The 144,179-nt window shown below is 33.3% G+C and overlaps 11 protein-coding genes across 18 annotated transcripts in view; 7 read left to right on the top strand and 4 right to left on the bottom strand.

Moving 5' to 3' along the window:
- LOC134256064 (high affinity cGMP-specific 3',5'-cyclic phosphodiesterase 9A-like) overlaps window positions 1–4,489 on the bottom strand; it is a 21,948-nt gene extending 17,459 nt beyond the window's left edge. For all 5 annotated transcript variants that reach the window (XM_062738658.1, XM_062738662.1, XM_062738659.1 and 2 more), the window contains exons 1-2: window positions 4,177–4,489; window positions 2,115–2,185 (exon numbers count right to left, since the gene is read on the bottom strand). In XM_062738658.1, the coding sequence (XP_062594642.1) occupies window positions 2,115–2,185; window positions 4,177–4,245 (140 nt within the window). In that variant the 5' untranslated portion in view covers window positions 4,246–4,489. The remainder of the gene's footprint in view (window positions 1–2,114; window positions 2,186–4,176) is intronic.
- Window positions 4,490–34,817: 30,328 nt separating this feature from the next.
- LOC134256074 (uncharacterized) lies at window positions 34,818–39,451 on the top strand. Its single transcript, XM_062738670.1, has 4 exons — window positions 34,818–34,877; window positions 35,483–35,537; window positions 37,270–37,334; window positions 38,436–39,451. The coding sequence occupies exons 3-4, from the start codon at window positions 37,327–37,329 to the stop codon at window positions 39,403–39,405; spliced, it is 978 nt and encodes a 325-aa protein (XP_062594654.1). The 5' UTR covers window positions 34,818–34,877; window positions 35,483–35,537; window positions 37,270–37,326; the 3' UTR covers window positions 39,406–39,451.
- Window positions 39,452–46,995: 7,544 nt separating this feature from the next.
- LOC134256125 (uncharacterized) lies at window positions 46,996–47,367 on the top strand. The gene has a single exon (XM_062738733.1). The coding sequence runs from the start codon at window positions 46,996–46,998 to the stop codon at window positions 47,365–47,367; it is 372 nt and encodes a 123-aa protein (XP_062594717.1).
- A 1,054-nt stretch (window positions 47,368–48,421) lies between these two features.
- On the top strand, window positions 48,422–54,372 carry LOC134256073 (tetraspanin-9-like). Its single transcript, XM_062738669.1, has 8 exons — window positions 48,422–48,807; window positions 49,150–49,317; window positions 49,482–49,712; window positions 50,544–50,618; window positions 51,576–51,677; window positions 52,946–53,128; window positions 53,601–53,684; window positions 53,788–54,372. The coding sequence occupies exons 2-8, from the start codon at window positions 49,258–49,260 to the stop codon at window positions 53,965–53,967; spliced, it is 915 nt and encodes a 304-aa protein (XP_062594653.1). The 5' UTR covers window positions 48,422–48,807; window positions 49,150–49,257; the 3' UTR covers window positions 53,968–54,372.
- A 1,878-nt stretch (window positions 54,373–56,250) lies between these two features.
- On the bottom strand, window positions 56,251–59,066 carry LOC134256132 (tetraspanin-9-like). The gene is made up of 7 exons (XM_062738740.1): window positions 58,881–59,066; window positions 58,506–58,736; window positions 58,189–58,263; window positions 57,992–58,093; window positions 57,331–57,525; window positions 57,098–57,181; window positions 56,251–56,399 (listed from the first exon to the last, which is right to left on the bottom strand). The coding sequence occupies exons 1-7, from the start codon at window positions 58,938–58,940 to the stop codon at window positions 56,304–56,306; spliced, it is 843 nt and encodes a 280-aa protein (XP_062594724.1). The 5' UTR covers window positions 58,941–59,066; the 3' UTR covers window positions 56,251–56,303.
- Window positions 59,067–60,612: 1,546 nt separating this feature from the next.
- Window positions 60,613–72,673, top strand: LOC134256079 (CD82 antigen-like). Of its 3 annotated transcripts, none has more exons than XM_062738680.1 (8): window positions 60,613–60,640; window positions 61,317–61,400; window positions 64,712–64,927; window positions 66,872–66,940; window positions 67,143–67,262; window positions 69,454–69,612; window positions 71,631–71,714; window positions 72,466–72,673. In XM_062738680.1, exons 2-8 carry the CDS (start codon window positions 61,338–61,340, stop codon window positions 72,529–72,531), a joined length of 777 nt encoding a protein of 258 aa, XP_062594664.1. In that variant the 5' UTR covers window positions 60,613–60,640; window positions 61,317–61,337; the 3' UTR covers window positions 72,532–72,673. The 3 variants fall into 3 exon arrangements, with proteins under 3 accessions (XP_062594664.1, XP_062594662.1, XP_062594663.1); XM_062738678.1 differs by lacking the exon at window positions 60,613–60,640 and adding an exon at window positions 60,790–61,173; XM_062738679.1 differs by lacking the exon at window positions 60,613–60,640 and adding an exon at window positions 60,790–61,173 and having other exon boundaries at window positions 61,330–61,400; window positions 72,466–72,672.
- Window positions 72,674–79,311: 6,638 nt separating this feature from the next.
- On the bottom strand, window positions 79,312–91,995 carry LOC134256055 (sodium/potassium-transporting ATPase subunit alpha-like). Its single transcript, XM_062738643.1, has 20 exons — window positions 91,846–91,995; window positions 88,737–88,916; window positions 88,268–88,471; window positions 87,943–88,056; window positions 87,654–87,788; window positions 87,164–87,281; window positions 86,777–87,045; window positions 86,469–86,667; window positions 86,241–86,352; window positions 86,018–86,150; window positions 85,712–85,904; window positions 84,282–84,457; window positions 83,092–83,231; window positions 82,704–82,921; window positions 82,310–82,411; window positions 81,958–82,207; window positions 81,674–81,848; window positions 81,420–81,550; window positions 81,195–81,296; window positions 79,312–81,036 (listed from the first exon to the last, which is right to left on the bottom strand). The coding sequence occupies exons 1-20, from the start codon at window positions 91,876–91,878 to the stop codon at window positions 80,916–80,918; spliced, it is 3,105 nt and encodes a 1,034-aa protein (XP_062594627.1). The 5' UTR covers window positions 91,879–91,995; the 3' UTR covers window positions 79,312–80,915.
- An 8,976-nt stretch (window positions 91,996–100,971) lies between these two features.
- Window positions 100,972–122,044, top strand: LOC134256086 (uncharacterized). 2 transcript variants are annotated; one of them, XM_062738688.1, is made up of 11 exons: window positions 100,972–101,032; window positions 107,249–107,742; window positions 108,800–108,924; window positions 109,055–109,205; window positions 109,457–109,503; window positions 111,503–111,608; window positions 114,268–114,420; window positions 115,146–115,337; window positions 118,348–118,416; window positions 118,542–118,637; window positions 119,258–122,044. In XM_062738688.1, the coding sequence occupies exons 2-11, from the start codon at window positions 107,262–107,264 to the stop codon at window positions 121,381–121,383; spliced, it is 3,546 nt and encodes a 1,181-aa protein (XP_062594672.1). In that variant the 5' UTR covers window positions 100,972–101,032; window positions 107,249–107,261; the 3' UTR covers window positions 121,384–122,044. The 2 variants fall into 2 exon arrangements, with proteins under 2 accessions (XP_062594672.1, XP_062594673.1); XM_062738689.1 differs by lacking the exon at window positions 115,146–115,337.
- Window positions 101,065–105,015, top strand: LOC134256087 (uncharacterized). The gene is made up of 5 exons (XM_062738690.1): window positions 101,065–101,179; window positions 102,422–102,759; window positions 103,220–103,383; window positions 104,052–104,178; window positions 104,540–105,015. Exons 2-5 carry the CDS (start codon window positions 102,453–102,455, stop codon window positions 104,905–104,907), a joined length of 966 nt encoding a protein of 321 aa, XP_062594674.1. The 5' UTR covers window positions 101,065–101,179; window positions 102,422–102,452; the 3' UTR covers window positions 104,908–105,015.
- Window positions 122,045–125,774: 3,730 nt separating the features above from the next.
- On the bottom strand, window positions 125,775–135,418 carry LOC134256081 (glycogen synthase kinase-3 beta-like). The gene is made up of 9 exons (XM_062738682.1): window positions 135,021–135,418; window positions 133,376–133,566; window positions 133,060–133,143; window positions 132,734–132,844; window positions 132,462–132,592; window positions 130,875–130,981; window positions 129,682–129,875; window positions 128,475–128,661; window positions 125,775–128,231 (listed from the first exon to the last, which is right to left on the bottom strand). The coding sequence occupies exons 1-9, from the start codon at window positions 135,103–135,105 to the stop codon at window positions 128,083–128,085; spliced, it is 1,239 nt and encodes a 412-aa protein (XP_062594666.1). The 5' UTR covers window positions 135,106–135,418; the 3' UTR covers window positions 125,775–128,082.
- Window positions 135,419–136,021: 603 nt separating this feature from the next.
- On the top strand, window positions 136,022–143,817 carry LOC134256062 (uncharacterized). The gene is made up of 9 exons (XM_062738655.1): window positions 136,022–136,206; window positions 138,467–138,576; window positions 139,037–139,097; window positions 139,997–140,048; window positions 140,229–140,257; window positions 140,421–140,489; window positions 141,290–141,419; window positions 141,863–142,033; window positions 142,446–143,817. The coding sequence occupies exons 1-9, from the start codon at window positions 136,042–136,044 to the stop codon at window positions 143,165–143,167; spliced, it is 1,509 nt and encodes a 502-aa protein (XP_062594639.1). The 5' UTR covers window positions 136,022–136,041; the 3' UTR covers window positions 143,168–143,817.
- Window positions 143,818–144,179: the final 362 nt, after the last annotated feature.

Raw genomic sequence — 144,179 nt, 5'->3', positions numbered from 1 at the left:
CAAATTTTCAAAATGATCATATTTAAGTGTATCATAATGTTTTTGATAATATATATGAAAAATAAAGATTTTATTCCATAGACAAAAAATACAGTTATATTAGCGTATTAAATCTAATAAAAGTTTTACAAACTTATTCAAATTAGTTCATCAATTCTATAAAATTTCAAGAATTTTTGGCATGACACAAAATCTAAGTTGAAATGTGACACCTTAAAGACTTTAAATGAATACAGAAGAAAGAAAATATGAAAATATAAATCTTTAAAATATAAATGAAATGGAAGTTTTCTTAGAAGTTTTCTTGATCGAGTCAAAACATACGGAATTTGTAATAGCAAAAGCCGCTGTCACTGTCGACCGTCGATATGAGATTCTTTGTTAGTAATATACGTGAGAATACTGTCCGTAACTTGCACATTAGTTCCTTAACTGGTTATAAACTACACAATGTGTGGGGCTTATCAAACTTTACATTTAACAAACATGAAACGCGACGCTGTTTTACCTTCAAAGTTTATTTATGCATATATCTATTTGAAATTTTGTATATTCATATTATATGCAGCAGTTTATAAGTCCACGATTTTACGGGACAACCCTCGTAAAACGTTGCGCTGACACACTGTCCATCTCTATATTACAAGTTTATATATAATTCAATGTATAGCCAAAAATAAAAACAACAAACAATGATCGTTCTAAAAGAAATCCATAGACAATACAGTTGCGCTGACAAACTGTTCATCTCTATATTCAAGATATGACCAAAATCTAAGTTGAAATGTGCGGAAATTCCAGAAAATATAAAGGAATCGGAATTCCCTGGTAATATGCACATCTACACAATGTGTCCTAAATATCTTCAAAGTTTGACGAAATTGTGTGCAGCGGTTTATAAGGAGTTGCGCTGACAAACTGTCCAGCTCTACATTCAAGATATAGCCAAAAATCTAAGTGTAAAAGTGCGGAAATTCCCAAAAATATGAAGGAATCGGAATTTCCTGGTAATATGCACATCTACACATTGTTTCCTAAATATCTGCAAAGTTTGACGAAATTGTGTGCAGCGATTTATGAGGAGTTGCGCTGACAAACTGTTCATCTCTATATTTAAGATATAGCCAAAAATCTAAGTGTAAAAGTACGGAAATTCCCGGAAAAAATAAAGAAATCGGAATTTTTCTGGTAATATGCATATCTACACATTGTGTCCTAAATATCTGCAAAGCTTGATGCAATTCTGTGCAGCGGTTTATGAGGAGTTGCGCTGACAAAAAAAAAAACAGGACTGACTGACTGACACTCTGACTGACTGACTGACGGACGGGTCAAAAACATTATACCTCAAGCAACTTGTTGCGTGTTTTATAATACATGTATCTAAATGTGTTGTTGAAGACCGCGCAAATGTGTTTTTTTTCTTCTCTTGAAATTTCTGAATATATTCTGATTCATAACAACTAAAAAAAAAAAAAAAAAAAAAAAAGGTCGGACTATAAAAGAGTTAGTGCTAGTTAGTGCTCAACGAAATTACAACAGTTGTGGAAGACCTAATTTCCAAAGCCTATAAAATGATGTCAATGAGGAACGTAATATTAACTTTAGAGTACTTTTGTGTAGAATCAGAGCGACTTTTTTTCGAAGAAATTTTGGTGATAGATGACCGAGCACAAGATATGAGAGTTCCTGATTTTTATAGCAGTTGTTGATTATACAAAAAAAAAAGTATAGTTATTAATATATCTTGAGGAATGGTTGTGAAGAAGTCATTTTGATGTAAGGAGTAAAAGGGCTTGGTAGAGCATTTACTGGACCCTGCAATTTATCTTTGTTTGTAGGGATTTTAGGAAGTTTTGGCATCAAGTATATGTAGGGTGGCTCGAACTCACCTTGGTGGACAGGAATGTTCAAGATATTATACACTGAAATGTGATTTTGAAGAATTCGTCTTTAGAAAGTGAACAGCAGGCATGATAAGTAAATTAATAGCAAGTTCTTCGAATTCAAAATACAATTTTAATAATAAGCCTAACCCTTACAAATATGTAGACACATAAATAGAACACCCGTATGAAAGAAAGAATTGGTACACCTAAAAATGGTTATCTTACCGACTCACTCCAGCCGCATGCGCAATCAAGTCGTGAATATCCCTCGATCCACAATGCCTGCTGAACATAATCTACAAGAAAGTAAGGCCATTTCTGGTGTTATCATAAGGCTTCAATTGCTACTATGTATAAATTTTGCTTGAAAATATTTTTTTAAGTAAGCTCTTAATCATCCCCTATCATTAAAAGAAAAAAAATTAAAAACACGGACGAATTTTTAAATAAAATTTATGATATATTTAACAATTATTTCCAGTTTCGCATTATGAGGACTATTTTTACTCAAATAAAAAATTTTGTTTCGCCTATTTTTTTTATCGTTAACCTTACTTTTAAGTTTTGTTTCTTTTAATCTTTAATCAAGAAATGCTTTTGGGTTCGTGAGAACTAACTCAATAAAGGTCAATGAGAATCAATTTATCACAGTTCCTTTGGATCAGTGAACAGCATTTCCGCAGGTGGCTCGTTATTAATTAGAAAAAAAACATAAGACTTTGTATGTGTATAATCATTAAATCCTAAAATGTTTGAAATTTCCATTAAGCTTTATAGAGATTATTCCGCATCAATAAAGACATGAAAGATTGAGTTATCTGTAATCTAAATATGGCTTCTAATGAGCTCCAGGAATGTATTAAAAGTCAATAGTCCGTTCCTGTTTCTATGGTTACTGGTCAAAACAATGATCATCAAATAATGAAGAGAAATATGTTTTTAAATATGATTTAAATACCAAAATCATACATCTTCATACGCCAAGTAAATCTTCAGTAGATACAAACTGTTTATAGATAATAGAATAATACCTGTTTTGCACCTTCGAAAATTAACTGTTTGGACCTGAATAGGGTAATTTTGGAATAACTTTACAGTTGCACCAAAATGGGGGGGGGGGGAGGGGTGTCTCAGTATTGATATTTTTCTGAACTAGGAAGAAATGAATTATAAACAAATTCAAAACATTTTCAAATAAAAGACTTTGCTTCGTATACCTTCATTGACTTAAAATTGAAAGAAATGTTTCTATGTTCATAACTGCACATATTGTAGTTGAGTTTACAATAATTAGCGGACAGCTGCGTGAAGATGTTGTAAGCTTCAAATCTTTGGATATCAATTGAATTCATTTACTGGTGAGAACGGTGTATGTTCATTGCTCTTTATTCTTGTGTCAAGGTACTGCTTTTTAATGCAAATGTTTGACTTTCTCTCATTTTTAAGACGTATGCGTAAGACATTTTAAAAACAATAATGTTTATGCAGCTCTGCAGAAAGTAATTGTTTTTAAGTCGATGATTTTTTGAGAAGTTTGATGATAAATATATTCTTAAATATTTTATTTCCACATTTCCTCAAAATTTGCTTTGCCAGGGCATTCTCTATACATAAGTAACACAGAAAGTTGTTTGTTCTAGCATTGATTAACAAAGGAAATTCAATGGTGAAATAATGAATTTACCCGTTAGAAGATATACGGTCTAATTTACACCCTTTTTATTTATCTTACCTATTGATTATTCCACTCCGGAATTCATTTTAATTTTTTTAAACAGCTGATATGTTTCAAAGATAATACAATTGTATTTTAACAAACACTTGATCGTGTACGTTTACTTTTCTTCGTTTGAATGTTGTTATTTGTTTACTTTTTCTCAAGTTAAGATAATACATAAAATTATGAATTTCAACATCGCTTCTTCTCGATAAATATATATTCATAAGTACTGATAAAAAATCAACTCAATGATTACGCGTCCAGTTTGAAAAAAAACAATTATTAATTAAATGATTTGTAAATTACAAAGAATAGCTTTTAATGATTCAACTGCTTTACATCATAGTTTTAAAATTTTGTTAAATTGTTATAGATCAAAGATCTGTTCATGTTTTTCTTCCTTCTTAAATTATACAAGTTTCTGTATTCATAAAAATAGTCTGATGGTGTCACAATTAATATAAACATTAATTTCGTATCTTTAACTTGAAACCTATCATTAAAAAAACTCAGTTAAGTTACCAAAAAAAAACCCCTAACATTTAAATAGTAATAAAAATACATTACCTTTTCTTTCTTTCCATCAATGTCCAAAAAAACTGTCTTAGTTGGTTCTATTGACGAAGCGTTCCCCATATCAGCGTCTTGATAATTGTTAAATATCAAAGGATCACGTCACACAAGATATTTACATCATAAACTATTACATTTTTCACTACATTCTCCTAACAGTATTCTTAGATGTACTTAGTGTTCTCTCATTGAGCGCTTTTCGCTCTACCAGTCCTGAAAGAACAATGCGGAAAATGTGATTGACTTCAGTGGTTGTCCATTAATTATCATCTATCTCAACGTATTCAAACATCGCTATTATAGACACCTAGTATGAATCAATAGATTGCCAGCAAAGTTTCACCTGAAGTTTCCACCAGGTGTCCCCAGCCTCTGATGCCAACTGTTGCTAGGCAATCCTCTCGCTTCTGTGACGCACTTCCCCAATTGCAATCCGGGGATTAAAAGTTTATATCAAGTCAATTCGTTTCTATGAAATGAATTACGAACATTTACGAGTTGTTTACAAATTATTATAAACGTTCATTAACTTTCTGTTGATGAAGCTCATTCCTGTCAGCTTTTTTTTAAATTTCCGACTCGTGATTAATTATGAGTACACCAATAAATGGAGGAATTTGTCATTGAATATACCTTTTGCTCCGTGAATAACAATACATTGAAATATTGGACAATTATTGATTTGGCTGTTTTAATAATACGTCCCCTGTTATTATACAGCATTCAAATCTAAATATACATAATAATTATATCTAACAGCTTTTGTAATCTGTTTTATCAATAATATTTCTTATATGAAGTCGAAGTCTATGTTTATATAACACTAAACTAATTTTTTTTAGCACTTTAACAAGTGTATTGAGGTCCATTTCAGGGATTCATTTGATCAATATACAAAATCGTAAATGATTGCATCACAGCTAATATCCTCGCGGGGCCAGACCTGGTCCTGTTAAATGTCTTCGCCTTGGAGGACGTGTCACGGATCTTGATAATAAATCTGTGTCTCTCCAAGCTCCATTGTAATAAGAGCTAAGATAAAAAGAGCCACTGTGTCATGAAGGTGATATATATAGTTAATACAGAAACATTTTATAAACACCGATTTGTCAATAATAGTCCTAAGAATGTTCATTTAGATTTTTTTTAAACGTTGATATTTTTACCCTACAAAGGTACGTTGAAATTACAGATTTAAAGAAATCGACTTTCTTTAAATTAGCGTTAGTCTAATACATATCAATATTCATTAGCATGAATTGAAACTTGAAATGATTTATGGTGTTTTGCAATGATAGGAATCACTTTATAATTATGCATTATAAAACTAAAGGTACTGTGAGCAATGAGCTCACTAAATGATACCCCATGCCTCCCATATGATTATAATGGCAAAGTCTATGTTTTGCTCTGAAAGACCCGAAATAAGTGTCGGATCAAAAAGTAAATAGGAGGTGCACAATGGCACTATGTAACAAAGATTCTGTGAAAGTCTCGCGTATTCTAGCTGAGCTTTGGCTAGTGTTGGAAAATGTCCTTTATCTCATGTCTATTTTGATTATTATTATTTGCACTTTCCCTTAAGAGCACATTTAAATTTGTTGAACACAGAAAAATAAAACAAAAGGGTTGCAGATTTGCATCAAAGATGGTTACAAATTTCAAGGAATACCGTGTTAGTGGTTGTAGAACCCGCATGAAATGTAATCATACATTCATCAAACCTTTTCTGCAGGGACAGGGATTGTTATTCCCTTGTGTGATAGATCATCCTTTCTACAATTTCAGAATATCAGGGCCTTCGTCTCACGAAAGCAGTGCACATTTAACAGGGAAATATATACATTTGTATTTTTAAAATGTCTAGGGCAGAGTTAAATGAATTTTTAAATCCTCATTTGAAGGAGCAACAAGGTCATAAAGTATCAACCTATGATGATGCAAGGTGAAAATTAATCATGTTGTGAATTTATTAATATTTGTTCAAAACTGTGTAACACATGTAGCTTAAACTTTATAAACTTTCCATGTAGGGAGAGGGCGAAATAAGTTTTGAGAACTTGTCCCCAATCCCATTGTATATATATATATATATGTATTATATATATATATATATATATATATATATATATATATATATATATATATATATATATATATATATATATACCTTTTGCTCCGTGAATAACAATACACTGTTACAGGCCGCAGCTACAAAATACTAGGGAATTTGTCCTGTCAGACTGACAACTGCATTTATCTCATCAGTTGCAAAGTTTGCTCCAAACAGTATATTGGTGAAACAGGAGATCTCCGCAGGAGAGTTAATAACCACCGCTCGACCATTAGGACCAAAAAACTCAATGAACCCGTTGGGGAACATTTCAATCTTGAGGGTCACAAATGGGAGGACATGACAGTTGGTGATTGACCATAACCCAAGATGGACAGATGCTCAGAGAAAAAGCAAAGAAAAGTTCTGGATGCACAGATTGAAGTCATTCCGCCCTAATGGCATTAACAAACTGAATGACTTCACCAGAATGAACGTAAACTAGACCCAATTCCTGATGATACTAAACAAGATTATTCTCTCAATTTAGTGTTAACTCTACAGTTAATTTGCGTCACCAACTCTCGGACAACCCACAAAACTATTTATTGTTTACGCTTTTGTTAAGAAAATTTTTTTCCCGGTAATAAATACTTAAATATTTCAAAATTTATAATGGATCATAATTCATATGTTTAAATATCCCTGCTATATTATTTTTCTTTGATGATTCTTTATTAAGTAAAGTTATGCCATTTTGAGAGAATGAAACAATGTACGATTTACTGATTATCGTAATTAATTAGCATAATTAATTCGTTCAATTATCACAAAACTATTTATTGTTTACGCTTTTGTTAAAAAATTTTTTTCCCGGTAATAAATCCTTAAATATTTCAAAATTTATAATGGATCATAATTCATATGTTTAAATATCCTTGCTTTATTATTTTTCTTTGATTATTCTTTATTAAGTAAAGTTACGCCATTTTGAGAGAATGAAACAATTTTACTGATTATCGTAATTAATTAGCATAATTAATTCGTTCAATTATGTAAATCGCACTTCACCCGAGTATACCCGATAGACCGGACGCATTTCACAGCGGTCCGGATTTCTTTCTTTATTAGTGTTCTTAATATTTCCAATTCAACATGTAATTATGTAAATATCTAGTGTTTAGTAGTTTAGTAGTAGTGCTAGGTCTTTTTGTTTCTCTTTTTCCTTTGTTTTTATGACTTTTTAACTTTTTTCTTTGTCCTGAGGAAGGGACAGGGCGTCAAAATTTGACAATTTTTATTGTTCGTGTCGTTGGTCATTTTAGTGCTTTATATATATATATATATATATATATATATATATATATATATATATATTACAATAGAATATGTTCAATTCAATTCAAGGTGAAAATTCACGATTCATTAATCATTTATCATTCAATAAAAATGGAATTCGTTAATTTACTGACCTTGTCATTGGTCATTTGCAAAACTACTTTGTTAAAAAATCAAGTACCATGAAGTTGATGTTAAAATGATCCTCGAGTTTCTTATGTACAATATCTATTTGATTTTAAATTTGGAGACCAGGTCTTCCAATTTTCTTTTGGAATTCCCATAGGTATCAATTGCGGCCCGTTATTAGCAGACCTATTTTTGTATTCATATGAAGGAGAATTTGTTCAAAATCTTTTACGTGAAAAGAAGAAAACACTTGCTGTGGCCTTCAACTCGACATATTTAGATATATCGACTACGTATTATCGATTAATAGTGGTTGTTTCAATTCTTATGTCGACACGATATATCCCGGTAAGCTTGAAATAAAAGATACCATAGAGTCTGAAAAATATACGGATATTTTAATAGAAAAAGACGTTAATGGTAATCTAAAAACAAAGCTTTAAGATAAATGTGATAACTTTTCAACCATCAATTTCTCTTACTTATGCAGCAATGTACCCTTAACTTCTGCACACGGGGTTTATATACATTTATTATACTTCTGTTAAAATGTTTCCTATATAAATCTAAGAAGGCAAAATAACTATTTTTCATAGTCTGAAAATTTCTACGCATAGAAAACTATATCCCTGGGTATAGTTTTTGCAACTCACCCCTCGGAAAATGTTCATACAATTTTGGTCGCCAATTTTGATTCACTGCGATAAATCTATAGACTGATGATTTCATAATGACTTCAGTAGATGATTCTATGCGAATGCTCTACAATTTCTAAAACGAGGTGAGTTATTGACAAACAAACTGATGAAGCAAGAATATTAGCATTCTCATTTAAAGCCATAATTTCGTAAGTTCTATGGTCGATACAATGACCTTGTCAGCAAATACAATCGATCACTGAGTCAAATGCTGACTGACGTTTTTCATACGAACTGTTGTTAGGCAATTATATATTTACCCAAACTTAAAAGTCGACGGTTTTTTCCGTTATTTCCCGACAAGGAGCAAACGGCGGGTGTGAACGGTCAGCAGTGAATGCATACTCCTCCATGGAACCTGATCCCATCTCTGATGTCTAGAGGTCCGTGTTTGCTCTGTTTCTATTGTAATGTTTCATGGACTTTTGAACTTAAGGACGCTGACTAAACACTGCACACTAAAAAGCTCTATTTATTGGGTAGTTTTATGCAATTAGAGTGATCTGCTCTTAGATGTAAGATTAAAGAAATCGTTATTTACTGTTAATTACATAATTTATAATAGATTAAAATATTTTTAGCAATACATAAGACTAAGAGTATGATATTTAATTAATTATTTTCATTAATTTTTCCAATGTATGTAAACAACAGTGATTTCCGCTCACAAATATCAGTAGTCTATTGTCTTTGAACATTTCTCCTGCGCAAATAAGGCACGTACCCTATGTTCTAAATGAATGAAAAAAGTCTCAATATACATAACTTTATATGTAGTGTTGGCAACGAGTACCCGGTTAACCGGTTAACCGTCGAACGATGCGAGTATCGGTTAGTAAAACTGCTATTCGGTTACTCGGATAAAATGCATCTTATATGGTAAATAACTAAAAAATAAAATGTTAATTTGTTTATAAGCGTACAAATAAACATTTCTCTAATTTTCTTTACCGTTAGACTTAATGATCTATGGTTTCACTAATACATTTGATTGGTTTTCACACTTAGTTGATAGCTTAATTGGATTGCCAGCAGGTTATACAAGTTTTGAAGACCCAAGTTATAATTCCCTCATTAAATGATTTAAAAAGATGCCGCCAAAGACATGTATAACTTGGAAGTATTTTAAAAGAACAGCTGATTCTATACCTGTAAAATGTAATTAATGTGAATTGGAGTTATCGTGACTTCAAATTTCTTAATAATTATTCTCCTTGATCGTGACATATATCGGGGGTTGAAAAGTTAAACTGATGAACGCCATTGTAAAATAGCGTGAAACATTGCATATTTATTTTTCTTCTGATTTAATTAATTTTTTGATTATAATTATATTCAAAATTCAAGATATTGCGTGCATGTTCTTTAAAAGTTTATAAATAAAGTTAATTCACAATATGATATATGATATATTTTTCTCTGAGTCCAGAAAACAGTTTTTGTTAGTGTTTAGAACTTCCTTAAATACTGTTCGTTATCTCCGCATATTTCATTGAGGACTCTAGTCCTTCAAGCTTTAACACAGGCAAAAAATTACAAAAGGATGGTTTTATCTCTTAATTTTTATTTAAACAGTCTTCCTTATGGATACGACTGTACAATGTGAATGATTGTATGTCATTTGACATACTATTATAGTTTTGTACAAAAAAATGTAAATCGATATCACCTATACATCTTTTACTTACACTTCAATCTCGACACTTGTTTTTGTATCCTCGGATTTTAATAAATGATAGTCTTAACTGAAGTAATTTTATGTATTTTACATGGATATTTTTTATACTGTATAATATTTTTTTTTTCAAAAACATCATACTATGTAAAAAGAAACATTCAGACGTAATGTGTAACAATATTATCGATAAATGGTGTCAATGAGTTGTGAATTCTTTGAACTTTCAGTTTTAAAAGTTGAATTTATAATTTTTCCCAAAATCATCCAAAGCTATGACTTTGAACACCCATTACAAGTATTCCACATGTCAAACTTAAATGCAGCCGTTTTGACATTATAGACAACCGCATTAATAAAAATAGACTTCTAAAATTACTATAACTTTATGAAAAGTATACTAGAAAATTACTTTTTTAAAAATTAATATTATTCTCATTGATAAAATCTAAGTAGTTTTTAGCTCTACTGGTCAGAGACCAGAAGAGCTTATGCGATAGTAAGGTGTCCGTCGTCCGTCTGTCTGTCTGTCCGTCTGTCTGTAAACAATTTTTCAAAACGCTACTCCTCCTACAGTTTTGGTCTGATTTTAATATAACTTGGCACACAAGTAGACTACACTAAGATACGTAAAATAGTGCATTGGTTTTTGATTTCGATAAACGGTGTTGCCATGGTTACTAAAAATAGAATTTTCTGTGAAATTCCTTTAAAACGCTACTCCTCCTACAGTTTTGGTCTGATTTCAATATTACTTGGCACACAAGTAGATTACACTAAGATACATAAAATAGTGCATCGGTTTTTGATTTTGATGAACGGTGTTGCCATGGTTACTAAAAATAGAATTTTCTGTGAAATTCCTTTAAAACGCTACTCCTCCTACAGTTTTTGCCTGATTTCAATATAAGTTGACACACAAGTAGACTACACTAAGATACATAAAATAGTGCATCGGTTTTTGATTTCGATGAACGGTGTTGCCATAGTTACTAAAAATAGAATTTTCTTTGAAATTCCTTTAAAACGCTATTCCTCCTACAGTTTTGGTCTGATTTCAATATAAGTTGGCACACAAGTAAACTACACTAAGATACGTAAAATAGTGGAATGGTTTTTTTATTTCGATGAATGGTGTTGCCATTGTTACTAAAAATAGAATTCTCTGTGAAATTCCTTTAAAACGCTCCTCTTCCTACAGTTTTGGTCTGATATCAATATAACTTGGCACACAAGTAGACTACACTAAGATACATAAAATAGTGCATCGGTTTTTGATTTCAATAAACAGTGTTGCCATGGTTACTAAAAATAGAATTCTCTGTGAAATTCTTTAAAACACTACTCCTTCTACAGTTTTGGTCTGATATCAATATTACTTGGACACAAGTAGACTACACTAAGATACATAAAATAGTGCATCGGTTTTTGATTTCGATAAACGGTGTTGCCTTGGTTACTAAAAATAGATTTTTTGGTGAAATTCCTTTAAAACGCTACTCCTTCTACAGTTTTGGTCTGATTTCAATATTACTTGGCACACAAGTAGACTACACTAAGATACATAAAGTAGTGCATCGGATTTTGATTTTGATGAACGGTGTTGCCATGGTTACTGTAAATCACTTTTTATTCGCGAGAACTTTATTTTCGCGTATTTACGCGAGACAGTGTGCTCGCGAAAATTTAATTCTCTCGTATAATAGTATTCCTAAAGATTAAATAGAGCAATAGCCATAATTCGTGAAAATTTTGTCTCGCTAATCAAGAGTCAATGACTATCTCGCGAAAAATAAGGTATCGCGAAAATTGAGTGTTTTACAGTACTAAAAATAGAATTTTCTGTGAAATTCCTTTAAAAGGCTACTCCTTCTACAGTTTTGGTCTGATGGCAATGGCTTCTTTTCTCATCCTTTGTTATAAGTACAAACCAGTAGAGCTACAGTCTCGACAGAGACTTCTGGGTTAAAAATTATTTTTGCAATCTATTAGCAAATCAATGGGTACAAACACAGACACCAAACTCGCTTGAATTTTTTACCCCTAGTATATTAAAAAGAGAACTCTTAATAATATACTAGGGGCCAGTAGGAGGTCAAAAATTCAAGCGAGTTTGGTGCCTGTGTTTGGTGCATGGAGACAAATTTCTCTTTTCTTCTGCACGATAAGCAGAACCAATATTAAAGCTCAATATTACCTTCAAATTGAACTATATTATATAGTTATAAAAGTAATGATTTATCAAATAACTATATAAACTTCCATTGATATTAAAACTATATACATCCAAAAGATCTGAAAATAAAATGAATCGCAGAGCCTGTCATATCTGTTTTATATCTGGATGTTTACTAGTTTTTTACTGGTTATAGATTTGAATGGCAATAAACCCCCAAACAAACAGAAATCAAAATCCTATGACGAAAAGGGTGACTATAACTTTTCCATCATCACCCTGCTTATTTGCTATTCATTATCACATGTACACAGATTTTAATAATCCGAACAAATTCTGTTCTCAAGAGCATCATCTTCAAACAATCGATTTTTAAACCGAAGCAGGCTACTGCCCAATAGGCTGTTTTCTGGCCCGGTTTCAGAAACCTTGGTAACAATTTGAAGTGTATGCCTCACTTATATGAAGATTAATTACTCTATTCATTCAGCAGCAACGAAGGCTGCGCATGTCGCACAGTGGTAAGCTCTGGAGTCTCGTAGTAAGGATCGAATTGATCCTTACGTCGCGGGTTCGAATTCACTGCGGGACGTGGACATCAGTCCTTCGGATGAGACCGTATAAACCGAGGTCCATTGTAGCAGTAGGTGCAGGCACGGAATAGATCCCTCACTGCTCTGAGTTTCGAGTACAGGTTTAAATTTGTAGTGCTACATCAGCAAGCGGTGGTGTTTCCATATGAAAAAAAATTCTCAAGAGGGACGTTAAACATCAAATGAAATATGGAAATAACGAGCCATTGAGCAAGAAGGGATCATTTTCGAGCCAGCACCTACTGCGACATGGGACCGCGGATTATACGGTCTCATCCATAGGACCGTTTTCGCGTCCCACAGCGGGATTCGAAGCCGCGCAGTAAGGACCAACTTCTTTCTTCGCGACTCTATAGCAGACGCTCTAGATAACCACTGCGCCACGCGGGCGACTAAGACTTACGAAATGATGACTTTAAACGAGAAAAATGGTATTTTCCTCGACTTGCCAATAACTTACCTCGTTTTAGAAAATGTTCATACGTAGAACATGCTCTTGTTAAACAAATAGGTTTGGCTGGTCGGCAGGGGATGGTCACTCTAAGTCAAATGATTCCACTTCTAATGTTTCTAGATTTCCGTTTTTAATCAGTATAGATTATTTGCTTGATTAATTGTATGTTGTTTAACGTCCCTCTCGAGAATATTTCACTCATATGCAGAAGCCACTACTTGCCAGTGGAGAGCGGCAAATTTTGTCCTCTACTCGGCACTTAGGTCCATTGAGCAGGGAGGAATCTTTTTCGTGCTAGCACCCACAGCGACACGGGACCTCGGTTTATACGGTTTTATCCGAAGGATATGGTCACTAGACATACATGTATCTGGGTAATCATTGTTAATTAACAATACCTTTTTTCATGATATATTCGTACAACTTGACTCTTACCTGTGACTCGTAAATTTACATAGTAGCCTACCCATAAGTCATTTGCAAAACAACTGCGTAAAAAAAACATTCTGATTTTACATGTACTCGAAATTTTTTTTAAGGACAGATGAAACAAGCAATAAATGGATGCCTGGATTGGTATATAAATGTTGGCCTTATTTCATTGCATATAAAGATATACAAAAATGATCAAATTTTAAAAATAAAATGCAAGAAATTTTTTCTTTTCCAAATGATAGTTGACAGCTTAAGCATCTAAAAATTAAAGTTATATCTGATGGTTAATTTGTAACCCCCCCCCCCCGCCTCCTTAAACATGACCAAGTTGTTATTTTCAAATTTTTTGACAAAAGTTTGTATCATCTGTCCTTAAAAGACGCTTTGCTTTTCTGATTGACAATATCTATATAGTTTCTGGAGATCGTCCTTCAACGATCGGAATTTCCATATGTACCAATTGCGTCAAGTTGTTGTTTTCAAATTTTTTGACAAAAGTTTGCATCATCTGTCCTTAAAAGACGCTTTGCTTTTCTGATTGACAATATCTATATAGTTTCTGGAGATCGTCTTTCAACGATCGGAATTTCCATATGTACCAATTGCGTCAAGTTGTTATTTTCAAATTTTTTGACAAAAATTTGTATCATCTGTCCTTAACAGACACTTTGCTTTTCTGATTGATAATATCTATATAGTTTCTGGAGATCAAGTCTTTCAACTATCGAAATTCCCATACGTATCAATCGCACCAAGTTATAGCATACCTGTTTTATGCCCCCGGATCGAAAGATCCCAGGGGTATTACATGTATGTATATTGTTTAGTAGTATGTCCTGTCTGTCTGTCTGTCTGTTTTTCTGTTGTCAGCTTTAACCTAACCCATAACTTTTGATTAGGTGGGGCTATGGTTTTCATTTTTCATTGTATTCCTTGTGACAAGACCTTTCTTTGGGTACCAACAAATTTGACTTTGGAATTTGACACTTGTACAAAAAAAAAAATACCACACTTTTACCTTGGCCATAGCTTTGAAAAGTTGGAGCTAGGGCTTTTATACTTTACATGTGTATTTATTGTGACAAGACCTTTCAGCTGGTATAAATATTTTTGACCCTGACCTTAGAGTTTGACCCACTTTTTCAAAAAGCTTTTACCTTGGTCATAACTTTTTAACAGTTAGAACTAGGGATTTTATATTTCACGGGTGTATTTCTTGTAACAAGACCTTCCTTTGGGTACCAACACTTTTGACCTTTACCTTTGGAGTTTCACATGTACTTGAAACAATTCAACCGTCGCCATAAACTGCCTGTGTTTCACAATTACATCTTGTTTCCATCTATTTTCATCTTTCAGTTGAACATGACATTGGCTTTGAGAAACATAATATTCTATTCACACATAAAGCTAATTTGATTTCCTATCATCGTATGAAAATCCTTATCCTGATGGCTTTAGTTTTGGTTATATTAAAGGGTGTGGAGACTTGATAGTTGATATTTATGTAACTGGTAACTGAACTGAATGATGGAAGCAAATTATAAAACACATTACCTATCATTTATTTATCATTTCGCAGTATTTCTTCTCATTAATAGTATCATTTCTAGGTCCACTTCACAGATGATTACTGCTTTTGTCTGTCCACAACGTCTAGAGGAAAAACAATCAGATACAAAGTAACCATAGCAATGTTTTTTGTTTTTTTAGCAAAGTGACTTCAAAAGGTGCTTAGAATGTACAGAATTATACCAATGAAAAAAACACGCGGACTTGTTGCTTACCGCGGCTTAAAGATCAAATGAAATCTTTCACTTTAATGTTTAATATCCTGTTTTAATACTCTTTTCCTTCTTCAAAAGCAAGCCAGTCAATTAATTTGGTAAAAAAAAAATGGTAAAGACAGTTTCATTAATCCCGAAATCAAAACAAATCGTGAAAAGTGCAAATCACGAAGCCCATTGAAGCACCACAGATGGGATCATCGCATGGAGGGAGGAAGCATCCCCTGTCGCTCCATCACATACTGCATACCCTCTGTATAGTCAGGCGGCATATCTAAATTTCTTGAAAGAATTGTGCATTTTGTGATAAAAGCGTAGAATTTTGTATGTAAGTAGAGTAGTTCATTACAGACATATTTTGATATTGGGCCACTTCAATCGGTACCTTGTATGACTTTGACGGCCGAGTTTCAAAATAGCTGACAAATGCAAGCATTTACAAGCACATTTTCTTTTAAAAGTTAAAAATAAAAATAACTTTGCTATATTTATCAATGTACGTACGTTTGCACATGTTCTCTGATTTAGAAAAATTGTTAACGCTGATGATTCATTAACTCATCATCGCCTGCGCATGCGTGGCACGGTGGTTAGAGCGTCTGCTCCAATCGGAACTCCTCGGATGTTTCGCGAACTCAACAATAATTATTGTTATTGTTGAGTTCGCGAAACATCAGAGGAGTTCCGATTGGCGTCTGCTCTAGACTCGCGAAGAAAGGAGTTGATCCTTAGTCGCGGGTTTGAATCCCACTGTTGGACGTGGAGACTGGTCCTTCGGATGAGACTGTATTCAAACCGAGGTAGTGTCGCAGTCGGTGCTGGCACGAAAAAGATCCTTCCCTGATCGATGGCCCTCAGTGCCGAGTATAGGGCAACATTTCCACCGGCAAGTGATTGCATCTCAATATGAGTGAAAAATTCTTGAGAGGGACGTTAAACAATTAACCATCAATAAATCATCAACTCATCGGTGGCTAGTATGTGCCAGCTGTTGCTATTTATAGTATAATCTTTCTAAACTGGCTATACTAAAAATCTATGATAAAAATTTAAAAAAAATACACCTGTATATTCTTTTAAAAAGACATTTACGACCTATCTTTAACTAAATGAGCCGGGCAAAAACAAAATGCCAACCCTTAAAGACCCATTATTTTTTACCGTACGGTTACCTGAGGAGGGGGAGTGGTCGAAGTATCAGTGGTGTTATTTACCTGGAGACCCCCAATACCCAAGATGTCAAAAATCTGTGTATACGTAGCATTACACAGGAAGTCTGTGTTTGGTAATCGGGGTCATCATTACGTGTTTTGTGTCTGATTTTGAGTGAAACTACGTAAAATAATTATTTTAATATGAAATTTATTTGTAAACTTAACGCATTCATCGTAATCATGGTAATGTTTTGAAGGAAAACAAATAATAAGATACATGTTTATCGTTTTAGAAAATGTTTTCCTTACATAAAAGAAAAAATCACGAGTAAGAACTACAAATCAATAATATTTCTTTTTTAATCTTCAATAAAAGAAATCACTTGGTTAAAAAGGTTTGAACATTGAAATAAAAAAAAAATTATTAATCCACCTATCCGTCGTGCATGTGAACATGCATTTACCGCGATCGGAATGTTTTTTTGCCCTGGCCAACAATGTTGTCCAGAATTTTCCATATTTTTGATTCTTCGTGTGTTCACAAAATTTTATTGTTAGAAAGATTTCTTTTCAGAATCGATCACTATTAATTATCTTCACATTTTCATTGCATATATACAGACGCGAGGAAATTCGAGCATCAATTCTGACATCAATTTCTGTACAACATCGTGCGGATTGTAGCCATAGTACAAAATAAAACATCTTTTTAAAATTATGCTATGCCGTTTATTAGTGCTGAATATTATCTTATATCCTATTTCTTAAAAAATATTTTAAATCGTCGGACTTCCAATTACGAAAATAGCGCCGGTTTCTGTGGACGCGGTCTTTTTCTACAGATAACGTGGACGATATATCACTTACAAGTAACAAACAGCAGTGAAGATAGAAAAGAAATATTTTATAATGTCAACATTTTAATAATCTACTTTCAATTATTTTTTGAAATAAAATTCAAACACATTGGAGTTTTGTAACCAGCGTGTATACTATGCGCGTACATGAAAGAGTTTGACGCGTGACCAGGTAATTGTTTTCAAAACATGGCAAACTCAGATCATCAAGAAGCACAGATAGCTGACCTGTCAATCAAATCAGAAGCTATTGTTTTTTTTATGATTGACAGGCGGTAAATTATTGATCTTGAATCAGGTAGATTTTGGGGGCGTTAACATAAAATTGGGTGTTTAAAATTGACTACATTAATTGTTTGATTAACTTGCAGAGTTTAACTTATACCTGTTGTTACTATTTATAGTAAAATTGAACTATCATTCGACAGTACTTATTCAGTCATATGATGGCCATGCAGATTGAATGAAAATCAACATAAAACATCATTGCCAATAGTCAGGCGGCATAGACAACCTATTGTGCATTTTATGATAAAAGCACCAATTTTTGTACAAATATAGACATTTCTTGTCTGAACAAATATGGATATTGGGCCATAGCAGAATCACGCCATGGCGGACATGACAGCCATTTTACAAAATGGCCGCCAGAATTTTTCGTTATATTTGAAATTTACCTACATCACTTTCGAAATAATTGATTATCATAGTATATAAAAAACAAAAAACACTCTTTGGATCTTTCAAAAGAAAAATAAAATGCTTTGAATGTAATAAAATAAAAAACATACCCACTTTTCCCTCATTATTGAACATTTCAAGCACATGCATATGTACTTTCTGCATTTGATGTACATATTCTCTATGATTTAAATATGTTTATTCGTGAGCATTATATGTTCCTTCCAAAATTTTTCATTCGTACTATGACGTCATCAAGTGCTGCTTGGCGTGTGGTGTGAGGTGTGTGTATGCAAAAAAAACCATACTCGGCACAATCTATTCTTAAGTGTTGGATCTTTATTTATGCCAACACCTTCTTCGACTCAAAACATCTATTTATTTTGTCTCATCGTGCACAGGTTTGAAACTATCATTGTTATAATTTCCTAATTCACAAATTTAATTTAGAACAAAACCACCACCCAACGTGACTAACCCTATGGTTAATTATAAATGCATGTACTGTTAAGTAATGAAACAGACTAAAGACAACATGTTTACATAAGTAAGACGATATCAGGCGACCACAATAAAAGCTTTGAAAAAAAGTCGTTTGTCCTGACTCTCAGCAAGCCCCTTCACATCCACACATGCTAGTGCACTTGAGATCTGAAAGTTTGCAGCTACACTTTTTTGACGTACATCCTTTCTTTTTCAAGTCAAATTGCCTCTTATTAGCTCATAACAGACTTTGGAGGCTTCCGGCAGTGTTGTCCATTGGGGCTCATACAGACCATCTGTCAAAATCCAGCCCCACTCGATAGGGGAGGGCAATGATGGATTTGGTTGCAGTAGCTGTCCCCAAACATGTCCTCCCTGGTAGGTTGCTCGCTTGACATGCTCTTCTAGGGCAGCCCTAGTCGGCGGAATTAGTTTAACATCTGGTTTCCTTGCGAAGATCTTTTGTCGAGCTTGGTTAATGTCATAACATGTACTGGTCCTGTCATAGAGAAGGATGACAAATCTTTCAATGGTTTGAATAACCTCGCTTGGTATGTTAGTTGGTGCACAAACTAATTTAACAAGCGCGTCAGTGAGCTCAGGTAGGGCCTTCCAAGTTTTCCATGCAGTTTTTTTGCCATGCCCAACAAAGCTGGACACTGTGTCACATCCGGTCAGCGCATGAAACATTGGAAGTGCCAAAGCTTTTCTGGGTCCAAGGCCACGTGCAATTTCATGGGCTGCCAAGTGACGGAAATTTTTTCCAGTTCCAAAGGCTATCCATAGTTCTGTCTCTGCGTTTAAACTTTGCACCACGGACACAGCCAGGACCACCACATCAGTGTCAACAGTGCAGATCAGTATTCTGTTATGGCCTTGGCGAGATGCATGTGCTGCATGTAACAACATTCGGCTATCTGCTTCCTCGTGATTACATGGAGAAATCGAATCGACATCTTGTATTTGGGGGTTTGAAAGAACATATTCACCATCGGTGACAACTATTTGGTTGACACCTTCTTCAAAAGTCCTAATGAGAGATCTTGAGAGGAATCTGTAAAGTTCCGTCTTGTTGCTGTCTACCCGGAGAAAATCTTGCCAACTTCTAGGTACTGTTGACTCCGCAGTCACACGTCTTCGTACACCCTTGCCTCGCTTTGCTCTAGCGGTACCTTTTAATGAATTGTCTATATATTTGTCCCATACCAGGTCTACACGCGAAGCGTTTAGAAACTGTGAGGAAATATATGGAATGAAGTTCTGATGAGCATAATCTTCAATGGTCTTAGCAGTACCTGGCCTAAGCATCTGAACAACAACTGAACCATGCAGAATTACACAGCTTGTCAATGGAGGCTCAGACTGTTCCTCGTCATATTCTTCCAAGCACTGGAGAAGGTCACTCTTAGTTCCAAGGTGGATGTTACATCCATCAGAGAGTGAAGGCGGGCATGGTTGATTCTCATGTCGAAAGAATTCTCTAAGATTACCTTGTCTGTTTTGACAACCAATGTAAAGTCTAGAAAAGAGAGCCACATCACATTTGAGTAAAGTAACATCCTCTTTCTTTTTACTGGATTTTAAACTGCCTGTGTTTTTGAATAAGCTAAGCTTATTGCGATGAATAATATCATCGATCTGTCTTGACCTGTTAATGAGACGTTCTTTGCAAAATTCTGTAAATTTATCTATTCCAACCCTCTTTATACATTGCACTACGCTTACTGCAGATTGGTCTGCAAGTTCCTTTGTATCTAGAACTAGCAGATCTTTACTTAATTCTTCAAAAGGATTGCCAAGGTCATTGATCACACAGACAAGAGAGCAAACATCTTTAGCAAACGAAGCCTGTAAACTAGGTGTTTGATCATGATGACGGGTATCTTCTGACCCTCTCCTGTTGGGTTGTTCATCTTGAAACTCCTGTATCAATCTCGCAATCTCTGGCCCAGATATCATCCATCGAAGAAGGGCTTGAGGGTTATTAGTAAGACCTATTGCTCCTCCGTCGTCTTTGATATACGCATTGTTTTGTTCATGTGCCTGGTCGATGGGAATAGCAGAGAAAACGCGTTTGGTTTTTTGCACTGTGAAATTTCCATCATTAAATTCCTGATTTATTTCAGGGTGTTTTGTAGGGAGTTCCGCCATGTCCCTGAGATGAACAGGAATCCATCTTGCATAATTGGTGTGATCTAATGCATGGAACCAAGTTGCTAGCTCTGTAAGAGCATCCAGATACATCGGAAATGATCGAAGTCGCAGAGATCGAACAAAAGTCAATACACACAGCTCAAGTTCCGTAACAATTGACCAGTACTGAAAATGAGGGCAGGATTGAGCTCTATGCTTGCACCAGTCTTTAAACTCTAGGATTCCGTTTCCCTCGTCTGAACAAGTTAAACGATAAGAGTCATAAGCTTGCTGCTGAAGTATATACAAGGCAGAGACGGTAACCTCGTGAGCTCTCCTTGTACGAGAAACATGGGATGCATGTAAGAATGAGTCGGCTATTCCAGGTGTCGCAATATCCGCCTGTATCAGAGCTTGTACCCACCCACTGCCTTGCAACCAATCGCCCAGAATTTTCAGAGCAGCCATCTCAATATGAAGGCCACCAAACATAATAACAATCCTATGTTCTCCATATTTCTCTGGCCATTTCCACTGGATTTCTTTTGCCATGGCATAAAGTGGCTGATCAAAAGCAATTACGGGCGTTTGTCCTGGATTCAGATATTCCACCGCTCTCCAAATTACATCCATTGAATGCCTGACCATTGCAACTGTATGGGCACTTTCGGAAAATAAAGGAAGCAATGCACTGGTACATGTGGGCAGATCTGTTTGAGGCTGTTGACTAGAATGGTATGCCGCCCATGTTGTATCATCAAATGTCTCTGATTCGCATGGATCATTTTTCAGAACCTTTCGAACATGATCAAGCCACAAATACTCTTCATTCACATACTGCTTGAGGCCATCCCTGTTCAAGGTTGTTACAATAGTAGAAGGAACAGGTTGATTTTTAATGCTGCTTGTGACTGAAAAAACATCAGCGTAAAAGAGTGGCAGATGATTCAGTGATTTGGAATGTGAATCTGCAGATTCCTTATCAATGACAATAGTCCTATCTATTCCTTCGCCATCAAAACGGGGATGCTGGATAAGCGAAATACCTGTTCCGTGGAATGACTCTCTAGATGTTGTTGAACTCGGATTGTGATCAATGTTATCAACAGCAGCTGATGTAAACACCCTTCCCCGCAACTTAGGAGGACATACAACTTGTTCTCTTTGATAAAGATTGCATATACTGTTTGCAATTTGAGCTGACAGTCTGAGAACACGATTATAGGAGATGCTCATTCCCAAGTGAGACAGTCTATCTATAAGTTCTTTATTTCGAGTCTGAGAGTGCAGCATCAAACCAGTATATACAGGAACTGGCGTCTCCTGAGCAGTGCTGTTTCTAACGCTTGAGGGTTTTAAAATTCCCCGTTTATGTTTGACGCTGTTAAACTTTAACAGCTGGGCTATAGAAAGCGTAGCAGGCGTTTGCTCTTTAATCTGATCACTGATGCTCGGACCCTCAAGTATCATATTGACAAGAGCCAGTAAAGTGGGTGGCACAGAGTCTTGTTGACATCCTGCTTGAAACCCAGTAAAAGGTTTACTGTCCTCAAACATATTCCGCCGAACAATTTGTGCTGCTCTTGCAAGGTGGACTGCATCCCTGTCTTTGTCAAAATCGCATGCTTTAGCCAGGGCATTACTGATGTCATCTTCAAATGCCAACAAAATATCTCTACCTTTCTTCTGTGCCCGCATATCCGGAAAATGAGCTAAAAGGCGATCCTTGAGTCGAGTCGTATGAACCCTGGTATCAAGAATGATGCCAAGTTGTTCCATTCTGGACATGTATAGTTGTGCAATATCAGCAAGCTTAAAAACTGGTGCAGTTTCTTCATCTAGTACAGCTTCTTCAATGTACATCACTAACTCAGCAAAAACAATACCTTCCATTATCTCCCTTTTGTCAGCACCCCTGCACACTTTATTTTTTGCCGTTCTCACTCGGTTGTAGAGGCCTACTAAGCATTTTGTATGATATTTCGCCTCCAGGGCCACCATGTCCCCAGGGCTAAGTTTTGCTAATAGTTCTGTGTCTTCAAGATAAACAGCACTGTCTCTTACCCGCTTGTCCATCTCTAGCGTTGTTACTTCATGCAGATCACCTGTGCCATCAGATTTTTCACAAAAGAAGCATTTTGCCTTTTCAATCCTGTTGGCGGAACTTTGAGACCTTGTACGCTTGCTAACATTGCTCAAATTTTCACTCTCATTGTTTGTTTGTAGTGATCTCTTTTGCGCTCTTTCTAACTTTGTATTGTTGTATCTGAGTTTACATGAATGATGGTAAACCGCACTGTTTTTAACCATAGTTTCCTCAATTCCATGTCCTTCATCGAGTCTCTCTAAATGAAAGGGTAATTGCCCAAGATTCTGGAATTCCGTCAAGTTTTTAGCCAATGAAATATAGCCGCTTCTGATGTTCTTTCTCTTCGATTGTACTGGACTTGTTAGCACCTCTGCTTTTTCTTCTTGGCAAATCATACACAATTTCCAATTTGTATGAGGAAAACCTTCTTTTGATGAAGAAGGGGCTAATGATCCAGAATCAACAAGTTTAAAACCCTTAATAGACATTTTCAAACTCTATTATGAATGTATTTATCAACCATGCCCGCCTTCACTCTCTGATGGATGTAACATCCACCTTGGAACTAAGAGTGACCTTCTCCAGTGCTTGGAAGAATATGACGAGGAACAGTCTGAGCCTCCATTGACAAGCTGTGTAATTCTGCATGGTTCAGTTGTTCAGATGCTTAGGCCAGGTACTGCTAAGACCTTTGAAGATTATGCTCATCAGAACTTCATTCCATATATTTCCTCACAGTTTCTAAACGCTTCGCGTGTAGACCTGGTATGGGACAAATATATAGACAATTCATTAAAAGGTACCGCTAGAGCAAAGCGAGGCAAGGGTGTACGAAGACGTGTGACTGCGGAGTCAACAGTACCTAGAAATTGGCAAGATTTTCTCCGGGTAGACAGCAACAAGACGGAACTTTACAGATTCCTCTCAAGATCTCTCATTAGGACTTTTGAAGAAGGTGTCAACCAAATAGTTGTCACCGATGGTGAATATGTTCTTTCAAAACCCCAAATACAAGATGTCGATTCGATTTCTCCATGTAATCACGAGGAAGCAGATAGCCGAATGTTGTTACATGCAGCACATGCATCTCGCCAAGGCCATAACAGAATACTGATCCGCACTGTTGACACTGATGTGGTGGTCCTGGCTGTGTCCGTGGTGCAAAGTTTGAACGCAGAGACGGAACTATGGATAGCCTTTGGAACTGGAAAAAATTTCCGTCACTTGGCAGCCCATGTAATTGCACGTGGCCTTGGACCCAGAAAAGCTTTGGCACTTCCAATGTTTCATGCGCTGACCGGATGTGACACAGTGTCCAGCTTTGTTGGGCATGGCAAAAAAACTGCATGGAAAACTTGGAAGGCCCTACCTGAGCTCACTGACGCGCTTGTTAAATTAGTTTGTGCACCAACTAACATACCAAGCGAGGTTATTCAAACCATTGAAAGATTTGTCATCCTTCTCTATGACAGGACCAGTACATGTTATGACATTAACCAAGCTCGACAAAAGATCTTCGCAAGGAAACCAGATGTTAAACTAATTCCGCCGACTAGGGCTGCCCTAGAAGAGCATGTCAAGCGAGCAACCTACCAGGGAGGACATGTTTAGGGACAGCTACTGCAACCAAATCCATCATTGCCCTCCCCTATCGAGTGGGGCTGGATTTTGACAGATGGTCTGTATGAGCCCCAATGGACAACACTGCCGGAAGCCTCCAAAGTCTGTTATGAGCTAATAAGATGCAATTGTGACTTGAAAAAGAAAGGATGTACGTCAAAAAAGTGTAGCTGCAAACTTTTAGATCTCAAGTGCACTAGCATGTGTGGATGTGAAGGGGCTTGCTGAGAGTCAGGACAAACGACTTTTTTTCAAAGCTTTTATTGTGGTCGCCTGATATTGTCTTACTAATGTAAACATGTTGTCTTTAGTCTGTTTCATTACTTAACAGTACACGCATTTATAATTAACCATAGGGTTAGTCACGTGTGGTGGTGGTTTTGTTCTAAATTAAATTTGTGAATTAGGAAATTATAACAATGCTAGTTTCAAACCTGTGCACGATGAGACAAAATAAATAGATGTTTTGAGTCGAAGAAGGTGTTGGCATAAATAAAGATCCAACACTTAGGAATAGATTGTGCCGAGTATGGGTTTTTTTGCATACACACACCTCACACCACACGCCAAGCAGCACTTGATGACGTCATAGTACGAATGAAAAATTTTGGAAGGAACATATAATGCTCACGAATAAACATATTTAAATCATAGAGAATATGCACATCAAATCAGAAAGTACATATGCATGTGCTTGAAATGTTCAATAATGAGGGAAAAGTATGTTTTTTTTTTATTTTATTTCATTCAAAGCATTTTATTTTTCTTTTAAAAGATCCAGAGAGTGTTTTTTGTTTTTTATATACTATGATAATCAATTATTTCGAAAGTGATGTAGGTAAATTTCAAATATAACGAAAAATTCTGGCGGCCATTTTGTAAAATGGCTGTCATGTCCGCCATGGCGTGATTCTGCTATGGCCCAATATCCATATTTGTTCAGACAAGAAATGTCTATATTTGTACAAAAATTGGTGCTTTTATCATAAAATGCACAATAGGTTGTCTATGCCGCCTGACTAGTATTCATATCATACATGTCACATGTAGTCAAAATTATTGTGAAAACTATCGCATATCGAATATTTCCATATTTTGTTTTTTTCCATTTCTGTTATAAATATCTTATTTGTATTTATTGACAAAATAAATATTACTAAAAATCTTTTTTTATTTACGAGAACTTTACTATAACCAGAATTCATGAAAATTTCATTCCGCTTATAAGTACATGTACCAAGTACATTTCTGGAAAAAAAGTTGGTGATCTTTAGTAATTTTAAAAGGACCAGGGACAGTTTATTTATTTTCTTCCCTGGATTAGTGGATAACCCCCCCCTTCGAAAAACCTATCTAATCAAACAAGGTCAGACTATTTTCTTCCCTCTGGAGGACATTTTTTTCATATAATTTTTTTTAGGTCACCTGAGTAAACTCATTATTAGGTCACCTGAGTAAACTCATTATTATTTTAACATCAAGTAAATCATAATTTTATAGAGTATAATTTATAAATTATAATTATAAATTTAATAAATTCATAAACTATGGCAAAATGGTGCTCCACTTAAAAGAATAAACGCCAGAGCACACTTATTTTAAGGACATACACAACGTAGTTTGAACTTTTTTTAGTATTTTTCCATGGAGTTGAAGAGTTCCAATTCTTGAAGGAATTGTGTGCTATATTTTAATGTCTATATATGGTATTGAACACTTCTTCTAAAGTAATGTTGGATGAAAGAAACATCTAGACTACGAGGGGTTATCAAAAAGTTCGTGGACTGGCGCCATAAAATTAGTACTATGTAGTCGGTGCTTTCAAAATTAATATGGAAGATAAAACAACAGAAAATAAAGAAATGTTGAAAATTTTAGTCTGATACGTTCGTTATTTGCCAAATTATCATAAAATGAAAACGACATTATATGATCACCCGGCGCTGTCGTCGTTTATTTTCATGACGTCCGATAACGTCATTGTTTTTTCAATGTCCGCTTCTTCTACCTCATACACTTTTTTGATGAGGTTCCCTGGAGCTGAGTTAGGACTTAAACCCGCCTAGTTTTTATGACTTTACAATGTCATGAACAGTGGCGTTCAATGAATAATAATACCGGTATTTCAAATGGATTAATACATTGATTGTGCCAGCATATTTTGCTTTTGGGAGTTCAATATCTACAACACATCATCAACGTCATTTTTTGACGTGACTGATTTTTCACACCTTTACCGCAAATCGACATAAACTATGTATCCCTTTTCTCTCCGAATCTATTTTGACATTAAAAGACAAGTACTCTGGATGCATATTATTTCTCTGTAGCAAGTTTCAACATATTTTTGGTCTATACCAGTTTTTTTCAGTGGCAAAACTTTATAGATTGTTGGAAACGGAAACCCCTCGCCACTTTTGACGTCACTTTCAAGGCGTCATTTGTTTGGGTGTAAAACTTACGATAAACTTTCATAGAACTTCCAGAATGAAGTGAAAATTTCATATTTTATGGAACAATTGCGTCCCGACACATACCTGAATTAACGGAATTTTTGGATGTCAAATGATCATATTAAAAGAGTTTTTCTCAGTTACACATAGGTAACAAAAACGTCGTGTTCGAGGTTGCGCCGCCTGGACATACCATTGCTTACAAAAACATAACTAATTTATTAAGAAATAAAATCTATGATTTGTGGTTTATTCTTTAGATAGAAAAGATGATGTTAATTAGATATTTCAAAAATTCATTGATGTGCCTAAAGCGGTTTTAATTTTATGACGCTAGTCCACGAACTTTTTGATAACCCCTTGTATATGTTCAGTATTTTTATATTTTTTCTTTGAATCATCCAAGAATTTTCATCATTTGAAATCTTTCAAAAACTCTGGTAATGCATGCCTATTTTGTGTCTATGAACATCTGATAACACTATAATCTGAAATTAAGAATATCTTAAAAAATTATCAGTAGGTAAGGTAAGTTGCATATGTGCTTAAACTTGAAACAATTACCTTGTACAACACGATAAAAATTCTTACTACTGAATTTTGAAAAATTAGTGTGTAAAAACTAAAATATGCTTGAATGATATACTTAATTGAAAATAAGAGCCATCAAGTTATAAAATTGGTGTTAAATATTGAGCCTTTATGGTTAAACCGTTAATATCTAAAATATATATATATATATATATGATTATGTTAAGATTAGCAAATAGTTGGGCATCCAGAAGATTGCGTGTCTTAAAAACATGGCGTCAAGACCAGTGTGCATCTGCACTGGAGATAGTATTCTATAATATGTAATGATTTACGTCTTAGCAAAAAATAAAAATAGTTTGTTTTGCAAATTTTGATCTGTCATGAAACCATTATTATAGCATGTTAAACTTTTGATAACATGCCTTACAGCGTAAAGTAAATCCTGACAATGGCACTGATCTTAAAATAACGATAATCGCAGAATATCTCTCTTTAAACATAAAGAATCAATTAATTGTACACTTGAGAAACAATGTTTTAAATCTAAATGCACGTCTGAAATAAATGATTGTATTCAAATTGGAAGCTTATTGTGAGAGGGAAAACTGAAAAACCTCTGAAGATTGATATTTGAAATATAATTAGAACATTTTGAACCGTCATAATGGATAATGGAGGATTAAGTCCGCGACTAAGGATAGAAATTAAAAATCGACAGTGATAACGTAATACGTCGTGACAATCTTCGAGAATTTTCCCAACTCGTTCGGATGTTACATGAATCCAACCCTTGATTAGTTATTAAATTTCAAAAATCCTTCATTAGTTTAGTTATCAATATTGATTAAGGAATTTCATATGAGCCAGTGTATCTAATTAAAATGTCGACAGCAAGATTACAACACGTTGTTAAAATATTTGATATGTAGGGTATTAATTCTGATAGGGATATATGTACATGTATTAAAAACTTTCACGCTACCTTAATTATTTTATGCCTTTTTTTCTTTTAAATTCGAGATAAAGTGTGCATGTTTTTTTGTTTCTCAGTTTCATCAGTTCACCATCACGCGAAATTATCAGGAGAAATAATCAGGAAATTACATTAAAAAAAAGAAATATATCCATAAATGACAAAGGGCAGAAAGAAAGAAAAAAGAATTTCACAAATCTCATTCAGATATAAAATTACTTTACAATTTTTCCTTATGGACGTTTGAGTTCAACTTAACTGCTAAAATTATTGTACATGAAGAGGAGCTTATAATGTCAACAATGGATGTTTACTTCTCTAAGGCACGCGATCCCACCTCTGGAATTTTCGGGAATGCGTTCTGTATGCCCTTTTTATAGATTTTTATTGCTGGCATATAAAACTTGCAGAAGCAACCGCTAATGATAAAACGCCGCTTAAAGATAGGATTATCATTTAGAGTTGTATATAACTGGAAATGCTTATATCCATAAATCATTGCATATAGTTAGCATTCTCAAAAGCTAATGCTATATCACTTCTTTATGAAAGATTTATATAATTAAGCGGTTAAAAATGTCAACTATTAATGCAAAGTATGACGTGCAACGCGCATTCAAATGTCTATCATTAGTGGCGTTTTATCATTAGCGGTTGCTGGTAGATTTTTTAAAGATCATTGTTCGTTATCTTAATATTTCTGTCGCATGGTGCAGTGATTAGAGCGTCTGTCTAGAGTCGCAAAGTAAGGAGATAATCGTTGCGTCGCGGGTTCGAATCACACCGTGGGACATGGATACATGTACTGGTGCTTCGGATGAGACCGTATAAAATGAGGTCCCGAGTTGCAGTAGGTGCTGGCACGAAAGACATCCCTCACTGCTCAATGGCCTTGAATGCCGAATATAGGACAAAATTTGCAGCTCTCCTTCGGCAAGTGGTGGCGTCTCCCTATGAGTGAAAAATTCTAGAGAGGGGCATTAAACAACATACAAACAAACTTGATATTTTTCATTCTTAATATGACTGAAAATTAATTTACAATGCATGCCTTTTATTTATTACATTAAACATTACTCCTGTAATTGTTATGTTTGCCATATTTTCCTCTCCCCTTTGGTTACCACATTTCAGCTGTATACTGCAATTAAATGCAAAGTTTATCACATATTTAATTTTGAAATAACTGAAAACATTGAAACATATTCAGCGAAAGTTTGTATTACTTTCCATATTGAATTAGAATTAAGTATATCTGTTTGCCTTAATTAGATATTGATTATTTTTCTTTATGTTGTCATGATATGCTTATTAAGTTTTAATACATGCCCACATATTCATAAAGAATTTATTAATAGAATGTAACTAGATACCATTGAGATGGTGGCCATCTCAAAGGGCCCCGCTTCTAGCGATAAACATGAAAATGTAAGGTAGCTGAAAAGGGTTAATTTTGAAGGTGTTTGAGATTTAAGGGGACAAAAAGTAAATACTCCCTGAAAAATAATACAATTGAAAAACCTTTAGAAATGTATCCCCCATGAAAATTGTTGCATATCCTCTATCATAATATGGAAGGAAAATCACAAATGTTCCATATCCAGTCAATTTGTTTGAGGCTGAGTGGACTTAAGGGAAAGAAATTATGCACCGAACAAAGATTTTAAACAGAGAGGTTCTTTTTTACCTTGACCTTTGGTCTAGAAACTTTGTTCAAGGTCACTGCACATAAATTGACCACTGGCACTCTGTGAGTGAAATATGAGCGACATTGGACAAAGGGGAGAGAAGACATGCTCCGGATAAGAAATTTTCATATAATTCTGTTATGAACTTAACCTAAGACCTAGAAACATGGTTCAAAAGCACTGCACACCCTTTACCCAAAGGCACTCTGTGAGTAAAGTTCGAGCCACATTGGACCAAGGGGAGAGAAGATATGCTCTGAATAAGAATTTAAATAGAAAGGCTATTTTTGACCTTGACCTAGAAATTTTGTTCAAGGTCACTGCACATTTAGTGACCAATGGCACTCTGTGAGTGAAGTATGATCCACATTGAACCGATAGGAGAGAAAATATGCTCCAAACAAGGATTTTCATATAATTCTGCTATGATCTTAACCTTTGACCTAGAAACATGATTCAAGGTCTCTGCACACTCTTCACCCAAAGGCACTCTGTTAGTCAGGTATGAACCTATTTGGACAAAGGGCAGAGAAATGCTCCGAACAAGGATTTTTCATATAATTCTGCTATGACCTTAACCTTTGACCTAGAAACATGATTCAAGGTCACTGCACACCCTTTACCCAAAGGCACTCTGTTTGTGAAGTATGGGCCAGATTAGGCCAATGAGTGAAAATATGCTCCAGACAGACAGGCTACTTTGGGATTTCATCCTTGATCTACAAACGTCGTTTAAGGTCACTGCACATTCATTGACCACTTGCACTCTGTGAGTGAACTGTAAGCCACATTGGACAAAGGGGAGAGAAGATATGCTCCGAACAAGGATTTTTCATATAATTCTGCTATGACCTTGACCTTTGACCTAGAAACATGGTTCTAAGTCACTGCACACCCTTTACCCAAAAGCACTCTGTGGGTAAAGTATGAGCCAGAATGGGCCAAGGGGAGAAAAGATATGCCCCGGGCAAGACTTTTTCATGTAATGCTGCTATGACCTTGACCTTTGACCTAGAAACATGGTTCAAGGTCAGTGCACACCCAATACCCAAAGGCACTGTGTGGGTGAAGTATGAGCCAGATTGGGCCAAGGAGAGAAAAGATATGCTCCGGACAAGAGATCTCAGACGGACGGAAGGACAGCTAGACGGACGGACGGACTGATCATTATAGGGCGCCTGAAGAGAGGGGCCCTAATGATTTCAAAATTTTGGCTAAATGGAAAGACCAGAGGAATGTCTGACGGATGAATTGAATCGAGTTCCCGAGCATGACATGCCATCGTTGCCTAACTTACATCGAAACTACATTACACATACGATGAATTCAGCTTTTTCATTTTCAACTTCCCTTATTAAGGTGGTACAACATTCCACAATCACTTGCTTAAATGGTGTTTATGTCGCCCAACCGATTCTTTACTCAAGAGCGTGTCAAGCGTATACAATGTTTAAGTCAAAAAGGCTACTGCTAAATATTTAGTCAGAGTTAAATAGATAGGTTTTCAATTGCCTCGTTTAAAATTCAACACTTCGTAGGTCAAAAAGTTGTTATAATGATCTCGTTTGCAAATATAACTTACTTTTTCTATTCGTATTTAGAAGGGTCCGCCAATGGTTAGGCCATTGTTTTTATATCATTTTAAATTCAGACTAGCGGTTCATCTGTTCAGTATACCGGGCTCTCTATGGGGGTGACCGGTCGACAGATGATTACTCCGCCTTGGTGCCTGCATTTTTTCCCGCCTTGTTTTTTAGAGGTCAGCACTTTCCCTTAGCTGTAGTAATGTAACAAATAAACCATCTACATTTTTTCTTTGTGAGAAAAACAGTTCCTTAGAATATCTGTAATGGTGCAAATGCAAATTCGGTAGTGATTCACTCCAGGACAGACTTATATTATCAGTAAGTTTATTCATATTTCCTACCTCAATTCAAAAAAATATAGTTATCACTGATTATGCAAGACATTAATTGATCTTAAGATGTAGATAACAATCCATAGATCGGTAATTTTTAGCTCTACTGGTCAGAGACTAGAAGAGCTTATGCGATAGTAATTTGTCCGTCCGTCTGTCTGTGCTACTCCTCCTACAGTTCTAAATTTGGTCTGATTTCAATATAACTTGGCACACAAGTAGACTACACTAAGATACATGATTCTATATATAGATTTTTGACTTCGATGAACGGTGTTGCCGTGGTTACTAAAAATTAAAATTTCTGGGAAATACTTTTTAAAATGCTACTCCTCCTTTTCTGGTCTGATTTCAATATAACTTGGCAAACATATAGACTACAGTAAGATAATTCTCTTTATCGGTTTTTGATTTCGATGAACGATGTTGCCATGATCACTTAAACTGGAAACTTTTGAGAAAAACTTTCAAAATGCTACTCCTCCTACGGTTTCGGTATGAATTCAATATTACTTGGCACACAAGTAGACTACACTAAGATACATAATTTTGTTTATCAGTTTTTGTTTTCGATAAACAGCGTTGCCTGGTTACTAAAAATAGAAATTTCTGTAAAACTTAAAAATGCAACTCCCATAGGCGTAGTCACAGGGGGGGGGGGGGGGGGGGGGGCAGCGGGGGCACTAGCCCCCCCCCCCCACTTTCAGATCGGGGGGGGGGGGGGGCAAAGAGTATGTCTGTGCCCCCCCCCCCCCCACTTTTTAATGAAGAACAAAATTACAGCTATTTTGAAATAATATTTAACCTCATTTTATGGCATTTTTTTTAAGTTCAACAACTGAGTAAGCATTTCTCTTGAAGTAATAGAATTATAAGAAACAAATTTTAGCTAGATTTAGAACAGCAAACCATAAATTACCCATTGAAACAGGAAGATGGGAAGGTATTGAAAGAATTAATAGAATATGTCTTTTATGTAAAAATGATCTTGGTGATGAATTCCACTATATTTTATGTTGTGAAAAATTAAAAGATGAAAGAAAATTGTACATTCCGAAATATTATTTTACAAGACCAAATATTATCAAATTTAATGAATTGTTTTCTTCAAAAAAATGTTGGACTATTGAGTAAACTCTGTTCTTTTATTAAAATTTTAAACGAGAGAGTCAAACCTCCAGGTTAACATCAATGTAAACATATATGGAAATACTTGATTATAAGCACACTTTGTATAATATGTTATATGTTATGCTCACGCATGTATGTATATATGTTGTAATAATATGTATTGATCTCTGTGTTGTTAAATAACAACCAAAGAGATGTTAATAAACTGGTAAACTGGTAATAGTTGTATTATATAGTAATGTAATATAGTAATTAAATCGTCAAGACCTGCCCCCCCCCCACTTTTTTCCCCAACCTTTACTTTAGGAAATGTTCATTGAAGGGATAGTTGCTCCCTCCTCTTTTTGACCATAGTATAGTGGTATCGAAGAATTGTGGGAAAAAAAAATTGGAATTGAAAGTAACTTGCCTTTGAAAAAGTTGGCCATACAACCCCCCCACGAAATAGGATTTTCGAGTTTGGGGAACTTTCAATCTTGGTTTTTTTTCTCTTTTTTTTCTTTTTTTTTTTTTTGCTTGTCAAAGAATTTCTGGAGTTGAGCCCCCCCCCCCCACTTTTAAGTTTGTGACTACGCCTCTGAACTCCAAATACAGTTTTAGTATGATTACAGTATAATGTGGCATGCAAGTAGTCTACACTGAGATACACATATGTCTTTATACTGTTGTTTTTTTTAATTTTGATGAATGATGTTGCCATGGTAACTGACAGTCTCGACAGAGACTTCTGGTTTGAATATGTCAAAATCACCACTTGGATTTAGCCGCCATATTCACTAACCTTGATCGATTTTATTTTGGGACTGCCAATGAGAATTCGGGATCCAGGGAGAGGATCTACAATTATGGATCTCCTTAATTTAAGTATAGATATCGCTGTTTACGAAAAAAAATCACATGGAAAGGTTTTATTTATCGATGTTTAGTACACCTACGTAATACCATACAACATAATCATTTACAAAATTGTAGAAAGAACAGCTATCTTCTTTAAAAACACCTACAATAGTTGACATACCCTAATGATGTGTCGGCTTTTTAATTAGCCCTGATTAGTAATCCTAAAAATCAGCAAATGTTTCGCCAGGGCATCCGTGCGCGTTGACATACTAGTATTACCAATTCATGCTGCAATGATACATGTACATGTATGTCTTCATGTTTCAAATAGGGGGCCTATCATTTGCTGCTTATTTGTCACCTTTATATTACGTAAAAAGTCTATTTCCTACATATACCGCAATGCATGTTAGATCCTATAAGCATTACAGACAGAAGTGCGTGTGTTTTTTTATATTTATCAAAAATGTTCAAAGAAATTATAATTTTTTTTTGTTCATTTCTTCATCCGATCACAAACTGTGTAAATAATTCTTTTATTCAGACGTTGGGGGCCGCGCACTTAAAAGGATGAATATTTTCAAAGCAGTTCTGGTGGATTTAAAGGGACCGCTTTGAAATCACAAACCCAGGTTCAAAAGTGATTTTAGAGCTTTCATTAAATATTTTTAAAAGTTATTGACTATTTCATTTTATTATTTAGATAGCAAACTCTGTACATAGATTTCGTTGCACTCTCTTTTAAAAGCCTATTATTAATGTAATGTACCATGTTCAGCGAGGTATAGAGCCCTTGGTTTAAGGTAGGTTTCAGGTTGTTTTAAAATGTCATATAAGTTTTATATAATATACATTAAATCTGAAACAAGGCAATTTATTTAAAAAAGAAAAACTTGTTATCCAATGTATGTTTTAATTTGCAAATGTGACTTTTAATGATGATTGTTATGCTAGTTATCACAAATCTTAAAAATTTACGTAGGACAGTGCTTGCAAAGATGAATACGTAGCAATAAGGCCAGATTCCATTTTAGGATGGAAACATAGATACCACGACCTGTTTAATTTCAAAATTACTTCAAACTTCTGTGTCGTATTAAACATGTTTACACTTTCAAGAAGAAATTACAAACCTCACTGAACGGTCAATGTCCTTCGAATTAAAACAGTATTCAAGACAGATTTAATAGAACTGACCTCTAAAGTAGGGTGCATGCAGGCATGACATAATAGTAACAGCTGTGCGTTTGTAAAGTCCTCTAGAGTTATTATTTTATTGCCATTTTAAAAAACAAAGACGACTCGGATTTATTTCCTCTGTGCAGGATTAAGTACAGTGCACGCAGATTTTGTCTCTTTGTGTTGTGTCAAAACTTCCAATTTATCTTCTTTTTTGCTTAACTTCTAGACAATGTGGTAGCCAAGGCTGTAAAATCTCCTTTTGGAAAGAGAAATAACACGTGGTAAGAACTGGGATATTTCACACGTTTAAACTTATCATTTCTGTTCTGTACATAAAATATCAAAATTTCTTAATACTTAATTTTCTGTATGTTTATTTGCCCACTACATCGGGTTGTGTGTTTAAAATAGCTTTGTCATTTGTGAGCCTAACATGAGACATTAAGTATGCAATGAAAACTACAATTTTAAAATCAGATTTTTTCATTTAACTTACTTTACAAAGATAGTTTGGTAACCGATTTCTTTTTGTTTCGTGGTGGTTGATATCGTGAAATGTATCTTTATGTCTTTCTTTAACTTGTTGATGCCCCTTTCAACACAGGAAATGTATCTTTCCTGCCATTTTGCCATGGAAGATCAAAACATAATATTTTAAATGAAAAAAAACATAACAATAAACTAAGCAGAGAACTCTATTGATTTTTGTTTAATGAAACGTAAATATTTGTTACAGATACGTGATTTAGTGCTTTAATATCAGTCTGCAAACACGGTCGGTCTTTGTTTTTATATCATTACCATTTTCAGCAGGATCCTACAGAATTTCCGCAATTCTGCAGCTTTTTTCATTAAGTATATCTGTTGCTACAAATCAAAATATATCTTTTATCCTGTGAATTAGCAATGATCAGGACCAAATGGTGCAAAAAGGCTACCTGAAAAAAAAAACAGTCCAGTCTTACAATTATCTATTTTATAATCCACACGCACTGACCTTTTCATAGACTAAAACGTGCTGGCGTCGAAAAATTGTAGAGATGTCCACAATATTGGTCTCTATAGGTTAATAATTAAACATATGAGTACTATTTATCAATAGGCTAATTATTTAAAACCCGAGGGTGGACAGGGTATTTTTCAACGAATTTAATTTATACCTACTTGTATAAGCACATATACGCTTTATTTATTATTTGAGCCGATAGTGTTTTAATATGAACTTCAAATACATGTTTCTCTTGATTCTATGAAAATGAAGAAAATTTGAATAACACCCTTTTTAATTTTACATTATAATCATCAAGTAATCGAGAAGTATCAGAGATAAGTCGAGAAATTTTCCCCAAGTTGTTTGACGAATTAGTCTGAATTAAAAATTTAATAAACTGAATATTATTTATTCCTTGCTTCTTGCTTGAGTTCCTTGTGTTTTATAATGACCGATTACAAAAATACCTTTGTACATCTATGTAGTCTATTTGAATGAACATTTAAATGTTCTTTAACATATCTTTGCAGATAAAGATTTTATCTTTCTGCATTCTTACAAGTGGTTCCTATTCATAGCAATCAACTGGGCGAACTTAGGAGTAAGAAAAAATCGTTTATAACCTTACTCAAATATCCAATAAGTATATTTATGAAAAAAAAAATGAAACGAGATTCGTTATAAAGGACCAATGCATCTTTGTCTACGTGCTAAATGACTTTCTTATTTTCCAACAAAGACTGTAATTTTTAATCGATATCAAGAATTACCTTTCGGGGTTAAGGCATTCACACAGTGCTTGACAGCAATTTAAAATCTAGCCATCGATTTAGAAATACCACATCCTTGGGTAAATAGACAATCAGTGTATCGTTTTGATAGGTTACTCTAGATAACAATTGGGTCTCAAAGTTTTGTGAGGTGGATTTTGAGTAGAAAAAAAGTTAATTCTATATCCAATTGGCTTGGCTTTTCCTTCTGTGATACAAGCATCTTCAGATTGTTTCCTTTTTTCAATACAGGTGCAAAAGAAATATAAAACAAAGCCTGGTTAATCGCATGGTGTACACTGATTAAGTATGCCGAGGTATGTATATCTATGACAATGCTTGATTGTAAAATTGTCTCAGATTCTTTTTTTTAATTATTAGAAAAGAAGTTTTTTTAAATACTTCAAAATGCATTTCGATTTTACATGTTCTTTTTTTTTTAATGAGGGAGAGAATTAACTTATCTTAATGACGTTGTTATATGAATATGGTTATTTTTAAAATGGTTCCCTTTCCCATTTCAAAAGTTTACATTTATACTTTGTAAGAAATTGAAAACATTCGAATTCTATTACTGCTTTTGAATCGTTAATTGATGTGCTAATTGCCTAAAAAATGCATTGAATGTTTTCTGGACTAGACAACTCAAAAGACAAGAACTAGTCTATACTATATGCTGTATAAACTAATCAATAAAATTCAATGCAAAATTTTGGACCATAGTAGATGTTCACTTTTTTTCAATATGCAAAGCATATCATGTTAGTCGGACATTAGTTTTTACAAATTAAACAAAACATACATTAACTCATTACAGTTTTGTCACTGTCTCACATTAGAAAAGAAATTAAGACATTCATAGGTCACACAAAAACAGACCCATTTAAATTCATCAGAAGAAACAGAACCACGGATAATAAAAACTGACGTATTTTTATCAATAATGTAAACACGGACAAACAGTTTAAGCATTATAATATTAAAGACAAATAATGGAAGTAAACGCTTATTATGAATACTTTACTAACATAAATGGTCATTTTAATGAAACAGTGATATGTGTCTGAAATCCCCAATTTGGTTTACAGACATCAATTTTTGATGCATTAAAAATATTCTTTCAGTATGCAAAAATACGAAGTAAACAAAGTAACCTTTTCTATGTATGTTTTTATTTTTAAAAAAATGGTAAAATATGGTTTCATAATTCCATAAATAATTTAAGAAAAAAGCAATATTTTAAGGGAATATTTTGATTTTTAAAAAAAGTTTAGGATAGCCAAATGCTGCAGTGTCCTATGGAGAAACCTTTAGAAATAAAACTTTTTCATCCTAAAATTGTAAGTCTTGTTACTTAAATTGGAAAAATGCCGTCTATTTACAATTGTATCGAGTATGTCTTGTTTTTTGTTGTACAGATCTAAAGCAATGGACGTGATTGGTTTCACTTCCCGGCGATCCATGCTAGAAAGGGAAAAGGCGGTAGATGGCGCTCGCAATCCAGGTGCAAGTAAATTCGGACATTCATTGGCAGAAATCAACTCAAAAAAGGACAAATCTCTTGTTCGTGAACTTCGTAAAATAGAATGTGAATTTAAAAGCTTGAATCTTCAAATGAACCAACAAAAAAAGACATTTGTAAAATCTTGTCATGTCCTGAATTACGACCCAATCATATTAGTAGAAAGACCACCTTCACCCCAAATGAAGAAAAAGGCATTGGCAATGTCTATGGGCTTGGATGAGGATGAGTATAATGAACACTTTGAAAACGGAAAGGTTCCACATTACATGCACCAACTAAGATCAAAGCAAAGGACTCCATCTACCTTAAATACTATAGACGCATTTACTGTCACAAATAAGAAGAAAAAGAATATATGGGAAGATGCAGTAGACCAAAACGAGGCTCCAGTGTTCCATAGCACTGTCAGACCATGTTTACAGCTGACAAAACGAGAACAAACTGACCTACAGATGGGATGGGCGTTACATAAACCACGACTCACTCCAGACAGCGAGATTCAGAGGGAAGGACTAGAGGACTACCGAAAATCAAAAACCCCGCCTCGATCTATTACACCTAAGTCACGTGTCTCTACTGCCGAGAATCAAACCAATGCAAAATCTATTAAAGAAGTGCGCGATGTTAATGCTACTAGAAATACTCATGTGGATAGTGATGATGAATTCACACCATTCATTACTCAAATGGCAAAAGTCAGAAATCATAGTTCAAGGCCTAGAGAATCAGAAAATGTTCCAAAGGGATACAAGCGTGATCCTATTGTCGTTACTATGAAATCAGTGCGATTTTCTTCCAGTATCCCAAGTACACCTGTTCAAAAGAAACGTCCTAAATTAGCTGCCACAAAGATTGCATATTGATGAATTGTGAAATATATTTTTTGATTAAAAGAAATTGTACAATTTTGCACTGATTTTTTTAAGGATTATTTATGTTGACACCGTGTCATAGATTGACCTTGTGTTTAGGGTATATACACCTGATGAGTTTTACCTATACGTGTTTTTTTCCCCAAACGAAGTTGGGGAACATATTGTTTTTACTCTGTTTCTTCTTATTATTATTTTTCTTCTCGGGAAAATTTTGTCCGCGAATGATCTTGTAAACTACACATCCAATTTAGGTGAAATGTTTTTAGGGTCAGTAGACATGTTATGTAGATTTGCGGAACGAAGGTCATTTTGCGCGCACGTGCTTGCAAGAGCGTGCACGCGCAACACGTGAAATGACCGATTTAATTGATATAGGCGTAACTTTTTACATTTTTGATGAAATGCTTTGAAACTCATAATATAAGGATATATTAGTAGCATAGACAATATCACATGATCAAAAAAGCAAGATCTCACGCGCATGCACGTGCGCTTCGCTCTGATTGGCTGAAACTAAAGTCTCAATATCTTTCTTGTTTTTTGGCAAAATCCTTTGAAATTTTGAACATAGCCATGCATTAGGATATCCTACAACGTAATATATAGCAATTATAATAAAAACACGTGCATGCACACGCGCTGCAATCTGATTGGTTGAAACTTTAAATAGCTATAACTCCCTTGGTTTACAACCAAACGAGGTGGGATTTGGAACAAAGATAGATATAATGGACTTCTACAAGAAGGTATGGTCACCATGCACATGCATGCACGTGCGTGTACATGCGCTGCAATCTGATTGAATTAAACTTTAAACAGCTAAAACTCCCTTTGTTTACAACCACACGGGGTGGGATTTAGAACATAGATAGATGTAATGGACTTCTACAAGAAGGTATAGTCACTATGCTCGTGTATGCACGTGCGTGCACGTGAAAAGAGTAAATTAAAAAATACAATGGAATGAGCGTATTTTTTAATACTTTTGAATTAAACACTTTGATATTTAGTATATCAAAATATATAGATTGTGTAGACAAGATGATATTGTCATTACGCACATGCATTCACATGCGCACGCGTGCAATGCTAAAATTCGAATGAACTTGGTACACTTTTGGGTAAACGTTGTTAAAGTCTTAAATGCATAGAGTTTGTGCTATTTAATGAAGCCTCCAGGGAATATGGCACCAAAAGGGAGTTGGGGAGCGTTTGGGGAACATCTGTAACGGTCCCCGTTACAATTAGCACTAGTTTAAAATAATCTCACCTATAACATTTGTAGGTTCTAAATGCGGAAACCTATAAATATCAACAATATTTCAAAGAAGTAAGTTACATTTTGATAATTTATCTGAATTTCTGCATTGAAAAAAAAAATTAATTGCATGAGCACCACAGATATTCCATGTCCAGATAAGAAGAGATTATGTAAAATGTCCTGTTGATGTCCTCCACGGTGTTCTATCTATATGTTGTGTTAGAACTTAGTTCACGAATGACGAGCTTTATTTTAATTTAATTTCTAAAATAACCATAAAGGAAAATATAATGACGCCTCTGCATTTTGTTCGGCGAAAAGAGAAGAAAACACACAAAGATATTTATATCCACAAACTTACCTGAGAATGAGACAAGACAAATCTGGCTATTCGAAGCTTGTTTTTGCTTAACCTTTTGTACATGTATAAATCATAAAAAAAAAACGAGTGAGTGAAACTGTCATTTATTAAAATAACAAATGACTAAAACTAAAAAACTACATTACACATTACAAAAAAGTTGTAGAACAATTAATTGACTGGGCTTAAAACATAATTTACAGTTAATCACAAATTGACTAGTTAAACATACAGATTAGTTACATGACATTTTTTTCTAATCACATGACACAAGAACAGCTCTGCCAATAGTATAATGGTAAAAAACACTTAAAAAGCAAAAAAGATGTCTATTTAGCATGTTTTTTGAAATTTTCAAAGCTTCCATGAGTAATAGGATGTATTGGTAAAGAGAGGCCTGGAATGGATCTGCTCCAAATACTCCGATCATATCTTAAAACAGATTATATGTTCCGAAGCTAGTCTGGAAGTATGTTATACATTTCTTGTACGAGGGGCTATCAAAAAGTTCGTGGACTAGCGTCATTAAATTAAAACCGCTTTAAGTACATCAATGAATTTTTAAATATTTATTTATCATCATCTTTTCCATCTATGGAATAAATCACAAATCATAAATTTAATTTTTAAATAAATTAGTAAAATTTTTGTAAGCAATGGTATGTCCAGGCGGCGCAACCTCGAAAACGGCGTTTTTTTTCGATCTAAGTGTAACTAAGATAGACTATTTTGATATGGACATTTGACATCCAAAAATTCGGTTAATTCAGGTATGTGTTGGGACACTTTTGTTCCATAAAATATGAAATTTTTACCTCATTCTGGAAGTTCTATGAAATTTTATTGTAAATTTTATATGGAGTATCCAAACAAATAATGCCTTGAAAATGACGTCAAAAGGGATGAGGGGTTTCATTTTCCAATATTCTATAAAGTTTTGCCTCTTGAAAAACTGGTATACACCTAGGAAATTTTTAAACTGGCTACGTTAAAATTGCATCCAGATTACTTGTTTTTTATTGCCAAAATAGATTCAGAGAGAAAAGGGATGCAAAGGTAATGTCGATTTGTAGTCAAAGTTTGAAAAATCTATCACGTCAAATAATGACATTGATCATGTGTTTTATAGCTATATTGAACTCAAAAAACAAAATATGCTGGCACAGTCAAGCAAGGATGTATCCCAGTGTAAATTTGCGATAATATATGCACTGAGGGCTGCTGTTCATGACATTGTTAGGTCATAAAAACAAGGCTGGTTGAAGTCATTTAGAGAATCTCATCAAAATAAGTTTACGAAGTAAAACAATTGGACATTGAAAAATAATGACGTTGTCGGACGTCATGAAACTAAACGGCGACGGCGCCGGGTGATCATATAATGTCGTCTTTATTTTATAATAATTTGGGGACTAATGAACGTATCAAGCTAAAATTTTGAAGATTTCTTCATTTTTTGTTGCTTTATGTTTCTTATAAATTTTGTATGCTCATACACCATAGTATTAATTTTATAGCCTCAGTCCACAAACTTTTTGATAACCCCTCGTAAGATTGATGACGAACAGGCTTATATATTTACATGCATGTAACTATGTACAAGATTTTATCAGAATGTCTCTCAAGGAAAACTTATGTCACATATATATGCAGCATCTAAAGATATACGTGTATCTAGAGCATTTCACAAGAAAACACAACTTTTGCAAGTCCGATTGGTTAAACTTTCACAAGTTCTATGGTCGATACATTGACCTTGTCAGTAAATAAATCTATCATTAAGTGTTTTTTCATACTAATTGTTCGGTCATTATTGGAGTTTTGCGAGAAGTGCTGACTTTCACAGTTGACTTTTACTTTGACATTTACACCTTTGTTGTGGAAGGATGTAAGGAAATGGACATTTTTAATTAAGAAAACCTTAAGTGGCTTTAGGTATGATGTGACCCTATTGTGATGTACAGTAACATGATTTACCGGTATGTTATTGATCAACATAACAGAAGATGGGAGACAGAATAACATGATTTAAAATACCTCGTTCGTGAGGAGTAGTGTCTTCTTTCTATTGCATTTTCTAAAAGAAAAAAAAATAAGGAAGTAAAAACAAGTATGGCCAATGTGTGAAAAGAGGGGGTCGAGATTAGGAGGGCTGCCATTTCCTTCCTAATTATGGTAAACTGTGCTTTGAAATGACAATTATCGTTTAAATAACTGTTAAGCTAAATAATTATTTTTATCAAAAGAACAGTATATTGTCCTAGTGTAAAAGTAAGCCGTCCATTTAAAAGTCAGTGATTTTCACAAAAGTCCATTTACACACAGTCTGATATTACCGTTTATTCCCGATCATGACAAGTAGTGCACATAGGATTTGATCGATCGGCAGGGGAATGCTTACTCCTCTATAGCATCTTATCCAATCTGATGTTTAAAAGGTCCGCGTTTGTTCTGCTCCTATTTCGTATTGTTTAATAGACTTTTAGCTTGAATACTATTTGTTACCTCCATAATATTTATTTTAAGCAATTCTTGTTGAAAATAAAAAGGAAAATGACACCGTTTGCTTCTTGTCACAATCGGGAAATAACGGGAAAAACGTCGACAATTTATTGTGTTACTAATGGCTGCTAACAATTACTATGAAAAACGCCAGTTATAACCTCGACATTTAGATATATGGACAACGTATTTTCAAAAGCAATATTTATTTCCATTCTTATGTCGATATGTTATTATAAATATCATGGTGATCTTGAGATAAAAGATACCACAGAGTCTGACACATCAGTTTCATTTGGATATTTTACTTGAAAAGACATTAATTAATGGTAATCTAACGATCAAGCTCTATGATACACGTGATGACTTTAACTTTCAATCGTCAACTTCCCTTACTTATGCAGCAATTAGCTGCAGACTTGTAGCGTTATGGTCTTAAACATAAGCTGGTCACACGCCTGTTGACCATAACGCTACTGGGTACAGATCCCGTAATACAAAAAAATGTGCCATTTACGGCGCAAATTTTTTTGCGCGCTGCTGAGCAGAATTTCTCCACTTTAGAACATTGGTCAATCAACTCAACTACCTTCCACGTTCTAATTTTAGACATATTATTTAACCAATCTGAATGTATATACCTCCCAACCCTTAAAATTCGACTGCTTGATTTGAATTGTCTATCGTTTGTAGCCCACGACTATAAAGGATTGGAAAGTGGGATGCTCCCTCCTCCATGGTACCTAATCCCACCTTTGATGTTTTGGATGTCTGTGTGATTTTGAACACTGTTCGTTATCTCCATGTGATTTTGAACACTGTTCGTTATCTCCATAAGTTTCATCTAATAATAAAAATATATTTTTTGAACTTAGGATAAGTTCAAAGTAAGGTCAAATTCATATACGTTTTAATGCCTTTTTGTCCCCCGCTTGAAAAGTGGGGGATATTAATTTGGGTTTGTACGTCCGTCCGTCCGTCTGTCCGTCCGTCCGTCCGTCTTCTTTCTGTCTGTCTGTAACGCTTTCGTTTCCACACGATATCTCGAGAACCCTTTGAGCTTTTGCAATGAAATTTAGCATAGCAACTCCCTATGGACTAAAGAAGACCCCTATTGATTTTGAGGTCAAAAGGTCAAAGGTCAAGGTCATAAATAAGCAAATTCTGTCTGTTAAAACACTTTCGTTTCCACACGATATCTCTAGAACCATTTGAGCTATCGCAATGAAATTTTACATAACAACTCCCTGTGGCCTAAAAAAGAACCCTATTGATTTTGAGGTCAAAAGGTCAAAGTTCAAGGTCGTAAATTTATACATTCTGTCTGTGTGTAACACTATCATTTCCGGGCGATATTTCAAGAAGATTTTGAGCTTATGCAATGTAATTTTATACCAAAACTCCCTAGGACGTCTCTCGCCCCTCTCAAAGTGCCCCGCCCCGTTTGTTTTATTAGTATTTATAGTATTACATGTCGCTATTTTTAGCGCAGGGGCATGAGGAGAGTTATTGCGTATAAAACAGGTTCTCGGCGGACTTTATGTTCTTATTACGTCTATTAGAACTGTTTAATAAAGGCTAAATAAATCAGGCACCATGGATTGTGTAAAATTTTGAGAATACCGAACATGAAAACATGAATATATACATGTATGTGACTTCAGTTCTGCATATACTTCACTCCATGCGAAGCGCCTCCGTGGCCTAGCGGTTATGTCTCTCGCTTCTAATGTTAGAGATCCCGGGATCGAATCTCGGTCGAACCTTTCTTTTCTTTTTTTTTAAAATACTTTTTTTTTTACTAAATGATAGTATTCAGCATGTGAAATGAAAAATTTATGAGGTTATAAAATCATCATTACAGTGTGATAAATATTCCATATAAAAAGAATCTTCTATACACATGATAAAGAATAAGCAATCAAATCTTTATTACCGGCCGCCAGGAGGCGGTCGGTTATATGATCAATATGAAAGTTTGAAGTTGCTGTGCGTTTCTGCGGTGTTAAAACAATTTAAATAAAAATATTTAACATTAATATAATAGTATATTAAAACGAGCGTCTAAATGTTTAACAAGAACACACAATCAACATAAAATTATTTTTTTAAAGAATTGAGGTAAATCCTGATTGAGAAACTTAGACAAGTTTGAGGTGCGGAGAAAAATAGGACATGTGTTGAGCATAGTCTAAAGCAAAGATATTGCACAGTTTTACTTTCTCTATTTAAACAGGATTTGTTGTACGTATTTATTTTAAAATGACGTGTACACATGTACATTTATAAAAAAAATCAAAAATAATGGTTAAATGTTAATTCATCAAAAGACCTAGCAGGCTACAGAATATTACAAGATTTGGCCCTAGCAGACGAGGATAATGCACGTTTTACAATGTGCCAAGTATTTTCCCGCTACAACTCAAAGAAACTGAAAGAGAAGAAATGTAGTGGCGGATCTAGAGGGAGTTTAGTTTTTTCCTCTAAGTCTAAGAGAGAGCAAGGAGCTCCACATATTTGTTGCGTTTTTATTAAATTAAAACTACACTGCATATCTAGTTGTAGATTACATTAAACTTTAGTTTTAAACTTTTAATGTAAATGCCTCTTAATTATACAGGCCCGTGGTTTGTTGACGCAGAGGACCAGGGGTACTTTGCTTACATATACCTGTAATACTGAACATGCATATATGATTAAGAAAATCATGCAATGTCGTGCACAAGCGTTTAATGTCACGAGGATATATATTAACAGATAAATATAAGATATTTTAAAACAGATCACCATTTCAGTCTTTAGTTGCTTCATGAAAGGAACAATTAATTGGTTTGTGGCCGATTTTTGACGCTTGCGTCAATATATGTTTCTTGTATGCATATTGACATACATGTATTTTATTTGCTTCAGTATACATGTATACATTTAATAATTCTACAAATTCAGTCAGGGGGAGCCGACTTTTTCCCTAAGCGGGGGACACGAATTCTCTGAATTAGCTTGTTTTATTTCGTTTGCATATAAAGTTATTCTTTGTTTATATTTAATGTATATGACTTATTTCTAGTAACGATATCATTAGGCTACGGGAGTTGTCGCTCTTTGGATTTGTTTACCTCTTACTATACGGTAGTATACGGTACGTTGTGTTGTTATATTTTCTTAATTTTATATCTTAGAATAAAACAACTGATTTAATATTGTTATATGACTGTTGTTAGGAAACAGTAATTCAGTCACAAATGATAGAATTGATGTGAGATAGAATCAGACAAGTGGATTCAACATCGAAAAGTATTGAGGGTTACACTAATTACAGAAAAACCTCTTGGATTTTTAACACAAAAAACCTGTTAAACATTGGGAAATTACCAACGCTCAGTATAGTTCAACTTCTGCAATTTATATTATAATAACAAATACATATGAATTTTCGTTATACTTTGCCTATAGAATGGACAACGCCAAACCGGGGGATCTAAAGGTTGAAAAATGGAATCAAGAGAAGGATGGCGAGTTAACCCAGACTAACATGGAACAGAAACTCCGAAAACAGGGTTATAGATTCGTAAGATATGATTTTCCACCAGGAATAAATTTTCCAGAACACACACATGGCGTTTCAAAGAAAGACGCGATTCTGAAAGGAAAAATGAAGTTTTCCATGTATGGACAAACTGTTATTCTATGCCCTGGCGACATGATTCAGGTTCCTAATGGCAGAATGCACAGCGCTTCTGTAGTAGGGAATGATTTTCTTGTGTTTTATGACGCTACTATAGACCCCAATGCAGAAATCACAAAAGAAGAATTGGAAGATTCTTGAAATTCAAATTACAACACGCTCTGGTATTAAGGGTAAATGTAACTGGCAATTAACAGTCGAAGTCTTAATTGTTTGCTGTATTTTAAAATTTATTTATTCATTTTTTTTGCTTTAATTTTTATAAAAATCTCAACATTAATAAAAACATTATTTTCAATATTTGAATCTTTTATTGTTTGGCACACTCTCTCAAGAATAATTTGGTATCTTGTAATACAACAATGTTGTACGAGTGATGTCACAGAACGATTGTGTCGTCTACAAATTTCAATTGAAAAAAATCAAAAATATTTATTACTGTTTTAAAAGTTTCTAAAATTAAGTAAACACGACTTAACTTCGAATAGATTCCTATAAGTATGCTACTGTGAAAATTTATTGCACATAAGTTGTCATTTCAACAGAGAAATATAAAAACAGGCGGGCTGATAAAGGAACAAAATTGTTGCAAACGGATCCGAACAGTTTGTTCAAAGACGTATGTTGTCAATAAGGAACTCCAGCATCATATAAATATCAGCTTCAGAGTTCTTCTTTGTAGATTCAGAGTGAATTTAACAAAACAATTGTAAGACCAGTCACGAGAAATGAAGATTTCTGAGTTCTATTTTACCATAAATTGGATAACCTATAATTTAAAAAAAAATATATTTCATTATGAGGATTGGGTATATAAAATGTAGGTAAAAAAATGTATTTTTTGATGTTTTTGCCTTTAGGGGGAATATAATTATTCTAAATTTTCTTAAATTTCGAGAATCCAAACCTGATTTGCACCTCTTCTAAAAGAGGCTGTAGCTCTGTGCGTCTGGAGTTTCTCCTTGACAACAGATAATACTTTGGCAAGGATTAAAGATAGGGACTTGGAAGAGCATTGGCTGGATCCTGCATTATATCTCTGCTAGCAAGGAATTTAGGGTGTTAAGGAATTCATTATAAGTGGGACAATTTTTGTGGGATATTCATTATACGGTTTATTTTTTTCTTACTGGTGAATATCAAGCATCAGTAAAGACAATAGGTGTAAGTAACAGAAATTTTAGACAGAATTCATTACGGTTTACTTGGTAAAAAAAAAAACTATTGGGGAGGACTTCTTGATCTTTATACCTGTACACCTGTGGTACAGGTGAAAAATTAAATGTTTATGTCCAAGAGGCCCATCGAACCCCAGTGCAGCCGACCGTGCGTGTATGTTCCCGAATGTTGTCCCTTTATATCTAAATCCATTAACATGTCCGTATATATTTGATTAAACCTCGCTTTCGTCCAACACCATTACATACCTGCCCTGCTTTATGAGTTACTGGACTTCATATTGATTTAAAAATTGGACACAACCTTGACCGAGCACTAGCCAGGAATTTAAAATCATGGACTCTTCGACACCCTACTTCTTTTGTCTCGGTCTAAGTAGAAATGGATTAGGACAATGCATTGGTAAGGTTTTATTTTTTGCTTTCATAATATACTATTTACAACTGTTAAAAACTGAATAAATAAATCATCCAGTTCGTGTGACCCTCTCCGAGAAATGCATCTTGAATAGACACGTATGGTAAACATACATGTATACATACAATGACGGTCAAGTTTGTCCAGCGTATATATCGAAGAGAAGAGAAATTTCATCCTCATGTGATGTTAGTTACGGCATGTATAAACATGTAGTCAAAACGGCATTATTTATATATTGTGGATTTGAAATTTCAAATACATGTATGTACTGATGTAAATTTTGTCAATGCAGTATTGATGTATATGGCGGGTTCTTTGTTGCAGAGATTGACACAACTCTATGTTGAATTCCAATGCACGTTGTTGTAATGGTAACGTAAGATATTTTGCCAAGATGGAAATCACAGAGGGACCAGAGGGACGGAATAAATCATGAATCTTTTAGGAACTGCCGGAGCAATCTTTCTGGTTATTCTTAACATAGTAGTTATTGTAAGTAGCAGAGGTAAAAGTAGTTGAACAATAATAAACTTCAAAGTAAAACTACTGAAAACGTATATTCAACGTATGAAAGGATATTCTCTGCATTCTTGCCGTTCAATTACATATTTTTAAGACATAAGTTCTACTTTTAAGTTCTTGTTTTGCAAAAATAGCTTCTAGGACTTGGACTAATCATCATCGGAGCCCTAATTTACAAAGAATCTGGGCTAGTTAATGACGACATATCTCCTGTTCTGAACGCCATAACTGGTGGAGATTTTACCTTATCAGACCTCATCAAAATCATCGCTATTGTCATCATTGTCATTGGAGTATTTACTTTTCTGGTTTCGGGGACTGGTATCGTCGGAACCTGTGGACAATACCGGCCAGTACTCGTAGTCGTAAGTTGATGTTAAGCCGTTTTCAAACATATCAGAAGCTTTATAATTTATTTTAACATACAAGTTTAAAATTGCTGTATCTTTTTAAATTAATATCAATCCTCTTAAGCAATACTCTTGACTCTCAGATTATACATTTGCATTTGAATTCATTTCTTTCATGAAATTGAAAAACATATATTTAATAAATATTAGATGTAGTTTTTACTCTCTATTTGTGGTATATTAGTTATGAACGTTTTAAATAATGCAGAGAAAATGTTGATTACACATTATTATCTTTACAAACCAGGCACGTAGCAACAGGCCCCCCCCCATTTTTTTCCATTATTACCTTTACTATTGAAAATGTCCATTGAAAGGTTAGTCCCCCCCCACTTCTTACCACACTATAGTAATACCAAGGAAATGTAGTAGTGTATGCAAACAAAATTGGAAGTGAAACGAAGTTGGCCTTGAAAAAAGTTGGCCGCTACCCCCCCCCCCTTTTTTTCTTTTTGTTTGTCAACTTTTACAGGTAAGTAATAATAAAAAAATTTTTCTCTGGTTGCCCCCCTTTCAAAAACGATGCTACGTGCCTGCAAACAAAAGTAAATCCTGAATTTATATCTAACATCCCACTTGATAAAACATAGCAAGGGGACAAATGTTTGCATGTATGTATTCTAGCTGCAATAGTGTAGCCCTCTCCGAATTTTTATCTGATGTAAAAAAAAGGAGAGGGCTACATTATTGCAGCTAGTATGTATTCATGTATAATGGTAAACTATAATACATTATCTCTGATCAGTAATAAAAAAAAACTAGAAGAGCAATATGTATTTATTTCAGTATGGAGTGATAGTGTTTTTGTGTGGAGTAGGGGAAATCTGGGTTCTTGTGGAGGTGGCAAAGCTGAAAAACAAAGCAAGTATTCTTTATTTCAAATCAAACAATTTCAGAAATTTTGAAAAAAATTATGCCTTGTTTTTTATGAAACCTATGGAGATAACGAACATTATTCAAGATCAAAATTCCACAAAACAATACACAATAGGAGTAGAGCAAACATGGACCTCCAAAACATCAGAAGTGGGATCAGGCGCTATGGAGGGGTAAGCATCCCCAGCGGACCTGTCACACCCGCCGTGTGCTCCTTGTCAAGATCGGGAAACAATGGAAAAATCAGTAGTCAATTGAGTGTATAAATAATGGACTAACAGTTGTATGAAAAACGTCAGTCCCAATTTAACCCAATGATAAATTGTATTTGCTGACACGGTCATTGTATCGACAATGATGACTTTAAACAAGACTGCTGATACCGGGTATATTCTTGTTTTATCACCTTATTTGTTAATAATTTACCTCGTTTTAGAAATTGTTCATACATAGAGCATGTCTTTCGTATCGAATCAACTGAGATATATAAACTCCGTATAAGCAGGAGATGAACGTATAATGCTGCATAAGTAAGGGAAGCTGACGATAGAATAGGTGCAGATCTGTGTCGTTATGGTTTTATATATTTGTCTTTGTGCAGCTAACGATGGAAAAGTTCAAGTCATCACGTTTATCATAGATCTTGGTTGTTAGATTACCATTAACGTCTTTTCAAGTAAAATATCCAAATATGAAACAGATGTATCAGACTCTGTGATATCTTTTATCTCGAGCTAACCAGGATATATCGTATCGACATAAGAATGGAAATTACCACTGTTAATTGACAATACGTCGTCGATATATCTTAATGTTGAAATGAAGGCCACAGCAAGCCTTTTTTTTTTCTTCCACACATAAGATTGTGCAAAAATTCTGCTTCATATGAATACAAAAATAGTATTTAATTTGGTTGTAAGTATATTTTATTACATTTCACAGCTCAACGATGCTATCAAAAGAGAGTTGCTAAAGGTGCTGTCTTATTACAAAGGCTACAATATAGACGTCATCTCCATCGCATGGAACCTCATATTTTACCTGGTAGAGAATAACTCTTAAATTTTACAAACCATCATCTTTTTTCCTCGTAGACGTCTTGTGTAATTAATGCAAACAAGAAGAAGTAATTGAATTTCTTTTTACCCTTTAAAAATATGTGTTTTTATATACGAGGGGTGATCAAAAAGTTCGCAAACTAATTGAATAACTTCCATACAAGAAACAATATTTGGTTTTAATGTTGATTATATTTTAAATTAATCCTCCCCGATTTTAATGCACATCAACCACCGTTCTGCGCATGCGCGAATCACGTGATATTGGCGGTCACGTGACCCCCTCCGTAACGTTCTGTCACAAAAGTTAAAAGATTTTTCCGAGTTTTATATTTCTTTCCATGTGAGTTAATTTTTATGACAAGAACAGTTAATTTGTCAGAAATGGTCATATCTCGGCAACAGAATAGGTGGATAATAACATCCTTTCCAAAAATAAGCATGGCGACCATTAAAACACAAATCTTCTGTCTCAGGAGAGACCTTTATTCAAGGTGGATAGAGAATGGGTGCATCCTTTTTATCATATCTGATATGTTTAAAATCTAAAGTAAACGATATCTTAGGTATTTAATACTTATATCATTGTTCAAATATTCAACTTTTTTCAAAGTGGTAATTGGAGGTCTTTTATAGCAAATTGCTTAATTAAAAATACATATCTTTTCAAACTTGCTTTCACTGGGCAGGATGACAAGTATCATTTTTAACCATCAGCCTTCCTTCACTAAAACGATTAATCCAATCATTAATTGAATTTATAGGAACTCATTTATCTCAATAAACTGTGTACAAATTATTATATGATACTGTAGAGGGATTTCTAAGATATTACAATAAATTGTACAGTCGTTTGTTGAATGAGTTCGACTGAGACAACCATTTTTCGTCAAAAGTGACCTAAATAGTGACGTCATTTTCACATTGTGACGTCACAAACAAGGAGAGAAACTTTATTCAGCATATGCTATTTATAGACCTTGTGTATGGCTATGTGTGTACCGAATTTCATTCTAATCTGAATTGTGGTTTTGTAGATAGAGAGAGATAGTTTGCGAACTTTTTGATCACCCCTCGTACTTACATTTTCAGCAAAAAGGAAAATGAATGTTTCCAAGTTTCTATTCCTTTCGCACTGAACAGAGACAGAGAGTTTTATTGCCTTTTATCTTTTGTTACTATCGGATAAATTCGATTTTTATCTGTGCATCTTTTTTGTTCATTCTAAGTCCTGACTTTTTCTTCTCTTTGTAGTTTGAGTGTTGTGGAGTGAACAAACAATCTAGAGTAGATGACTTTCAGTCAACAGCGTGGTCTAGAGGAAGTGACGTCATTCCTGGGTATTGTTGTAGAGAAGCAACTCTTCTTACGGCATCTACATTGAATGGAACTGCATGTACAACAAATCCTACATATCAGAATGCTTATGTAGAGTCTGTAAGAAGAAATAATACCTTCAAATCTTACTTTTCCAACAGTCTGATTCAATTACATCTATGTAGGAAAATTCTGTAAAACCTTTAATATACTGTACTTTTCTTTCTTTTGTCTGGTTTAATACACTTGTAGACAATATTAGAAAAATATGAAATTATTAGTAATTTATCTCATATAAAATTGTTACTTATTTAACATCAAAATTCAATTAAATATTGTGTTCATTGAGTTTCATTGCAATAAGCTATGTGTTCTCTTTCGCATAGAAAAAATCTTAAATTACTCAAACCTTACAATATTTGACATGATTATCTTTTTTCACCTTTCTTTACTTAAAAGAGAAATATTTTATTCCAATTGCAATCTAAGACCACATGTATTATGCATGTTGTGTACAGTTGATCATAAGTTCAAACCAATATAACTGCAAACTCTTCAGAGAATATAAATAATTTGAAGTTCACTGTTTCAGGGTTGTTACGACTTTCTCAATGACAGACTTACAAGCTATAGTGACGGTGTGATTTCTGTCGCTACATTCATCTTACTCACAGAGGTACGTCTTTTCTACGTAGTCAAACTAGTAAGCTACTCTACACGTAAATGAAAAAATAAACATGGGCCTAATAAGTTTCACATTATATAATGTATATTTTCAGGTGATGGCCATTATTGCTTCCCTGATTTTGTTCTGGCAAATAACTGTGGATGTGGATCGAAAACGAGGCGCTCAGAGATCAGGAAGAGTCGCTGATATTTCACTCAACCAGAGAGCATACCAGGTCGGCAACCAGTCCGGACAGGAAACAATAGTTATTTCAAATACAGCCAATGTTTGAATGTTTCAGAAATTTTTTTTACTTCCGTCTATACACACATGTAGAGTGCAATGCTTCTTGTTTCGTTGTTGAGAAGAAATGAACAAACAAGCACTTTCTGTGATGATAGGAAAAGCAGTAATTAGGATCATCAGTAAATTAGAGAATGCTGTTTTAAAATTGGTGATTTTGCATCCGTTATTTGAATCTTTGTTTTATTTTTATGGTAATTGGTAATTGTTCTTATTGAAAAATATGTATCTTATCTTTTAATGTAGAGAATTTCATCGCATCAACACCTAGTGAAGATGAAGTTAATGAGTGGTTAACGTTTACAACACAACTGCTTCACTGTTAGTTATATCATGAGAGTATTTTATATGACGAGCAAGATAATATTCAACTGTTATTCTATGCATGTGATAAAGAATAGGGCATTTTCATTAAAAAGAATATTTAAGACTTAGTTTTTTTCAATGAAACGTGGAGATAACGAAGTGCATTCAAGATCAAAAGTCCATTAAACAATACAAAATAGGAGCAGTACAAAACGGACTGCCATGGCTGTGTGTTCCTTGTCATGATCGGGAAATAACGGAAAAATCGTCAATTCAGTGTATAAATAATGGACTCTAACAATAAGTATGAAATACGTCGGTCAGCATTTGACTCAATGATAAATTGTATTTGCTGACAAGGTTATTGTATCGACAGTAGAACTTAAGAAATGATGACTTTAAATAAGACTGCTGATATTCTTGTTTCATCAACTTGTTTGACTTTAATTTACCTCGTTTTAGAAATTATTCATACGTAGAGCATGCTTCTGCGTATCGAATCAACTGAGATATATAAGCTCTGTATGCAGGTGATGAAGGTATATTGCAGCATAAGCAAGGGAAGATGACGATTGTAAAGTTAAAGTCATCACGTTTATCATAGAGCTTGGTTGTTAGATTACCATTAACGTCTTTTTCAAGTAAAATATCGTATCGACATAGAATGGAAATTACCGTTGTTAATTGACAATACGTCGTCGATATATCTAAAAATGTCGAGTCGAAGGCCACAGTAAGTGTTTTCTTCTTTTCATTTACAAGATCTTGGACAAGTTCTGCTCCATATGAATACAAAAATAGGTCTGCTAATAACGGGGCGCAATTGCAAACAATAATCAACTGATTTAACAGCCATATCGTATGATATAATCTGAAATTGTTTTAAGTCTGGTATCAAGTGTATTGGGGTTTAAAGTTAAAATTGAAAACGGTCCTCAATAATTTTTCGTGTAGCTTATATATATCTTTCATGATCACTAATGACATGTCTGATCAAATTGTACAGCTAAGGTACTCAATTTTTCCCTCGCCGTGTGGTCGGAATGGCTGACAGTTAAAATACACAGCCTAACCTCTCCATAAATTATGCACATTCGCTCGAATAATGTTTCTGCAGTAACAGTCTTATCTTTGCCGAATGCTTGTCGAACTAAAAATGTAATCTAATGATTGACACTGTACAAACTTTAAAGAATTAAAATATGCAATCAAAAGGGTGTATAACTGACAAGTTCTGCAAATATTTACTTTCACATCAAGCTTAATATAGTTTTGTTTTTATCAGCCTTAATTAATCAATCAGGCACATGTTAGAGGTTTCCAACAGAACGCCTTCTTAGAATTTAATGGTAAAAATGTAAGAATGCTTTTAAATAGGACTCTTTTATCTCAACTCAACCAAAGGCTCTAATAAGCTTTTCTGATGGAATGTTAGCCATCTTTTGTCTGTTGTTCTCTTTTACGTTTTCTATTTTTCCTTCTTCAAACCAGTATTCGATACTAGTACGCAAGAACATGTTCAACGTAGATCAACTTTAAAAACGAGTAAGCTTTTGACAAACAAGTTGATGAAACAGGGATATCTCAACAGTCTCGATTAAAATCACCATTTTTAAAGTTCTGTGGTCGATCAAGGACCTTGTCAGTAAATACACTTTCTCATTAAGTAAATTCTTGCTGACATTTTCAAACTAATTGTTAGGTCATAATTTCTACGAGGTTTTCTGTTTAGCCGATTATGACAAGGAGCACACTGCAGATATGGCCGATCGACAGGAAATGCTTACTTTCTGCAGATTGAAATTCATTTAAAACAATTGTGGAAGGATACAAGTATATATTTCATTTATTTGTCAGTTGTATAATACAAAGTATTCAAAGTACAAAAATATAGTGTATAATGTAAATACATTATCCGAAATACAAAGTATGTATAAAAGTATGGAAAAATTGCATACAAGTCCCTGCCAAGTATAAAATGTTAAAAATGTTTAAACACAATTGAAGAACTAGATTATATCACGGTGTTCTGTCCCGTTTTTTCTCATTGACTTCATATTCGACATCATTTTTCAGCTGACCCAGCAATCCAAATGCTGCAATGACTGCGATGATCTGTAAGTAAATACAGTCACGTTAGTCCACTGCATAGCATATGGAGAGTGTTTATAAAAACACCTGATTGTAGATTTTATTTTTTCACTGAAATCCGTGAAAAGAAGTCAACTCTCTAAGTTAAACTTATACCACTGGGACTAAAGCAACTACTTCGCATAGCTCAAAAAAGAAAAACGTCACTCATACATGCACCTGTCTTAAACATCTGAAATACACTTTGGCAGTCCTCACACACTATGTACATTTATTATGCCTGTTGCACGAGATCGGGTTGGCCTCTTGTCTCATTTATAAACATTTTGAGACAGACAGATAAACAATCAAAGGCTTTACCCGTAAAACTGAAGCTTTGAAATACAGACTTTGGTTTGAACTTAATCCAGTTCGTCTAAATTGTAAAATTCAATGCATGTAATGATTTAAAATGTTTATTTCCCTCTCCTGGATTATGACTCTACTTCTTTTTGCAACTGACGAGCCATCAAGAACGCAAAAGCAACGGCGATGATCTGTAGGAAAATAATTACATCGATTATATTAATAATAGGTATCGCTACTTACGTCATCTTTTTTTTCTTTTGAAACTGAACTATCATTAGCCGAGCGATCGCAATTCGTAATATAAGGCGTTGAATTTTATGTATTTGACTAACGTCATTTTTTTAATGAGCACTTGAAAATGAAATCTTTCTTACCTCAATAATCACGAGCACAACCCCAGTAGCAATAAATGTACTGCTGTATGGGTTCATAATGTTAGACATCTCATTGTAGCAACCCTACAAAAGGAATTTTGAAATAAAATTAATGCTTCATACCTTTTAATGTCTAAAAAATGTGATACTTGATTAGCAAAATATTTTAGCCCAAGGACACCAAACATAACAAGTAATAAACATGGATGACTGGACCCCACATATTTTCTTACCCTGTCGATATAAGCCGTCACGGTTGACGGATTGATGGTACAGATTTGATTGATGTTGAAATCGGCAGTATTTGGATCCGCCCCCACACAGCAATGGCCTGGAATAATGGATTGTCCTCTGAGAGGGTTCAGCCACCAGATGCTGCTGACAAAGTCGTTTCCTAGAATGATTGGATTTACTCCGCAGCAATGGAACTGTTTAAAAAGGAGGCGAAAATTGTTAATGGAATAAAAGGTTCAGAGAACAAAATTTGGAAAATTAATAAATTCAATGGGACAAAATTTATATCGAACTTAGAAACTTTCTTAAGGTTGATTCCAAAGTAGTAACATTTTATATGGTAAAATGAATGCAAGAAAGTATTATTAGTTTGATATACATCAAAAAAATATATTTAAGATACAAGCCCAATGGCATTTTTTTCTCTGAACGGGGCTGTGTGGTTGTGGCCATTTTTATACTATTTTGATCTCCATTAGTAGAAGAGCTCCATATACAGATATAATAAAATGATCAAATTTTAAAGCTAAAATTTATGAAATTTTTCTTTGCCAAATGATAGTTGACAGCGTAAGATATCATATCCCAAAATTTAAGTTATATCTGGTGGTTAATAAAAAAATAATTTGTTGACCCCCAAGCCTCCTTAAGGACACTTACAGTCAAGAACAGAAAGTTCCAGGCCCGCGTCAGCTGGTTTGCAGCATTTCCGTCGTATCTCTGGATCAAATTCAGCATCTGGTCTTTGATGGAGGCAACCATCTTAAGCAGAATATAATTATTAAGTAAGAATGGTTGATTCAATATTGTAAAAAAAATTACAATAAAACAATAGAAGAAATCATAATTTCTGATACCTCGTGTTTGAAAGTAAACCATCCTCCCAAAGCCACAAATTCCAGCAGCAATATTATTATGATGATTGCTCCGTACTGAAAATTTAAAAAGTAATTCAACTTAATTATTAAAAATGGAATAGAGTATTTTACAATTCAAGCGAATAATTTCACTATGATTTGAAAGCTTTTGCTTATATTTTTTGAAAATACACTTTGCAGAAATATGCAAAGATATTTCTTACTTTTCAACATAAAAATAATAACATCAACTCAGGATTTTACAACAATCCTATGCGTTTTCAGGATTTTATGAAAAATCATATGCATTTACTTACGATTATAAGTAGAAGCCTCATTCGGGTTATTGCACCAGCTATTCCAATGATAGCCACAACCACAGCAAAAAGTCCGAGAGACACTCCAAATCCGGCAAGAGCCTTTACAAGACTTCCCATCTTAAATGATCCGATGGAAATGTTTTCTAGCAAAGGCATATATTGTGCTGCATATGCTCCACCTTTTTCATTCATGATCGCTCCCCCAATGAGCAGAGCAATTCCAGCGATCTATAATGAAAAAATATAACTTAACATTTACTACTCAATATTATATTCAAATAAGCATTTCTATATCTTTAATATCACTTTAAATCATTGAGTGATTATCAAAATAATTACCGTATTTCCTATACGAAAAAAAAAAACACTTACCATAAAGAAAATATTAATAACAATAAGAAAAACCATTCCAACACGTCCTAAAAGATTCATTTTGTTTCTTCTATCTTTGTCCAGGTCAATATAGCAAACTTTCAAATCACCGTCCCAAACGCTAACACAAGAAAGAGCCGCTATACCAGAACGGGACTTCAGATTTACAAGTTGCCTCCGATGAAGAAATAACCAGCTTTCGAAAACACCCAACCTCTCCTCTTAAGGTGAACTGACCTTCTGCTGAAAATAACGGACGATCTTTCATTTTAAAATGGATGGGGTATACTTGGATGATGAATCAAAACTGTTGCTCATTAATTAGATATGGAATTACTACGCTAAAAAATGTGTCAGTCTGCATTCAGTTGTCAATGATGTTTCAAACTGACTGTTTAATCATGCGTAACCGTTAATGAATTACTTTCTAAACATTACGTCGTATGTTATAATAACACTTGTAAGGATATCACAAGCAAAATATTTACAAGTGTGTCGTAAGTATTACAAAATGTATGGAACTATACTGAACTATGATTTATGAAAGAAGAAATGTGTCAATCTTTAGAATTATGAAATTTTTAGATTTTGGGAATGCTCGAGAAATGGTAATTTTATTATTATTATCATTATTTATTTATTTATTTATTTTTTTTGCTAAATAAAATAAAACAAGGTTTAAAGAAAAAACTGTATCTTATTTAATCGAATTTGCTCTACATAGACTTATTCTAATAAAGACTTTGCAAAATGCTTTTTTCTGCCAAAAGATATATGTAATCTGCGTCAAACTGCTACTATGTGTAGCTTTTTAAATCCACAATTGACTTGTTCTGCTCCTTCTTTTTGCAAGTAGTAAGGTCTCTATAGAAACAACTATTTTATTCACATTCATTTTCAAAAGCATAATTTCTCTCTTAATTGGTTAATGTAGAAATGCACAATGCTCGATTTAATGTGTATTTTGATATGTGGAGTTTCTGCTTAAATTTACATTTTAGAAAATACTTTTAAGATTTAAATACTCTTAAAAAATGAATTTATAGCACTATGTATCATTCAATGCTATTAACAATGTCTTTAGGTTACCTTATACATACTAGGTGACGAATTCGTTGTAAATATTGCAGCCTTGGGCAATGTTTATAAGATAACCAATATCGATTTCTTTTTCTACAAATTTAGTTGCAATGAAAAAGTTTACTATGCATTTTCGTTTCTTTTTTTTTTTTACTGAATATATTCTTCATAAAAATATTATGAAATTTCAATAATTGCAATGAAAGGGTCTGTAGACAGTTTATTTATGCTGAATCTGTTCTCAATTACAAAAAAGGATAATTTTTTAAGGTTGTTGTTACGAAAAAGAAAACATTGACAATATAATTATATACCTAAAAATTTTATAATATTTTTATATTATTTTGGTATATTTCAGATACATCATCTGAAATCCTTTTTACGTGTATGCTTTTAGTATATTTTATGTTATAACGTTGAAAACTGATTGTATTAGTGACTGTCTTTTTTTAAAGCAATGAGAACCCCTATTTACGTATTTTAAGAATTTTTATCATACTAAGCCATTGTCTTTGAAGGCCTACATTATAAATCAAAGAATTACGTAACATGGTATCGCTCCAGCATGCAGTAAAGTCGTATGTTAACAAACTCGTATCTTTTTAAGTCCGTAATCGTTTTATCAGTTTGACATTTTTTCTCCAAGCCTGTGTGAGCAAACTTTCCTTGGGTAAAAGAAGGTGAGATTCACAAGATAGGTTTTAAATATTTCAATATTGAAGCATAAAATTAATAAAATGATAGTCTCTTAAGGTTGTTTCCTTTATCTTAGAAATGTTTATGAAATAACGTTAGATTTTTAAACAACTATAAAACTTCTGACATAAAGCGGCGGCAGGATTTCTTAATTAACAAGAACACTAAACTTAGTCAGTAAAGTTAAATATGTGATGGAGGTGATTTTTATCTTCTTTTTCAAAAAAGAAGGAAGTATATTACTCAAAGTCCTCCATCATTCTCTGAGATACCAACGTAGTGGTCCGAGATAAATTCATAAAATCGACAATTTTATCAGAGCAACACCGCGACAAATCGATGGCCATTCCAGGGTAGAGGCAAAAGAAAGGGTCCAAGTATCAGTTTTTACGTTTCCATTTAATGTTAAATCTTATCTTATCAACATTTGGATAGCCCGTACATTGAGCAATTGCGAAAAATCGGTTTATCATTGGAAAGTGTTGACTACGGATCGGTTTCTGGAAATACGAATAAGGTTTTTCGATTTGATTTATTTCTTTGTAGTATATACCGAATGTCTTTCTTTTTGAAGAAATTGCGCATGACAAAAAAGCGATGATATCTAAAACGCACTCAATTTCAAATTAGAATTTTCTGGTTATTTATTGATACTTTAAGTTTTGTTCTGAAGTTTTGAAGATGGGGAGTACTGGCGCATGTTGTGCTAAACTTATCCTTGGTATACTGAATACTCTCTTCCTGGTAAGTATTTGTCTGTTTAATTAGAATTGCTAAACATATGCCTGCGATAATGAGTAATACTGTATTAGGAGACACAAGATACTCATTCTTACTGGAAAACAATATCTCGTTTTCCAATTTTATTTTTAAAAAGCAAAAGTTATAGTATCATATTGCAATATTGTTTTAGTTTAGTTGTCAAAAGATTTTTACACACAAAATCGTAAATACTAGTAATGGTAACAAAGTAAATGTAGTAAAAAAATGACAGATTTCGCGTATGTTACCCTCTTTTCTACTGAAGGTGGATAGGTCTTTTTTTTTTGCCTGGCAACAACAACAGAAAAAATTCAAATAAAAAAAGATACCACATTTGAAAGAATGTTAGACGCAGTAATACAGTTTACATAAACCTAAGATTGACCATGGGAAAATAACAACTTTGATATTCTGAGCATTAATCTTTATACTTGAAAAAGTATTTAACCAAATTCCTGTTTGAAATATATACAGTCCCATTCAATGATAACTTTAAAATGTTGATTTACTCAAAAAGACAAGTAATTTTTTTTGTGGTTGTTCGAGAAAGCAAAAGCACATGTATTTTAAGAAGAAAAAAAATTATTTTATGGATAATCTAAGATAATTGTTATATATATTCAAGACGACTGTGGTTGCGAAAAAATATAAAAACACCATTTTGTTTTAAATATTATGATAATCGATACGATTCTATAAAGAGAAGTAAGAAATTTTGTTGTTGTTATCTTGTTTAATGACAACCGAAATGTTATTAAAATATTTTATCTGAAATGCCCCGCCATGGGCTCTATTATCAAACACATTCCTATAGCCTTCTTATATTATTATTTTATGCTTTCAAAAAATATATTTACTGTGCCAAAACACCAAAAACATCAAGGTGAAAATTTAAAATATATATTCTACTATTAATTTGTCTCAATACAGAACCAAGTCTGGCTATGAATCAAACATTATTCTAGCAACCAGTACATTTCACAGAAAAATCCATATAAATAATATCCATATCAAAAGACAACACGCCACATTATTGACAAAGTTTCAAAAGAGAAGTGCTCTTGATAGATTGTTAATCCGGTCCAAAAAAGAAAAGAAGAGATGATCGTCGAATCAAGATAAACGATATTTAATCTAAACATATTCAACATATTGAATTCTAAGAACTAGTATTTTGAAATGGAAAAAAATCTCAAAAATATTTATTTTGTTGTATATTAAATGGATATGAACACAGTTCAGTTAAAAAATTTTCAAATTTATTTTTCCTTTTTTTTTTTTTTTAAATGTTTACAATTGCTAAACTACGGTGTTTTGTTTATGATTATCAAAAATAAGAATTTCAGTTGCCGAGATACGAGAAAGATTACGAGCTCCAAACCTTCTTTATATAAACAAGGCCCGTTCCATGTTTCTGTTTACTAAGGTTTATTAAACTTATGCGTTCGTTCAAAGCAGATTTTTTTTTCAATAATTCTAAATACGATTAGACAGTTCCTAGTGATTTGCAGAATCTTGTCTTGTTATAAAATATGATATTTTCTATATGTAAACAAAAACAAAGCACGAGCCTTGTTTACATTATGAAGAATTTTAAGCTCTGTATCTCCTTTGTAAATCAACAAATGATGTGCAAATTTTTGCTGATCATTTAAATTGTCTTAATAAGGAATTGTAGACATTAAAATTAATTTTTGAAAATTCAGTTGAAACTGTGCCCATGTCCCTTTAAATTTTGATGTAATGTTTTGTAAAATTACTTTTGGTTTTTTATTTTAATATTTTAAAGTTATAAATTTTGATGTAATGCTTTGTTAAATTATTGGGGTTTTAAATCAAATCTAAAACATTTAATTAAAAATACTTTAGAAAACATTACATCAAAATTTAAAGCAATATGAGCTGTATGTCGGAATTTTTTTGTTGCAAAATTGTAAATAACTATTTTGAATTAAAGAAAAAAAATAACGTTAATAAACTTCCTTTGTTCATATTTGCGATGGAAGAACTCTTTATAAGCTTTGATTGAATCAAAATTACATTATTGTAGTCCTGTACAATAATGATAACCTTATATAAAACTGTATATTGGACTGTATGCAGAAATCTTTCTTTTGCTTTATTTTAGTCTAATCGATCATAAACGTTTAAGTTACATAGAAAATTATTATAATAGCACATTTTAACAGCAAAATAAAATTTTCAAAAATTCAGTTCATATTGCTTTAAAGGAAATATAGGAATTTTTGTTTTGTTTTTGTGTCGTTTTTTAAATATAGAAATGCAGCAGTCTCTCTGAGCAAAATGACATTTACTAATTTTTGTCATTAATTCAAAATTGTTAATTGAATGTTTTGTTGTATTGCTTGAATGTTTAATTGTAAATTACCTAATAATGAATGCGCTTCTTATCTAATTTCCAACTAAACTATTGGCAAACATCAAATATAAAGATAGTTTTCTTGGGATATAACTGTTTCAGACCCCACATTGCACTACAACAATAAAAAGGGTGAGATAATGAAGTACTTTCAAACATTTTTGTAAATAGTAAAAAATTATGTAGGACATCTGTATTGATAGAGGCATAAGATGCAAATTATCATATCGTTTATCTTAATTTTGTCTATCACTAAGTATCATCATTCTGAGAATAAGAGCGTCAGTCAATCTTGTTTTGGAAATAACATTTGAAAAATAGAAAAAAAATGGTTTGAATATATGAAAAGAAGCATCATTACATTTCATTACACGAGACAGAGGATTAAACTACCCAACATTCACAAACTGTTTGCATGATTAAAAGGAACATGCAATTATACCTCTATCACATTGGGAAAGTTTGTCATTATTCAGAATTCCAGATCCCCGGGATGGGACTTTGTTGCTGATAAATTTAGTTTCTTACAATTTTAATAATCCTCTTTCTTATATAATATTGAGCATTTATTTTATATGCATGATGACAGCTTTAAACTAAATCACATAATATAATAATTTTATTATAGTTTTAAAAGTACTTAGTTACTGAGTATTTGTTTTTCTCTGGGTTAGTACATAATTTACATGTTCTATAAATATTCAGTAAGGCCTGGTATTCTTTGTTCTTAAATGTTTAACTTGTGTTTAATTCAAAACAGTTCCAGGGAAACAGAAGTATAGAAACATCTATTCATCTAAATTTAAGAAATAGTAAAATTCAATTGATAACATACCAGTTCTTAACACCTGCAGTGACATTACCTATGAATCAACCATATAGTATCTACAGCATAAAAACATTTCTTTTTCAGCTCGTTGGACTTGCTCTTATCGCGGCAGGTGCCTTGGTTATAGCAGGAGCTGACTTCATTGCGTCAGTTCTGAAGGCTTTTAAGGACCTGCCGGTGATATCTGACTATCTAACTATAGCAGCATGGGTTCTGGTCGGGATCGGGATATTCCTGGTGGTGATGGGAATTCTAGGTGGATGTGGGGCTTGTTGCAGCATCAAGGTCTTTCTAATTATTGTAAGTGTGGATTGATTTTTTGTTAACAAAAGCGAGTAAAAACATTTAATAATATAACCTCCATATATAATGGAATATTATTTCATAAGAGGGGAATGTTAACGTAGGAAAATCATCTCATTTATCTGACAATTTAGTTGTTGGTTGGTTCTTATTGCCCATAGTCATTAAAACATCCAAGTATGAAACAAATGTAAAGACTCTATGGTGTCTTTAATTTCAAATTCACTTGGAGTCGACATATGAATGAAGGTATGTGTATGAAATATATGGGGATAACGAAGAGTATTCTTGAGAGATCAAAATTTCTTTAAAAAACAATACAAAATAGGAGCAGAGCAAACCCAGACTATTATTGTGCATTGATAATACTCAGTACAATATATCTAAATGTCTAGCTTTTAAATTATCGTAAGGAATGGATTGTATAAAGTATAGAAAAGGAATACTTAATTTGATGTAACTGACTTTTGAAAAATTTGGCGATATTAACTTTTCTGAAAGTTATTCGGAGTTGTTTCCACCAATTCTCGTATATGCTGTATCACAGTACGCAAGAAGTTTCTCCTTAACAACAGTTAACAGTTTTTAAGGATAAAGAAAGGGACTTGATAGAGCATTTGTAACGTATCCTTGTTTGTAAAAGAAATTTATGAAGTTAAGGAATCTTGTAAAGATAGGGTAGATCGATCTCACCTTTGCTGGCTGAAATGTTAAAGGTATTAAACACTGAAATGTGATTTTGGAGAATTTTATCTTCAGAAAGCGAATTGCAAGTATAAATTGGATTTTCAGACTTAGAATTAAAACCAAAATACAGTTAAAATAATGAGCTTTACAAACAGAGACTATATTATTACAAGCCTTGTCTTCTGGAGCCATAATATGATGTTCATGTAGTCTTTCTAATTCTTGCATTGCCTCCGATTTAGAGAAAAATGTAAAGATAGAAGGTTAGCCTATTGCCTTTTGAATTTCTAACACTTTTTTTCACATATACGAGTATTTCTAAAACACTTAATCCATTCTGACAAAGTGTTCTGATTTTTCATACTTAACCTAACGTCTGACATAATCTTCGAGAGAATTCATTATAGTCATTAAGTTCTGACGTCAGTTGCAAGTATATAGAACTTTCTGATCTGGTTGCTTTTAGGTCTTTAATTTCAATTACCGGTATATTGATATCATCAGAGGGTTTGTAGTTCAAAAAACACTTATGAGAGGATTTTGTTTGAGAAGTTGTAGCTAGCACTGTGAAGTTTGTATACAGTGGAGAAAGTTTGAATGTAACAGTTTGGGAACGTATCTGTAGGGAATGTATGGCGTAAACTTCACATTGAAATATGATGGAATACAAGACTGAAAAATCGTATGATTAAGAATGTTATTTTAATCGCTACTAGTATTCCTTTGTTGGCAGAACCGACGGATTGAGTAAGGATTATCTTCCGACATATTCGTTGACTTAAAGAGCCAGTGTTTTGAAACTTCTTTAATCACAAACACTATCTTGTATTCTGCAGTTGAGGAATCTAAGAGTGGACTTCCTTTAGCTTCTTCCAATAGTCCATTCAAAAATCACAGGGGAGTAGAGCAAGCAGTTTTACGATTTGTAAAATATGATCAAAACTTTCTAAGTATTGTGAACGAAAACAGTTTATCTGATATATAGTTTCACGATTAGTGAAATATGACGATAACGAACATATATCATCCCATAACCTTACACGTTCCCGGGCTCTGTATTACGAACTTTTTCATTTCTGTTCTTTATAACCAGGAAAATCTTCCATTGATTAAAGAATTTCATACATAGCACAGTAAATTGGTAATCTTACATTTAAAAACTTAATTGGGCATACTGCATGATGTATAACTGATGTTTTAAGAACTGATTTTAAACGCTGTGTTATACTGATGTATTTATCTTGATATTATTAGTACGTCATCATCATGGTGCTGCTCATCCTGATAGAAGTGACCTTTGTAGCTCTCTTGTTTTCTGATAAGGTAATACATTGATGCATAGATTTGGTTTTTTTTGCAAATATTTTGTTATAGCACCTTGATATACATGCAACAAACTACAAGAATAATGTACTGACAAACAATTTTTAACGAAAAATCATATACGCAAAGCAAAGCGCATTTGTATGTTCACGAATTTCTGAGACTTATTAGAAATGAATTATTAGTATCGTTTTTTTTTTAGCTTAAAGAAATTCTTTCGGATCCACTAAGTAACGAATTTAATAAGTATGAAGAAATTATAAGTGGCGGAACTTTAAGCAAAGACGTAGAGAGCAGGGCCATGGATCTCCTATTTACAAGCGTGAGTAGCTTCACTGATGGTCAGATGACACCTTCCTCAAGTATATATAATTTTCCACAAGAAGTTTTTATTGAAGCACATATATTACTTAAATAAATTCATTCCTTTTAGAAATTTCTTGAATTGCCGATATCACAATTTTTGCAGTGCTTAATTATTTCTCAAGGCATTTTGAAAACAGTTTAGAGAATGATAATAAGAGTTTTTAAATATATTTTTTACAAAGAGATATAAAATAGATATTTAAGGAACATGTCACGCCTTAAGGGTTTAATTATGTATGAAGGGTACTCTGACAAAGGATAAAAGGATAAAGACGCGAAAATACTTACATCAGGGTGAGAAATAAAAATTCGTAAATTTTGTTCTCTAATCATAGTTAGGCCTATTTATCATACTAAACAAAAATAATAAGGTATGGTCAGAGCTATTTGTTGTAAATTTATCTATAGTTTAAGGATTAAAAGCATTAAATCGTGCCAGGGTCGAGAGTAAATAAAGTGGTGAAATGAAATCAAAGTCAACTGAGTTGAGAAGAATCCAAGCAAAATAAAAAAAAAAGTTGAATGATTATATAGGGAGGGGGGTCTTGAAATGTTTTAATAAACAAGAGCAGGGGCGTAGCTTGGGTACTTTAGATGTGGACTCCCGAGTAGGCAGGGGGTTTAGAGCCTCCTTCATAAGCCCCCAATGGGCTCAAGGTGAAGGCTTGTTTGGGGTCCAGAAGGCTAAGCTAGTGAATTTTCGACGATTTTCATGTGCAAATTTGCTCCTTCTGATCGCATTTTTCTTGCACTTTACTAACAAGTTTGTCACGCAACCATATTCGAGGTCTGCTCTGTTTATTGTACAGAATGCAGACAAACCCTCAAAAAGAGAAAGGATCCCTCTAATGTCGTTCTAAGACAAACCCACTAAAACAATTTTAGACTTCTAAAGAGACAACTGAAATATTTATGGTAAAATAGTCAGAAAGATTGGTAAAATATAATGCACTTCTAGGAAAATTTTCAATAGTAAACCAAAATCTAATGATTTCAGAGGATAAATACAATGGTATTTTCCACTAAAACTGATTTTGTTAATTGTCTTTTTTCTTTAAGTATTGTTATAAATTGTTTCGACAGAAGTATTATATATATTTTTTCAATATTTCAAAAATCAATTACATGTATTCATCTTAAATCTTTTGTAAAATAATGTGTATGCTTTAAGAGCATACAAGGATAAATGGAAACTACGTCTGCCTCTCCCTCCTTTTCAAAAATGATGTGGACGTTTGTGAGTACAAACGTACGCCTGGCTACGCGCCTGAAGAGGAAATTGTATTAAACTTATGTCATATTGGTTCGAAGTGTACTTGGGAAAATATAACATAATTACATTATTTACATGCATGCATTTTGTTTTCACAAACCGTTCAGATATTTATGCCCCCCTTCGAGGAAGGAAGGGCATATTGCTTATCGGTGACTGCGGAGTGTTTCTTTAAAGAATTTTGTGAAAAATAAAAACAAATTAAAGATAACTGTTTCTCTAACTTTTAAAATGCATGCTGCAGTTTGATAAATTTAATTGTATATTGAATTTTCTTCTTCGACTGACCACCGCCCTCAATAAACAATAAGCATCTATTGCGTCTATTGTACTTGTAAAGCTTTTGCACCCAGATGTACCGAAAAGCGGATACGGAATCATCGCCAACCACTGCCTAAATATACGATCCTCCTCTGTTGCTGGAGAAAGCTATATACGCGGACTCCAATCCATGGCTTGAGACGATGATGGTATGTACAGATGCAGTGGATGACAACAATTTAAGGCGACATGGTACACGTTAAGAGTATGATTTTGCAATACAGGCACGCAACCGCTTTGATAAACTATCTATCACCATTTATACGTACCACTGGTATAAACCATCAAATGTTGCTGTTTCAACGGTTCAAAAATCAGCATTAAGAAAATGTTTTGCTGACTTAAAGGCTATTTGAGGGCACCCTTTGTTGACACTAAGACATCATGAAACATAAGTGGATCACAAATCGTAAATAGATTAATTCGACAAATATTTAGTAATTATACAGATGAGCTAGAATTTTAAGTGGTACGTTGGCGATTTTGTCTAGTGTACACAGTTTTTGTTCGCTTTTGTTGTTGTTGTTTAAAGTAGTTTTTTTCTACTTTTCAGCTGAAATGTTGTGGGTGGAATGGCTATAGTGATCTGAATGGGAAAAATGTGATTGGCTGTTGTAAAGCATTAACGGAGGATATACTGCAGAGTAATCAACAATCAACTCTCCAGTCCATACATGGAAGTTGTACAAATCCCACCGGATACCATTCTAAAGTATTATTATACCTATCCCCTGTAATGTTTTCATGATGACAAAATATCATTATATGTTAGTAATGATTCTGATAAATCATAATTAAGGTCTTCCGTTTCAGACGGAAGACCTTATAGTGATTCTACTGTTTTTTCTTATTCTTCTTATTATTTTTTTCCCCAAATCTTGTCGGCAGGATTTCTCAGAGATGGCTGGACGGATTTTCCTGAAATTTTCAGGGATGATAGAAAATGAAAATACCCCGAGACGTTTTTTTCATTTTTTGAAAATTCACTTCCGGTCGTCAGATATGTCCGATTTCCGCTTTTTTCAAAAATATTTAATCCGAGTGAGATCTCAGAAACGGTAAGGGATTAAGGCACCAAACTTACAGGGATGATAGATCTTGATAAGTAGGCAAATCCATTTGGGTTAAGATTGTCCGCCGTCACTTCCGGTCGTCACAGGAAGTGTTCATAAATATCGAAAATTTCAACTTTTCTTTTTTGAATTTTTTTTGCATCACATTGTAGCATCTTACTTGTAGTATTGAAATATGTCAGTTCCACCGGAAACAAAAACGGCAACTTCCGGTTATAAGAGAGAAACTACATAATTTGAGTATTTTTCTTTCCCATAAATATTTTTTATAGATAAAGTATTTGAAATGATTTTTGGATATGTTATTCAAACTGCCAATGTCTACAGTAACCTTAAATATCTTTTTAAAATTCACTTTCGGTCAAGTGATTTCCTGTCCTCAAAATGAGAACTTATCATAGAGATATCTCGTAAACGGTAAGAGATGAAGACACCAAACTTATAGAAATGGTAGATCTTGATAAGTAGGCAAAACTATGTGGGTTAAGATTGTCCGACGTCACTTCCGGTCGTCACAGGAAGTAGTCAAAGAAATCGAAAATTTCAACTTTTCTTTTATGGAAAGTTTATTGCATCACCTGATAGCATCTTATTTGTAGTTTCAAAATATATCAGACCCACCGGAAACAAAAACGACAACTTCCGGTTATAAGAGAAAAACTACATAATTTGAGTATTTTTCTTTCAAATATATATCATTTATATATAAAGTGTGTAACGGTTTTTGGGTATGTTATTCAGATTCAATATATCTACAGTTACCTCAAATATCTCTATAAAATTCACTTCCGGTCGCGTGATTTTCTATCCTAAAACTAAAGTCATCATAGCTAGATTTCGTAAACGGTTAGAGATTAAGACACCAAAGGAATAGGAATGGTAGATTATGCTGAGTAGAGAAATCGATTTGAGTTAACATCGTCCGCAGTCACTTCCGGTTGTCACATGAAGTGATCAAATATATCAAAAAATTCAACTTTTCTTTGTGAAATCTTTCTTTGTATTACATTACAGCATCTTATTTGTTATTTCGAAATATGTCAGTCCCAGTAGAAACAAAAACGACAACTTCCGGTTATAAGAGGAAAAACTGCATAAATTGAGTATCATACTATCCCAGAAATATCTTTTATAAAAAAGAGTATTTGAAATGATTTAAGGACATGTTATTCAGACTGCAAAAGTCTAAAGTAACGTAAAATATCTTTTTTAAAATTTACTCGCGGTCACGTGATTTCTTGTCCTCAAAACGAGTTAACATTACGAGATTTCTTAAAATGTAACAGACCAAGGCACGAAACTTCTGAAGATTGGGTAACAGATATAGGGTAAAATGCGTCCTCTGTCACTTCCGGTCATCACAGGAAGTGCTAAAAAATTGAAAATGAATTTTTATAAATGTTATTAAGACTAAAACTGTCTAAAGTAACGTCAAGAATTTTAGTGAGTTTATACCTCCGGCCGTTTGTTTTCCTGTAATCATTGTAAATATTATCTGCCTTTTAAACATAGATAAAAGCTCATTCATACAGATAAATAGAGGAGAACGGAAGACCTTTTTTGTTGCTATAGCAACAAGAGTTTCTAGTGCTATTAATTATTGTTTGCGAAATTGTTGAAGTAGGTACATATATTTGTAGTCAATTTTTCTCCATAGGGATGTTATACGGCCATAATGGACCTGATTGAGGACAACAAACCAATGGTCATCGGAGTGGGCGTGGCACTTTTCCTATTTCAGGTAAGGGGGTTTTGGTATGAGTGTGTATATTTTTGTGGAAATGAAATTTATGCTGTTGGTGAGTGAAAAACACTTTTACAAAATTTGTGTTGCGTACATTGCTGTCGCAAAAATAACGAAGGGTATGCTGTATATTTAGACCAGGTTGGGTGATACCAATATCAAGAAGCAGTTCAATTATAAATGAGCTGGGGGTCTAAATTTCACATCGTTGGTTTCAGTATTCTACAGGAAAAATATCCCCGAGTTAGTTTTCAACCCAAGTTAAAATAATATGTTACATTAGATTCTAAATTTTATAAATCGTTTACACATAACTTTCTCAACAATCACTCTACTAAAAAGTTTTAACTTTCAAGAAATCTCACTAACATTCTTCAAACCAGGATTTTTGGGGTTACGAAGGAAACACAATTATAACTCCTCTTCTGAAGTACACATTGTACAGCAAAATGTTCAAGCATCCTCTGGTAGTGTAAATTCATTTTGTTCAAATTACGGCCCCTGCATATAGGGTGGGCCACAAAAGGAGATTAAAGTTTCACATAGGAATCTCTATTGGGAAAGATATGATGCAAAACAGCAGGGCCAAAGTGACTCACATGAATTTTGTGATCCATGGACAGCTCTCTCTCTCTCTCTCTATCTTCTTTTTATAATAATAAATGTATGATATAACAAGAAACGTTTGTTTTATGTGGACAGTTTTGTTATTTTTATTTAACTTTTTATATGTATTCTTTTTTCATAGATTTTATGCATCTTGTTTGCAATTTGGATTGTGAAGGACAGTTCAAAGATAACCCCAGGTGACTAAGCAAAGGACATTTGTCAACTGTTGTGTTGAATGTAGAATTTGTTTAATTCATTTTTTTAAAACTTTCTACTTACTTACTTCTGAGATTCTTCATGTCTTTTTTATGTAAACAAGAGGAACAGGTTTTTTGTTTTTGAAAGTTAAAAGAAAATTGGTAAAAATTTTATATACATTTTTCCTCAGAAGAGTTTTGTTTTTGCTCTTTTTCCCGTCCATTTTTTCATCCGTCCATTATGCTATAGTATACATAGAATATACAGTAAAATTATATATTTCAAGATACTGTTTTGACTTTCAGTTTGAAAGATGTCTTTGTACATTGTATGAGTAGATTTATATATTTGCAGTTTGTTTTTTTTACTCAAGACTACAAATGTATGCGTTTTTTAAAATAAACAGAAACAAATGTCATAACTACAATAAAAATCCACTCTTTATACCATTACTTAAAATACATGTACAGTTTTTAAGGACAGATGATACAAACAAACTTTTGTCAAAAATTTTGAAAATAACAACTTGGGTCATATTTTAATGAATAAAATGAATAGGTTTCACCGTGTAGTTTTTAATTTTTTATTCAAAGTTGCACAAAAATAGAATTTGGAGTGAAAAATGTTTGTATAGAATAATAAGGATGGTTTCAGAAGGGTAGAAGTTTTAACATCAAAGAAAGTTAACAATTTCTTTATATTTTGGAATATTATTTTTTGCATCATTTGCAATAAAAAAATAACAATCCAGGCATCTATTTTTTGTTTGTATCATCTGTCCTTTAAGAATTAATATAATCGCACGGAATAACTCGTTATTGAAAATGAAGGTACATGTGATACATGTAATAGCAAACTTATGATTTACCATTTTTTAAATCATTTTCATGAAAATGAAAAATGTCAATATTCAATTTTATTTTCTGTTGAATGTTGAAATATTCTGATTTTTGAGAAGAGTATTCGAGGTTTCTAATTAGTTTCTCATCATTGTTTTTTTTTTTTTACAACTCTTGTACCAAGTCTTTCGTAATGACAAATGAGTTGAAATTACATTGAAATATCATAAAAATATCAATGAGATATTTCTTAGAGTTCTTATTTTTTCTTAAATAGCATATGCGAAAGTAAAACGCATCCTGATTGGTACATTATTACTACTGTAGACATCCTAATTCCGATCACAATTTCGGTACATTATGTCAATATATGCCCTACATTTATATAAAGTACGCTTGGACAAATTTTCGCGGATTATCTGTGACCGTGTACATAGAGTAAATTAATACCAACACACACGCAAATACTTTTAAGTATGCTCATTTTAACGTTAAGCTGACTCAACTCAATTCAATTAAAAAGCCATGTGACGCAGTTTCAATACTTTTTTTAACTACAGCTCCCTGACTGCTTTCCAAAATTCCTAGGTTGCATAACAGGAACAATCAAGCTCAACAGCATGTGGATGGTTACATACGTTGTATTTGAAAAGACAGAAAACAGGATGATTTTGATAATGATCACTGCCGGTAAAGTGCGAATCGAGAAAATCTTGGTTTCGGACACCAGCTACTATTGGCACCTGTGAAATATCTAGTTAAATACATCTTTTTTGATATAAAACAATAAAAATCCTTTTTAGAAAGCAAATTTATTAAAATGTTAAGCGATTGAATTGACTTGAAAATGAAAAATATCGAAACATTACATTTAATGGCTGTTTACAACGTGTTTGTTCATGTATGCATTGAATTTTAACTGCGTCAGGACTGATTGGACAGTTAAGAGAAATTTTTTATTTATATTTTAAGACGCCACAGGTACTTGCCGATGGAGAGCTGCAAATTTTTTTCAAATTTATATTTAGTACACTTATTCAACATGTTTGCAATGCAAATCTCAAAACCCCAAAATAATCGGTCCTCAAAAAAATACATTACAGCAGAGAGAAAGGTAAGCAACTTTTTGTTTACGTGCCAGCACCTTTGGGTTTAAATACATGTATTTATTTTATTTTCACCTAAAATGTCGGGACCTCTGTTTTAATATATTTCAGTCCTCATCCTATCGAATTGACTCTGCATCGCCCACAAACAGCATTCCAGTTAGAATGTTGAAATTTCCTGCGACATAAGCATCAAAATGCCCCTACTTAACGCGAGAGAGTTTTAGCCTGACGTAATAATCACTCTCGGGTGTTATCATAATAGAATAGGCGCGGCGTTTAGTAAGCAAACCGAAGTTGCTTACCTTTCTCTCTTATAATGTATAGTGGGGTATTTTTTTGAGGAGCGATTATTTTGTTTTGACCTTTGTATATGCATCATGTTGAACAAATATAATCTCTTGTTAAAAACCTGTGCCGTGGACACAACAATGTGCTTTACATTAATTATTTTCATGGAATTAGTCAAAATACAAATTCATTTTGTAGGTGCTACAATTGATTTCTGTAAAATTTTGACACAGATTTTTATTTGTGTAAATGCGACAACTGGTTTATAATGTTGGTTTATGTTACTTAAAGTGAATATTATGAAATTATTCAAAATTACATGAAAAGGATAATAGTTTTTGTAGTTTATTGTCATTTCTGAATTTCTAGCAAATACTGTTCCATTTGTTAATATTGTGGTTTTTTTTTTTTTTTTTTTGGTTATATTCTTTTGTTATTTTAAATGGAGTAATGTGGTATAAATGATATGACAGAAATAATTTAAAACTTCAAATACATATACGAATGTCGTGATCCACCTTTTTAAAGCAGTAAACAATATATTAATATTTTTCCTTGCAATTTATATTTGTTCAAAGCATGATTATATAAGAAAATTGTGTTGCAATCTACATTTATGTTACATCTCAGGCAAATGCCAGACTTTATTTCCTGAAAATAGTCTTTTGCTTTAGTTTTGATTCATGTTTTTAATTTTTTATGTAGAAAACTTTTTTGTAACAAACAAATATATACTGAAAGTGCTACAGTGCCAAAACAAAAATCTGTTAAAAAAAAAAAATGCTGCGATTGGTACTTGATTAATTTTTTTTATCTCAACTGCACAAAGCTAAAAAAAATCATGACCTCTAAATTCTTCACGAAGCGTGTTGCAATTGAAACTATTTGTCTCTTGTCATCTGCAGAAAAAATGCGAAATTGGCTGGTCTCAATTTCATGGAGGGTTATTTACAACGGTTATTTGTTGTGGAAATAGTGAGTGGAAATTGTAAAGGAATTTATTTGGAACACCCACTAAGTAAAATTGTTTTTAGAATATGACAGTTTGAATCCGAGAAGCAGCACACTTTTATGTACAATAAATACCGGTTTACATTTTTTCCAGCTCTCCCGTCTTCAGACAGATACAGTTCTGCAGCTAACCGTAAGGTTTGTCCGTTGTCATCTTCGCTAGCCAAGGGTTTCTTACGCTACTTTCGTCAGTTTATGCAGAAAGTAGCATTGAGATATATACACAAATGGAATAGTTTCAGGTCCCCAACACACGACAAAATGCATTTTCTAGCTTCAGAACGGCAATGGTTTATATTGTCTTTATAGTTCAAGATGAAAACATGAAAAACCATAAGTTAACACTACAGTTTTGGAGCTGTGTTCTTCCGAGATTGGACATTTTTCTTGGGTTGTCAATCACCTGCGATCCTCATCCTTCCTACGTATACATTAAAAATAATGTCAAAGTATGTTTAATAAATGGACAACGGCTTGCTTGCAGTATGTCATTCAAATCAATGAGAATATTTTGTTGAGATATCAAAATATTCCATAGAAGTTAATTATCTGAAATACATAATGCCATCTTTTCAAGTCAAAGGTTAAAACTATTCATGGAGGGGATCCTTGAAAGGGTTTCCGCCTACATCTTTTCGGCGAATCGGAAACCCTTGGCTACCTATGTAAAAGTAAAACACTCTTACATGCATCAACGTCTATTCTCTTCAAATACATAACCAGAGTGAATTTTGCATTTTTAAATCCTTTATTTTTTCACATAATAGAACAATTTATGTTGGGAGGGGGGGGGGGTATATATGCAATATTTTTTAAATATTTGATCTCCTTGAATTGGAGGTATATATATTTTGGGGATTTATTCAAGAAATTTGCACTATCTAATGTGTCAACATTAAATTTAAACGTATTTCTCTGGTAACAATAAATTTATGATACAGCAGTAAAACGTCGCACCTCATGAAACAGAACAGAAGCCAAACGTAGCAATTGCACGTGTCAAGAGTCGCACATACAGCAACCATACTCGCAATGTAATCAGAAAAAACTCTATATTGCATCAAAAGTTTTAATCTTGTGAAACATAAAAGAAACAGGAAATCATAAATGATTCATATAGTATATACTCATATCACTTTTAACACAAATAATGTAGCGTTAATCGAGTTTACCACTTTAACAGCAAATATGAATAATCTAGTAGAATACATGAAACGAGTGTAATCTAAAGCATTTACGGGATTGCTCCTTATTTGTATTCAACCAACAAGGAATTCTACTACATGAAACCATACTGGATATTAATAATTAAGTCATAATCAAATGTTCTATCATTTCTTATAGTTAAGTTGACATAGAGTGCATCATTGATGTAAACCAATAGTAGCTGGTGTCCGAAACCAAGATTTTCTCGATTCGCACTTTACCAGCAGTGTGATTGTTCTTTCTATCTTATTAAAAAAAATAATGCGTTGCTCATAAAACCTATTATTGGTAGATATTAATTAGCTTATGACTTGAAAATGAAAAAATATTAAGGTAATGAACAGCGTTTGTTTGTATGTTGTTTAGCGTCCCTCGAGAGAATTTTTCACTTATATGAAGACGCCACTACTTGCCGATGGAGAGCTGCAAATTTAATTTTGTCCTATGTTCTGCACTCAGGTCCATTGAGCAGTGATGAGGTCTTTTTCGTGCCAGCACCTATTGCGACACGGGACCTCGGTTTAAACAGCCTCATCCGAAGGACTCTACGCCCCACAGTAGGAATCGAACCTGCGACATAAGCATCAAGCCCTTACTTCGCGACTCTAGAGCAGACGCTCTAACCACTTCGCCACGAGGGCGCGGAGTAAGCATTGCTGTTGGTCGATTACACTCTCCGTTCGACCTTTGTATTGATCAGATGAACAAAATAATCTCTTGTTAAAAACTGTGTAGAAACAATGAACTAACGGCATGACCGTCAAAATACAACTTTGGGTTATATTTACAAACAAGATATTGACCACATAATGTTGACTTGAAGCGAGACTTACGAGAAACCTGAATTATCAACTTATTTGTTAATGAACTTTTCATTTATGTAATAAGTCGTGATAATATACAGAAAATATTAACTTCAAATCTATGTCTATCCACCTTTAAAGGTAAACAATATAGTTTATCATATTACTATTATATAAGAAAATTTGTAAGATCTCCAATATGTATTCAGGAAAAGCGAATAAGAATATCACCTATGCATTTTCTAAGTGAAAACTGACAAACAAATATATACTGAAAGGAAAAAGAAACGCAGGGTAACACTATTTACGAAATTTTTTTGACCACATGACCAAAAATTACGAAAATTGGTCAGATGAGAATCTTGGTTACTATGCACTAAAAGCAGTGTTCAGAATTACTCAGCTGTGAAATATATGACGCCACGTAGGAAAAGTGCTAAAAAGCCAAAATCACTTACAACTTGACAACGACAAGTCTGTCAACGATCTTCTTATACCATTTGATGCACTTGAGATATATACACATTGATTTTCAGTATTTTTAGACAAAATGCATTTCTTGCAATCTTGTAACAGTTCACGGAAGTTCCATGGGGTCTGGCTTTTATTCTGCGTGTTTACCCCCGACCTATTGTAGCCTGGGCTTATCAAGACTTTCTAGCAAACAATCACATTTACTTACTCGTCTAGTCTCCGTAAAGTTCATCTTTTTCTCATTGAACATCTGAGGGACTGAGTGGAAGATAACGTTCGAAATGCCGAAATTGGTCCTTTTCAACTAAGGGCTATCTCGGTGAAAAGGTTGAAAAATATCCCTATTTGTAGGGTAAACACACTGGTGAACTCCATGCAAAGGAGAAACAAGACTTTAACAGATACGCGATTGAGACATTGAAGATAATGAGAATTTTTAATTTTCACTTTTTGGGGGGTATCGTCATATCGGTTTCAATAACTTACGAATTTTAAGGGAAATTCAAATGGGAATTCTGATTACATTTTTAATAAAGATGACTTTAAACGTTAGGAAGGAATACTAGAAAAAACATGAGGAAAAATGAATTATTTCACCTCAAAAGTTCACCCTGCGTTTCTTTTTCCTTTCAGTATATTTTAGATTAGATTTTTATGCGTATCCAGAGAAACTACCATGATTTAAACACAGGGGTCTGTAACATACTGTATTTGATTTTACGTAATCACTATATGTACACATATAGTGATTACGTAAAATCAAATACAGTATGTTACAGGCCCCTGTGGTTGGTTATTACTGTGTAACAAAACTTCAGTTAATTCTTAACCTAGTTTGTACTCTGTAAATTGCAGAGTTCAACAATCAATGTGTCTCTCAAGCCCTCAGTAATTACCATGACAGGGTGGTTATTTAATTAACCACAGTAATCAGAACTGTAGCAATTAAATCTAATCACAAGTGACCTCATTTTATGCAGGCATGTTTGTCCTGGTTTTATCTGGGTTACAGCAGCCAACAATAAATCCAGTATCAAGTAAAACTCTCAACAAATGACAAGTCTCTAAAAGGTTTATTGAAAATTGTGTTATTCTTCTACAAACAATTGGCAGGTGAAATTCATGTTCTATAAAAATGAAAGACAAAACTCCACCTGAATGGACAAAAATGTTCTATATGAACCAGAGTAAACGAGGTCTGTGCTAAACACATGCAGTAGATTACACAATTTAGAGAAAATAAAAATATTCCTTTGCAAGGCCGAGCCCCTACAGCTATGAGGAGCACCACTATGGATGAGGCTTTACAGCAGCACTCCTACAAGCTGTCGAAGTCCGCTAGGAGTGCCACAAAAGTTTAGAAGTTCCAAATAAAATTAAATAGCTACCCACATTACTGGAACCCCTCACTTTTGCATCACTAAACTCTGTATATGAAATGACAAACAAAGCGAACAAGAAAAAATGCTACGCAATTAAAGTTGCACATCTTTTTTTTCCGAGATTCTAAATGCCACAAATTCAAAACAATGAAAATTAGAAAATCTACTCTATTTTTTAAATTCAAATGAATTCTCAAAACTATTTAAGGATAAAATTTCTATAGCCTACAATATTGCATCTTTGTACAGTTTGTCTGTCTTGTGGTGGTTATACCATACTAGCTCTAGGTAATGCATTATCTGGAATGTTCTTTCATTGCGTCAACTCTTATACACAAACCATAATTTGGTATTAATGTAAACATACATCTTAATTCATATTATACTTCATATAGAGTCTAATAATTTTAATTTAACTGTTTATCATATTGTAAGATCATGTGATATACATATTACATTTTATTTCATTAAAATTATAATTTTATGTCCCAGTCATATATTAGTGATTATTCCCTGTCGTCAATTTAAGAGAATTATGCGATGCTAAGATTTTTTCCTGGTTACGATATGTGCAATATTATTTACAAAAATCCACATTCACTAAGATCTGTACACTGACAAAGACGTGCGATTTCCTTATCAAAGGATTTGTTTAAATATTTGTGTCATTAGACCAGAATTGGGAGAAAAATGCATTTTTGGTATTCTATCTTCACAGAAAGAAGAAGAGGTGAACTGACAATTTCAAAGAAAAGATCACAAGTTTTGGTTTAAAAAACATTTGTACAGTATATAAAAATTAAAAATTTATGAGCGAAAAATAAAAAATATAGGATACATTTGAATAAAACATTTAAGTATCTATTTTCTTGTAAATGAATTATGGTGCTAACTACGGTGATAAAATACTTGTGTACTTTCTTTCAGCCACAGTGTACAATATTGTGATCTTAAAGAATGACATTTTAACAATTAAAACATTGATAATAAAAAAACTAATTGCTTAATGTACAAAGATCATATTAACAACAACCACATACACCAGCACCTATGAAAGTATTCAAGGGACAGAATCGAGTAGGATCGGGATTCCCAAATGTCTATAAACAATGCCAAAAATGTGCATACCTATGATGGAACATGTATGTAGCTGGTCTGTCACTTGAAAATATTCTCATAAATGTTGATTAAAAGACTTCATGTAAATCTGTTCACTTTCTCTATAAACACATATGTTCTATTGAAATAGTCTGTACTTGCACCTATAACATGCCTTCTATTAATAGTATGTTTCCCGTTCCACAAAACCACCTGGATTGCGTCTGAGAACGTATTTTCGGGATTCATCATAAATGAAGATAGCAATGCTGAATGGGAAAGCTGGAAACCACCATGACCATCTGGAAGAAATTAAAGTTCGTATGATTCTTCAGTTAAGAAATTATTACATCATTTTAAGGCTTATTGTGTTAGACAAAACAATAAAATTTAACATCACTTTGCATACCTAAAGATATGATATAAATTGAATATCATGTATAGCTATGCTAGATCATACCTAAGATTCTGCATACGAAGACCTTGCTCTAATCCTGGACAGTAGGTCAAGAAAGCAGCAAGAGCCGTCTCAAAGAACAAACCAAAGGTCATGTGGTGATTCCTGAAAATTGTCAATGAGTTGGATGATTATGATATGATTCCTTTCCAATTATTAATTTTCATTCTATTTTTAAAAATCAAAATCTTGCATGAAATAACAAAGTGAACAGCTATCAATTCTTACTTCATTCCCTGGTGGAAGAGTGAGAGTCTTCTAGTTTTACAAATGATTAAATCAGCCCACTGCACAACCACAATAGACACGAAGAAAGCAGTGTGGCAAGTGTATTCCAAGATTTTTCTCTGGCTGTAAGTCTGGAAAAAATCCAAATATGTTCATAAATATTCATTTTTAAGACACACACAAAACATAATTTGTAGGCAGAAAAATCAGAAAGTTCTTGAGCAGAGGTTTGATTTCCAGCATGTTGGACCTACCCATTCTTGTCCATAGGAGTCTTGTAAATCATTGATGGCTTGAGAGTCCCACTGTTCTCTCAATCCCAGAAGACGAGTCATCCAGAAACCATTTTCTCCCATAATAACGAAGTACACAAAGAAACCTGAGGAAGCCTGAATCATACCAATCTGTCCATAGGCCATGGAGATCAATCTAAAATATACAGTCTTGACTTATACTACTGTATAAAGCATGGGCCAACTTCAAACCAAAAACTACTTGATACAAAGACAAAATAATAATCAATGTAACAGACATTCACCTTTCGTTGACAAGTTTATCCTTGAATGGATCACGAGGCTGTCTCTTCATGATGTCACTTTCAGGTCCTTCATAAGCCATGGAAATAGCTGGTACCATGTCAGTTCCCAAATCAATACACAGAATGGTGATGGTTCCAAGTGGCAGAGGGATATCCAATAGAATGAAGAACAAGAAAGGTGAGATCTCAGGGATGTTAGAGGTCAGAGTGTAGGCAATAGATTTCTTCAAGTTGTCAAAGATCAAACGGCCTGAAATTAGAAGACACAACACACATTGACAAATTAATGTTGGATTATTTATCTACAGTGTATAAACATACAATTTTTCAGAGATACAAATGAAGCACATACCTTCTTCTACTCCTGTTACAATGGAGGCAAAGTTGTCGTCCAACAAGATCATGTCAGCTGCCTGTTTACTCACATCTGATCCAGCAATACCCATAGCAACACCTAAATTCAACAGAGATCAGTAAAATAAATTAACTTGTTCATAGAAAGGGGTTTATTATTCTTTTATAGTAGGAAACTTAAATAGGTTTGGTGTTAAATAATGGTTTGAAGCTCAGGTATATGTTCGTAAATCCAACAATTTAAATCATGTAGCCTAATATAAACAACGAAACAATTCTTGTTCAAAATGTACATGATAATTTCTCCAGCTCCTGATTCTTAAGTTTTCTTATAAATATGTGTATAACTTCACTATGGTAGATTAGAATGAATGTCAACAGGGTTTCCTTACCAATGTCAGCCTTTTTCAAAGCGGGAGAGTCGTTGACACCATCACCAGTTACGGCTACAATGGCACCCTGACGCTGGCAACCTTCTACAATGATCAGTTTCTGTTGGGGTGAGGTACGGGCAAACACAATCTCAGAGTGGTTCTTCAGGACTTCATCAATCTGGGCGGGGGTCATGTCTCTCAGGTCACCTCCGTGGATAACAGCAGCCTTGGCAGCACTGAAGGACATAATAAAGTAGTTGTTATCAAAATGTTTTAAATACAATTAACAAGTATTCAAAACAACTGTAACTGTAAGTTCATACAAAAATTTTGTATTTTAAATATGATCTTCCATATGACCAAAATAAGAAGATTGCAAGTGTTAGATGTGTACATGTTTACATACCCTGTATCCTGAATTTCCTCAACTGGGACTCCACGTTCTGCTGCAAGATCCTCAATAGTTTTGCTTCCTTCAGAGATGATTCCTACACCCTTGGCAATGGCCTTAGCTGTGATGGGGTGATCACCGGTAACCATAATAACCTACAACACATCCACCAAATTATTTGAGAACCTCATTGTATTTTATCTTAAGGGTCCTCCACACCATGTGACTTGTGACGTATATCGAGAAAAAATATTTTTACTTCCGGTTTTATCTAGTTTATGGATGGACGATTTGGCCTAGCACCGTTTGTAAACAATGAACACATGGCACGATCACAGAGTGACCGATGGAAAAAGATGTGCAGTTTTTTAAAATAAAAGAACAACAGACGCCTTGGATTATGTTACATAAAAATTCGTAAACAACAGGTACCGGGTATGACGAGAAACGTTTAGGTTATTTATACTTTCAAGCTAATCAACCGAGTCTGTTTTGATAGTGGAAATTTCGGCACACTAATTTGTGCATTTCAATAATACATTATCTCATTGTGTTTATAAATATTGATAAAATAGTGTTTGTTTCTAGTTTTCCTCTTTTATATCTGTCCAGTTCAGTGGCCAATAATTACTAAATATAGTATGGTGACATATGCGGAGACTTGCCAAAGTTTTTGAGTCCCGGCAACAGGAAAGATAACTCCAAAAAGGAACATTGATACCAAAGATTTTGAAAATGTCTTTCTACATCAGTGCATTTAATTTTAATACAATTTTTTGATGTAATCTAATTCATTAATGTTTCTTTTCTACAAAAGGAGTCCTTATTGATTTTTCTCGAGATGTAATTTAGAGAAAATTAGTTTTATGTACTTTTTATAAATAAAATAAATTTCTGTAAAAAAAAATATGTTGATCGATAAAATTAAGTTTTCATGGTTATTCTGTGAACTTAAAAATATACGAAAGGGCAAGACAAAATTTGCTGTGCTAGGTATGAAAAGCCTTGTGAAACTTGTGTAATAATTATTTTAAAAAATCAGTATAAATTAGATTTTAATCCCTGGACAGTTTTTAAAGGTTGATATACTTGTTCAAATTAATGCTCAATAATATGAGAACATAAGCTGTGGGTGTGTGGAGGACCCTTAAACACTCATAAATTTTGAAGTCTAAATAAATCTAAATCTCAAAGTTCTTTCAAACCTTGATTCCGGCACTTCTGCATTTTCCAACAGCATCAGGGACAGCAGCTCTTGGGGGATCAATCATGGACATGAGACCAACAAATCGGAGGCCAGTCAGGGGGAAGTTAGCATCATCAGAATCGTAAGGGTAACCTGGTGGGTACTGGTCAGCAGGCAGGAAGTAGTCACAGAATCCTGTCACGTATTATAAAATCTCATGAGCATATTCTATTGTCTAACTGTAGCTTAATTAGAACTAGAGTTGGGTATTGCGAAGGAAATCCATATTGCGATATATTGCAATATTTTACTTTGAATATTGCAATATATTGCAATATATTGTAGATTAATTATCATTAATAAATTTGAGCAGAATGTTTGAAATGCCGTCAAGTTCAAAGACTATTTGAATTTATCTTTAAGTTTAAAAGCGGGAGGAGGGATAAGACATTGATTGCACACCAAATTAGCACTTTACTTTTAATCAAATTCCAGGTAAAATAGTAAAACAAGATGAACTCTCTTGGAGAATTTTCACATCGAAATAAATTTTTTTACAGATTATATAATCTTTTTTCATTGAATTCTTTTTTTTTTGGGGGGGGGGGGGGGGGTGTTAATGAAGTAGCATAAAATGTTATTAAAGATTAAAACAATATACAGATTAGGCCTATATGAAAATAATTTTCGTGTGGTTACAAAATAAAATTTAAAAAACCAGAAAGAAATGGTGACCTGTTTTCATGCGTTTTTGGTAATTTAGTCTAACCCGACCTAATTTCACATCAAGACGTACAATCAGGAAATGGCCTGTTTTAATATATACATGCTCCTGCTATAGCATAAGGGGTTTAAAATGGCATGAAAGTTATTAAAAATAATTAAAACAACACTGCTACAAGTGAAAACATGGATGACCATTTACTTGTAATATGTACATGTATATTTAACTTGACATTTCACCGCGATGTCGATCGTGTAGATTCAATGTGAGATTTTGAGAACCGCAATGCATATGGTATACACCCTGTAAAAATGTTTTATATATTTTCTTCCTTATAAATTTTATTTTAAAGTCTTATTAATTAGTACTTTTATTTCAAAGTAAGATATTCAAAACTGCAACAGTGAATTCAAAGCTTCCACCCCCCCCCTCTCTCTCCTCTCTCTTTCTCTCTCCCGAACGAAACTGACGAAGAATTCTTTCAACGAGAAAGAAAAAGACTTAGAAGTTTCCAGTTTTATTTTAACAGTTTCTACAATAAAGGAGGTTTTTATATATTTTTATAAATATCGTGAAATACCGGTATCTGATTTTCATATCGCGATATATTATCGTGGTGGATAATACCGCAATATACCGATATACCGGTAATATTGCACACCCCTAATTAGAACACATTTATTACATTCAAAATACTTAAGCAAAAATATTTTCCACGAACATACCCAATACACGTTCTCCAAGACCTCCCAATTCCATGTATGCATTGTTGAATGCCTCTCTGAAGTTGTCATCCATTGGCACCTCTTTTCCGTGCATCAGAACAGTGGAACTTCTCTCAAGGATTCTTTCAGGGGCTCCCTTCATTACAAGCAGACACCTCGGATCGTTAGGATTCTCAGTCTCATGGATAGATACCTAAAAAGAGAAACCAAAGTTACACGAACAGGTCCTGAAGATATTTGGATATCTTGTTTTTAAAATTAATTCAAATTTACAGCATAAATAATGGCAAACTTATTGTCACTTGCCTGATATTTATTGCTCGAGTTGAATGGAATTTCACAGATTTTCTTGTTCCTTGCTCTGAACTCGGTAACTTTTCCAATGGACAGCTCAACGCATTTCAGAAGAGCAGATTCGGAAGCATCACCATTGCACTCTCTAGGTAATAAAAAAGATTAATTTAAAAGCAAAACAACAATAAGCTGACTAAATTATGCAATAAAATTGACCCATTTCTTTTTTTCTTACCTCTTTAATACGGGTAAATGCTCCTGGTTGGCAGTGAACTCGGCACGGTTACACAACATAGCAATGCGGGCAAGAGCCATCCATGTTTCATCACTGCTGCTGTAGGAAGCATCTGTGAAGTAAATTTATGTTCATTAATTAAATACATTAATGCTGTGAATTTTCATAATTGTTGAAAGCGAGAATCAACAAGAAATCTCAAGACTCTTTATCTAACGATATTCTTACTGGTCTGGTCATCACTGGTGTCAGCCTCCACAATTTTTCCATCAAACCACATGTGAGCTACTGTCATTCTGTTTTGTGTCAAGGTTCCAGTCTTGTCAGAGCAGATGGTAGAGGTGGATCCAAGAGTTTCTACAGCTTCCAAGTTCTTGACCAAGCAATTTTTCTTTGCCATTCTCTTTGCGGTCAGAGTCAAGCATACCTGTTCAAAGAGCATCATATAAATGATTCACAAAACTCAAGATTAAAATTCAACCACTTGCATTTCACCAATGAACCAGTTAAAATTACAAGCCTCCTTGTGAACTTACAGTTACAGTAGCCAAAAGACCCTCTGGTACGTTTGCGACAATGATACCAATCAAGAAGATGACAGCATCCAGCCAGAAATATTCCAGAATGAAGGCAATAATGAAGAATGATACTCCCAAAAAGACAGCCACACCTGTTACAATGTGAATGAAATGGGCAATTTCCTTAGCAATTGGGGTTTCTCCAACTTCCAGTCCAGAGGCCAAGTTAGCAATACGTCCCATAACAGTCATGTCACCACATCTGATTACAACTCCCTTGCAGGTACCTTAAGAGTAATTACATAACGAGTTCACATTAAAGTTTCTACTCCAAATTTATTTTAAATCCCAAAATTTTAAAATAAAGAAAATGCTACTACATTAAACAAGCTTCTGAATAATTACCTTCCACAGCGTTTGTTGAGAAGAAAGCAATGTTACGGGTTTCAAGTGGGTTTTCATTTGTGAAATCTGGTGTTCTAGTCTGGGGTTCTGATTCTCCAGTCAGGGAAGAGTTGTCTACCTGTAATTACCAAACAATACATTTCATTCATAATAAAACCATTCCCTATTGGTGTTCAATCAAATAATCAGTATCATATTAATGATTAAAATAAACATTCATATTTCTTTTTTCAAAAACTGTTTATCAAGTCTTCGAGAGAGGACTTTATTTTCATGCAAGTCTGCGAGATTGTCTGCTCTAAAAAATTTTATTCTTGAGGATGAATTTTATACAATATCCACATTTTACAACTGTTTTGTATTACTTATAAACACCAACAAAGTATTTCCAAAATAAGATTGATATTGAAAGAAACTAGTGACCTACAACACTCATGGGGTGGGTGTGTCACAATTTCATTTTTTCTCATTTTTCTACAGAAAAATGTACCTTGAAGCCATGAGCAGTGATGACACGGACATCAGCTGGCACTCTGTCTCCAAACTTGACATCAATGATATCTCCCACAACTAACTCTTCAGCTTTGACATTTGAAATCTTTCCATTTCTAGTAACAACGGCAAACTGCAAAATCGAAACAAATACATTAATCAGTTATCTCAATGACTGCTCATTATGCAACTTCAGGTTGGTTTCAATAAAAATACTTAACTGTAAACAAGATTTTATTACTCCTACTTTGTTTTCTTTTGAAAAAAGCAGTAAATTATTCACATACCTGAGGAACCATACTTTTGAAGCTTTCCATAATTTTTGAACTCTTGGCTTCTTGGTAATAGGAGAAAATGCCAGTAACTAACACCACAGCTGTCAACACTATACCCAAGTATAACTACAAAAACAAGACCATTTAATATTTACTCTGTCGACTGCATTAACAAATACTACATGTATAATGATTACCATAGGACCTATTTAATAATTAAAAAGCTTTGCAGAATGACTTCTCAATTACGATGCATTTTTGACAAAGTTAGCATAATATACTCTTGAACAATGAAGTTTGATTGCAGTAATTTACCCAATCTCTTTTTCTCACTTACGTTATCACCTGGTGGATCATCATAGGCACTAGCTTGAATAGAATAAGCTATAAAACAGAGAATGGCACCTATCCACAGAAGTAATGAGAAACCTCCAAATAAAAGCTTGCAGAACTTGATCCACTCAGGGGTAGTAGGAGGTGGGGTCAGTGCATTTGGACCATCTCTCTCTAGGATTTCTTTGGCTCGTTGCGATGTTAATCCCTATATAAACACGATATTTTACTAAGAGGTAGAAGTAAACAACACAACAAAATACTTAACTTACAAGTACAACAAAAAAAGACTGTTGACTCAGTAGACATGGATGTTAAAAAAAAAAATTTGGGAAGTGTATCGCTTAATTCATCTGTTATCTGAAATATCTCGTCAATCAGATTGGATGAACATATTTCATGCACACATTTTATGTTTAATTCTGTATCTTTAACTATTGCAAGCTGTTGGATATCCACATAATAAATCCTACCATAGTGGGATCAGTGCCTAGCCTGGCGTATAATTCTTCAATAGGGATCTTATGCTCATCCATTTCCAACTCTTGTTTGAGTTCATCAAGATTTTCCTTTTTTGACTTCTTCTTCTTCCCCTTTTTGGGATCTTCTCCCCCTGGAGTGACAGCATAGCGGTAGCTGTCAGCCCGTGGGTTCTGTTTCAAAGATACAAAATATACGCATTAACATCCTCACATTGAAATATTAAATTAAAAAAATTTCCAAATATTTTCTTTTTCTAAAGCACTAACCTAGTCTAGCAATAGGATTGTAACATAAAAAGACAACTTCCAAAGTTATTGCAGCATGAAATACAGTTATGTCACTTCTCATGCAATTCAACATGAACTTTGCATTTATCTCCAAACACCTGTCAACTCTTGCAGTTTTACATGTGTTTGTTCTCATTTTCCTGTTCATAGTATGTTATTATGTTCATCATATTTGTACTTCTATACCTCATAAGAGACCTTGAGTGAAATAAATGTTTCAAAAATTTTAAAGATCCATAAACCAAATATTTGCTTAAAATGCTGATAATTCCAGATAGTAAAAAAAGAATAATTATATAAAACTATCAATCATACTAGATCAAATTCTCATTCAATTGCAATACCTCTTTCTTTGGTGGGAAAGTCAACAATTTTAAAAAGCAAAGCATTTTAGCTATTAATGCTGCATATGATTAACTTGATTTTCCATTTTTCATATTAATAAGTGTTTTTATTTTAACATATTTTTTTTTTATTTGAACAAATCATTTAAGTGTAAAATTTTATTAATGTACATCCAAAAAAACCCCACTCCCTTCTACCTTCAACAAAGAACAAATTCTGCAGTTTTTATTATTAAAACACTTCTTCTTTCATTTGTTAAATATAACAATGGAGGCTTAGTAAACTTTGACATTCCACAGAACAAAGAATCCCTGCTGCTACTGTCAGACAGTCTTATTATACAAGCCTGATGTGTATTTGTGATTTATATCAAAGCCATTTATATTTCAGGTCTTTTCTAATATAAAAATTTTCAATATCTTGCATGCTTTATTGTACCCATTTTTGCAGAAAATTACATTATACTTAGTTACTAACTGCTTTAAGCAAAAGATGCTGTTGGTCAACATTGTGGAGTTATATAACATGACACAATGACCCCCTACAGGTGTTTTCTTAACAAGTACAAGAACAAAGTTTTATAGATTAGGCCAGTAGAGCAAGAAAAAAGGTAACATTATATAATCTCATATCACGAGATAAAATAAAGTGTTCTCAGTGTTGATTTACCTGCAGACCTTTGAAAAAGCTTTGTCTGGGGTATTAGTGTTATAACCTTTTCTAGACAATAAAATAGCCATAAAGAGTAAGGGGGACAGGACAGTAAAAACCTTGTGTTGAGTATAAAATACTAAGGCCTAAAAAAAAGTAGATATGGTTCCACATAAAAGTGTCAGAATAAATTCACAGCTATTTCGGTACAGTTGGGCTTTTTATTTTGAAGGGGAAAATGGTAACAATTGACTTAGTTAACAAGAACAATAGTGCCAGTAAATTTAGGCCATATAAAATTAATCTTTAGATTCTCATCCCCGCCCGCCCCTCTCAAAATGTCCCGCCCCGATGTTTTTTATTTTGATTTTTGGGTATTTTCATGTATTTTTATTCAGTAAGAATTTTGGTAAAAGTTTAAGAGTTATATCCCGTCTGTATTAAAAGTGGTATTTATAGCAAAAACGCCATGTGAAAAATGGAGAAAAATCGGCAATAAAAGCAGTTTAAATATGTAAGGAAAAGATAATTTGTCAGTATAGAGAAGGCAGAGAAGAAAAAATAGCATAAACACGTATAGATACCATCACTGGCAGGATCAAGTATGTAGAGAGATTGTAACTAAGTAAAAATAAAAAAGTCATATATAATTTGTGTGACAAAATTTTTTGCCTATTTTTCAGTAGAATTATTAGAACATTTATATAGATTTTGCAAAATAAGAAGTCACGCATACACAACTTATTGGTATTCCCACCTCATTTTGTTCAGAGTGTGCCGTATAATGTGTACTTGATAATTTGTTAATTAACACTTTTATTTTTTAATATTTAAAAGAATACCTATTCATATTTGCATTAAGGTAATAAAAAAATGTGTACGGGGCGTCCATTGTTTTGTTGATACTTAGGCCTATACATATAAAGTAACAATTATAAAAAATAAAAAATAAAATCCGCCCACCCGCCCCAATTTTTTTGCAAATTAGGATGAGAATCTAAAGATTAATTTTACCTGGCCTTATTTAAAAAAGAGATAAAAACATAACATTACATTTTTTTGCATTCTAAAATAACTTATTTTATATGAAACAATTTTCTGAGGTATTTATTTGCATAAATTATTAACACTTTACATTTGACAAGCCATTACATAACTTATTTTAATGAAACAAGGATTGCATTCTTGTACATAAGTTATACAAAAGACAATATATATCACCAGCTGACAGCTTGTCCTGTGTTTGCTGAAGCGTAAACTTCAGCGGTGAAATGACCTCTAAATCATCATGACCTTTTCTCTTTTCACGTGCAGGAAATGAGACAATACAGTAAAATTTACAACAGAATTCATAACTATCTCCGCAAAATATAACTAATAAAAACATTCATATTACTCTAAAATTGCATTTTGTTATAAATGTACAGTACACATGCATAAAAATAAATGCTTTACGACAACAGGGTCTTATGAATATTTATGAGTACACCCTGGCAGGAATATTGTCTCTAAATAACCAGGATATACAAAATATTCTTGTAGAACATATCAATATATTCAAAATGAACATGTCCCATCTTTTTAAATGGTTCAGCATCAAAATTAAATCCCACTAAGATGTCGATTCAAGAAAAAAATAAGTACCAACAGCGTAAATCACCTTATTAAGCAACATCTTTTGAGTTTTCAAAATAATTTAAGGATAATTTATCCTGTATCCACTTTCAGCAAATGCACACACTTATTCAAAAGCTGTAACATAATATTAAAATAACAAAATCGTTTGTATTGCACTGAAAAAAGCATATTTTCTCACCTGTTGTTGCGATTTCACCTTGGTCGACGCCATCTCAGCCCAGGCGGTCACTGGAAGGAACTCTGACGAAGCACACAGCCAATGAAATACTATTATATCGTGACGTCACAAAAATTTCGCAACAAAATCTGCAGTGTTTTTGATGGTCAGAACCTTATTACTACTTGCTCAATAATACTATGATCATATATTCGAACACATACACACTTTCAAGAAGGAATTAGGAAATATTTTCAATTTTACACGGGCACATTTCGAAATAATTTGATCACGTGATCAACGCTATTATTTCATTAAGCTGTACCTGGATTAGTCGTACAATCCCCACTTTTCACCGATAAAGAAAGGCACCGTGAAAACATGGATAGGACTAACATTTTATATCATAAATTAAGAATTAATATAATTTTTTTATTTTTTAGCTGCTCCACCCCCAGATGTTATCGTAATGATGTATTTGTACTATTTAACCAGGGACGGTTCCTAGTTACACCAAGGTTGATATTACCAATAAAAGTTCCTTTCCAACAAAGTTCTTCATAACTAATTTTGGAAATAAAGAATTTCAATGATTCTATATATATATACACAAATACTAGGACTTTACAAAAATATCAAGTGGCAATGCAGACCTATATTTGACAATTTTCAATGCATTTAATTTTTCTAAAGAATGATAATTTCTAAGTGAATATTTTAAAATTGTATGAGTAATGAACAAAAGTATTTTTTTTTTGGTTACTTTTTCTAATTCCAATAAAGTCTGAAAGAAAATATAAACAGTGATTTGCTCGTTGACTTTCACAGATTAAAAAAAAAATTATCAAACGATTAATTGATTTAGTGTGGTTTAAATGGTTCATGTCCAAAATTGTTTAAGACCCGTAAACATAAAAGTTTTGATAATACCAATTGTGTTTTAGGGGAAATAAACGAAAGTTTGATCCATCACCTGGTTATAAGACGCTTGTAGACGTGTACGGTAAATTAACTAAACATAAAAGTATATGCTTCGAATAAACCTAATAATTGATTTAATCTATTCAATATAACAAAGGCAATACATGTGAATTATGCATATCATAAATATATAATTTATAATCATCTCAAAAAATGAATGAATTTGATCTTTTAATTTAAAGTTAACATTGGAAAAAATTGACGTTATACATGTATACTACATTTAAACCATTAGATAAATGTATGTACTGTTCTATAGAAACGTACTTATTAAATATGCCAAGTCAATAACTTTATTTTTTATCAGGAGAGGGAGGAGGATATATTAAATATATTTATATAGTGAAAGTATGTTCAAGAGTTGCAAGGTGCCTTTATAGCAGCCTGGTTCGGTAAGAGTAAAAAAGTATAGAGGCTTACTTTTATCAATGCAGTGAATCAACACTATCATTGTGTATACTAATTAATATGTCAGCGGGTATCTTCCATCTTTAATAAACATGTAGTAATAAGTAATGCAAAAAGAAAAGAACGAAATATTGAGGTACCCTTTGGTTAACCAATGGGAGAACTAACTTACATGTAATTCAAATTATCCCATGATTAACCAATGAAAAAACTTGATTTTTTTTCTTGTACTCGTCAAGTAAAGAACTATGCGTGTCAGTGCGTATTGTGCAATTAGAAATATAATCTAAGTTTATAATACATCAAATGGATAGAATAAAGAATGTTGACTTGGCAGATAATCCGATAGAGTCTTACGGTCCTTTGAAGAAGACAACCTGTGTTCATGGTTAATTGTTTTGACCGATCAGTATTGTATTTTATATTCACAGTACATGAACCCGATTATAATTAAAAAGAGCCACACTTTGTACGATTTGTATATCGTTTCTATCCAATTATTGATGCAGTGCAGATGAACGTAATGTATTCTAGAGGCGGATCCAGAAGGGGTGGTGGAAGGGTAAATCTTCACTCTTCATCTCTTATGTTTTTCAGAGATATTAAATTCAGAAGACGGATCGCATGCACACTGGGAAGCCAGTGGATTCTTCATATGTATTACACGGCTTGTCCATAGAAGGGTCGAAACACCACCATCCCATCCCTCCCACGGTGAAAAGTTTTTCGTGTTTAGAAACTTTTTTTGTTTCAGTGACGTGTTTACAGCTTAGTGACAGGTTTACAGCTTATGAAGCTATTCCATGTAGGAAAACTGCTATTTATTTATTTATTTATTTATTTATCAATAATGAGTGAGTAACCGCCTGTAAAAAAAGGTCCGAATCAATTATCAATTCCTGATAATTAAATATATGAATTTTCAGTTTCCTATCACTAAAAAGAACCCTCACTTTCTAATGAAACACACCTAGCGTTTAAAGAAATATACCCGTATCCCCCTCCCTCCGTTATCTGTCGTCATGCGTCGTGTTTCGATCGTAAACTTTTGAAATTTTTCAGCCTCTTGAACCACTTTCAGCCTTTGGTTGAGGAAGGGGATGCAAAATTTGTAAATTTCTTGTCTCTCCGCACTCGGTTTTGGCCAAAACCATAAAAAATAGTGCTGTGTTTAAAATACTCGTCTTATTAGCAGATAAATCGTGATAAAATTGTGAAAAGCAGGATCCCTCTACCAGAATTATGAAAATAATGGATTCTAGAGTTATTGAAACTGCATGAAAATGGATAAATATACTTTCAAAAACTCTCTCCTGTGTAAATTTATTCTCTCTTGAGAAGTTGATGGCTCGTTTTCAATATTTTAATGTATATTAAAACCAGAATCAACTTCTCAGTGAAGAATACTGTAAATTGAGCAGACAAACAAAGTACATGGTTATCATGAGCAACATTGACTCTTCCAAAAACTGTGAAATGTGGTCCCGGAATGGGTTATCCCGATTCATGGTATACGATATACACTGTAGTAGTTAGAGGGATATTGCTTATGTAATGAAAATGATTTACATTAAACTTCGACAACCAAGGTTAACATATCTCTGCATCACAGGTATACTTGTGGACAGGACCCCCCCCCCTTGATATTCAACCCCAGGGCTTGTTGGACATTTTTTCACAATGACATTTATTACACTAAGCCCCAGGGTTGAATATCGGGGGGGGGGGGTGTCCTGTACCTGTTGTCTGCATGGTATTCGAGATATCACACGTAGTTTGAAATAACTAACGTCAAATGTAGCAATTGGAAGAAACTTAAGGACACCTCTTCCAAAATTAGAACTCCACTGCCCCTGGGTCATATGTTCTGGTGTATGGACAGGGCTCGGTAGGTAAAAATAGTGTAAAAGGCATATATTCTCTAAATATACCTTTACTCTCTGTCCACACTTGTTAAAAACAAACTAACTGCTTGATTATGATATTAAAGGAAGGATGCATCTTCAAATTTTATAAATTCATAGTCCCTAGGCTTGGAGTTCTGGTGTTGGGGGAGAGACTCTGTTGAATATAATGTAGTGAAAATGAATAATTCTTTGAAAATCCTGTCTCTCTCCTGATATTTAGAAAATATACTGAATGTATTGTTATGATGAATAGGAGTGTTTTCCGAAATTGTGAATTCCTTACTCCTTGGCCCTTGGGTCACACAAATCATTGAGCAGAATTAAGACGCTGTTTATGGAGATAAAAGAATATACAGTGTAAGGATAAGGATGCCATATATCAAATACCTCTCTTCTGCTTTAAACTTTAGTTGATTCCAGTATTATACTTGGAGGTGGGGTGGATGGGGTGGGGTGGGGGATAATACAAATGGTCCTTTTATTCAGTTAAAACATACTAGTATTTCTGTTTTTTACATTTCTGTGACTTCTGGCTATATAGAGGAACTTTTGACAAACATACCAAAAATGACTTTCTCTGCTTTATATGATAGCTAAAAATCGTCTGTATATATGTAATTTGAATCTAGCAGATTTAATATAAAAATGTCTAAGAAAGGGAAAAATTCTTTAAATACTAGTACACAAATGGATGACTGAATCAATATTGATTTGATACACCTCGTCTACACTATGTCAATATATATATTTAAAACTCGTCCCCCAAAACTCCTGTTGAAAGACAAAGTATACTTCAATGTTAATGAAAACGCACCGAGTTACATTAAAAAATTCGGTATGCACAAGTTCTGTTAATATTTTCAAGGCGTTTTACGTTTGTATTATTAATTGTGTATTTTTGCATAATTATTCTGTCGAGAGATTTCACTTGGCAACCTTTACTGGCTTCAGCTAAAACATTATACATTTATAAAATTGACGTAAATTGGCTGATAATTAAAAAAAAAAGTTCTATTAAATCTTTGAATCTTTACATTTTTTCTCATTTTAACGAACTTTAGAAGATATGCGACGACTTATCGTTTGTTTAGGATTTGGTAGACGCCCAATCACATTTTAACAACATTTCGTAAGGTTTTCACAAAAAATAAATTTTATGTAAGCACATCAATCCTTATATTCCTTTTCCCTCTCTTGAAAAATGGCAGGTAGGAAACAAGTGTTAACAAGACAACCTTGCTAGAGGACATCTTTACAGACACTGGTGACAGTTATACTGTTGATTTATACCGGCCGGCCGGCATATGCTCCAGAGTTTGGAGGAGAGAAAGGTATCATTTTTACAGGGTAAGGGTTGGTATATTGAGTAGTTACAAGAGACCCCACCCCCACCCACCTTATAACGACATTATATAGACACTCACAATCACGCACACGCAAAAGTATCTCAAATTTGAATTTGTCCTACATTCGTCCTTTTCTAAATCTAGAAAATTGCCAACCTCAAGTGTAATTTATGACGACCAGTAGAATATTTAGCCCCTGGCACACATTGTCGCTCTTGTCTACCTGTACTCAAACGTCTCACAATCACATTTACGACAGATGATTTCCCGTCAGACTAGATGGCTTCTTGAAATTTTGCTTGCGTCTACAGGTTCATGAAATTCTAAAAATAATCATAGATTCCAATTCATAAAAAAGATTCATTTTATACTCTATTATTAATTTAGGAAGCTGATATAAGACAGTATAACAGCCAGGTGACCCTTGTGATCGACCCACTAACCTTTTTCAATACACATCTACATACTATTGTAAACATCGGGGGCATTGGCTTCAGCGAAACCTTATAAATTCTTATACATGTATATCATTCATAAGCTCACGTCACATATGTCAGCTTGTCGCAGTCTCTCTCTCTCTCTTTCTCTCTCTCAAATATCAGGACAATCAACCAGGATGATAACGACGATAATAATCTGTATCTTATCCGATAAGCACTTTTAATAAATTTTAATCTACCGTCTAAGAACTTAAAATTGAATCTAAACTGTCTAACAACTTAAAATTGAATCTAAACTGTCTCACAACTTAAAATTGAATCTAAACTGTCTCACAACTTAAAATTGAATCTAAACTGTCAAACAACTTAAGATTGAATCTAAACTGTCTCACAACTTAAAATTGAATCTAAACTGTCTAACAATTTTAAATTGAATCTAAACTGTCTCACAACTTGAAATTGAATCTAAACTGTCTAACAATTTAAAGTTGAATCTCTGTCTAACAAATTAAAGTTGAATCTAAACTGTCTAACAACTTAGAGTTTAATCTTCTGTCTAACAATTTAAAATTGAATCTTCTGTATAACAAATTAAAGTTGAATCTTCTGTTTACCGACTTAAACTTGAATCTTCTGTCTAACAAATTAAAGTTGAATCTTCTGTTTACCGACTTCAAATTGAATCTTCTGTCTAACAACTTAAAGTTGAATCTTCTGTCTCATAACTTAAAGTTGAATCTTCTGTCTAACAACTTAAAACTGAATCTACTGTCTCACAACTTAAAGTTGAATCTACTGTCTAACAACTTAGAGTTGAATCTTCTGTCTAACAACTTAAAGTTGAATCCTCTGTCTTACAACTTAGAGTTGAATATTCTGTCTTACAACTTAAAGTTGAATCTTCTGTCTAACAACTTAAAGTTGAATCCTCTGTCTCACAACTTAAAGTTGAATCTTCTGTCTAACAACTTAAAGTTGAATCCTCTGTCTAACAACTACACCAGAAATATCACCTCAGTCTGCTCTAGCAATCTTTGTCAAAATTGCTTGCGTAAAAAAGTGATTGTACTATGAAGGAGCGGAGGTATCATTTTGTGAGCGATTGCAGTTATCACTGTGCCTCATTATGATTCGTTTAAACTGAAAAATTTCTGACAATAATCAAATCAGATTGGTTTTACCATTGGGAAGGCGGATCCTTCAGATGTGACGGTTTACCATTGTGACCAAAAGAGTCAAGGCTAAGGGACGACTATTAAATATTTTGAGGGGGGCAAAATTTTTCAAGCAAGATGATTTATTTTCATACCAGTCAATCGAGGACTGATTATTCTAAAATCGATCTCTTCAACACGATCAAGACAGAGTATTTATTTTGTTCTTTACCGAAAAGGGAGAGAAGGGGGGGGGGGGGCTACCAAGAACAGATTTTTTTTTTCTTGCCAGTTGAGGAGAGATTATTTATTTTTGAAAACTTTCGAGGACAGATTATTTATTTTCAAAATCGGCCAACCCTCTACCCCTCCCCTTTTCCACCTCAGAATCAAATGGTCGCCCCCTAAAGTAACTATAACATATGTAGATGAAAGTTACATAAACTTGCTTTTCAACAGCTGCAGATCTATAAATATAGAAGGAAAAAAACAATAATAATGGTGTTTTATAAAAACTAGTGAACGATTCTGACGTTGTGCAATGAATTTTGGTAAAAAAAATTATTTAGGTTATGTCCAGTAAATTAAAAAAAGCCTAAGACCACGGACCTATATTCAATCTAAGTACATGTATACTAGTATATAAAGGTCCCTACTAAGGCTTAGTATATCAAAGAGAAAAAAAAAACAAGAGGTGCATATAAAACACTGATGCCCCCTGTATGGCAGCTTATGTCGAAGGTTGAAATTTCTCTAATGAAAGTCAAACTACTAGGTCGAGGTCAATATGTCAAAATTGTTGGTATCCAAAGGAAGGTCTTGTCACAAGGAACCAGTGAAATGTGAAAGCTCTAGTACAAATTGTTCAAAAATTAGGTCAAGGTTAAAGTTTTTTAAACGTGGGTCTAACTTTAAGGCCAAAGTCAAAAGGTCACATATTTCTACACCCATTTAATTATAAAGGGTCCCGTTACAGCTAGTGAATAAACACGTGAAGTATGAATACCCTAGCACCAACTTTTTAAAAATTATGGCCAAACTTAAAGCTTGGAATTTTTTGGTAAAAGTGGGTCAAACTCCAAGGTCAAGGTCATGAGGTCATATTTGGTAACTGAAGAAAGGTCTCTGTCCCAATGAATTTTGATACACCTGTTAAAAATGAAAGCCATAGCTCTATCCACTCAAAAGTTATGAGCAGTGTTAAAATTTTTGCGGACAAACAGAAGACAGACGGACAAGACAGGACAGTATAACTATATAAGTTTTTTTTTTTTTAATTTCTTTATTGATTCACCAAACATGTTGGCATACAACCATGTTACATATAAAAGACAAACAATAAAATACATACATACATGCAAGTGTATGGATCAGTGAAGTCAACTATGCAGAGTATTACAACTTGAAGGTTAAACATAATCATTATGCAAGCAGTATAGTATGGACAGTGATGAGCTAATAAATGCATTAGATATATATATATTATGATTGCGCTTTAGTTTTGGAACGCAATACAGAACATTCATATAAAAATTCACATAGCCTTCTAGAATGAACTGCATTGTCAGGATTACAAAATACTTTACAATGATTTTCTTTCAATATGTTATCTTTTAAATTACAGATGTTCAGAAGACAGTACTTTTTTCGCAAATCTATATATAAGGGACAGTCATATATGAAATGTATTTCACTTTCTACAACAGTTTTACAATAGTGACAAAAACGCGATTCTTTTGGGATACAAGGCTTTGAATATCTGCCTACTTCAATTTCTAAAGGATGTGCCGAAATTCTCAGTTTTGTTAATTTAGAACGTATAGCTTTATTTATTGGATATTTTAAGTAGTCTTGTAATTCATAATATATAAATTATATACATACCCCCCCCCCCGAATCTTAGGGGGGGGGATAAAAAAAAAACAAAGGAAGTTTAATCAATATAAAAATGCACCAGTTGGGGTCAATTGTTGAAAAAAAAATTCGGGGAATCTCCTGTAATGGAATTGGACACCCTAAAAATGCACCACGTTAGTCCAAATTCCTTGAATACGCATGCTCGGCTTCACGGTCGTGCATTCTGGGAAAACTGTGAAAACTACTATAGATAGACCGTGCGATAACAATTTCTTTGTATCGTGTTGAAGCATTTTAAAAATAGCTATGTTTATTTATTGTGTAGCTTACACTTTAAAGATAACTAAATATTTGTAAAACTTCAAATTTCCCGGGTTTTTTTTTTCTGACGGAAAAGCCTGGAAAAGACAAGGGAGGTTTTTTTTTACGTCTAAGCACAACCAAAGATAGACTCTAATATTGGTAAATTCAACCAATTTTACAAATTCCAGAAACAAGAATTAATTTACACTAAAAATAACGAAATCCATCATTTATAATAAAAAAAAAATCTGATGTGTTTGGCTTTTAACCTAACATTTCTTGTTTCACATCTTCACATTCGGTTTCTTTATACAACATATACTTTGAGTTATTTTCTAATTTTTAACTCTCCTGTATTTTCTTTGCTACATTGCGAAGAAATTCTATTCTTAAACCAGTTCATCAATGCCTCAATCGGCATCTTCACCATATTATATAGAGTCTCCCCCCTCTCTAGTAAAGGCCATAAATGTTACGTTAAATAATTTCTTGTTTTACATGTACCAATGTGTCTATTACACTTCACAAAACAATTATAACTTTATCACTCTCCAGCCTCGATAAAAATTAAAGAATTCAGAAAAATAAATCACTTGATCACGGATCCTCCTTTCTGTGTTTAAAAAATGCAAGCAAAAGATTTTTTAATTTAATTTAGGCTATCGGAGTTTTCCCGGAAATACTCGGCAATCCTCGGTCGAGGAGTCTAATTACAGGGTTCCGCAAGACGACTCTATCAAGTGTCATTACGATCATGGCTTTGATGATAGTATTCGCCAAACATCCATTCACATGATATTGTAGTTTTGAAGGTAATATTGAAAACTCATTATTTTCATTCTTTCAGTAGAAGACCGTTGACTTTATAGGGAACATAACTTGTTTAACTTGTTAGGCTAATTATTTTCGTTGAAGGTGTACTTTCGGTTTGAAAACTTTCAACAACTGTTCAGTTTCAAGTAAGTTACATTTAGGCCAAGGTATTTAATGTGACATTCATTTCATTGACATGATTTAATAAGCTTATATTTCAGTTGAAACGTACCACTTTTAGCTTATCATGATTTGGGTGTTCACACCTTTGAGACACTGTCTAACGAGTAAATTGATTTTATTTTTATAGTATCATTTCCTACTTAACTATACAGTTGACAGACCTAAAAATGCTTTCTCTACATTAACTTTTTATATGATTTGGATTATTTTCTATCAACTAGACAACTCAAGTCAGTGTAAATACTACTTGAACATTGGTTTTTACAGAAATTAAAGTATTTAATGATGACGTCATTCAGATAATTATTTAAATTTACTATTGTTGAGATATTTTTCCAGGTAAAAGTACTGCATTTATTTAATGTGATAACTTTATTTACTTGTAGAGATAACTTTTCCTGGTGAATAGGGTAAAAAAATCATTTATCAGTCAAACTGATATCATAATGGTTTCATATTGTCTTTTGAAGGGCTATGATAAACACATGATGAAAAGGTTATCTCTATAACACTGCCATCGTTCATTGATAGTGATTTATTTTTAGATCATACAGTTATAGACAGGACATATATTATAAATATGTAACATAACTTTTCCCTTCAATGGTAAAAATCATCTTTATAAGAGCACTGCTTACTGCTTGCTCGATATTTTTACCAATGTTTCTTTTCCAACTTATTTGATTTAAGGATTTTCTTCCAAACATTTCCAGACCTTCATTTGATTATAACTCTTTGGTAATGAATTCCTTAAAATAATGGAGTGTCTATTTTTTTTGACTTCATCTCCATGATTACATGAGAAATTTTATAATTGATAAGAAATGTTGTACTCATGTAAATACTCATAAATTTGAGATTCTCTTGTTTACCACAGATGTTGATTCATTAAAAGTCTTCCTTTGATGTCAGTTTTCATTGCTACCCTTCAAAAACTAGACCAAATGTCCTAAAAATAATTGGGCAGCTTGTTTTATATTTCAAAAGGCTTAAAATTTTGAAACATGAGTGCTTTTAAATATAGTGTTTTTTCTGTGATATTGTGTTATTACACTGCTGTCACTTGTTAGAATTATTTAGTGAATGTACTCACTATGTCAGCTTATGTATGCTCAGTCTGACATTTTGTCGTTAAAAAAAAAACGATTCTCTAAAAATGGATTTTAGATTTTAGTTTTTTTTATATAACGGTGATAATGTATCAGGTACACCTGCCGGTTGATTGGAGCATTAATAATGACGACCGAAAAGAAGGAACAGACACAGAAGCAACAACAAGTGTATGGAGGATCAAATTATTACTTTGATAAAAGTGATAATTTTGGATGTTGTCTAATAATTAACATTAACAAAACCATGAAGACTATAGGAGGGGGGCATTCAATACAGAAATTTCGAACTGGTGCTGAGGCAGAGGTGAAGAAACTACAAGATGTTTTTGGAAGGTCAACTTATAAAACAGACGTGATCAAAGAGGAAGCTGGAAAAAATTGTGTGCTTTCTGAAATAGACAAATACATTGAAGGAAACTGTGCTAAGGGAGGTAATTGCCTTTATTTAAAAAACTGTAATGTTCAGATACAGTTAACACATTTATAACAAAAGTACCAAAGATGGATGTTTCCTACATCATAAAAATAATTCTTTATATATATGTGACCATGATTAAACTTTTTGGTGCAAAAATTTTGAGCCATGCAATGACCAAATTAGCAGTGGTGATGTACTTTTAAATGTACATGCTAAATTGCTTCTGATTATGGGTCGGCCATACAATTTATGGATTCTTCATATGTCAATAAACAGCTTAAATTTTAGAGCAGATTCATTTGACTAAGTTGTAAAGTTGTGTATGAATAAGTAATTACTGGTTGTTAAAAGGGGTATATAAAATTAATAATTATATTAAATAATGGATTTTAACCAAAAAAACTTTTAAGATTTTAAACTTATTGAATCATATACAAAATTTCCTTAAGTATTTTCTTCTTATTTTTTTTAAGGATGTTTAAAAACCTGCAGGGTCTTTGTTTGTGTTGTATTAGCATTTGGAGGACCAGGATTTTTCTATGACAGCAAAGGCAACAGAATTTCTTTGTCCACAGTAGTAAAAAAATTCCAGTCTTGTACAGCCCTTCAGCTTAAGCCAAAGTTGTTTGTTGTTCAGGTAGATAACTAAATTCACATTGATTTAAAGCTGATATCGATGTGAAAGCCTTAAGGAGGCAATGGATTGAAAATCTATCTCATCCCTTTAAAAGAAGATACTCTTTCTATTAATTAAGGAATGTTTTTAAGTTTTTTGTGAGTTATTGGTATGGAATCACACAGAATTGCACGTATTACTAGGCAAATTTCTTGAAGCGCTAGGGCGCTTCATGAAAAACATGCCTATGTGCAAGTCTGTGTAATTCACACATCAATAATTCACACTAAACTTAAAAAATTTCCTTATACTTACATTTTACATTTTTGGAAGCACCCAAAATATACTCAATATTTGAATTTCTCGCTGCCCTATATCGTTATACTTTTACTTATGTCGCTGTAACCTTATTGTGACTACATTAATGCACATTTCTCCGTGTATATTTCTAGGCGTGAGTATACACAAAAATGGTATTCAAATCAATTTCACAGTTGGCTTAGTAGAAAAAACACAGTGAATGTAAATATTGTGAAATATTTTCCTTTGATATAATCCACAACAATATTTAAAAAAAGAGAGAGATATTATTTTGAGCATTTTTGAAAGCTGATTAAAATACACATTATTACATATGTTAGTGTTGCAGTGTTTAAATTGTATTGTTTTATTTTGAATCTACTTTTTAGTCATGTGACATTGATTTACAACCCGTGGGGAAGCATTTATTTGGTGATGTAGAGGGCAGATCTGTTCAACCTTTGGCTCGATGGCCTCGAGAAGCAGATGTTCTCATCTACCAGTCCAACATTTCAGGTTTGTTAATCTCAAGGCACAGCCTTGTGCTCTATAAAGGCTGCAGCATGATAACCAAACTGATTATCGTAAATCTGGAAATTTTTACGTCGATTTTATTTTGCGAATTCGGGTCAAAATGCTGTTGATTAATTTTTACGTTTCAAAATTTTGCGAATTTTGCGAATGACCACTGCTTTGTTTACATTTTCTTATTGGTAATTTATTTTTAAGAAAAATATTTTTGCGAATGCAGTAAACTCGCAAATTTGCTAAAAATTTATCTACAGCAAAAATTTCCAGATTTACGGTATTGTAATGTGCAATTGCAGTTTTAAAAGCTGAAAATATACAAGTCTTTATAGATCTTTCTTTATTATAGGAGAATATGACTGGCATCCAGATCTGATAAAACACTCTTCACTGAAGAACCAGGGCACACCAGCTCTCCGGTCCTGCACTTTCATCAAATATTTCTGTAATTCTATGAAAAGTTTACAGGATGAGATAGAGAAAGAAGAGGAAAAGGAGAAAGATCCCAGGAAAGCAGAGACAGCTACCATTGAGAATATGCAAAATTACATTGAATTTAATGAGGTGATTTTGAGAACAAATATAAAGTTGGGAAAATTCATAAAAGATCGCATGAACTGGGATCTGGTGGATGGAACATGGAGCACTGTTCCTAGATTACCTGTTGTAACAGACCAGCTCGCCAAACTGCTGTTTCTACCTTGTTTGTATCGATGAAGTTCATCAGGGATTCAAGTGGCATCATCATATACAATATTTCATTGCATTATCAAGACTCATATCCCAAAATGAAACAAAATTTTACTCTCAAAAAATGTTTATGAATAGATAAAACAAAAAATTTAGAGAAATGATATGTAACCAAAAAAAAAAATATTAGTAATCAAATGTACAATTTGTTAATAATTTATTTCATATATCAGTTTACTTACCTGTAGTGAATAAAAATGTTTTGAAAAAAAAAATCACAGAAACTGTGTTTTAACTCTGATATCTGAGAAGGAGGTAATGGGAGTAAGGAGTATGCTTGTTTGTCTGCCTGTTCTGCTGTAAGATCTCCAGATCCCAAACTTCTCAGAATGTCTTGTATACTCAGTACATGTATTTTCAATGAACACTGGCATTTAAGTTTGGGGGTTTGATTCAATGGAATTGAATTTTTTGAACTGAAATTTTATCATCTCCAGGTCAAAAGATTTATAATAATCACAAAGCATGTATGTGACCCTTCTATTCTAAAAAAAAAATAATGTTTCAATCTCATGAGAGCTTCAGCTCTCAAGTTAGTTTTTCTGGTTATCTGGTGTCCATATAACTGTAAACTTTTCACATTTTCAACTTCTTCTCAAAATCCACTGGGTCAATTTTATTCAGAATTAGTACAAAGCAGCTGTGGATAGAAAGGCTTTTAAGCAAAGAATGAATTCTCCTTCCAAGCGGGAGATAAGAAAAGGCAATAATAGTGTGGGATCATAAAAAAAAACTCTTGGGCCAGAAAAGTGAAACTTAGTGGAAGATTTTGGGGATAGTATAGATGATGGCCCTTAGCTGATATTTGAAAGATTCTCCACAAGAGATCAAAGTTTTACATTGTAATATACCTGGTGGAGGGTAGGTCTTCTCAACAGCCATGTGAGCAATAATAGGGTGGGATCATAAAAAAAACTCTTTGGCCAGAAAAGTGAAACTTAGTGAAAGATTTTGGGGATAGTATAGATGATGGCCCCTAGCTGATATTTGAAAGATTCTCCACAAGAGATCAAAGTTTTACATTGTAATATACCTGGTGGAGGGTAGGTCTTCTCAAATGCCATTTGAGCAGAAATGATAAAACATATGATGTCAGAGATAGCAAGGATTCAGAATTGTTCAACTATGGCCTCTGGCTTTATGGGACAATAATAGGAGTTTTACATTGAAATATACTGTGAAATCACTATTTTTAAAAAGGTTCATTTTTTTCCAATAAAAAGTAAAATTCCAACTTTTAGCAACTTGGAGTCAAATCTTTAAACCAGCACAGAATTATGTGATTCTATGTTTTAAAAAAATCTTTTTTCTCAAGAATCACACTGTATTTAAGGAAAGATGATACAGTCATATGGTAAAGATTCCTAAGATGCCGTGTAGACTCTAATTTGTTCAAATCATGGCCTATGGAATAGATTGGGGATCAAACCTTACATTGAAATATTTGATTTAAAAAAAATCAGCCACTGTGCCAGAAAAATGAAATTTAAAAGCTATTTGAGATAGTGTAAATTCAAAATGTAAATGCTATGCATTTCAAGCCATGTATGCTTGTTTGTCAATTAATAGGATGTAAATGCTAAATAGAAATATATGGAGCTAGATAACAAAAATTCAAGCTCAAAAGTCCTTCAGCAAATACAAACTAGGGGCAGAGCAAACACAGACCTCTTAAACATCAGAGGTGGGACCAGGTGCCATGGAAGAGTGATCATCCCCTGCCGACGGGTCACACCCGCCACATGCTCCTTTTCTATCAGAAAATAACAACAAAATCTGCAAACAATTCAGTGTGTAAATAATGGTCTTGCTAACAATTAGTATTAAAAATGTCGGCATTTGACAGGTTTACAGCAGATCTAGATGCATCATCCTCTCACCTTTAATTTTCATGCTGATTGACTTATTGATATGCATCATTCCCATATGATTTCTCTTTTTAAATGTGTTAAAGAATATGCAATAGTATATGATAGAGAAGTCCTGTATATCTTCTGATTAGTTGGAGTGATGTCATAACCTTATTGTCTCACTTATTTATCTGGTTATATCTCATTGCTTTTCAAAATGGATCAATGTATAGTGATATATACTCTATATGCTGAAGAAACAATCTTTAAAGACACTCGGTAATCTTTTTGATTTTGACAGTTTTAAAATAATAAAAGTAGCTAGGCATTTGAGAAAAACAAGTCACTAATAAACACATTATTATTATACATTTTATTTCAACATGTACTTATTATAAGTATAATTAATAATTGTATAATATCTCTAATTATTATCAAACTATGAATTGCTTTTACAGGTTGTGGGAACAAATGAATCTGTTAGACAATGCTCTCCCAGTATGTGATATAGAAAGATTGAAAACAAAAAAAATGACAACACAGCAAAACAGCCCTGGACTTTTACAGAGAATCAGTGGCTTCAGTAGGGAGAAGATAATCAACACAATTAAACAAAGGGAAACAAGCCACATCCAAGTCCTGAAAGAATTCAACCTAGTGAGGAAAAACACTACAGTGGAGGAAATCATAGACTCCGTGCTGGGTGTTGGATTAGAAGCAGAGGATCGAGAGAAAGTCACGACTGAATTTTTGTCTGTGTGTCTGTTTGTGTTAGAAATTGACAATCCATGGCTAGATGACCTTCTTGCACTTAGAAGTGGTAGTGGAGCAGAGGAAAAGTGGAATAATATAACTAAACAAAATGAAGTGGTACCATCTGAATATTATAAAGGGAAACCATATGAAATCTTCTCATGTAACTGCAAAAGGCCATCATGTAGAACATGTAAAGGTAATTGTTATTAATAGGTGTTGAAATCTTAAAGTTAGTTAAGTTCAGAGATTAAGTAAAAACCTTAATGCTATACACTTGGCGCTGGCATCAGCATTAGTATTAGTGCATGCTACAGTGTTGGAACTGCCAGTATTTGAAGCTGGTCCATTTCCAAGTAACTATAAGTCCTACCTGGACCACTCTTGCATACCGGGTAGATAATGCATCTAAGGATAGGACACTATCAGCTTTGGATGCTGGATCTAACTAGATTATGGACCAGAGGCCTATTTAACAGAGCAAGCGTTCTAGAACATTTCTGTTGGGGGTATAAGGAACTTTGGCGAGTGCTCATGAACGTTCGACAAAATATCACTTTATTTTGATAGATAAATTACAGCTTGTATTTTTCCATTGAATATATTTCTCCTGTATACAGGACAGCTATCAAATGTAAAAATGCCATATATGATTAATGTTCCACAAGGTAAAGCCATACAAGACATTTTAATACTGCTTGAAACAAATTTAAGGCATTTACAGTAAAACTTGTTTAGTACGAATATGGGTATAGCGAATTCATGGATATAGTGAAGTCTTTCTGGGTCATCGACAAAATTCTTAACAAATCTTTGTAAAATTTTACGGTTTTAACGAACTCTCATATAACGAATTTACAGATATAGCCAACTGATTTTGAGTCCCGTTGAGGTTAAATATAATGAAATTTACATCTTAACAAACTTTCAAAGATCTCAAAATTTGATAAATTGAACTGACTTTATTTTATTTCAGCATTTGTATATAAAATTCAATTCATAATAAAACCTTGGTTATCGAAGGTATGTTTTGTAATATTTGCTTCCTTAACATATTTTTGGTTGTAATACTTGAATGAAAACATGCATATAGTGAATTATCTATATCTGATTATACGAATTCGTTATACGGACATAATGAATACAGATATAGCAAATTATTAAATTCACAGGTCCCCAGGACTTCATTAACCGAGTTTTACTGTATAATGAATTCTCGTTTCAAGCTTTTGTTTTGATTTGTCTTTTGTAAATAGAGAGAGACTCACAGCAGAGGAAACTAAAGAACCAAATAAGGGATTATTTTCCTCATAAAGGGGAACAACCAAAACCAGAGATACTGCAGGAACTTCAAGAATATATTCATAAGCTACAGAAACAGGTAACACTGCTTTGTTGATACATTTATCTTGAATTGCACATTTAAAGGAAAGATCTTATTTATGTACTAGTTTGAACAATTTTATTAGTAAAAAAAATACATATAGTCATATATATATATCAATATTCAGAGCAACCAATGTTGGGAAAATGAAATAGAATTTGGAGGACTCTGCAAGAAGAAAGATTGGAAAGTTCCTTATGTTTTTGGAACAGAAAAAATGAAACAAGTTCTCCTCAGACATTTAAATTCTTTTCAAGGTTCAATTTCAGAAAGTAAAGGTAAAATTTAAAACTTTTCATTTTGTCACCATTTTCATAAAATATTGCATTTATAATATCATAAGCAAGGTAGGAAATTTAGCATATCTTTGCCACATATTTTTTTGCTAATGTGCATGAAGAAGATGGAAAACAGGCTTGTCAAAATAATAAATGTGTGATCTTCAGTTTATCAGTTATATTGTGCTTCTACTATACTGAAAAGGTTTTGATTCATATTTTTAGTATTTGCCTGTGTATTTTTTTAACAGATTGTTTTGACACTAGTTTGGAACAGATAAGACAAAAATTACTTGGGGTATGTGTATTATGTTATTTAACTTCAGTTTTAGAATTTCCTTCATTACAATTTCTTTGCTTGTCAAAATAATTAAAAAATCCAGTGTAGAGGATAATTATAAAGATACTGAAAATCATTCTAGCAATACCAAGGGTCCTGAGTCAACACATTGCTGGGATTCCAAAACCATCTTTTGGAAAATTAGCAATCTTTAAAAATCTTCTTCTTTACTCCTGGACATCAAGCAGTCAAACTGTTAGATGCACATGTAAATTTATTTTGACCATTTCGACCAGAGTCCTCTACCAAAATTGTGAAAATCATGGCCCCAGGATCAGGGGTTCTAGTGCTAGGGCGGGGGTATATAGATTATATAGTGAAAATGCATTATTTCTTTAAAATCTTCTTCTTCTGCTCACTGGGTATGAAATAAACTAACTAAGTGACATAGTTATTGATGGAATATTTTTTAAGGTAATTAATTTTAGCAAAATTGTGAATTTTATGGCCCCAGGGTCAGGGGTTCTAGTGCATAGGGCAGGGATGTTCTATTTGGGTTATATAGGTTTGAAAATGCATTATTTCTTTAAAAATTTTTCTCTGCTCCTGGGTATTGTTTGGAAATAAACTAACTAAAAAAAAATTTTGATGAGGAAGAATACCTTTTGCAAAATATGATGAGGGGGGTGAATTTCAATACCCTTGGGTCAGAGGTACATGTGAAACCATATGTCATGGCTTCCCAGGGTTATGGGGTTCGATTTTAGTTCACGGAATTTATGGACTATTAAATTAATTATTAAAAAATATTCCAGAATATATGTAAATGAACTTAATTTCTTCTCTGCTGTCTGGGTGTTAAAAAGTTATATATATAATGATAGCAATCTAATGCCTCATCCAAAATTGTGAATTTTATGCAACGTCATCCATAATGTATAAATCTTCCGGGATTCTGGTGTTTATAGTGGGGTCATCCGCATTTTTGACTTATAGAGAAAATTTTTGCATAATTGTTTGAAACGATCTTCGTCTCTGCTCCTGGGTATTCAAAATAAATTTACATGTATATAGTGTTGGTGATAAGTTTGTTCAATAAAGTTTCTTTTTGATCCAAAATTGTACCACGTTATCCACTCGTAAGAATCTTCCGCAATTTTAACCTTAGGGTGTTGGTCTCCAGCTTTAATTTTGTTTTGTATTATCTCCTAACCGATCACATAAATTAAGCCAACTTGTCACATGTGCATATGAGGTGTCAACTGAATCCTTTTTGATTACATTATCTAACAGTTTATGAAAGCTAGCTTAAATTTGATTGGTGCTTCTCAATGAAAGAAGCAAGCCCTAAAATTTCTAATGAAATATGCCTGGGGTCCATCGGCAATGTGTGGACTCAGGACCCATGGCATTGTGAGAAAAACTGAAAAGGGGAATAACTAATAATGACTTTGACGTCATTTGTAGCAAACTCAATTCCAACAATATTAAAAATCTTAATCTCTGATACCATTTATTAGAAAATATTTGACACATTTATAAGATCTCTATTTTGTTCTACTAAGATTAATGCGAGGTTCTACATACTGCAAGTATCACATTCTATAAGAGTACAAAATACATGTAGTAAAATTCAACGAGTTTGACAGAATCATTTGTTGACAAGAAAAAGCTGGGATACTCTATTTTTGAAATTGTAAAATCACATATTTTCCTGGGGTCAAATTTCCGTGGTTTGAGGAAAATCTCTTGGTTTGTGGGGATATGAATTCATGGATCAAGGATTAATGAGTACTTATATATGTAACATTTGACATTTCGTGGTGGACATGAATTCTTGGGTCTTGTCATACCTCGTAAACAACAAAAATTACCCCCCTCACAAAAATTTGTGATTTCACAGTATTTGGCCTTAGAATTTACTGGTAAGTTTTAATTTGGAGGGCTTTATCTGCTCATTTTGAGAAAAAATATAAAGTTTGATTTTAAAGTTATAATTTTTATTCACACGTTTTAGTTGGGATTTGAATTTTGCTGCATGAAAATATCTGGAAACCCATTACAAGTTGAGGAGAAAATAGGAATGCAAGATCAGGAAAACAAGATTCTGATGGATGTAAAGGGTATACAAAGTTTATTTTTTCCTCAAAGTGACAATTATATACTATTAATTTTGTCAAATTGAATGTAAATTTAAATAGACTTTAAAACATTTTTGTTAATGTAATCCTTTGTGCTTTTAGTACATTATATAGCATAAAAGGTTTGGATATTTAAAACCTGTACATTAAATCACCTGTAACCGTACATTAAGTTGACAAAACTCTTAATTCTTAACTTTATCAACTTAATGTACAATTAAAGGTAACTTAATGTACAGGTTTTAAATGTTGAAGACAATACATAAATAAAATAGGCAGTTAAATTTTTAATTTAATGCACAATCATACATAAATATCGAACAATTGTATATGAAATGTTCAACAGTATATCATCTTTGGAAATTACAAATCCAATGCAAAAAAGACACATGTGTAAATCCTGATGCATAATAATTTTAGAACATCCACATCCAGAAGTTTCTTTATTAAAAAACAAATGTCTCATCCTCTTCACAAAATTTGTAAATGAATGCTGGACGTGGAAGATCCATTACATGAATGCTTAAAATATATCCAACAGCAATTTAAATTTTAAAAGAAAAAGGCTTATTTCCAGTGTGTTAACCTCACTAGATGCACTGCAGGTGGGATCATTTTTGGGACAGAGATCACAAATTTTATCTTTTCATACACTTGTCATCATCTGAATCCTTCATATTTCCATGAATTATTCCATTTACTCTCTGCTGCTATTTATTGTTGGTTCAATTGTAGGATCAAACTGTAATAGATTTGTGGTCCGTTTTTTTCTGTTATAAACTGTTTTCTCAAACTTCATACAATTTCTTGTTGCTCTCAAAGAATGTTTCGTAACAGTGTCCTTAAATCCTGTATTGTTAAAAAAGATTTGCGATAGTTTTTGTCAAAACTTGGACACCAACTTCAGAATCTGCAAACCAACACAAGCTTCTGCTTGTGTTCCTACTGTAGATATTTCCACCCTTTGGCCCGGAAAATTACAAATCTTGATGTTTTTCTTTCTCCATAACTGATGACATCTTCACTCATGAAGCTTTTACATGGGAAGTGGTCAGAAATCAAGTGAGGTATCATTTAAATCTAAATTTACTTGGCACTGTCCATTAAGTTAAACAATTCAGCTATTGTTTTCACCCCCACTCTCTGGACAATCAAGTGTGTTACGTAATCATAGCAAATACATAACCATCACCTGGGACAGTTTATTAAGTTAACAATAGAGAAAATGTTTTAAGTGGATAAAGTCCTCAAACTGTCATTCTGTGAGAGAAAACTGAAAAGGGCCTCGAATAGTTCTTTCTCTCACAGAATGACTTTGACTTCATCCTTGTACATAATAGACTTTGGTTGGTGAAATCTTTAAACATATTTGTTTAATGTTCCAAGTCATCAAACCTGATTTGATCTATTAGTGGACACTGGTAATACTGCATTTACATATTCATTTTTAGCTCACCTGAGCTGAAAGCTCAAGTGAGCTTTTCTGATCACATTTTGCAAGTATCACATTCTGTCTAGCTGTACAAAATACATGTAGTAAACTTTTCAATTTTCGAGTTCTTCTCAGAATCATTTGTTGCCAATTTCAACCAAACTTTGCACAAAGTATCCTTGGGTGAAGGGGTTTCAGGTTTGTTCAAATGAAGGGCCACGCCCTCATTCAAGGGGAGTTAATTGGGAATTAATGAAAATTTGGTGGCATATTCAAAAAATCTTCTTCTCAAGAACCACTGTGCCAGGAAAGATGAAACTTCATGGAAACAAGGATTAATGTAGTACTTATATATTTAACATTTTACATTTCGTGGTGGACATGGCCAAAATTGGCCGACTTGTTTTACATAGAAATATAAAGGAAAATTCTTTAAAAATCTTCTTCTCAAGAATGACAAAGCCATAATTCATCATATTTATATGGAAGCATGTTCAGATAGTGTAGATTCAAGTTTGTTCAAATCATGACCCCAGGGGGTAGGGCGGGGCCACTATGGCCGACCAAAGTTTTACATAGAAATATATAAAAATTCTTTAAAAATTTCTTCTCAAATGACAAAGCCATAATTCATAATTTATATGGAAGCATGCTCAGGTAGTGTAGATTCAAGTTTTAGTTAGGGCGGGGCCATTTGGCCAATTTTACATAGAAATATATAGGAAAATTCTTTAAAAATCTTCTTCTCAAGAATGACAAAGCCATAATTCATCATATTTATATGGAAGCATGCTCAGGTAGTGTAGATTCAAGTTTGTTCAAACATGACCCCCCGATAGGGCGGGGCCAAAATGGCCGACCAAGTTTTACATAGAAATATAGGAAAATTTTTTTAATAAAAATCTTCTCAAGAATGACAAAGCCATAATTCATCATATTTATATGGAAGCATGCTCAGGTAGTGTAGAATTTGTTCAAATCATGACCCCCGGGGGTAGGGCGGGGCCAAAATGGCTGACCAAAGTTTTTAAAGATATATATAAGAAAATTCTTTAAAAATCATCTTCTGAAAAATAGCAAATCCACGATTGGTCATGGGACTACTTTTGGATTTAAACTTTACAATAAAAAGCCATTTTCTTCTTTTTCCTACCCTTAGTGCTCAGGTGAGCGATGTGGCCCATGGGCCTCTTGTGTTTGTCTTGACAGAGCTGGTTAACAAACCTCTTAGCAAGTCTGACATAATGAAGACACTGACCAGACATTCTGTTGGCATTCTACACTGGCAGAACCACTGCCAGGCCACTGTCACATGTGTAGGAAAAAACTTTGTGTTGGCACCAGCTCACATATTCCAACAGGGTGAGCAATTAGACAAAATCTTTAGTTTTAACAGTTCTTACTCCTTTATTCAGTTTTCATATGGAGGAGATTTGAAAAACAAGTAAATAAAGAATGATTTAATATTAAGTACTGTAAATTCCTTATTTTTCGTGAATACTTAATATTATTGCAAAATGGCTCCTTAACATCAAATCATGAGAATAATACCGTAATTTGTGTAATTTGTGAATGAACAATTGATCAAGAGAATTTACATGGATTTTAGCACTATGAAATAAGAGATTTACTTAATTTTGTGAGTAATGCTTCTCGCGAAATTACATGATAATTTTACTCCTCACATGTAATTAGAAATACCTGTATACAGTACTTTGTATGTTACCATTCAGTATCTATCTTCTTAACAGCAACAACAAAAATGTTAATTTTCTATTTATATACTTAATATTTGTATTCCACATTGCTTTGATATTGAACATTGTTTTCTTATAAACTCCATAAACTTGTAATTAAAATATCTCAAAGAAATGTATATATGACTACAAACTATAATATAATGGCCAAGATTTCTTATTTTTAATGATAAATTTTTGGAGAAAAATGTCTTTTAAAAATTAAATTGTAAGAAACATCACCATCATGATCAATTTTCAATATAATTGTCAACAAAAACAAAAGCTTCAAGCTTCATGATAAAATCAAATACACTGTAAGTTAAATATAATTATGTAATTTCATTGTAGATAATTTGGAGATTTGGGATCACTTGCTCTTAATTTATTGTGAGAAAGTATTTGATGATAAAGCAAATGATGATGAAGCAAAGACAAAGGCTTTCTGTTATCTTAGACCAAAAGGACACAATTGGGTCAAAGAAAAGATGGATAATATCTCAGTGGAGGAATCGTTTAAGAAATTTATGGAAGCAGAATTTAGTATGTCTCTTTTTAGATCACCTGATCTGAAGGGTCAAGTGAGCTTTTCTGATCACATTTTGTCCGGCGTCCGTCTGTCTGTCAACTTTTCACATTTTCAACTTCTTCTCAAGAACCGCTGGGCCAATTTCAACCTTACTTGCCACAAAGCATCTTTGGGTAAAGGGGATTCAAATTTGTTCAAATGAAGGGCCATACCCTCATTCAAGGGGAGATAATTGGGAATTAATGAAATTTTCATGGCATGTTTTAAAAATCTTCTCAAGAACCACTGTGCCAGGAAAGATGAAACTTATGGGGAAACATCCTAAGGTAGAGTAGATTCAAGTTTCTTCAAATCATGACCCCTGCGGGTAGGACGGGGCCACAATGGACGACCAAAGTTTTACATAGAAATATATAGGAAAATTCTTTCAAAAATCTTCTTCTCAAGAATAGAAAAGCTATAATTGATCATATTTATTTGGAAGCATCTTCAGGTTGAGTATATTCAAATTTGTTCAAATCATGACCCCCGGGGTGTGGCAGGGCCAAAATACATAGATATATATAGGAATTTTTTTTTTTAATCTTCTCAAAGAATTTTAAATGCATAATTGATCATATTTATATGGAAACATCCTCAGGTTGTGTAGATTCAAATTTGTTCAAATCATGACCCCCAGGGGTAGGGCAGGCAAAATGGCTGACCAAAGTTTTACATTGAAATTTATTGGAAAATTCTTTAAAAATAATCTTCTCAAGAACAGCAAAACCATGATTGGTCTTGGGACTACTTTTGGATTTAAACTTTTCAATAATAAACCAATTTTACATAGAAATATATAGGAAAATTCTTTTTCCTAGCCAAAGCAGTGCTCAGGTTTAAAACCATAGTTGTCAGCAGGGCTAGCCATTTCTAATTTCCACTAGTCCTGTTCATGTATTAGTTGTCCAGCAGCCGAGGCTGGTGGCCGAAAGCTCAAGTGAGTTTTTATGATCACCTGTTGCCTGTTCGTCTGTAAACTTTTCACATTTTCAACTTCTTCTCAAAGAACCACTGGGTGTTTTTTTGGATAAAAATTGTCATCTTTATGAAGGAAAATTTAACATTGTTAAAATGAAGGAATTTAACAATGATCAGATACATTGTGTGTGAATTACAATTATAGTTGCTCTGAAATCATGTTAAAAAAAATTTTTCAAGAGCCACTGCAGAATAGCTGAAACTTAAAGCATGTTTAGTGCAGACCTTAATATTCAGTTGTCCCGGGCCAGCGGGGTACCGTTAGTGTTGAATCCTGTTTACAAAAGTTGATTCCTTTTGGATTTATAAAACTTTTCAAAAGGGATAAACCAATTTCTCCTCTTTTGCTATGAAACATTTAGGTGGGCTATGAGGAATCCACTGTGTTTAAATTGTTTTCTTTGGATTTGTGGGTATAATCACCTGTTGCCCGTCCGTTTTTACCTGTCAAATGACAAATTTAAAAACCTGATCTACAAAGGGTAATGTGAGGATTCTATGGGTTTATCCCCTAAGATGGTGGCCAAGGGACATAACTTTTGAAAAGTGTGGATTCAACTATAGGGAATGCAAGTTTAACATTGAAATATAGGGGGAAAATCTTTCAAAAATCTTTTCAAGAACAACTGGGCCAGAAAAGCTTAATCTAATGAAAACATATAGGGTAGTATCATTAAATTGAAATCTTCTTGGAGCCACATAGCCAGAAAACTTATGTGGAAGCATCGTGGGGTAGTGCAGATTTTATATTATTCAAATCTTTTTATCTTTTAATCCTTATTCAATTACATGTAATTATATCAATTTAGTAAAAGATGAAGATAATGAACAGTGACTAATCTCCAAAAATCTTTTAACTTACAAAAATGTAAAAAGGGCATAAAACATGAACCCATTGAAATTCCAGAGGTGAGATCAAGTGCCTAGAAGGAGAAAGCATCCCTAGTTGACTGGACACACATGTCATGAGCCCCAAGTAATAATCAGGTAGACAGAACAAGTCAACATAAAACTCAGTGTAATAAAAGAAGGCCGGACAATTGGTATGAAACAATTCAGCCAAAATACGACCTAATGATAAGTTGTATTTGCTATGGTATTAATAAGGTCATTCTAATGACCATAGAATTTATGAAAGGCCAACTTTAAATGCGGATGTTGAAATCTCGGATATCAATTTATTAGTGGGTAGCATGCCTCACTTTGAAGATTGATTGTTCTCAGAGCAAGCACTAAAGGAGTGGGTGGTCCTTCTGTTTTGAAGAATCAATGGCAATCTGACTACCGTAAATCTGGAAATTTGTACGTCAATTTTATTTTGTGAATTCAGGTCAAAATGCTGTTGATTAATTTTCATGTTTCAAAATTTTGCGAATGACCACTGCTTTGTTAACATTTCTTATTGGCAATTTATTTTTAAGAAAAAACTATTTTTGCAAATGCAATGAACTCACAAATTTGCTAAAAATTTATCTACAGCAAATATTTCCAGATTTACAGTATTCCTTTGATTTGAAAACCTGTAGGAGTAAAAGACTAATGGGAAATAACTCTTGCTAAAATTTGGCGTATCAAAAACTATCTATGTTTTAATTATGCGAATAAGGAATTTGTTCAGTGATAAAGGCAGTATGCTTTTGTGGATTAAGGTTGCCCATGAGCTTTTAAAGAAAATTTAGCAATTTATGTAATGAAAAGATTCTTTTGATAGGTTTTATATTTCCAAATCTCTATTTGGAAGATAATGTACATGTAGCTCAAAGAGTTGTCCTTATGATCCACAGAGTTTCCCTACCAATAATGACTTAATCCCCCACTCATTCTGCTATTCACACTGGGTTTCCTGATAGTTAATTATCCCCAGTCCCCCTTCTACTGCTATTTCTTGGGGACAACCCTGAGGTCAGAGTCTTAAACTTGCTAATTAGGTTCTGTGTTTCCTTACATTAATCAATCTTTCCTATTTTTACACATTCTTATTTGACACTTGGTTCTTTCTTTCAGAAAACATCGAAGAGAAATTTCATGTTGAGGTTAAAAAAAGTGAGGCTGCAATCAGAGAGATGCAAGGTGGTAAGTTGTTTGCTTTGGGAAGAAGGATTTTTAAGTTCACTTGTACTAAATGCTCAAATGTGATAGAAAATTTAGCTACCAATACTCTTTGTTTTCCTATCTGTTTCCTTTTTTTCCCTTTTAAGAAATTGAAAAACTAAGTAAAATAAAGGAAGAGGAGTTGGTGAACTTGAAGCCAGAAGAGATGAAAATACATATTGGATACACAGAGGGTGTGCAGGGTAATTACATAGATTATTTTCCCCAGAACATTGTAATTATTCAACATATCTGAAACTGACCAGCACTATATATAAATGTTCTTACATGTATTTGATAAGATATTTAAGCCCCCCTTCAGAGAATTAGATCTTTGCTTTGAACTTGAATGCACTTTTCTATACTTTGTATTGAATTCATTTTAAGAAACAAATGAAAGTATTTTTATCAAGCTTCATGTGCTAATATATTTTGGGGAGTAATATTGAACTGCATGAATTTTTGACTTTGATCTTCCCTTTGACCCTAATATCACTATTTTCTTATGTTTACATGTTGATAAGTGTCAAAAAAACTATATTCAACATATTTTTATGCAAGTTTATCCACTGATATGTAATGTGGTGTCTTGCTCTTTTCAACGACCTTTGAATTTACTAATATTTGTAGAGAGAAAAAGAAATTTTCAATGATTTTTTTTCATCATACATCATACACTAATAAGAGTTTTCATATTGCCTTACTTACTGGTGGAGCAGTCATGTCCTATGAACATATTTTTAGTTAAATGATAAAAATTGTTACAACTATTGAGGCTTAAAATGTTCAATTAATTGATTAGTTGATTTTGATAATATTTCAGATCATTTCAGGGAAAACTGCTGCAAATATTTTGTGGATGAAGTGATGTTTATAAATCATAAACTTGACTTTTCCTTGCTCAAAGTCGAGGAATCAAAGAGCTTCAAAAGTACCAAGGAATTATCTGCCCGTCAAAGCTTAGTTCCTATGGTCCTAGGTTCAGAAGATCCCAATATGAGCCATATATATGTAGCCTCACATCCATTTAATAGGACTCTGACAATTGAAAACTTTGTAAAACTTCTTAATGAAGATGAGGTATGTTCATTTGTCAAAAACTTTCATATTCAAGCAATATTACAAGCTTTAGAAGAAAACAATGATAAAATCCTGAGGTATGCATCTAAGCCCATTCAGGGAAATGTTCCAAACATGGTTTTACTGCACAAGTTTGAAACAGATTGCATGACAAAACAGTTAATAAAAAGAAGCTACAGTGAAGGGGAAATTCCTGGAAGTCATTCTAATTACAAGGAACGAAATAAAGTAGCAGATGAGCCAAAACATAAGAAGTTGCTTGTGTCACTGGAGAAATTGAAGGATGGCAACTGGCATTCTTACAGTCTGGGAGATTTCTGGCACTGTGATATACCAAAAAGGAAAAGTTTGCAGATCCCAATACCAGCATCAAGAGATGGAACTAACAAGCCATACAGAATAATTTTTACATCAAGGCGGGAACAAATGAGCTTTGCTTGTGAGATTGAAGAAGATGGTGGGGATGATAAACAAGGCATTTTGAAGATTCGTAAATTAGACTGTGACATTGTTGTAAAAGAAAAACCAACAAAATCTCTACTTTTGGCTGTGGAATCAGAAAGGAAAAATATAAAATGTGGTGTTGAAAAGGGAAAATTCTGGGTAAATGATACAGAGAATCAGAAATCTGATGAAAATGGGACCATTCCATGGGAAGCTATTGATCATGTTAATAGTGAGGAATTTAAAACAATGCATGTACTAAGAAAGGGTGAATCTTGTCATTTTCCTGAAATTTCATTAACTGTACAAAACAAAAAATTGCATTATAGCGTGAAGAAAAAAAGCACAGAGGTAAGATTGATCTCATGTTTGGAAGAGACAATTTTCAAACTAGAACTTGAAGGTGAAGGTAATGGAAAGAAAGAGGATGAAAAAATAGGAGGAGAAAATTATGGTGATGGAGTTGTGAAAATCAGAGTTGATGGGGAAGAGCATGAACTGGATTTAAAGCCTTCACAGGGTGCTACAAGAGGAAGAAATTTCAAAAAAGAGAGAAGAGAATACATTCACTTTAAAAAGGATGAAAACTGGACAGGGAATGTATTGATGAAAAGAAAACACGGAATTGGAAATGATAAGGTACAACACATGTACTGCAGTCTAAATGTAAAATGGGACAACACAACTAAAAAATTCAAATACAAAGCCGACAGTGAGTGGGATAAGTCAAGAAAAGTGACCTTGAGAGACAGGGACACAGAGGAGTCCTATGTGGTTTGGCCAACTGATTCTTTGCCTTCCAACTTTGAACTCCAGTTTCCAAAAAAAGAAAAGCCCCGTGTCACCCTTTCACTCATCATCTACTCCGACAGTTACAGAGTTGTAGAATTTGATCCAGATGGGAGAAAAAGCCATGGATGTTTACTTCGCCAGGTGAGTTCACCTGGAAAACCCCAAGAGACTGAATATCCTCACCAAGAAATAGCAAGGCTGGAGAAAATTTCACCTTCTGAGGAAAAACAGAGATTTCTGCAAAAACTATCCAAATCATTCAGTGATGAAAAACAAAAGAATTTTATCCTTAATGAAGATACTTTGACTGAAGAAAGAATGAAGTATATTGGAAGTCACACTGAATTTAAACATCTCAAGTTGATTGACATGGAGTATGGTGCTTCTGGGGGAGCATGTTGTTACCTTGACAACCAAGGCCAGGTCACCTTACATGGCATGTTCCTTGGAGCATGTCCACCATTTTATTACAACAATGAGGACTTGCAGCATTTCTTCAGCAAGTCTGGCACTTGTTTTAACAAAATCTTACCTTCAGGGAAAATAAAAGACACAGATGCAGAACTACCAAAAGAGATCAAAATTATCCAAACTCAAAACAATGAAAATCAATTTTACATTCAGGGTCCTTGAGTCAAGGACAGCTTACAGATGGATAAAGGAGAGTTGCCTAAATTAATATGTATATTAATACATGTATCATGTGATCATATCTATTTCTGCAATCACTGTTTGAGAGAAATCCAGTATCATGTGAACTATGCTATTTTTTGTATTGCCTTTTACATTTATTTATGATTATACCTGGTTATTATATTATTATATTATGTGCACTTTGGAAAAGATGAAAACTTTATTTTTAAAATACTGATGTATAACTGGTTATTTAGGTGTGATATATATTTTGCTCATTTAGGAGATTTACATAGATATGCCAAAATAAAATTGCTCAACTTATACCTGTACTTGCTTTAATGCATAAATGACCAAACTGGCAAATTCAAAGAATTGTGGTCCCCAGATTTTATTGTCTTAGTGGTTGGGATACAATTATTTATTGCATATTTCAACTGTCTTATCCGTGTATTTCTGTCTTGTTTGTTCATCATACCAAATAACTATTAAATTTTGGAATTAATTAAAGTTAACAGTCTAATTTAAATCTTAAAACTGTCTTAAGCATCAAAGTGAAAGTACTGTAAATGTATTCTATTTAGTTTGTATGTTTAAATAATATTTTGGCAAAAATGAATTTTCAACAAGTTAGCATAGATTTGATTTTAGCACTTCTTAAACGTCACCTTCTGAGGAAAAACGGGTGTTTCTGCAAATACTGTCCACATCATTCAGTGATGATAATTTAAATAAAAGAATGTTATCCTTAATGAAGTTACTTTGACTGAAGAAAGAATGAAGTATATTGGAAGTCACAATGAATTTAAACATCTCAAGTTGATTGACATGGAGTATGGTGCTTCTGGGGGAGCATGTTGTTACCTTGACAACCAAGGTCAGGTCACCTTACATGGCATGTTCCTTGGAGCGTGTCCACCATTTTATTACAACAATGAGGACTTGCAGCATTTCTTCAGCAAGACTGGCACTTGCTTCAACAAAATCTTACCTTCTGGGACTAATAAAAGACACAGAGGCAGAACTACCAAAAGAGATCAAAATTATCAAAACTCAAAACAATGAAAATCAATTTTACATTCAGGGTCCTTGAGTCAAAGACAGCTTACAGATGGATAAATGAGAGTTGCCTAAATTAATATGTATATTAATACATGTATCATGTGATCATATCTATTTCTGCAATCACTGTTCCAGAGAAATCCATTATGTGAACTATGCTATTTTTAGCTCACCTGAGCCGAAGGCTAAAGTGAGCTTTTCTGATCACATTTTGTCTGTCGTCTGTCCGTCTGTCTGTCTGTCCGTCTGTAAACTTTTCACATTTTCGAATTTTTCTCAAGAACCACTGGGCCAATTTTGGCCAAACTTGGTACAGAGAATTGTTGGGTGAAGGGGAATTTAAATTGTCAAAATGAAGGGCCAAGTCCCCTCACAAGGGGAGATAATCAAGAAAAGACAAAAATAGGGTGGGGTCATTAAAAAATCTTCTTCTCAAGAACCACTGGGCCAGGAAAGATGAAACTTGTGTGGAAGCATCCTCAGGTAGTGTAAATTCTAAATTGTTCAAATCATGACCCCTGGGGGTAGTGCGGGGCCACAATGGGGAATCAAAGTTTTACATAGAAATATATAGGAAAATTCTTTGAAAATCTTCTCAAGAACTACTGGGCAAGAAAAGCTGAAACTTATGTGGAAGCATCCTGGGGTAGTGTAGATTCTAAATTGTTCAAATCATGACCCCTGGGGGTAGGGCGGGGCCACAATGGGGAATCAAAGTTTTACATAGAAATATATAGGAAAAATCTTTGAAAATCTTCTTCTCAAGAACCACTGGGCCAGAAAAGCTGAAACTTAAGTGGAAGCATCCTGGGGTAGTGTAGATTTTAAATTGTTCAAATCATGACCCCCGGGGGAAGGGCGGGGCCACAATGGGGAATCAAAGTTTTACATTGAAATATATAGGAAAAATCTTTGAAAATCTTCTCAAGAACCACTGGGCCAGAAAAGCTGAAATTTATGTGCACATCGAAGCATCCAGGGGTATTGTCGATTTCAAAATGTCTTAATCATGATCAGTGGGGTAGGGTGAGGTCGCAATATGTATTAAAAGGGGGAATCTGATAAAGAACAGAATGGTCAAAGCTTCTCAGGTGAGCGATGTGGCCCATGGGCCTCTTGTTTGTATTGCCTTTTACATTTATTCATAATTATACCCGGTTAATTGTTGTTATTGTATTATTATATTATGTGAAGTTTTGAAAAGAAATATTGTATTATTATATTATATGTGCACTTTGGAAAAGATGAAAACTTTTTAAAAAAATTTTTAAAATACTGATGTATAACTGGTTATATGGGTGTGATATATATTTTGCCTATTTAGGAGATTTACATAGATACGCCAAAATAAAATTGCTCAACTTATACCTGTACTTGCTTTAATGCATAAATGACAAAATTGGCAAATTCACAGAATTGTGGTCCCCCTATTTTATTGTCTTAGTGGTTGGGATACAATTATTTATGGCATATTTCAACTGTTTTCTGTCTTGTTTGTTCATCATACCAAATAACTACTGTATACAGGGAAATTTTCGCCCACGTTTAATTTTCGTCTTATCCGTGTATTTCTGTCAAAAATCTTTCTGTTTGTTCATCATACCAAATAACTATTAAATTTTGGAATTAATTCAAGTTAACAGCCTAAGTTAAATCTTAAAACTGTGTCAAGCATCATAGTGAAAGTCTTTGGGTCAGATACTGTAAATTTTATTTAGTGTGTATGTTTAAATAATATTTGGCAAAAATGAATTTTCAGCGTTAGCATAGATTTGATTTTAGCACTTTTTAAATGTGCTTTTCAAGAACAAATAGAGCACACAAAGGAATTAGTGAATTACTTGATTTATTCAGTTGTCGGCTTTCTTCAACACAGAGAAGAATTTTAAAGATCTTTTCTGTATATTTCAATGTATCAGTAAAACTTGGGATTCCCTGTTGTGGTCCCATCCTACCTTCAGGGGCCAATTTCTATGGAAGACAGCCATCACCTATAATCTACATTTATTAAGGGGAATTGAAGTACAATGCATCAATTAATTAGCATCAAAACTTTTGAGAATTCTACTGTTGAGAATTATTGAGGCAAAAGAAAGCAATTTTATGACCACAACTTATTTTAGTGTACAACTGAAAACAACCTTACTCATTCATTGATGTGAGTTGAGCTTCAAGTTCACAGATTTAAATTTGGATAAATGTAACAGGAAAGGAGAAAATGCATGGCTGACCTGGAATCGAAGTTCACTAGCCAGGTGCTCTAGATTTGGATATCCACGGCCCGAACCATTACATAAGTATCAACTTAGATGTAAATCTAAGATGAAACTCTGATTAAGCAGATTTTTTTATTGTGACCATTTTTATTTTTCCTGAGCTTTGTACATGTTAGTTCTGCCCCCATTCGAAGAAGGGAAAAAAAATTAATATTCTGGTATAGTTTCCTGCAACTACTCCTTGCATTGATCCAATAAAGGTAACCTAATAAACCAAAGCTTTAACCGGTCACTGCCCTAATAAAGCCTCGTGCATGTATTCCGACGTTCCAAAAGCATTGTGACGTCATGTATATTGCAAAGTTTACGCCATGGTGTCATAGTTTCGCAGAGATGTGCCTTAATCTATCGAAAAATGCTAGTTTTGGACAGTCAAATATAAAGAATATGTTACAGGATAACAAAATACATGATAACTGTCTTGAAATATACGTGATATTTGGGCTCGGGTCGAAAAACAATACATTTCCACGTTTTCTTACCCTCGCCCAAAATTTATATTTCAAGTATTTTTTATATATATATCTATTATCTAAATCAAATGTTTGGAGTAACATTTTTGATTTTGGACTTCGAAAAATTTCAATTATTTGCAGTTTCCGTTCATTTTCTTTGCATCCGTTCAACATACTGAAATGAAATTTGGTATACAGATATATCAAATGAAAATCTAGGTCAAGTTCTGTTTTGGGTACGATTGCACCATTTTTGAAAGTTATGTCCCTTGGACTTAGAAAAAGTTCCAATTATTTACAGTTTCCTTTCATTTTCTTTGCAGAGGTTGCACATACTCAAATGAAATTTGGTATACAGATTTATCAGCTAAATATCTTGGTCAAGTTCTGTTTTGGGTACAATCGCACCATTTTTGACAGAGTTATGCCCTTTTGGACTTGGAAAAATTCCAATTTGGGGGGAGGGGGGCATAAGTGTTTTACAAACATCTCTTGTTCTCATTAACATGAACAGGTTTGCTCCAGAGAAACACATATAATATGTAACAGAACTAGAACCTGACATAGTTCTGATCTATAATTAATAAACCATACAAAGAACATTTCAGTCATTTATTCTAAGTTAAACTTGTATTCCAGAACATTTTAATCATATTTATAGTAAAGGATGCAGAGCTCTAGCATTCTTGTTAACATTTTCAAAGTTTATATCTACAAATGATCTCGGCACTCACACAGATGTTGTATCATATTCACTTGGTGAATGAAATGGTGAGGATTAAATAACATCTTTGAAACATAGAAAGCTATGATACAAGGCATGCAGTATCTTTGTTATCACTACCACATAATAAAATGTCGAGACTGAACACCATTACTACACCCTTCCGTCACACACATGCCTATAAAACATTTCCCATCAGAAAGTGGATATAGTATAAACATGATAAAACATGGAAAAATTATTTTCACTGTTCATTATTCTAATGTTTTACATAGACTAACTTTTGCCAGTGCTTGGCAAGTTATGCATACATTTGTACATAAACATAAAATGTGTACTGCATCTTTCATGTGTAACAGAGATAAACTTTATAAAATTTACAAAGAATATATTTTTGATGAAATTTTGAAAATTCTAATCTTCATCAATGTTCATATGTATTATTTTTTAAAGCTGTTTGGCAAGTTCTGTATACAATTCTACAAAATAAAATAGTAACTACATCTTTTATATCAAAGAGTTAACAAATGCTTACTTACAGAGGATTTTTTTTTCTCCTAATGTTCAGCATTATTGAAAAGCTGAACTGAATTCAATGTTGACTCCTTACGATTAGAAGTTTATATTGAAATTTGATAAAAAATTTTGGTCATCATATGTATTCAGTTTTTCTTCCACATAGAAACAGCAAAAGTAGCATGCCTTACCAAAACTTCTTTTAATATAGCTTAAGTTCTTTTTTTTTGGAAATAATGGAACACCTTCATAAAGATGGGAAATATTCACAAAGGTAAAACGACTAGATATGTTCAAGTTTAAGATCGGAGCCAAACATACTCCATAAGAGATGACTAACTGATCTCAATACAGACTGGGCATAGTTGGTAAATTTTTACTCAATTTCAATTTTAAAAAAGTTAAAATTGTCTTTGATTATTACTTACATATTAACAAAATGGAGTTAAAATAAAACAAATGCATTTACAGAAAACGTTGATTAATTGGAGTATTCGTTTAAACTTATATTTAACTCTCTTTCTGAATGAGGTCAATTACAGTCGATAACAATATTTATAAATGTATATAAACAATAAAAACAATGACTATACACTAATACGTTAAGTTACGAACAAGACTAAATAGTTTCAGATTTAAAACATCTATAAATATCTTGCCTATTTTTCACCCAACATAAAAAAAAACTCTTACATACAAGATTTAGCAACATTCATGCCTCAGTCATACAACCACTGATTAAAACTGAATGTGAAATGCCTTTTTTAAAGTTCAGTAATTATTGAAGTCCTACGTCCTTCAAACATCTGAACAACATATATATGTAAAGATTGAAGTAAATGTTATCTGTGTTTTGGTGCCATTGATATACATTGACATGATAATAAACGAAAATTATTATCTTCATAATACCCAATTACACTAGACATCAACCAAGTCTCACCATATCAAATAAGTATTTAACAAATAGAAACCAAGAAAATTTTTAAAGTTATCTCCAGAAAATTCAATTCAAATAACACATGTCATGTTTCTGTTCTCAAGATATGCATCATGCACTGTATTAATATCAACTTGATATCCAAGAAACAATCTTTGTCTCTCTTTTCTACAGAAAATTGATCTTAGTAGCAATAATCACTACACATGCAGCTGAAAAAAATGGCAATCATACAAATCTGTATGTCTAATCTCCAATTTAAATCAAGCAAATGTATATATAAGCCATCCAACTTTTGGAGAGTGGCAGTTGAAACCTGAATTCTAACTCCATGATATCTTCCAAGTTCCTCTCTGCACCGGCAAAAAGTCTTCCATCCACAAGTTATTAGGTTCAGGAAAAGAAAAACACTAATTCATCACAGGAAAATTTACAGTGGGAGCCCCATCATCTTTTGGTATTTGTTGAAGAAAAGGAAATGTTGAATTCACTGTCCCTTTCAACTGATGGATATTCACTCAATCTCCATCAAATCAACTCCATATATGATGCAAATCACAGATTTGTTTGTGACATTTGCTATGCTTGCAACAGCTTACAATGGGTGAATAATATGTCTCTGACAGAAGCTCCCACATATAACATACAATAAACTGTCAATCAAAGAAAACGCTACCAAAACAGTCAGTTGCTCGTGCAGACAGAAGCCATTGCAAGACTAGTAGTTCACACAGGTTCTGTGGCAGCCGTGGCGCCCTGAGTGGTTCCCCCATCACCACCAGGATTGTTGTCTCCTGCCACGGCACCAGGATCAGTTGCGTTTCTGGCATGTGGAGGTACAAGGACAGAATTCAGGTTAGGTTGGATGGCCAACTCTGTAAAGGAAAGGTAAAAATATGCAGAAAACTACATCAGTATTTTAAAATTCTCTCGAGATTGGAGCAGATATACTATTTGCACTCAGAATTTTGAATTAGATTTAAGACCTGTTGTGTATTTTCCTATCACATTGTCCAAAAAACAATGGCTAAATTCATGAAATCAATTCTAAATCAACAAACCTCTAAGTTCGTGAAAAAAATGTATTTTATTAAAATGAATCAAGAAACTTCACTTACCCTGTGCAGTGAAATTAAGCAGAAGTGGTAATTCTCTGCCATTTGGCAATCTGGTGTTAGGATCTCTAAGTTCATCAAAGAAAGTATGGGCACATGCTTCCAATGGAGAGATCCTTGCAGATGGAGTATATTCAAGTAAGCGACTGACCAGCTGAATTGCTTCTGGAGGGGTCCTTGGACGAAACACCTAAAATAAATACCACCAGAGATATTGTGTGGTACATGTATTGATTTTGTCATTGTTAAAATAACAATGTACTTGCTGATAATAAACAGCAATGTTCAAAAAGCCCTCAGTCATTGTACAAATATATTCTTCAGGTATCATGGAGATCATAGCAATACTACAAAGCTGATATATATGTATTCAAACTGAATTTAAGGGGAATAATTCCTCTGATTTTTCTTGCAATTTTTTTTTTAAATTAAAAAATGTTTATAGGAATTTTCTTATCCATCAATTTTTAATATTAAATAATACATTCAATTTCAATATATTTTGAATATTAAGAACTGATCTTGAAAATTACTTTTTTTTTGATAACTATCAATCCCCTTTTTTTTAATCCTGGGTCAGGAGAGAGAAACCAAGCACTTTTTTAGATGGCTTTAGCAGAAAATTGGGTTTTTCTAAAAAGAATCTGTAGGAGTGAAAAAATAGTGCACTCAAAAAATAGTTCCTGAACTTGCAAGCAGTATATAATAGGAATGGGTTATCTAACTAAAATGCTTGATATATGTGAAAGAATAGAAAATTTTAAGTTCAAAATCCTTCTTCTCAGTTTTGTGCTATCTTTGAAAAAGAAAAGAATTGAATCGTTTGATATGTGCATTCCCTGAATTCTGGAAATACCCTACTACTATTTTCATATGTGTTTGCAAAACTGTACTTATTCCTGAAAAACAAATCTAAACCACCTATAAATTTTAACCAGTGAGAGAATCTAATGTGCTTTGATTTGAGGGGTGTCCAATCCTTCAAAGCAAATAAGGGAGAGGCTGTGTGAGAAAACTATAACATTGTTACTTATGGGAAATGTTTTAGTGCACTGTACCCACCATGCTTGCTAGGAGGCAAAAGAGGATATTGGGTCTCTTTACTACTGTAATATTCTCTATACTACCATAATATAAGTCATCTAATTGAAAAGTGCAAAATGAAATATTCTTTTCCATAGACAATTAATATCAGATTTGTTTATATTACCTTTGTCCAGGGATGAGCTTTAATTTGAGGAAACTTGAATTCTGTGTAATTGGGATTCATTTCTCGGATCTGTTCTCTTGTTGGGGTTCCAAGAACTTTGATAATCTCCACCAACTGGTCAACTCCACTGTCCCCAGGGAAAATAGGCTGTCCTAACAACAGTTCTGCTAAAACACATCCAGCTGACCATACATCTGCAGAAAAAAAATATCGTATACATTGATGAAATAAATAATGAAAATTTTTTTCTACCACAAGTCCACAAGTCTCTTTTATCTTTTGAACTGTGAAAAGAGAGAGGGTTTTATTGGCAATAAAGTAGGTAATAAATGTCAAAACTCCTTTTTAAATAAAATACACATGTACTTTGATTTCTTGCTTTGTCGGATTCAAAAGTTTTCTATCCACTTTCATAGACTGGGGGAGGGAAAGTCCTTGAATCTACTGCTTCCATATAAATATGACAAAGCATGGCTTTACTGTTCTTTGAAGATTGTTCCTAGTTTATATACTTGTGGAAATCGCAGATAGCCTATTGTGGCCCCAACCAGGGCTCAGGTCATACACATCATGGCTCTGATGTTCTCAAAAAGATTTTTTTTCGATATATTCCCATGTAAAACTTTAATTGAGTATTTCCAATAATTTTTTTGCCAACACTGAATTGCCCATAGTGGTCTCACTCTACACACAGAGGTCATGTTTGAACAAACTTGAATGCTATATCAGGAAACTTTAAGTTTCATCTTTTCTGGCTAAGTGGTTTTTAAGAAAGATATTTTTAAATTACCCCATCCAATTTTCAAAAATTTTTTTTAAATTCCCCTTGGAAATGGGAGTGGCTTGTCATGGAAAACATTAGTCTCCTCTTGAGTCATCCAAAGATACTTTGTGCCAAGTTTGGTTGAAACTGGTCCAGTGATTATGGAGAAGAAAAAAATATGAGAAGATTACAATATAGCTGAGAGCTAGGAGAGACAAACGAGCAAATTTTGATCAGAAAAGCTCACTTGAAGCCTTGGCTTAGGTAAAGTACATAGCTTAATTTCTCTCTCCAGACAAATATATAAAATACATTAATAACAAAAGTTTTCTTACATACATGCATTCATTTCTGGCATCACCAGTAATCATCTGACTCCTCTTAATCATTACAAATTGTTCCTAATAGGTGCAGTATACCAAATACTCACCTATTTGACAGGTGTAGTCTGAAGCACCAAAAATCAACTCAGGAGCCCTGTAGTAACGAGAGCAAATGTAGGACACATTGGGTTCTCCTCGCACCAATACCTTTGCACTGGAAAAAAAAAATCCATACATAAAGAATCAGTTGTACTACACAACACCAGGGAATTTCCACACCATTTTGGGAATGGGGCCCAGGCCCTTACCATTGGGAAATTTACGACATTTTACAACTTTTTGGGAAATTTTATAGCAAGATGTATTTTAATAAATTAACACTTGTGATAATTAAAATTGATTTTTTACTTCATTATTCAGTACTTTACTTCAGAAAATAGATCTATCATTATAAAGTTTTCGACAAGTCTCCAAGAATATGTTCATTTCATTAGGAGTTCAAACCTGACCATGTTTGTTTTACATGAATTTTTCAAAAATTAAACACAGGCTGTTCATTTTTGGGAAAAATGGAGGGATTTTGCAATTGGGAATGGGGCCCATATTCGGCCCTACACGGGGCAGTGGAAAATCCCTGAACACAGTCCAGTGAGTCCAACAACAAAGAAATTAAACATATGTTCAATGAACTCAGTACCCTAGCATCTATTTGTTTTCACTTAACGTCAAAAAGCTAGAGTTCAATTTCATTACAGGGTTTAACACCACATTTGAACTTATGTTTATTATATCTTGAACACTGATTATCCGAGTAATTTGGAAATCCCAGCCCCTTATTCTGTATTTTACCCTTGATTATGATGTCTCAATACCTACAAAATTGCTATGTTTCTTCGTCTCACTGAGTTAGAGATTTTGTAAGGTCTGACTGTAACATGAAAACTGTCCTATTAATTTTGGCTTCTAAACCTTGGAATTTTAGGAACCAATAAATTATTTATTTATTTAGGTAAACTTTATTTACCCCTAAATTACCTATAAATCTACCAGACTATTTAAGAAGTAAAACCCCATGATGAATCAATTTTTCATTTTATACATATAAAAAATTCACAGCAAATTCAATTTCAGTAACAGAAGAGTTCAATTTCAATTTTATGTGAGGCATGACAATCATTTAGGTTGTAAGTCATCTTTGCATGAGGCTTGAACTTGAAATGTTTTTCTAGAAGGAAGTTATAGAAACCAGACAAAATTTTATTCTTTTCCTATCAGTAAACTTGAATTGCTGAAATGACCCTTGGGTCATAAACAATCTTTGTACCAAGTATGAGCTTCCAATGACTCTACATAGTAAAGTTATAGTCTGGACAAGATTGCATGGACAAACACACAAACAAAGCAATCTGTTAACACCCCCAAAACTGATTGCAAGGGGAAATGACGTATATGTTCAATATGTTATTTTACATTCATACATTTACTGGTTTAAAGTAGTTTTAAGTAAAAATGAAAGAAGTTTGGCAAATATCCAGGCACTAATTGCCATTTTCCCTGTGCCAAAATGATTTGCATTACTATTAACTACCTAATTTATTTATAGTTCTATCAAAATGGACATTTCAGTTTGCTGGGGTTTTCTTGATGGGATAACAAGACTTCAGAAACTTTGGATATTAAAGCATCTTACAAACCTTCCGAAATCAATCAGTTTAAGAACACCAGTTTCAGGATCCAACAACAAGTTCTGAGGTTTGATATCCCTATGGCACACACCTTGCGAGTGGATGTAGGCTAAACTTCTAAATAATTGGTACATATAAAGCTGAAATACAATAAAACATGTATTTTCAACAATATTTACAAATTGTCAAAACCTGCTGAATACTGGAACTCAAGATATGACATTTCAAAAATGGGTTTGCTATGAAATCTTATTACTTCTGTAAATTGAGATTCTACTAACCTTAATGTAAAGAACTGGTATTGTCTGTTTCGATTTACTGTAATGCCTAGCTACTCTATATACCGTCTCTGGCACATACTCCAAAACTAGGTTTAAGAACACTTCATCTTTCTGAAAATAAAATTTTTTCACATGTCATGCTTTCTTTTTTTCCTTATCCATAGAAGCTGACTTCATCATTTCCACCCCTCTTCATACACTTGAACTAAATGTGTATAAACTGAAACAGAGCAGCATTTAAATAAAATTGTCTAAGGACAGACATACAAAGGATGCCTTACTTCTGGTCTCTGACCAGTTGAGCTATGAATGGCTTACATATTTACCTTTTCACCAGCAGAATAAAAGAAGTATTTCAGCTTGACTATATTAACATGTTCTAGCTTCCGCATAATCTGCAATTCTCTATTCTGAAATATTAAAAAAAAAAAATTATTTTAATATAACCATACTGAATAAAGCTACAAAGGAAAAGCTATTTAGGAAACACCTCTGATTTTACTAAATGATTCAGAAAAGGTTTATAAAGAATTAAAACAAAGGTCTCTAACATATGTCATATACTTTAAAAAAAAAATTATTTAAGATTAAAGACATTACACTTACCTTTAAATTTAAGAAATTTGAAAACAGAATAATTACCTTGAATCTCTTATCTTGCAATACTTTTTTAATTGCCACGAGTTCATTTGTTTCCACCAGTTTAGCCTGGTATACCACCCCAAAAGACCCATTTCCAATGACTTTAGCATCTGTATAGGAGACTTCCTGAGTTCTGTCTGAGCCAGACCCAGCTGTGGCCAGCACTGTTGTTATTTTACTTCCATCTTTATCTGAATATTTCAAATATTCATGACATATAAATTATAATACACAAACTATTTGAGAAATTTCTACATTGAACATTACAAAGTCAGGGTTCTCCACATTTAAATATTTAACCATGGAGGAAGCTGTGCGAAAGTGAAATTAAGTATTGCAACACATAATTTTTATTGTGAGATTTCTTAGAAAATAAGATGTAAAATAATTTTTCAGATCCATTTGTTTTAAAAAGGGTGTTCAAAGGAATTTCAATTTACTTTCACTAAAGCAGATACTTTTTTTTAAAAGCTATTTAGCATCGAAACCAAAGAAAAAAAAAGAAAATAGGGCCACAATTAAAATACTGTTGGTTTGGCGTTGCCGACTCAGTTTTAATACATTTGGGTCAGTAGGTATGGGGAATTTTTTTTTCAATTTCAGAACTGTTGATAGTATCCGGGCATCATGAGTTTCTGATTGTTTAACAACAACTACAGCCTGAATTGATTCCCAGTTGTTTATTTTCAATCACATAGATGCTTTTTAAATGAAAAACTGTTCTATCAATCAAGCATTGACATGATTATTTCCCGTATGTATCTTACTAAAATGTACAGACACCTAAATCCGAATATAACGAGAAAAAAAAATTACAATCCAAATCAGTTGAAAAAATTTTTCGGACCGCACGGATTTACCTGGGTCGGCCGGCAATGCCAAACAAAGCTAATTTCATTTTTGACCAAGTTTAATGGTACATTTGTCATTAAAAATTATGACAAAAAATGGATTGATGCAGTATATCATTTCCAACATTAATATATTTAACAAAATCCATTATTCACCACCCACTCCCTTAAAATTCAGTCTTGATGGCCCACAATTTCCATTTCACATAACTAATGTTTAAGTTAAACTAATGTTTAAGGGCTTAAATTACTTGAAAATTTTTATTTTGGCTAATTAATAAATCCACATCAAAGCACTTGAAAAGGAATAACTTTTGGTACGCTTTTTCTGCAACCCTACATTATTTCTTAAGTTTTCCCAAACAATGGGCAATTGTCACTTATTCATTATAAAAATTTTCAATTTTTGCACTGTAAATTTAGCAATTTCATTTGTTGTTAAATTACTTTATCTATAACTTCCTAATCATTATTTCTGTTTTCCCATAATGACTACATTAAAGAAAGCAATTTCATTTGTTCTACCATCTGTTTTCATTCTGATACATACAGGAGCAACATGACCTTTCTACACTATTGTGTCCACGGTTAATAAAATCAATAAGTCGAATTAAAATTACAACGGGGCAAATCTGTGAAACAAAATCTCTTTTTCAGAATGACTTCCTCTGAATACTTGTTGCAATAACACTGGGTTATGGACATTTCTTTCACATATCGTCCCATTACGTCGCCATGTTTGTTTCTGACTGACCTAATTTGGCCTAGCTACTGATGGAGAATCAATCACTTACTTATGGTTCTCATCCCTCCAAACTGAGCGTTAGAACCAGATTTAACACCCTCAGCGATCGATGTGGTCCGAGGACGCGTACTCATTGTCTTTTTAAAACAGAATCATTAAAACGTACTTTGTAAAAGTACAGCCTAAGCTTTATGTTACATCTCCCAATGGCGCTCGTGAAACCTGACGGATATTCAGCTTTCACTAGATCACAATAAAACCTTAAAACCGTCGAAGATATTGTTCATTCTTTCATACGAACACCACACTTAACAAATACAATAAACACACTTCAGGGGCGAAATGTCCTCGTCTACCCCAGTAATTCTACGGTGAATATCACACAATGCTATGCAAATTTGGTTTCCAATGGGTGAGCTACAATGACGGATGATCGGTTCCGAGTGATTTTCGTGAGAGATCGCGAGATGGTATGACCAATGGAAAACCAGAAAATCGACTCGGTATATTTCGTTTTACTACCTCGTCATTTTCCGGAATCATTTTCTCTGACGTCACTTGCTCGATCATTCAAACGCTTTAACATTCCTTATGACGCTTGATATTTTGAGGGAAAGATAACTTCATTTTGTGTATGCCAATTTCTTTTGTTTTTAAAGATTACTTATTATTGTCATGAAGAGAAAACATCATAGCTTTCTAGAATTAATCACATACACTAATTGTGGTTAAAAAAAAACGGGATGGTTATAAAATTTCATTGAAAAAAAAAACAGATCTATTCTGTGATTTTCACACACTCATAAAGGAAATTCGGATTCTCCTTTCTTACACTTGGCATGACTTGCCTGACTTGTCTAAAAAAATTGTCTTGTTAACTAACGAAATATGTTAAGGATAATTATAGTACCAGCAACTGCTAATCTGTAATCTCTGCCGAGAACCGCTTTAAGTTTCGGAGTTAAAGTTTATGAAATTTTAGTGTCTGCATCATGAACATGTCCAGTTTTACTCTTTTGTCTTTGCATTTTTTTTTTTGGTCTCTTTAGATGAACTGACAATTCAACAATATGGATGATACACAAGACTGTGTTATCAATGAACCTGAAGTTAACCCTGCAAGTGAAGGGACAACAGGAACAAAGCCTAAGAGAGGACGTGGAAGGCCAAAAAATTCAAAGAACAAACCCAAACCCAATAAGAGTCCTCCGAAAAAGAGTTCGTCTCGTAATCAGGTAAAAGATACAGACTCCCAGAGTTGTGGAAAACTTTTTTGGATAACCAGTTGTTCACATATGTGCCCCAATGTGATTTTATAGATGACGAAATGATAGTCTACACAGGTCTACCCCTCTATACTATAAACAATGTTGATTTCGATAGTAAAGAGGGGTAGACCTATGTTGACTATCATTTTGTCATCAACAAAATTACATGGGGAGGCCTATGATAAAAATATAACATTTATTAAATATTCTCTATTTCAAAGTATTTGTCCATTTTTAGTTTGTGCATTTATAACACAGTACTGGATTTTGCTTTAGGGCAGGTGAAAATGCTTATTGAAATATTTAGCATATAGTATACATAACTTTAAGTTTAGAGTTGGGTATTGCGAAGGAAAACCATATTGCGATATATTGCAATATTTTACTTTGAATATTGCAATATATTGCAATATATTGTAGATTAATTATCATTTATAAATTTGAGCAGAATGTTTGAAATGCTGTCATGTTCAAAGACTATTTGAATTTATCTTTAAGTTTAAAAGCGGGAGGAGGGATAATTGCACACCAAATTAACACTTTACTTTTAATCAAATTCCAGGTAAAATAGTAAAATAAGATGAACTCTCTTGGAGAATTTTCACATTGAAATAAAAAAAAATTACAGATTATATAATCTTTTTTCATTGAATTTTTTTTTGGGGGGGGGGGTTAATGAAGTAGCATAAAATGTTATTAAAGATTAAAAATATACATATTAGGCCTATATGAAAATAATTTTATTGTGGTAACAAAATAGAATTTAAAAAACCGGAAAGAAATTGTGACCTGTTTTCGTGCGTTTTGGTAATTTAGTCTAACCCGACCTAATTTCACATCAAGACATACAATCAGGAAATGGTCTGTTTTAATACATACATGCTCCTGCTAGAGCATAAGGTGTTTAAAATGACATATTAAAATTAATAAAACAACACTGCTACAAGTGAAAACATGGATGATTTACTTGTAATATGTACATGTATATTGAACTTGACATTTCAAAGTATTTGATTCAATTTTTTGAGAACCACAATGCATATGGTATACACCCTGTAAAAATGTTTTATATATTTTCTTCCTTATAAATTTTATTTTAACTTATTGATTAGAAATTTTATTTCAAAGTAAGATATTCAAAACTGCAACAGTGAATTTTCTCTCTCTCCTCTCTCTCTCTCCCGAACGCTTTCTTCCAACGGGCTTAAAAGTTTCCAGTTTTATTTTAACAGTTTCTTATTTTTATTTATTTTTATAAATATCGAAATATTTTTTCATATCGCATATATTATCGTGGTGGATAATACATAATATACTTTGTTGAAACTTTTCTGAATGTGTAGCATTTTACATTCCAAGCATGTAAATGACTAAAAATTGCATTCACAAAAAAACTACTATATTTCTTTTTAAATGAAAACACAGCGTATTTAAGTTCACAATTTATTAATGACGATAAATCCAAAACATATACCGGTAAATAAAACAAACAAGAGACTTGATCATCACTTCCACAACTACTCCTGCGCTTCTACAATATCTCCCCTTTATATATACTGAAAAAAACTTACTCCTCCAATGACATAATAATCTTACTCCTCTTTCCAAAATAACTCCTCCCCGGGAATACAAATACTAAATCTAGGTCAGTGCAGAGGAGTAAAAGAAATACATAGGTTACTGAATTACATGTTAGCCCAAATAATGAAATACTGTAATTAACTTTAAATTATGAAACAGTTTATACAAAATAATAAATAGACATAGATGTGATTAACTGTAAATCTGCTACAAATGATGTAGTTTATGTCAGCCAAGATGATGTGTCTTAAAAATTTGAAGAACACTGGAAAGCGTGCTGCTATAACAAGAAAAACAAATACAGTAAATTTTAATGCATACACCATTTTGGTTATCTGGAATATGATACCATACTGCAAGTATGCATTTAATTTGTCCAAACTCTGAACTTAATAAAAACTAAAATTTTCTCACACATGCATGCATGTGTTCTCTCAGTCTCTAATTAAAATAAAATATATAAATAACGAACAGTTCCCAAGCTCAAAAGTTCATTTACAATAAAAATTTTGGAGTAGAGCAAACAGAGACCTCTAAAAATTCAGAGATGGGATGGGAAAAAAATGTGCAGACTGCATATAGTTAATACATGTACATAGAAATATCTGGATCATTATTTTAGAACCTTTCATTTTAAATGTTGTAGTTCATAAGATCTTGCAGAGCAAGGCAACCAAAGGAAAAGGCTGTATTTCAACCACAGAATTTGACTTGGAAAATAAAGGAAAAAAGGCTGCTGCTGAAAGCTTTGAAAAGGTGACTTAAATGTCTACAATAAATAATTCATTTTATAAATAACTGAGCATGGAAATATTATTTTATTTATTTATGCAAAGCATGGTTTACGAATGCTTTTTAAAAAGCTCTAAACAGCTTTTGCTATAGTGATAAATAAAGGTTTGGGCACCCTATAATTATGAATTGAAAGTGCATCTTAAAATTCTTCAATTGCTTTATTGTGGCAGCAAGACATATTTTTTTAAATCAAGTTTGATGATGAGGATGATTGAGCAAAGAGAAACAACTCCTGTAAAAAAAAAAATCCTATTGAATTAAAACAAGTTTAATTTATTTGATATAAAAAAGCTATAATTTTTCTACTTTTCATCATCAAGTCATTATAATCACACCCCCTTTCTCATCCATGTTCTCCAGTCGTCCCTTGTCAACTTGGGTTCAGTTTCTTAAAAAAGATTAAAAATCTGTAATTTTTCAGGAACTCTCCATCTGACATGGAAGCTTTACACAACGTTGTGAAAACTAAATCAAAAGAAGAGGTTTGTTTGCATTGCTACAATGTACATTTGTCATGTTATGCACAGAGAGCATCTCATATTTGAAATATTTTTTTTGAAAAATTTAAAATGAGTTTGCATACTTTGATTGACTCTTAGCTTAAGAATTTTAAAAAAGAAAAATAGAACATTTATAAACTATAAAGAACTTTTTATGAGGAAAGAAAAAAAGGTAGAAAATTGCTACTGTTTAAAATGGTTTAATGCTAAAATTCTCAAAAATGCAGCTCATATTGCTTTAAAATGGTTTAATGCTACAATGAAGTGAAATAATTTAACATTTAGATACACATGCTGCAATTTGAATTTTTTAAAAATGCATCTGTTAAACAATATGGGAAAACATGCTTTAAATATGAGAAAGAGTACAGTACCTGTATTAAAGAAGAGTATATGTATGGCAGTATACCATATAAGTGGATTTTAACGAGATGCAAATTTAACAATTTGTCCTTAAAAATTGGTGTTATATTTTAAGGGATTTGTAATTTTAGATATTTAAATGCTCACTAAAGAAGCTATTACAGATAAAAAACAATTAATTTTTATAGATATTCAATTTTAGCAATCTCAGCATCTTGGTTATAATGCCATAAATAATCCTCACTTAAAATTCTACTTACACAGTAGAAAGAATTTTGAATCATAAAATGAGAACGTACAATATGTCCTTTTATTATTAGGATCTTTAAGAATACAACACAGGGAAACTAATATCAGGAGATATTGAACAAAATGAATTGCCAGAATATTGTAGCTGTTTATAATTACATGTAAATGTAACACTATTTACATTCATGTAGATTTGTACATGTATTTGTAAAATAATAAAATGTGTTGACTATGTAGTTAACTATTCAATATGGATTTTACTTTTGCAGATAGAGTTATTTATAAATAAAATGAAGAAAGGTGCAATCAGGAAAATAAAAGGTAAAAGCTTATTAGCAAAGACTCCAATCCAAAGAATTCATAGAAATTAAAATTAAAACATGAATTTTGAAATCCATGTGCACATGAAATTTTAAATTCAGTGCAAAGCAAGATTTTTTAGGGGTGAAATTTTTTCATATTTTACTTTTGATTTTTTTTTTTTTTTTTTTTTTTTTTTAGCAAGCAGAGGTCCAAAGGCTCCCATAGAGGTAAGTTTTAAGGGTATGATTATTAGAGTGCCATTTAAGGAATAACTTTCTAATTAAAAAAATGGTTTTGTTATGATGTAATCAAGCAATTAACTTGCGTGATAATTTGCATATATGCCTATGATGTATGAATGTTAAAGTCTCTTATTTTTGATTAATCCAGTACTGGTTAGCTTTGTTGAGTGATCTGACAAGTCAGGAGAAGAAAGACTACACAGTGAACCTGGGCAAGGTAAAACTATACTGAAAACAGATAACACTTTATAGTGGGGGATTCTTTTAGCATCTTTTGTTGAAAGCTGCTTCCACTAAATCAAGTACATTACTAAATGTCTGGAGTACATGTCTAGCACATTCAGATATCTGTAAATGAAAAACAATAGATTGGCGATGTTAAAGCGGGTTTGTGATGTTAGCATAAACTAAAGTTCTTTAAGAGGTGGTCATTGAAAATGCTATAAAAGCAAAAGTATACAATATAAGCTCTTGAAATTTTGAACATAGAATTTTGAGGACATGACAAATATTTTCCTTATTTTTTGTATAAATCCTCTGTATCTGTCATAATTTATAGTACTCCATAAAAAAAGGAAATTTCGTTTATTTTGACATTTTGAGATGCCCCCTCTGGAAACAAGATGGTTGAATTTTGTGGTTTTTTTTAACATATAATGTATAATATAATATAACCCATTACATATTATAATTTGAGCAAAAAGTCAAGCGAAAAATGGGCATTTCCCTACATAACCCTATAGTAAATGTACCTGTATTTTGAGACAGTCCCTGAAAAATACCTAGATGGTAGATTTTCCCAAAACTTAGCATGTACACTGAAGTAAATGTAAGTTATATATGGTATAAAAATAAAGAGTTTTTCTATTGTAGTTTTCACAATAAAATCCCAGTCCACTCCCTTTTAACATTATAAATAAAACATTATATATATAATATTGCCTTTTCTTTCATGCCTAGTTCTTGCACTATACATACCTTGTTCATACTACACCAACGTCTTCTCTGTCTAATCAGGTGGTGTCCATCATAGCAAACTTAGAAGAATTTCCACAGCCTGGGCCCTGTACACCAGATTACAAAGCCATCTACAAGTACATCTCCTGCATGTTGTCAGAGAGTGAACTCCCGGAATTAGGAAAGCTAGGTAGTGACTGTTATTTAACATTTCGTTTTTTTACAGGAGGATGTATGAATCATAGACAAGTGGTCTAAGTTAGAACATAGTTAGAGAGTTATCAGAAGATGACATCTTTATAAGTTTAATGAAAAAAAGTCAGGACCAAAAGCAAAAATATTGCTGTGGCTTTTACAAATCTGAGTGGTGCAGTAATTGGATGAAGTGTATTTTACTTAAAAATGTTTCTCTCTTGATTACTTTGGCAATCATTTGTTGCTATGTTCAAAATGTAATCTTTTAAAAAGGTTCAACAACATGACTTGCACTTTTAACAATAAACATGTAATTTGATGAAAGCAAGGATAAGTAGCAGAATCTCACTTTAATTATGGTAATACTGATATACCACTATTAAAGTGGAATTAACATTTCTCCCCAAACCTGATTATAATTAAAAAATCTTTTTGTAGAGGCAGCAGTAATTCTGGACCTACTGCATGGTCTGGTAGATTTCCTAAGATCACACAATACAACCAAACAGAGAGAGATTATGCAGTGGAAGTATGGACTACTTGCAGGAAAAGTGAACATGAGTGACCCTGTCTCAGCACTTATTAAAGCCAGGAAAGCCATAGAGAACGGTAATCACTTAGAAGGAATTTGTTTTTATTTTATGAATACTATTGTTTGCAGTTGACTGTAAAGTTTTACGTTTCGTCACGATCTAGTTGACAGCTGCTCTCAAGGTAAATTGTACACGCCTCCTAACCGCAAACTTTACGACTGGAACTTTCTTCTTATCCCTAATTGGTTGCGCGTGCAACAGACTATATCCGTGTCAATGTTGATAATTTGAATCGACCAATCGTGAATTGTTTACGCTGGATGCATCTCACGAAAAAGATCGTAAAGTAATGTGAAACTTTACAGTTAGCTGCAAACAATAGTATTTATTTGGAAATTTTTTTTTACCTTTATCATATACATGTAATTGCTTCATCCTATCTGATAATGTTCAAAAGTCTCAAGCTTCTTTGTGTTTATTTTTGGCAGATTTTTCTGATTTCTCATCTGGAAATGCAGGAAGTAACTCCCAACCACCCCAGACTCAATCACCAGCTGCCCAAACAAATGTGTCTGACAATCAACCAGGACCTTCAAGACCTACTTCCCAGCAGTCATCAAAACAGAACAGTTCAGGTAGTGGTCAGTCAAAGTCCACAGCAAATTCTACCCCAAGTGCAGCTGGAAACAGAACTAACAAATTAGAAAAAAGAGGCAGACCACCAGGAAAAAAGAGAACAGTACCATCTGAGAGTCCCTGTCCCAAAAAACCCACATTATTCACAATGAATCCCTTGTGTATCCCTGTCAATGTCATCAAGATGACTCCAATCATCAATGTGTCAAATAAACAACTGAACAGTGTAGAGAATCCCAAACTAACCAACACACAAAAGCTGGTGGCACAGCAGAACTCAGTAGTGATGTATCACATTCAGAAGAAGAATATTAGTCCCCATCCTGTCCACCCAATACAACAACACCAGCTTCTCCCAATCCAGTCTGGGAAGGCACCTGTTCACAGAAATAAAGTGTATGTGTGTGAACCACACCCCAGTTCTGTGATTGTAAATCGAGAACCCCCCGTAAGAAGGGGAGGAACTCCAAAGTCAGCCGATGAAAAGGCAGCTATGAAAAAGCAGAAGGATAAGAAAGGGAAGGACTCGGAAAAAAATACTGGAAAAGGGAATAAAGACGTATCAAAAGTGTAAGAAGTGGAGGAACTCTAAAATTAATGCTGGATAAGGGAATATTGACAAAGCAGAAGTGTAAAAAGTGGAAGGACTCAGAAAACAATACTGGAAAATGGAATGAGGACACAACAAGTGTGAGAAGGGGAAGAACTCCAAATTCAATTGTGGATTAGAGAATAATGGCAATGCATAAGTGAACTAAGAAACAAAAATGAGGACATTTAGCACAAGGCATTTATTTACTCTGCTAGTAAATAGATGTGACCACAAATAAAGAGTAAATTTTTAAATGGAAAAAATATAAAAAAAGAAAATTAAATCATCTTCTCTTCAAGAAATGATTGGCCCTGTTCATAACTCCCAAAGATATGATGAGGTCACAATAAGGGAAAGGCTAGGGTTGGGTTCATCAAAAAATCATTGTAATTTGTAACCTTTATTAGTTATAAATTATATTTGAATGTTAATTTATACTTTTATGTTTTGAGTCTTTATTATGAAACCATCCATATGTTCAACTTGCCAACCATCACTACCTTCAAGTACCTTGTATATGATCATTTTATTTACATGAATAAAACATGACAACTAATTACTGGTTTGTGACAAGAAATATTTGTGAGCTGGAGTAGCTCATAGATGATATGTAAATGTATAAATATTGATTAACAATACTTCAAAAGTATAAATATTTTCAGATACATTGATTTTCATAAGTGTAATTAATTAATGTTATAAAATGCATTTCAGTCACTTAAGTTTTATATCCAAATACTTCAGAAGCAGGATTGAGATAGGTTAGAATTTTATGTATTGAAATATTTTATAGTTTAAAGTTCATTCTTATTTTCATTATGCTCAAGTGAACTATTCAAGTTTTGTCTGCTGTCCATCTGTCTGTAATCTTTTCATATTTTTATTATTTTCTCAAGAAGTCCATTTACACCTGGCTACAAAGCACCCTTGGTTAAAGGGGATTTAAGGTGTTTCAAATGAGATATTTGAAATCTCACATGCTCTTGTTGATCAA

Source organism: Saccostrea cucullata, unplaced genomic scaffold, assembly GCF_032062105.1.
Source record: "Saccostrea cucullata isolate Sc308-1 unplaced genomic scaffold, CSIRO_AGI_Scuc_v1 ctg141, whole genome shotgun sequence".
Lineage (NCBI taxonomy): Eukaryota > Metazoa > Mollusca > Bivalvia > Ostreida > Ostreidae > Saccostrea > Saccostrea cuccullata.
The sequence above is the reverse complement of the archived record's forward strand: the minus strand, read 5'-3'. Positions and strand labels throughout refer to the sequence as shown.

What these genes read in the sequence shown, in the direction of transcription:
- LOC134256125 (XM_062738733.1), top strand. Translation starts at nt 46,996, where the DNA reads ATGGACAACGCCAAACCGGGGGATCTAAAGGTTGAAAAATGGAATCAA.
- LOC134256073 (XM_062738669.1), top strand. Translation starts at nt 49,258, where the DNA reads ATGAATCTTTTAGGAACTGCCGGAGCAATCTTTCTGGTTATTCTTAAC. An exon ending in TTCTTAACATAGTAGTTATT is followed by an intron (nt 49,318 to 49,481) that starts GTAAGTAGCAGA and finishes TTGCAAAAATAG; the next exon opens with CTTCTAGGACTTGGACTAAT. An exon ending in ACCGGCCAGTACTCGTAGTC is followed by an intron (nt 49,713 to 50,543) that starts GTAAGTTGATGT and finishes TATTTATTTCAG; the next exon opens with TATGGAGTGATAGTGTTTTT.
- LOC134256132 (XM_062738740.1), bottom strand. Translation starts at nt 58,940, where the DNA reads ATGAATCTTTTAGGACGTGTTGGAATGGTTTTTCTTATTGTTATTAAT. An exon ending in GGTTTACTTTCAAACACGAG is followed by an intron (nt 58,094 to 58,188) that starts GTATCAGAAATT and finishes ATTCTGCTTAAG; the next exon opens with ATGGTTGCCTCCATCAAAGA. An exon ending in TGACGGCTTATATCGACAGG is followed by an intron (nt 57,182 to 57,330) that starts GTAAGAAAATAT and finishes TTCCTTTTGTAG; the next exon opens with GGTTGCTACAATGAGATGTC.
- LOC134256079 (XM_062738680.1), top strand. Translation starts at nt 61,338, where the DNA reads ATGGGGAGTACTGGCGCATGTTGTGCTAAACTTATCCTTGGTATACTG. An exon ending in TACTGAATACTCTCTTCCTG is followed by an intron (nt 61,401 to 64,711) that starts GTAAGTATTTGT and finishes TTTCTTTTTCAG; the next exon opens with CTCGTTGGACTTGCTCTTAT. An exon ending in CCACCGGATACCATTCTAAA is followed by an intron (nt 69,613 to 71,630) that starts GTATTATTATAC and finishes TTTTCTCCATAG; the next exon opens with GGATGTTATACGGCCATAAT.
- LOC134256055 (XM_062738643.1), bottom strand. Translation starts at nt 91,878, where the DNA reads ATGGCGTCGACCAAGGTGAAATCGCAACAACAG. An exon ending in TCACTGCTCATGGCTTCAAG is followed by an intron (nt 87,282 to 87,653) that starts GTACATTTTTCT and finishes TGGTAATTACAG; the next exon opens with GTAGACAACTCTTCCCTGAC. An exon ending in CACCAGTGATGACCAGACCA is followed by an intron (nt 86,353 to 86,468) that starts GTAAGAATATCG and finishes TTTACTTCACAG; the next exon opens with ATGCTTCCTACAGCAGCAGT.
- LOC134256087 (XM_062738690.1), top strand. Translation starts at nt 102,453, where the DNA reads ATGACGACCGAAAAGAAGGAACAGACACAGAAGCAACAACAAGTGTAT. An exon ending in AGGAAACTGTGCTAAGGGAG is followed by an intron (nt 102,760 to 103,219) that starts GTAATTGCCTTT and finishes ATTTTTTTTAAG; the next exon opens with GATGTTTAAAAACCTGCAGG. An exon ending in CTACCAGTCCAACATTTCAG is followed by an intron (nt 104,179 to 104,539) that starts GTTTGTTAATCT and finishes TCTTTATTATAG; the next exon opens with GAGAATATGACTGGCATCCA.
- LOC134256086 (XM_062738688.1), top strand. Translation starts at nt 107,262, where the DNA reads ATGAATCTGTTAGACAATGCTCTCCCAGTATGTGATATAGAAAGATTG. An exon ending in GATTCTGATGGATGTAAAGG is followed by an intron (nt 111,609 to 114,267) that starts GTATACAAAGTT and finishes TTGTCTTGACAG; the next exon opens with AGCTGGTTAACAAACCTCTT. An exon ending in ATACACAGAGGGTGTGCAGG is followed by an intron (nt 118,638 to 119,257) that starts GTAATTACATAG and finishes ATAATATTTCAG; the next exon opens with ATCATTTCAGGGAAAACTGC.
- LOC134256081 (XM_062738682.1), bottom strand. Translation starts at nt 135,105, where the DNA reads ATGAGTACGCGTCCTCGGACCACATCGATCGCTGAGGGTGTTAAATCT. An exon ending in AGACTACACCTGTCAAATAG is followed by an intron (nt 129,876 to 130,874) that starts GTGAGTATTTGG and finishes TTTTTTCTGCAG; the next exon opens with ATGTATGGTCAGCTGGATGT. An exon ending in AAGCTCATCCCTGGACAAAG is followed by an intron (nt 128,662 to 129,681) that starts GTAATATAAACA and finishes TATTTATTTTAG; the next exon opens with GTGTTTCGTCCAAGGACCCC.
- LOC134256062 (XM_062738655.1), top strand. Translation starts at nt 136,042, where the DNA reads ATGGATGATACACAAGACTGTGTTATCAATGAACCTGAAGTTAACCCT. An exon ending in CTGCTGAAAGCTTTGAAAAG is followed by an intron (nt 138,577 to 139,036) that starts GTGACTTAAATG and finishes GTAATTTTTCAG; the next exon opens with GAACTCTCCATCTGACATGG. An exon ending in TGCAATCAGGAAAATAAAAG is followed by an intron (nt 140,049 to 140,228) that starts GTAAAAGCTTAT and finishes TTTTTTTTTTAG; the next exon opens with CAAGCAGAGGTCCAAAGGCT.